Source organism: Panicum virgatum, chromosome 3K (assembly GCF_016808335.1).
Source record: "Panicum virgatum strain AP13 chromosome 3K, P.virgatum_v5, whole genome shotgun sequence".
In the NCBI taxonomy this organism is placed as follows: Eukaryota; Viridiplantae; Streptophyta; class Magnoliopsida; order Poales; family Poaceae; genus Panicum; species Panicum virgatum.
Window position 1 is genome coordinate 13,335,207 of NC_053138.1, and position 134,766 is coordinate 13,469,972.

Below are 134,766 nucleotides of genomic sequence, written 5' to 3' on the forward strand. Positions count from 1 at the left end.
GTGCACGCCTCCTCCGCCTCCGCCTCCGCTGCCGCCGCCCTCATCGCCTCGAAGGGTCGGGTCTCGCTAATTTACGGTTGACCGTAGGGAGCGGCTCCCTACGGTCGATCTCCCGACCGTATTTTTTTTCTATTTTTAGTAAATTTTTTGTCGTTTTTCGATTTTGGAAAAAAATTTATAAGAGAAATTTTGGAGAGAGAAATTTTTTTGACGAAAAAATTTGGAGACCAAAAAAAAATTCAAACAAAAAAAAGGAGAGCAGAAAAAAATTTCAAGAAAAAAAATAGGAGAGCAGAAAAAAAAATCAAGAATTTTTTTTGTATCATTAAAAAAATATTTCATCCGAAAAAATCAAAAGGAATTCAAAAAAAAATTGTTGAATTTTTTTGCAAAAAAAAAAAATGGATCTGCGCGGCGGCGGGCGGCGGCGCCTCGTCCCCAACCCGCCGCCTCCCCTCCACGCCGCTGGCCCGGCGCCGCGCCTCCTGTCCCTGCCGCCACCACGCCACCCCTCCCCTCCTTGCCGCCGGACCGCCGCGCCTCCCCTCCCCGCCGCCGGCCATGGAGCAGAGAGAGGCCTGCTATGCCTCCACCTCCCCGCCGCCGGCCATGGAGCAGAGGGGCCCCGCCGCGCCTCCCCTCCCCCGCCACCGGCCATGGAACAGAGAGAGGCCCGCCGCGCCTCCCCTCCCCCGCCGCCGGCCACGGAGCAGAGGGGCCCCGCCCGCTTCTCCTCCCCCGCCGCCGGCCATGGAGCAGAGAAAAAGGGGAGGGGGAGGAGGACGGCAGGGAGGAGTAGCGTGGGGTGCTGCGATGTGGAGAGGAGAGAGGGAGGCCGCCGGCGGCCGGGCTGCTCCGCCGAGCTGATGACCCCGAGGTCGGAGAGAGAGGAGGGGAATATGGTGGAGAGCGAGAGAGACGGAGACCTCGAGACGGGAAATATCTAGGAGGCGCCGGTGGGTAAAAAAAAGCAAGGGGAGTGAAGGGGCGCGGACGGACCCGGAGTGACCGTAAAGTTTGGAAACTTACGGTCACCCGTAGATTCATCATCGCGCGTCGGGTCCCAGCGGCCGCGCCGCCAAATAACAGCGCGCCCTGCACACCTGCCGCGTTGCTGTGCTCCGATTCGTGCCAGACACATCCTACCAGGGCTTTGTTTTCGGGGATTTTCTCTGTCACATAAAGGAATTTTATTATTTTAGAATATTAAATAAATTTATTTATAAATTTTTTTGGCAGCTGAGTGCTAATTCGCGAGACAATTTAATGAGCCTAATTAATTCATAATTTGCTACAGCGATGATACAGTAACCATCCGCTAATCATGAATTTATATACCTCATTAAATTCATTCGCAGTCTAGTCTCATAATTCTGCAGTTAGTTTTATAATTACTCCCTCCATTCAATTTTGATAGCTATATTTCACCTTGACACAATGACCAAGGAAAATAACCTTACTTATCATATAATAAATGCAACACGGATTTTTTTGTTGGTCCTCCAATGCTTTAACTGGAAACTCCTCGTTACTAATGCTACTTATTGCCACATCCCATGCCAATAGCAAATATAGCTATCATTTATGAACATTTGAGTTTTTGAAATATAGCTATCAAAAGTGAATGGAGGGAGTAACTTTTATTTAATATTTCTAAATATTAATTTTTTTATTTGACATGGACAAGTTTAGCCTTAAAAAACCCGTAGCCTCCCGCTGGCTAGTTCCGCATCCGCGCCCGCCACCGGCCCGGTCGCTGCCTGCCCAGCCCGCGGGCGCAGACGGCAACGCGACGGATCCCCTTCTCATTCCGGACTGGTTGGATCCAGGCATCCAGCGAATGGAGCGCCGGCACACGTCCCCGGCACGCGCGTACGGACGCCTATATAGACAGCTGCAACAGTTCCTCGACAGCAACGCTCACCCATTCTCCTGCGGATCGATCCTGTGCCTGCCTAGCGTGCCTAGATTTGCATGAGGTTGACACGACACGACTCCCCCCTCCCTATCAAGAATTCAAGATTCAACACGAAAGATGGATGGCGAATTCGCCTGCTTGATTGCTTTACCCTCAAGTTGCTGAGCCAATGGGACGGGCATGGCATCCATGCTGACCGATGGACAAGAGCTATGATGGGTACCGATATTTGAAAATGCGTTATATATTGACCTTTTAGAAATAGTTTTGTACTCTATTGTGGCACGACAGCAGGCGCAGCCGCGGGCGCCGGCGGACGGCGGCCGCAGGGGCGGGCGTGGCCGCAGGCGGCGGCGAACGCGGCAGCACGGTGGCTCTGAGCCCCGGAGAAGCTGGCTCACGTCGGGGAGGTCGGACCACGGCGGAGGATGAGGAGCACACCAGATGGGCTCCTGATGAGCTCGGCGGGCTCGTGATGGCTTCTATCTTTTTTAAAAAATTTTATTTGATTAACCGATGTGGGCAGCAAAACCATTTCGGAAAATAGATTATTTACTGTGATCTTTCATTTGAGGCGGTTGCAAAAAAACATACCTCGGTTAATAATTTTTGTCTGCCTCGGTTAATAGTTATTGTAGTAGTGTGGGCAACGGAAATAGTTTTTAGGATGAATATATATACAACAATAACACCGACCTTTTAAAATGTAGCAAACATATACTTTTACAAAAATACATTTCGACACAAATTGGAGTTTGGGTTAAGCATTGGAATATATGTCATGAATAACTCGAAAAAAAGTTATTTTGGACAAAGTTTGGGTTAAACAATAGAATATAAATCATGAATCACTTAGAGTGGTTGAATTAAGACACCCTGTAAACGTCTCGCTGTCACCAGTTGCCGTGACTCATGTGACGGCGACAAAAAATAATGGCCGGCCGGCACCATTTGTTAATGCAACGAAAAGTTAAGTTTTGGAGGCATTTGATGGATATATGGTTACGGTAGACAACAATTTGGCCACTTGTGACATGTGCATGAGGCAGACGGCCGGATTTGTTGAAATGCATACATCTTGTGGTCAGCCGTTAGCTTGCTAGTCTAGTTTTTGTGGCTCTCCTTCGCATCAACCTTGTTGTTTCAGCCTAGCTACGTTGTGCTAATGACTGAGCTTTCACGCTCTGCTTGCTTATCTTCTTATCCATTGGTGTTCGTTTTTCTTCTTGTTTTTTTTTTGGAGAAAACAAGATTCCTACCTCTGATGTTTTCCTTTTTAATTTCTAAACGCAAAAAAAAAACACTCTTATATGGATACAGGAATAACAAATAGATGGCAGCAGCCATGGAACTCTGATGTGCCTGTTTCTCTGCGAAACAGCCAGATAGATATTCAGATTAGGCAAATTAAGCATTCAGTCAAGATGCCGTCAGAAGTTGCTGATAACTACTACAAATAAACCATGAGCCAGCCAGCGGTTGGGCAATTTGTTTCTTGATGCAGAAAACAAAAGCAAATTCATAATAATCCGGTGATAGACGATATATGATGGGCCACTAGCTAGCTAGTCTTCTTCCTGAGATTTTGTCTGACTTGGCACCTACCGGCTACCAGTGCTTGGCAGTTGCGCCGCGATGCTACGCGACAATGCAGCACTTTCTGGGGACTGTGGCGGAATCTCTCGGCAGCGCCCACAGCCGTTTGGATGGATGCTTCCTTTCCTTTTTCCTGCTCCAACTTGAGAGCGACGGGCAGCCATTAGTTACCAGGGCCGAGTAAACAAGCAGGGGCAGCAAGCTTTGCTTATTAACCGGTGCCTGCCGCCCGCTCCGGCCGGTTTCACACGCTGACACGCCGGGCGGCTGCCTCCGGCCCTCCGCCGCTATAAATACACCGCGGCTAGCTAGCGGGCACAGAGACCGGGAGACTTGCTCTTGGCTGCAGCGAGCCCAAACCAAACAAAGCAGCAAGCAGTAGCTGCGGCTAGCAATAATGCGGTGGTACGCCAACGTGCGGGAGGTCGGCGGCGGCGACGCCACGGTGGTGCTCGCCCACGGCTACGGGTCCAACCAGGCGCTCTGGGACAAGCTCGTTCCCGCGCTCTCCCAGAGCAACAGGGTCATCTTCTTCGACTGGGACTTCACCGGCGGCGAGCATCAGGAGGCGGCGGAGGAGGGGCGGTACACGTTCAGCAGGTTCGCCGACGACCTGATCGCGCTCCTGGACGACAAGGGGGTGCGAGGCGCCGTGCTGGTGGGCCACTCCATGTCCGCCATGGCCGCCTGCATCGCGTCCGTCCGGAGGCCCGACCTGGTCACCCGCCTCGTCCTCCTCTGCGCGTCCCCCAGGTCAGCTAAACTAGCCACCACATACCACGCCGTGTGCCGTGTGCGTATGCGTGTGCATGCATCGTGTGCGTGCGCAAGGCGGCGGACCGGTGGTGGTGTTCGCGCCACAGCGAGCTCCATCCACCTCAATACCTCATCACCCCCTCACGCGCCAGCTCTTGTTGCTGCACAAGTTTTTTTTACCCAAGAAGATTTTTTATTTTTTATTTTAAAAAAGTCCTGGCCCAGTTTGTTAGTTAAGGGACACGGTTCCAACTCAACTAGGCGTATAGCCCGCGTATTTGTGCGGCTAGTATTAAAAATTCAAAAATTTGCATGTCGTTGTATCCTTACTTTAAAAATTATACTATTTTTTTTGTCATACATCATCCTATTCATTATCGTAAATTATGTCTTAATTGTTGATTAAAACAATTCAACTATGATCTACCTATAATAACAATTTGATTTGTTGAGCTTTAATAATATTATGCAGATAATTATTCTTATTTTTATTTTATTTTGATTTATTGTTGTTAGCTTTAGTTTTTATTAATAGTATATATTTGTAACTGATACATAGCTAAATGGTATTTTATATTTAATTTTTCATAATGGCATTGGTGGGTGATTTTTAGTTAGACATAGAGGTATTTTAGGCTAATTTTTATCGTAATGACAGTGGTGGGTAATTTTTATTTTTTTTATTTTTCTCCGATTAGCGTGGGAATTTTTAGGGGTTGAGAGCGAATGTGGAGGCTTCGTTTGCTGGCCAAATAATAAGATAATAGATTCTTGGGTGCTTGCAATCAAAGCATGCATGGACACGAACGTTTTATTAGACAGGAGGATGCATAACTTCCGGCCTCCAGCTGCCACTAACCAAGGAAGCATACAGTTTAGCATCTAATAAATAGACGAATAATAACGATGATTTGAACCCTGCTGTTAGATGATGGATTCACCCGCCACGCAAATGGAGAAGATAGCTAAATTTCTGATATATATACGAAAGTAAACTTGTCAAAATAAAAGCACGCAGTTCCTTTCTTCTGAGATATAGAAGTAAATATGAAATTTCGGTTCTTCTTCATCGTCCTACCTTTTGGTCTTAATTGCAACGTATGGCCTGTCGACGTCTCTCCACCTCATCAGCATATAGCAGTCTGCCCATGCATAGGGTTGCACAGACCCATCGGGTTTTGCTAGCCCAAACCCGTGCCCGTGAAGACAGAACGAAACCCGCTAAAAAAACCCATGCCCGTCATGGGTTCATTTTTAAGCCCAGACCCATGCCCGTTCGGGTCTCGGGTCGTCCACGGGTCGCTCGTACCCGTCAACAAGCGGTGGTGCCAACGGCAGAACCGAGAGGGAGACGGGGAGAGGACAGTGGAATTTGGGAACGGGACTGGGAGGGCCTAAGGCTGCTGTGCGGCCATGCGCCTGCGGGGAACCGCGAGTCCTGGACGGCAGCCGGGGTAGATGCGAGCTGCGGGCATCAAGGAGGGAGGCAAGCACGCGCAACTGCCCGCGTGAGCAAGCACGCTGGCCGCTAGGCAAGGGCTCGTGGCCGGAGGGGCGAAGTGCGCGGCCGGAGGGGCGAAGTGCGCGGCCCTCCGGCCGAGCAAGCGCGCGGGGCGCTGCGCGACGCGGTCGGGCGGACGGAGCGAGCGAGTGCGGCCGGAGGGCTGGGGACTAGGGGCACGCGCAGGTCGAGCGCGCCGCCGCGCGAGAGATGGCCCTGCGCCCCTGCGTGGGTTTGTGGAAGGATTAGATTAGGGTTTGTGGATGGTTCTCGTATTATATAGTTGAGTTTTTGTTCCAATTTAGTTGGGCCGAGGAATGGAGCTACGGGCTTGTCTGCTTCATGGACCGGGTTTAAGAAACCTATGAGTTTGCGGATTCGGGTTCTACTATTCCAGACCCATGCCCACAAACCCGATGGGTCTGATATCAAACCCATTAACAGACCCATAGGTACAAAATCTAACCCAGACTCGTGCCCTAATGGAATAAAAATCCATCGGATTTCGGGTTTCGGGTACCCGTCCCCATCCCTACCCATGCACCCGTCCCGGTCTCTGCAGCGACTGGGAAGCCTCTAGAAATTAAGCAGCAGCCACCGACGCAAACGATACATACATTTTCTTTCCTATGGCCACTTGTATAACAGTACTCTCCTGTCTCCATGTGAAGCCTACATATAGGTGTGTTTAGTTGGTGAAAAAATTGAATTTTGGTACTGTAGCTCATTTCGTTGTTATTTGATAAATAATATCCAATCATAAACTAATTAGGCTTAAAAGGTTCATCTCGTGGTAATCAGTTAGACTGTGTAATTAGTTATTTTTTAACTGCGTTTAATGCTCCATACTTGTGTCAAAAAATTTGATGTGATGGGTAGTGTAGAAAATTTTTTGGGAACTAAACGGGGCATTAAAGTTTCGCCTAGTTTGAAGAAAGGGCAGACTTGCTGATTTTCACAAGAATTAAGCGGATTATATGCGTGTTGTTGAGTGGGCACAAGTTATATCAAGGGAAAAGTCCGGTTTACACTCTTCAATTATCGCAAAAGTCTGATTTTCAACCTTTAACTATGAAACCGGATAACATAGGCCATCCAACTGTCAAAACCGGGCAAATTTGGCCCCTGGGGTGGTTTCGAAGGTGGTTTTCCATTTTGTGAGAATTAAAAATATTCAATTTTACACTAAAAAAATTATAAGTAATTCATTTTAAGTCAAAAAAATATGAAGTGGGTATCAAAAGTTTTCTAAAAATGTAACCTATCTATTGTCACATGACTTGTAAGCTATTCAGATCTATTTTTTTATGTTCATAATTTTTATGTCTATTATTTTTAATAACTAAGATTCAAATGGAGCAATAATAGATAGATTGCATTTTTAGAAAAATTTTGGTACTGGTTTATATTTTTCTAATTCAAAGTGAATTAGTTTTGATTTTTTAGATCAAATTAGGTTTATTTAATTTTTTTTAGAAAATACAAAACCACCCTAAGGTCCAAATTTGCCCGGTTTTGACAGTTGGATGACCTATATTGTCCGGTTTTATAGTTGAGGGTTGAAAATCATACTTTTGTGATAGTTCGAGGGTGAAAATTGGATTTTTCCCTTATATCAATAGATGTTAATACTGAATTGCTTTTAAAACTTGGAACAACACCTGATTTGTTAGCTAAAACAAACTTGGATATGTATAATCTGAGCCGCAAATGCTGAAGTTGATGTTTGAAAAATCGAACCCTCCATAAACCTTAGTTAGATACAAAAAAGGAGGACTATATAGGGGGAAAAAGGAACAAAAAGAAACGAATATCCTGGAAAATGTTGCAGACAATACCGTGACATGACCCACCCACCTAATGGTCAATGGATTGGGATGAAGATTTCAGTTCAGTGATAAGCATCACCCACGCACATACATACTATTGATGCTCTTGATGTCTTGTTCGCCGCAGTGTTATGCCTGTGGTAGTATAAGGCCCCGGCTTTCACATCGTTGTGTCTGCTGTAAAGCAACATTTATTCCAAGTGGATGCGCTGCCATCCGTCTCTTCCATCGTTAGGTTACTAGATACACGCAGCTTCAGATCATTCTTCGCAAAATTTATTTGCCCCCTGACACGTACACGGTACACGTGTGGTCTATCCTCCACTGCTCAGGTACATCAACTCGCCGGAGGAAGGCTACGTGGGCGGCTTCGAGAGGGCGGGCATCGACGGCATGCTGGACGCCATGTCATCGGACTTCGGCGCCTGGGTGAAGGGCTTCGTCCCCAACGCCGTGGGCGACCCGGCCTCGGTCCCGCCCGTGGAGGCGAGCTTCCTGGCAATGCACCCGGGCGTGGCGCTGGAGGTCCAGGATGATCTTCCTCGGCGACCAGCGGGGGGGGGGGGGGGGGGGGGTGCCTCGACGCCGTGACCGCGCCGTGCACGCTCGTCCAGGTGGCGGGGGACTTCGCCGCGCCGCCGAGCGTGGCCGAGTACATGAGGCGCCGGATGACGGCCGCCGCGGCGGCGGACGTGGTGGCCATCGACTCGGTGGGCCACTTCCCGCAGCTCGTCGCGCCCCAGCAGGTGCTCGACGTACTCGAGGGCGTGATGCTGCGCCATGGCGGCGGCGGCGGCGAGGGTGGTGAGCGCGGTGCCGCGGGGGAGCAGGTGGCGGCCGAAGCCGCGGAGGCCGACGGTGGCATCGATATCACGGCCTAGCAGGTGGAAGGCGATCGGCGACGGCGCGACGCGCACAGTATTTGTCCGCCGCCGCGGACTTGCTCGCTTTGATATGACGCTTTTCCTGAATTGAATGAACGCACGATCTTTGTATTTCGATTCTCCAAAATTTCTAAGCACCATAAAATTTCTCCAAAATAAATATGAAAAAACTGCACTCACCAGCAGTACCAAAGTTTGCTAGATTTGCTTACTGAATCAGATGCGCTGATAAACGAAATACTATATGGGCTCAAACCGAGAGTCCAAACAGTAACGTTACGGACGTACGGTAGAACTTTCGGTCCGAAACAGAAATATTAGCAGGGAACTGATGATGACAATCCGAGACAATTATCACATGTTCGTCACAACCGTCGTCCAACAGTGAACGATAACCACGCCAAATATTAACCATGTACGGCCAATGATTATCGACTGCCCTGGGCAGAGATGTGCATGGCGAGAAGAGAAGAAGCCGTCCGTGGTCGTGCTGACCTGCCGGGTCAACGCTAGACTTACAGATCGAGCAGAATCTCTAAACAATAGTCAAATTGATTGAGGAGAAAAGAGACATGTTCGGCTGGCCCAATGAACAGTGCTTGGCTGGCTTATTACGGCTTATTTTCTCTCACAAAATACTATTCATTCTACCAGCCGAACAGACCCATGGAAGCAGGTACCAATAAGAGCTAGCCTGGCTAGTAAACTTGCTATTGCTATCCAAATAAAGGGTTGACGTGGAGCGCCGAGCTGATGACAGGCGGGGCATCTGGACTCCACCGCCGCCACCTACACCGCCTGCATACACCACCAGAATGATGAGAGGAAACATCAGACATATATAGCGACTGAGCCACGAGTTGTATCCTCGCAATGCGTGAATAAATTTGCTCTTGTTGGTGATCATTTTAGCTAAGTTTATACGATCAGTTCGGACAGAATGGATTGGTAACTTGCTGGCTAGCGTCGGAAGCCGCACTTCTATTGCTGGGATCAAGAGACCTGCGCTCCTTGTTAGCTGCCACGCAGAAGAAGACGTAGTAGACACACCATTCGAGCAGTGCGCCACCGGCTAGAGCGCCAAGGACGATAGCGACGATGGCCCTGCGCCTAGCCTGATTGCTGCTTCCGCTTCGAGAAGGAGAACAATCTGGGGGTGGCGGGAGGCTCGTTGAGCGTGAATGGATCTGCACGGAAGAAGCATATATATCATCATGTATTAGATCAATCTAGACTAGGACACGTATGATCAACCGAATCAGAGACAGACGAACGAAGGACCTAATGACTTTTTCTTCAAATTTAAGTATTTCTAGGGTCTTTCATGTAAGAAGTTTATCCTGGACGATGTGGTTTCAGGTGTGCATTATAATTTCTTTGTTCTACAGGGTGCTCTGTGTAAGAGACAGGGTGAATGAAATATCAGGTCTTTCAGCCCTTCCGCAAAAAAAAAACAACGACCTCAGGGGAGAAGCATGAGCATGAAGGATTACTATATATTATTATTGCATTCGAGTGCGGCAAGAGCAGTAGCCCGCCATGCCTAGATGGCGACCCTAACCGCCGCGTCAGCAAGATCGAAGGCGCGTCTCCTGGCCATGACGTACACACACAGGCAGCAGACGCACTTTGCCGAGGCCTTCCGGCTACATGTCAATCGTGTACAACAGGGCGTCGTAGCAGGGTCGAGTGGGTAACTACAGTGGGGTCTCCTGGCAGGATAGCCTCGCCAGACTCGTGTAGTCGAGCTTGCACTGTGGCAAGAAGGACGGTAACGATGAGCCTGGCATCGTCGGACCCAAGGCCACGAGCAGCAACAAGAGAAACTCTTTGTGATTCCAGATGATAGAGTCAATCTTCGATGGATCACAATTTATATACTAAGTAGTTATAAATTATATGACTTAACCGAGAGACCAACATTTACAAGAATAAAACTTTATTACAACACATAAATACTATAGAAGAGTATACAATGCTATCTTGTTTAGTGGCTAGCCTAACAATTACTGTCCTCTCTTGCTCTCTCTTACATATCACTACGACCTCTCATCTACCATGCTCATGGTTGGGTGCCATAGCAAGGGAGGGTTCTCTATTTATAGGCCGCTGGAGGGTATGGTATGGACACAAGTGTCCTCTTTCTAGAAAATTCCTAGATATTCTAATATTTTTTAATTTTATTTATTACTAAATCTAGAGGACCACATGGGAAATATCTTCTTCTTACATAGTGGAGAATACTCTATAAAATTACCTTGCAGTCTTTTTAACAAGTAGTAAGTTTGTAGTCCACAATGTTAGTAGTAGCACCACTAAACAAACCAATGGTTGGTTAGAGACGAAATGAGGGCTTGGCCAAAATGTTGGGCGAAGTTAGATCTTAGATTCCTTTGGTTATATCTCTGGCAAATGGGTCCCATATTTAAACAACATTTTGATCACCAAAACAAATACCTAATTCAAAATCATATATCTTGTTACAAACAAAAAAAACATTTAAAAGTTGGCGAGCTGCTTGCCAACATTTAACTGCATGCCAAGAAGGCACGAACCGGCCAAAATCAAAGCCAAGACTTGGCACCAAAAAACTAGTCAAAGCTGGCAAGCCGAAGCAAACTAATTGTTGGACCTTGTTAAGTAGCAAATGCCTTGATGAGAAGTGTGAGTTATCAAATCAAGCACAGACAACAATAGTTGACGTGATCGAAGATAGTAGTACTAACATCTTCTTATCTCTGATGCACATCAAGCTTGGCATGCCACCAGTTATGAATATTGTGGCAATCGATACGGGATCCACCCTTTCTTGAGTACAATGGCGGCCACGCGAGCTGCCTTGCCATGATCAAGCAACAGAGGCCGGACATATCTTTGACCCCACCAAATCCATGACGGTCCGGCATACGCGCTACATATCAAGTGAATGCTTTTCAAATTGCATGATCTTCGGCTCGAGTTTGCAAATTGTATGGAGAAGGAGGATACTTGCCTTTAGAGATGTTCTTTGAAAACGTGTGAGCATAGACAGCTGGCAAAGGGGTATGAGATAACCTTAACATCGGAAATGAGTAGGATATTAGCTTTGGTTTCCTCTTCGGGTGTAATAAGGAAGCAAGAGTTATTGGCTTTGGCGGCAACAGTTTCTCCTTCTTCAAGCAAATCACAAAGCTGATCAGCTATAAGTCCTCTTCTTTCTCCTCATGGGGGCTTGTGCCCCCCTATCCCGACCCTAGATTTGCCTACTGACTACAACACATCCACCTACTGTTTGCCTAGTGAGGAATCATTTGACATTCCAAGTCTTGGGCAATTGGGTGACATCGATCGTCCAAGATGATCTTCGAGATCCAGGGCAAGAGATTTGACTTCCGATATGGAGCCTACTGAATGCTGATTATGTTCTCCTTTGGTTTCATGTGAGTAATCAACGTTGATCCATGTGTTGGTTCATTGCCTTTAATTATTTCTTCGTGACCAAGAAATTATAAACGACAGTTTGCATCGATGTTAAGCTAGTATATACTCCCTTCGTTCAAAATCATTTGTCATTTTGACTTTTCTCCATACATAAATTTTGATATACACCTAGATATAACATATATCTAAATGCATAATAAAAATTATACACCTAAAATTTCAAAACGGATAATTATTTAGGATTAGAAGGGAGTACATAGTAGTTTCTGTTCGTGCAATGGCCTACTGGCCTTGTAGGTGCTGTTGGGGGCTGTTGGCTTGTGGAGCTTAGTCTCAGCTAGGAACCAAGTTGGGGAGGCTGTCTGCCTGTCCCGTCATGTTTTCCAATTGTCTTGCATTGCATGCTGATACAGTACGTATGCAGGTGCACATGACATGTGGAGGTGTATGGGATCCGGGGCCGTGTGAAGTTCGGCACCAGTCAGATGAGCTGCTAAGTGCTACCATTGCTAGTATTCCATCTGTGTCTGTCTTGGTTTTCATGTGTCGAACTCCTGCATGTTATGTGTACCCTGTGAACTTGGTCCTTTGTGGTGTTTACATACCATTTTTGGTGGTCCTTTGTGGTGTTTACGTACCATCTTCGGTGATCTGTTACATGACGATATGGAAAGCTTTCCGTGGTTCTACCACTTCCATTGATGGGGCCATTAGTTGTTGCTATCCCAGTGAATTTCCAGGCGGGCTGCTTGAACCCAATCTTGTAGGAGATGCCCCAACAAGCCTAGCTGACGTGTAGCGAAAGCAGACAAAAGGAAGCACATTTATAGGGAACCAGCGGCGGATAGGGGGTCTCAAGCCCCCTACCGGCGCACAAGGGAGCCACCCCTTGAAAATTTCTACCATGGATGCATAAAAAAGTAGAGCTTGAGCCAGGTATAAAGGTTGAAGAAGATGATTTCACAGTTTCGGGCCCGCAAATATGACTAGGCCCAATATGAAGTAGCAAAGCCATGGCTATATCCTGGTGCTGATGGTTATGGCTGGGCAATCGGGTAACCCGAAAAATTCGGGTCGGATAATTCGGGTTCTTCAAATTTCGAGTTTCAAAATTTAGAACCCGAAAATTACCTAAGAAAATGGAAACCCGACAATTCGGTACCCGACATTTCGGATTCGGGTTCGGGTATGCCCGAAATACCAGAAAATCTCATCAACAACACGGATCTGCTCATGGCGCAGGAGCTCGGATGCGGAGAAGTCGTCCGTCGCCGAAGCCCCACCTGCCGCCGCCGCCAGTGGGACTGTGGGAGCGAGAGCGGAAGCTGGGGGCGTGGAAATCTGGAGGAGACGGATCCGGCGGGTGCGGGGCACGAGGCAAGCCGAGGTGCGCACGGCGGCACTGGTGCAGGCGGCGGTCACCGCTCAGGAACGTGAGCGCAGTTCGCGCGACGGCCGGGCGGCGCAGGCAGCTAGGTTCGGGGCGGCGGCCAGCAGCAGCTAGCGCACGCGAGCGCTCGGGCCTCTTGTTGCCTGGAAGTAGCTGGGCGGCACTAGAGATGCGGGAGGATTGGAGGAAAGAGAGATTGAGCGAGAAGGTCAAAACGATGGTTTTTTTCGCCTTTTGACGAGAGGTGACGGAAGGGGATCAGAATGGCTGGAGATAAGAGTCTTCAGCTTGATGGGCTGCGCAAGGCAAGGCAGTAGTGGGCTGGACTGTAATTGCAAGAACTTATTGTAGGCCTTCCACAATTTCAGGTTTTCGTGTAATTCGGGTACCCGATATTAAAATCCGAATTACTCGTAATAATTTCGGGTACCGTGGGTTGAAACCCGAATTAGCGTTCAAGTTTTTCGGACTCGGATTTTTCGGGTTCAGACTCGGGTTTTTCGGGTTCGGGTAATTTGCCCACCCATACTGATGGTGAGAAAAAAACTTCTCCCTCCACGGCCAGTAGCATTTCAGCTTTTCATCCGGACGCGTGAACTGAATTTGTGCCAAAACTGTTTGAGATCACCGAAGGGCCAAAATGGCAAAAGGTGAATACGCTGCTGAATGCTGTATACCAACAGAACATCATTATATTAACCAATCATTGATCACTTTGCATAGTAATGGACTAGTAACAGGTAAAAGGTCCATTGGCTTGTTGGTGATCTAGTTTCTGCACAGGTGCACAATAAGCCACGAGATTCCAATTCACTATAAAGCAACTAAGCAAGCACGATAAACAAACATACATAACCTCTCTCCTCCATCCATACACAGATATGATCAGGAGCTACTGCTACTGCTGCCATTAGTCCATTACCAATCCAGAGCTCATGCTCCGACTACCATTTCCGGCCACTATAGTACTATACACAACTTAGTAGCAAAAAGGTCAAAGAAAAAGCAAGAGAGAATGCAGAGACCACTACACAAAAAAGGACTAGATATAATACAGATATGAATGCTAGTATCTGTGAGACAAGTTGTGCCCATCTTGACCCCAGGGACTTCTAGCGGTCTCGTTAGCACGCTGGGAATCATGTTGAGCCGGGCTCCTCTGCTCATGGTAACGCTGGTGCTCGTTTGGCAGCCGCCAGCTCCTGCTCCCAGCATCGCTGCTTGAATCCACCATCATGTCACCACCCTCCAGTATGCGGAGAACCTTCAGGCCATGTCAAAGAAAAAGTATAAGCACATAGAATGCTAGTATCAAGATTTCGTACTTGGCGATAATGGAGACGAAAGAAACAACACTGTTGATATTGAGAATGACTAACATGGGACATGCGCGGCCTCAAATGAGGGTCACGCCTTATGCAAACGTTTGCTGCATGCAACATGCAGTAGACCTCATTTTCGCAGAAGCGGCCTCCTAGGCGTGGGTCAATCAGCTCATCGATTGCATAGTCTTCCAACAAAGGTCGAGCCTGTTACAAGCAAATCAAACATGGTCAGGGTAAAGAGATGACAACACCCACGAATCCGGAAACAAAAGTTGATTTACTCCCAGTTTGAATTTATGACTGGTGAACAAGTAGAAATATAGAGTTAGCTGGTTCCATGCCAGTTAGTTGCTTAACAAAAATTATTAAGTCATAAGACAAGATTCAAACACTCCAGCAAATATTGAGGAGGTTCAACACAGGAAAGGAAGAAACTATCACCACCGACTGACTCGTACCATACATGGTTATACTTATACAACTACAGTAGGATCTTATATTAGCCAGACGTATAAAAATCCAGCATTAACAGACAGGAAACAGTCACAGTAGATGAACTGGTGATCTCACCCATTCTGTTAAGAACTGCTGGCCCTTCGGTCTGTTAATATCCACAGCCTTCCGTCCGGTGACGAGTTCCACAAGTACAACTCCAAATGAGTAGACATCAGCCTTCTCTGTTATTTGCCCACTCTGAGCATATTCAGGCGCCAGATAACTACAAATAGTCAAAAAGAGGATCAGATTTGCGGAATTTCATCTAGTCATACCTGACCATGGATGGCAAAGCGTATATGAGACATCTGAGCACTTACCCAAATGTACCAATGACTCTTGTTTCCACTCCCATGTCTCCATCAGGTTGCCATCTAGCCAGACCAAAATCTCCAACCTGTCACAAAGGTAAAATGACAATTCAACCTCATCATGCAATGACAGTTCAAACTTTTGGTGATGCCAATGAGAATGAAATATTTGGTACAACTTAATGGCTCGCAGAATGTATGCATATTTATAGTGCAGCTTATGTAGAAGTTTTATTTTGCATGATAATAAAAATAATTTTCAGTGTGTTAAAGGAAATGACTCCTTTCGTATATTGTAATAGAGAGCTGATGATGATCATACCAGAGGTTCAAAATCATGTGTAACAAGGATGTTGTTTGGTCTCATATCACGATGGATTATGCAACCAACTCTGCATTCTTCATGGAGATATCTCAGTCCTCTGGCAGCTCCTGCTGCAATCTTTTGTCTGGCAGACCATTCCAGAGTTTCTTCATTACGGCCTAACACAATGCGACAAATGGCTTAGAGAGGTTGAACTCAAAGAAATATTGCACCCTTTTGGCCAAGTATGGAAATCAAGGGAAGAGTATCGTAGCACATCAATAAATGCTTTATTAAGGTACTTGTAAGTTGCTTTCCCCCCTTTTCAAGCTTGTTATTTCGATCCCTTGATGTATTAACTACTGACAATGAAAATGGGCTTACCATAAAGATGTGAATCCAGTGATCCATTGCAGATGTACTCATAAACTAGCAAACGCCTCTTATCTTCAACACAAAAGCCAATCAGCATTACAACATTCCGGTGCTGTGCACAACTCAGAACCTCCACCTCTGAGCAAAACTCGACATCACCTTGGGAGCTAGCAAGTTTGTGCTGCTTGACAGCAATTGCTTGGCCATCAGGGAGGACACCTCTGTGAACAGACCCAAACCCACCTTCAGCCAAGAAATTTGCTTGGGAGAAGCCACCAGTTGCAAGCTCCAGTTCCGCATAGCTGAACCACCGCGGTGGTTTCCCAAATACAGGTGTCTTATGTTGACATATAGAACACAAAGGCGGTGGTCCAGGAGGTACCCTCCTGGACAATGAGACGGCATCTCTCACATTCCCTCTGAAGTTTAAGTCAGACCTGCTTCTGATTGCATTGATTTCAGTCAAGAGATCCAGTTTGGCAATCTTCTCGAGCAAAGAATCTGCTGTAGGTGTCCTTCTAGGGCGATTTCCTAGCAGTCTGGTGGGTGCAGGCTCCTGTAAAATGTCAACCATCCATGGCTTAAGTGATGAGGCTGCTGGAGGGGTCGAAACTTCACTCTCAGAGTCAGATATATTAACATCTGAATGCTGGATATTATCCTTGGTTGCCTCTTTCGTCAAAGAGCTATTTGTATCTGAAGCACAAAATGGAGAAGTGGCAGGGTCAGAGCTTGAGACAGAGGAAGTTCCAGCATCAGTAGTGTCAAATGGAGCTTCTGACTCTGGGCTGCTACTTGGTGTCACGGATGGTCCTTGAATCGAACTCCGCTGCTCATTAATATTACTTGCAGTATTACAGTCTGATGTACTCGGCTCAGGTGGTAACTGTGGAGTTGAATTTGACTCCTTTTCAGGCGATCCCACCAGGTTCAACCGAAGAACTTTGGGCCGAGAACGCTTCATGACTACAATATTGCACTGCAGTTCTTCCAGGCAACGCTTCTCCTCATGCTTCAGCTCCCTGAGCAAGATGGCAAGACAAACTTCAGTTAAGGAATGAGCTATGCAAGAGAAGGGTTACAACGACAGGATGGCGTCAGCACTGAAGAAAGGTAATGTGTGACATTACTTGTCTAGCACAACCCAGCTCGCTTGTGCTCGCTTTGATTCAGTGGCTACGGTACCAGAAGGCAATCCAGATAGAATCCTGACCTTCACATTTATCTACACAACAAGTGACATAAGTAAAAAAAACGAAATGAAATCTTGCTGGCTGAAGATGGTAGAGCCAGGAAATGAAAGGGTGATATGGTGCTACCAAACCTTGTTCGGATCATAGACTTCGTGAAGTTTTAGCATCATCTGGGAGCACAACTCAGAGACGTCTGACTTCTGATTCAATACAGCCTTGTGGCCACTTGCGCAATCCCCCGCAAAGAACGGAAAGCCCCAGAACTTCCTACCTTAAAAGGAGAAGAAAAGAGCACGTATTCAACAAGGACAGAAAATTTGGAAGTTTAGGTATGCAAACATGATTAGTTGGACACCCAAATCGTACTGACATATATAGCTTAATGATACAGTAGTACATTTCAAAGCGTTGTTTTGTACTGCAGTGTTTGAAAGGCAGGCTTGGTAGTACAGAAGAATTGTTGCGGTAGGAAAGCTGAAGAAGGGGTCATATGCATATACCTGAGCTCGGCGGCGGGATGACGACGAGCAGCAGGATGCTGTCGCCGTGCTGGACGACATGCGTGAGCGCCCACACGACGGCCGTCTTGGAGATCTCCCTCGCGGCGGCGCGCACGGCCACCACCACCACGGCACCCGCTCCCGGCCCCTTCTCCGCGGCCCTCTCCGGCTGCAGGCCGGAGGCCGCCGCCGCCGCCTTGTTCCTCATCTCGGAGCGGCAAGGAACTCCTGCCAGCCGGTTCAAATCATCTCCCAGTGAGGAAACGAGAAACAAAACAAAGCACGCCGGACGCCGAAGCGGAGACAGAGAGAGGCAATGGCGCCGCACAGCCGCGCACCCACCGCTCTTCCCTGGCGACTTTTAATGCCCAGGGAAGGAGACGAAGCGAGGGTACTACACAACAGCCACCACTTGGCGCCGCTCGTGTCCGAGGCGAGAAAAAGAACAAGCAGGAAGCAATCAATCGAGGTGAAAAAGGAGGCGAGCCGGGGGGGGGGGGGGGGGGCGGCCCGACGGATGGGGATGCAGCCGGAGGCAAGCAGCGCAGGGTAGGAGGAGGACGCCGAGGCGAGGCCGGCGCTGTAGCCGAGCGACAGCGACGCGGGTGGGCGGCCACACCCCGGACCTGTCAGATCCCACAGTTGTGCGTTGTGCCCCCACCGGACCCGTCTCGCGTCCTCTCCTCCCCCAGCGAATCGAGCGGAGAGCAGTTGGATTGCTCCGAGCGGCTCCGAAATCCGCGGATTGTGCTGCGATTCCGCGGAGAGATTGGTTCGGCCAACGGACAGCGGTAGCGCTGCTTTGCTTGCATCCAGGAGGAACCCAACGGCCTCCCCGGAGCAGAGCAACGAACTGGAACCACGAGACGCGCATTTTCCTCCTCCCGGAGAAACCGAAAGCTTTGTTGTTTGCTTGGTCGTCGAGTCGAGATACACGGAGCAGAGAGACCCACCTCGTCACCTCGCAGAGCGGACGACCGCCGGCAGCCGCCTTGGCAATGGCGCCGCGACGAGCTCGATCGCCTCCACCCGCCGCGCGTTGACCGGCTAGCGCCTCACCGGCGCGAGAAAGAATCTGGCCGTAAACTAGAATTGCCAGCTGGGGAGTGGAGTGGAGACGGCGAGAGAGAGATCAGGAGAGAGAAGAAAAACTCCATGGTCGCGGCCGGTGCGGGGGCGGCCTCCGAGCTCAGCCTGCTATTACTACGGATCACCGTCGAACGGCCAGCTTGCTGCTCGTGGGGCGTGCCCGAACCCCTGCCCCTCGCCGTCCCGGCTATTCACGGCTCTGCCACCGCTGCAGTGACCCTGTGCCAGTGTGCCGCGGTGTCGCGAGAGCACTTGCCACTTTGCCAGGGACGACGTCTGGGACGGCCCCGCGGCCGTCCTTGGTGGACCGGGGGAGCTGCTGACGTGTCGTGACCCTGCGAGAGCGTGAGCTGGCACCCTGCAATGCATGCGGTTGCGGCCAGGGTTTACCTTTTCGTTTTTTTTCCGAATCCCGCCGTTTGCCGGAAACGAAATTTCGGCCGAAATTTCGCCGAATTTCGCTAATTCCGAACGGAAAGAGAATTCAAATTCAAAAAACGAAATTTCGGTGAATTCCGACCGAAATTTCGGTGATTTCGACCGAAATTTCGGTGATTTCGACCGGAAAATGATGTCCGTTGTGATTTTCGTACTGTTCCCGAGGTCAAATGAAAAACTTTTGAATACCAACTTTGTTCAGTTTTTCGAGATCTACAACTTTTGTTTCAGGAACTTTTTCATTTGAGCAATGGTTTGAAAGTTATTTAATTATTTCAAAAACTACCAATTAAAAGTCTTGTCATTTCATGTGACAACTTTCATTTTCTCTCTTAGGCCTCAACTGGACTTTTATTATTCTTATTATGGCGGATATTTCTATAAATTTTTAGGGACATTAGTTGATCCAATTGAAAGTTGTTTTAAATCCAAGACAAACATGATTTGAATTGGTTATCAATTCATGTGACAGTGTTTGAATTTTTTGTTTGATTCAATTTGTATAGAGAATTCCTAAAATGTAGTTTGTATAGAGCGAGGAGGGGTCTGGAGAAATGCCAAGCTGCATCGGATACTAAAAAACTATAAATTCTACCTCATTAGACTACAAATAACCTTGTTTTTCAACTAAAATATAATTTTAGCCTAGCAAATGATTTTAGATTTGAGTGTGTTCTAGTCCTATTTGCTCAGAAGAACACCTAGTTTTTTATCATATTTTTTTCGAATTTTTTATAAATATTTTTGAATTTTTAAATTTGAAAACAAAAAATGGTGAAAAATACCGAAATTTCTCTTCCCGGTAACTAGCGAAAACGAAAAAAAACACCGAATTTCGGCGAAATTCGACCGAAAAATTTAACCCTGGTTGCGGCAGCGGCAGCTCAGCTGCTCAGGGTTGATCTTGGCCATGTTCCTAGCACAATTTGTGTTAGAAAACTTTGACGATTAATTATTAGTATTAAATAAATGCAGTTTGTAAAATTAACTCCATAACTCTTGCGTTAGAAATCATGAAGAATCTAATGAGGTCTTTGACCGCGTGTTTAGAAAATGGTTATTGTAGCATTACTGTAGCAATTATCAATTAATTAATATCATTAGATTCGTCGCGAAAAGTTACACTCTTTTCTAAAAAAAATTTATTTAGTACTTCATACGTGTAAGATTTTTTTCCGAAAAACGGCGTGCTAGAAAGTAGGATGATCCAAACAAGGCCCTTGTAGGTTTCACGGAAGTGGCACGAGAGGAGGGTGTGGTGAGGCCGCGGCCAACGTGCCAGCGAGGCCCTCCTTTGTAATGTTTACCTGTACTTGCAATAGTAACATGAGAGACCACGGCTCCATCTCAAAGCATGATGATGATTGATCGAAAAAACAGCTGAAGTTGAAGCTACTAACTATTGGTATTGGTATTACTTTTTTTTACCGTATTTGTAATACTGGTCCGTAGCCAGTATAGGTTTCACAAAGTTATCGTTACGGTGTTAGATTACCGAAGAGGTGAGCTACACATTGTCCCATGAGATTGATCCGTTTCTGACTGGAAAACACTCGGTGACTACACAATCTCTCCCTCTCGCTCTCGGAAGTGAAAAGGGACTTCTCGACAACGAATTGTTAAAAGGAGAGTTGATGCCTAGAACGACTGAAGAAATGACCGGAACGTTGAAGTTTTGAAGTAGGCTCCTACAAAGGTAACAGCACAGCGTGGAGCGACATGTCAATATCTCGATGAGGTGACGACATACCAGGGAAGGGGGTGAGGGGAAAAAGGTCGTAAATGCCAAGCACAAGATGCTGGACGGTGGACTGTTTAACTGTAGGCGCTAGCCTGATGCCCGGCCTAATGGAAAGGAGACACGCAGCGCCTGACGCTGACTCGCTGTGACTGTGACCATGAGCATGCTATTGCCGGCCACGGGCAGCTGGAACTTGACACACAGACACACACTGTGGTAGTCAGGGGATCCCAATCAAATCAAATCCACTTTTACCTTTTTTTCTTTACACACGTTTCCCGCGCAGGCCGGGGCCTGGGGGGGGGAGCTTGGAGTCATGGAGCAGCATGGCCAGTGGCACTGCAGCGTAAGACTGTACATAGCGAGAAGAGCAAATGAAGGAGTAAATGTACTGTTTGGCACTGTAGATGTACTGTTTGGCACTGTAGACAGAGGGGGCGTGGAAATCGAGGAGGAGATGCTCCTGAGTTTGCTCGGCCCGTTGTGGACGGCCTAAATAACCCCCAACCCAGGTGGGCCTTCTCTTCTTCTTCGCGGCGCCCGCCCCCGACAGGGGCGCTTCAACTGCAAGAGCAAATTTGCTCTTGCCTCGTTTCCCACGCCCTCTCTGTCTACAGTGCCAAACAGTGCATCTACAGTGTCAAACAGTAGATTTACTCCTCCATTTACTCCTATCGCTGTGGACGGTCTTACTAACCTGACGGCTGACTCCCAGAAAAGAAAAGGAAAGGCGTCTGAATTCGATGCGTTTCGATGGGGGGGGGGGGGGGGGCGGGCGGGCAGCTTTGAATTCAACTGCTCGTCCTCCAACTCCAAATTAAAGGCCCCTTGCGTTCAATCATGGCGCTTTGCGGGCTCGCCTCGGCGACCGCGTCCCGGGGGTGTTTGAAAAGAAATAGGGAAGAAATATTTGCCTTCCCCGCCGCCCGTCCCGGTTCCAATTTTTATTTTCTGGCGCAAAATCAACTCACTACTAGCAGCATGCAAAAAGGCCGTGACGGCAAGCATGCAGCGACAGCAGCTGCTGCTTTGCCTTTGCTATTCAAATTAAAGATGGAGTACTTTTTTAAGATTAAATTAAAGATGCACTTCTACTCCGATCCACTCTTGTAGTACCGTTACTAGGTTCTTTGATTTGGTCATTGTGATTGGTAGGCTGCCCTAAGAGCAGGTATTATAAGAGACTACAAGTCGGTTGGGATCCGACGTGGGGAGGAGGGAGAGCACGAGCGGGCGGCTGCTGAATCGCCCGGCGAAGAGGCTCGCGCTCTCACTGCAACGCATTAAACGCGAGCTCTGCGATTGGCTGAGCTCGGGCTCCCAGCCCGTAGCGGGCTGGGACCATAAAACTTGCTCTAAGACTAGCCAGGCTTCCATACTGCATACCCTTTTGTTTGGTAGATTGGTTAGAGTAAGTATTATAAGGGGCTGAGAGCTGACTGGATCCTGCGTGGAAGCAGGAGAGAGAAGGGAGCCGACGTCTGGCAAAATGCCTACTTAAGCGGGCGGAGAGACTGCGCGGCTCCTATCATTGGTGGTTGCTGCCTACGACGCATTGAATGGCAACAGGGGCCACCACTATCAGCCGGCAGTAAGCGAATACTATTGCCCTTGCTCTTAGAGTCTCTTAGATTAGGTATTATAGAAGGCTGAGAGCTTACGTGGAGGAGAGATAAAACAGGAGAGAGAAGGTGGTGGGCGGTTGCTGAAGCGCCGGCTGAGGCGGGCTGAGAGGCCAAAATGCTGCTGCCATTGGCTGAAAAATACTGCTGCGCATTAATTTCCAATGGGGCCCGCCACCATGGAGCCTTCTCCCAGCCCGCTGCCGGCGTTTCTTATAAAACTTGCTCTTAGCCAGCATCCGGGTATGCAATTGGACTTGTACTATCTGCATAATCGAAAACGCAACTAAGCTGCATCTCCAGCAATACAAGCTGCATTGCGCTAGCACTGGTCAAGCTGCACACCGTGTTCAGATCCACGATGAAGTCCATCTAGCGATACAGCCAACCAAATACACTTTATGCTGGCCGGATAGACTTATACAGTCAACCAAACAAGACCATACAACACTACCTTAACCTGGTTTCGGCTGGCCATGCATAACTGTAACCTAGGCTAAGAGTAAGCTAGGTAACAATCACACCCTAAGTATAGTGTACGCTTTAGTTGGGAGAGAGGTATGCCATTGCCAATATGAGCAGGCTACCATGCAACCGAGCTGTGTGTGTGCCCCAACCAAGTCCGTTAGATCCAGGGCACGAGCCTTCATTTACGGGGATCGTATCTACTTCGTCTTCTCAGTCGAGCCCCCAGCTCAGCGCAGCCTTGGACGATGGCCTCATCTCATCCCGTCCCGTGGGGCCTGGCCTTCATCTGATTGCATGGCGTTCCCGTGCATGTGAATGAAAGTGTAGCAGAACAGCAGAAGCTGCTACGGCTCACTCCACAAGTCCACGTGTACAGGAGAGCTATCCTATTCAGGACCATCGACGGAAAGGTACCGAGAGTACTAGTGTGTCAGTATGTGTCAGCTAATCAGCGTTACCTGTTACATCAGGCATCAGCTGCTACCAGCAGCTTGTACGAAATGCATGGACGCTTTGCTTGGATGAGGCAATAGCGTCACCCAACGCTCTCGGGATCGAGAGGCCTCTCCGGCTCTCCCCTTCAGCCCAGACCCTGCCACCCGATCCAGCCCCGACCCCGCCCCGCCTGCCGCACCCCTCGCCGGCGATCGCCGCCCTCGAGGCCTCGACGCCGGCGAGCGCTCCCCTCCTCCCGCCCCCTTTCTCTTCAAGCAACACCAACACCCCTTCCCGGACCAGGTCATGCAGCTACCAGGCCGATTCATAGATGGGATGGGCCAAATAACACCAACAGAAGGTCCGAGTAGATTCCGGGCCCAACCAGGTTTTCAGCCTTACGCAGCTATTTATTCGTTTTCCCTCTCTGCCTCCAGGTGACATCACAATCACAGCACGACCATGGCCGCTCGCCATCGTTCGCAATCACGAAAGCAAAATTCTTCTAACTCGCCGGCCGGAGTCAACTTGTTACCGTTTCATAGGTTTATCCTATTAACAATATGTAGAGGGGGGAGGGGACAGAAAGCACTAGCAAACTGAATTGATCCGACATGATGCCTCTAGTCACGTCGAGTGGAAAAACGACGGTGAGCAATGAAAATGCCAGTGCCCTGGACCGATAGCAATAGCATATGCTTATCCACGATGGATTTCACAAAATCGAACAAAAATATGTGCTTTCTGAATACATGCAAGACTTGTTTTACTTGTTCATCAATCCAAAGAGATATAAATATTAAATAAGCCTCAGCCATATAGTTATATTCTGAATTAGCACGTGATCTCCCACCAATCCAAAGAGATATAATATATCGATGCAGAGAATGATTTTTTTTTGGGTAGGCATCAGGTCTCAGGTAGTGCATTAACACACACTAGAGTATTTGACCCCCAAAAATACAACTAAATACAAGTATGTCATGAATGTGAAGTCAAATTGCACATATTTTGAGTATGTCATGCCCTTTTTACAAAGTAGAGGTCAGGACTCAGGACCCAGGAGCAGGTTTGGCTTGGACACCGGCAACGGCAAGGGGCGGCGGCTGCCACGGCCAGGGCTGCGGGCTGCGGCTCTCTGCCCGCAGGGCGGATACTTCATGGCGCCGGCCTAGGTTACGAACGGTGAAGAGAGGGACGATCGGGAGAAGACAGAAGGATCCGGAGACGATTCGGACGTGCTGGTGTGGTGCCAAAAAAGAAAACAAGAATCACTTATTTGGAGTCCGCAATGCTGAATCTGCGGGTGACCGTAACATACCCCCTCCAGCGGTCGATTTTTTTCCATCCACGTGCCTTATCCTCCGCGCTCCTCCTCTCCTTTTCCACTGCACACGGTCTTCCCCCTCCCTCCCATCTGGATCTCGAGCCATGACGCCCCCTTCCCCCTTTCCTTCTGCTCCATGCGGCCTGAGAGGGGGCCCGGCGGGCTGGCGGCGGGAGGCCGCACGGCGGGACTGGCGAGTCGGCGGCGGGGCCGGGGCGGGAGGCGCGGCGGACCTGCGGGGCCGGCGGCGCGAGCCGGTCTGGCGGCGGGGCGCACCACCAGCGCCGCCCCCTGCCCAGATCCAGTTTTTTTTCTTTTTTTTTGTTCTTTGCATACAAATTTTTTTAAAAAAAATAATAGCCGAGTTTTTTTTATTTGGATGTACATTTTTTGTTTTTCTTCCATTTGATAAATTTCTCTCTGTCAAAATTTTTCTCGTAAATTTTTTTCATCTCACCAATTTGTTTCTCGAAATTTTTTCTACCCACCAAATTTTCACTTAAAAAATTATTTGACTCATAAAAAATGTTTGAATTTATTTTTCTCAGAAAACGACAATTTTTTTTCTAAAAACAGGAAAATTTACTGTCGAAAAATCAACCGTAGGAGAGCCTCCCGTACGGTTGCAATCCCCTTTGGAGTCACATGGCCGCCCGCTCGCCCCTTCCCCTCTCTTCCGGCCCGAGGTCTTCTTCGACCCAACCAGCAGGCCCTGGACCCAACCAAACCCAAATCACCACGAACACGAACACGAACACGAACACGGAGACGGAGGGAGCAACGATCGTCGCCGGCAACCGGGAGGGATGAATTCTCAGTCTTCCCCCGTGGTTCTGCTTCACCTCCGCCGGTTGGATCGCTTCTTCAAGCGCCAGGGCCTCCACAGCATCGCCCATACGTACGACCGCCTGCCCGCCCGTCCCCTCCCCTCCCTCCTGCTTTGATTTCTTCCGTCGAGTTTCTTTTTGTCAGCTCGCTGCGATTATTGCGTCAACATTGCCGTCGCGGCGCGCCGATCCGTAGATTCGAACCGGGGAGTTGATTTCTAAATGTTTCTAGATGGACTTTTTCAGGCTCGAGAAGGAGTCCATGGTGTACTTCGACACCGCGCATCTGCAGAAGCTGGTGAAGGATGGGCGGTGGGAAGCCGCCGGAACTTACCTGAAAGGATTCTCGCCTCTCTGGGAGGGGAAGGGCGCAACCCAGCACTACACCTCCTTCTTGCACAACATGCAGCACCACGCTATGCTTGCTTTCCTCGCCTGCCGCGGTGAGGAAGGTGGCCGCGGCGCCAGCTCGCTTTTCTGCTCCAGTGATGATGCCTTCCGCAAAAAGTTCCCCGAGATTGCCGAGCGCAACGACCTGTATCGCTCCATGGCCTCGGCACAAGCCAGGTACCTACTACCTAGGCTACCTGATCAACCAAGCACTAGCTCGAATGCAGACGATTTTCCAGGTTGAGTTCTTATGAATTGTAATGGCTCTGATTTGTGCCTGTGCAGGGCATCCGTGAACTGGGAGGACATAAAGCTCAGAACCTTGGAGGAACTGCAGGAGTTGCTTCATCTTCATCCTACCGTCAAATGCAGCTTACGAATGCGAAAGCTGCAATGCACACCCACGGCATCAGAAATAACCCCCCTTGGGTACCTCTCTCAGTCTCCTTTCAACTTCTTCGCCCTTGCCCTGCTCAGCAAGAGGCTTCTCTCTTAGCCCTGTCCAGTCATGCCTTACACGAATGTCTTCCACATTGCCAGTTTGCGGGGGTCTTGGAGGCATCGAAGGAAGAGAGTGGAGCGCAAACCAGCATATGAACTAGCACGTTCCCTTCTACAGAAGAAGAAGAGGTAGCACATACAAATAGATTAGCCAACATATTATCAGAATTTTAAATAGTTGCATTTTTTTCGCCATCAGTATGCCTCTGTGTAAATGTACCTTTCCGTCATATGCAGGCTTCCCTCCAGTCGGCAGACAGATCAGCCCGGTGACTCAGGTCAGCATTCAGTCCCTTCATATGCTTTTAGTAGATACTTGTGTGGTATATTGGGTACCTTTTTAAAAAAGGGAGACACTGGGTACCATACTAGATGTTTTCTTTCCGAATCTTCCACAGTTTTCTTCTCCATGAAAGCTTTAGTTTAGACTCTCATGATCAATTATAGCATTGTTTACTCAATTTTCACGGCTATTATGTGGTGTAATTTTTGTTTGAATCTTGTTGCCAACATTTAAATTGGAACCTTTTAGGACCATACGTCATCTCCTTGTGCTTTTTTTTTGTTTTATCTCGTTATTCATGGATTCTTGATTTCAATGCATATAATCTGAGCCCCTGCTATCCTTGTCTTGTCATATGCGTACACAATATTTCTTCTACTTTAGAAGTATCATCTTTGGTTTGTAACTGTAACACTATGCTCTACAGGTGTTCCAAGTGCTCCAATTTTGGAAGCTATGCTGCCTACATCAGAAAGACCAACTAAAATTATTTCGACAACTCCAAATATTAACACAGGTAAAATATTTGAATATTCATTGTTCTGCAACAATGAGAATTCATGTGCTCTGTTTTTTTGCACCTGAAAATGAGATAGCTCAAATGTCTGAAATAAGTTACCATAAAGGACACGCTTGTGCCTATGCTGAACCAGTGATCATGAACCTTACCCATTGCATGTAATTTATGCGGTTGTCTTTGTCAGGTATGAAGCATTCAAGACCTTATGGTGCTCATTTTCCATAAAATTTGGAGCAAGTTTTTGATTCACAAAAGGGTGCAAAGAGGCTACAGACAACTGGAGAGTTTGCTGAAGTAAGCCGTATCTGATAGCTGCATGTGTAATTTTGAAAACCTCGAATGGATAGGGATACAAGATGCATTCATCTTCTATCTGTAGTTCTATGGTTTCCACACTTAATATTTTTACTGGTCGGAAACCTGCTTTTTTTTCTTAATCAATTAGTGTGTTCATCGTAGAATTATACAAGAGTTCTAATTTGGACTTGCCAGCAGGCACCATCATCTGTAATTGAAACTTTCGATAATAGTAGGAATATAGGATACTGATATATGATTTCTGGTCTTGTACAGGAAGCAAAGTTGGATGTTTTGGTCCTCTGTTCACTCGAAATGAGAAAGCCCTTTTTGTTACCATCAAAGATACTATATATGGACTTTCTAGAATACACTCCTATTCTCTTTGGCTTCCATAAATCACAGAAGAAGCTGTCCCATTAAAACTAATCCTTTCTCAGCAACCTAACAGGGGTATTAAGTGGTATTCTACCTTGAATACCCTGTTTCTTCTATACATCAGAGAAAAAGTAGAAGAAACAGGGTATTCTAGGTAGAATATGTGGGTCGACTAGTAGCTAAAACCGGGCCTGCTTGCTTTTTTCTTGTCTACACTCATATGATCTTGTTGAATTGTAAGTTTGTAACAGAAATACAATTCGTTTAGTGTTTGAATTGAAAGTTAATTCTCAGTAGTATGAACCACGTGCATTAATAGTGATACTCACGGAAATGCGCAACCATAAGCTGCACTAGATTGCCTTCCAGAGGTGGATGATTTGGTGTCTGATTCAATTCTTATTATCCACTCATCTCTATTTAGGATTACTTGACAATACTTGTGTCTTTTGGGGGCAGCTATGCAGTGAAAAGTAACTTTTATGTTTTCCTGATTGGGGCAACCCCTAATCAAAGCTCTTATTTCCCAAATTTACTTCCATAAGCGATTTGCAAGAGTTTATTTAAGGTACGTGTATCTATCATGGCAAAGAAGCCCTTGTCATCTGCAAGTTGGGACTTTTTGTCTGATCCTTACCAGCTGCTATGTTGTCAACATGTGCATTTAGGTCTAACTCAGGAATTAGAGACAACGTTTACGTCTTCCTGTCATTGTTTTGGTGTTGAGTATGATGTTACAGAAAGATCCAGTTGCTGATACTTGTAGAGGGCTGTGTTTTGTTGATTTATCCTTTTTTTTATTTTGGTGATTGCAAGTACTTTGTTGAGTTGACGTCATTTTCAAACTAAAGAGATGTAGGGACTTATGCCAGCGTAAGTGACTCACAGCCTTCAATCTTCTGTTCCCTTTTCAGCCCAGAGATGCATCAGCATGAGCTGTTGCATTGGAGTATTGGGCTGATTGAAAAGCAAGGAGGGTGGCTGTGTCAGCTGTGGTGCAGAGCTATATGCGCGGCAATGGCCGGAGACTCCAAAGCTCCAAAAGCAGGGTTAAGGCTTAAGGGTTTCATGGCATGGTAGACCTGGATCTCCCCCCGCGCCCGCGTCGATGTATTAACCGTTGGCCCATAAACCAAATGGCCCAAGGCCGGCATCCTCCTTGCCCCCCTAGTGTCAGTGCTGAATCTTGTAAGACAAAGGTTTTAACCGATGAATAGCGGGCCCGTAAAAATAAGCGCGTGAATTATATCATGAGAAAATAATCGACGACACCGTGTGACGTGAATCGAAGGGAGAGCATAAAGCAACGGAGACGAGAAGCATATCATGCAAAGGAGGAGGCAACCCAGTTGTCAATAGATAAGTCGAAGTCTGAGAAGACTCTCCCCAAACAGTATCATATACTGTATTACCCGTAGGCTGGGTGGGTCTATCCTGCATTGAGCCTAATAGGCCCACAGCTATCCAAGCAACCAAAGAGTTCTGGCGATTTTTTTATTTTTACATTTTTCAATTTCGTTTTTTACAAAAATATATTTTCGTTTTCGAAATTTACATGTATATACCCCGGCTTCCCTGCTGCCAGGCGGCCGGCACCTGATCGCCCGGCTGCAGGGCGGGTTTTCTACAATTTTCAACGATGAAAATTTACGCGCCGGCCCCTGGAGGACCGGTCGCCCGGTAGCGGGGCGGGCGGCCCCAGGGCGGCCGGCTCCCCCTCCCCTATTTGGCGACATTTTCTTCACCGGTAATGACAACCACGTAGTGTTGTGTGGTTCTTAGTTCCAAGGCAGCTTTTCGACAAAATAATAAATCAACCGCAATCAACGCTGCTCTTTTCCTTTTTCAGGATGCACCCAAAACAACCGTTGACAAACTCAAAATTGCACGGGAATGGCTAGACGAACATCCACTTGTTGGCCGTGAGTTGGATTTATTACTCTATTTTCGTTTGAACGTGGCCCGTTGTCATGGGGTGTTGTCCATGTGGGGGATATCTGGTGTTGGCAAATCATTTCTTGTCAAGCACTTATAACATGGTGACTGCACTCGGGACACCAGATTGGATCAAGTACGGTTGGGTGAATGTATCCCGTCCATTCAATTTAATGGACCTCTCATGGAGCTTCTTTTGGGTGGTTCTCTCCAAGACGGCATGTCAGTGATGCAAGACCCGATTCAGGGGTGCCCATGAATATCTACTTAATCATCGATGCATAGTTGTTATCGACGGTACGGTCTGCGGTCTACAGAAGAATGGGACTTGATAAAAGCTGTCTTGGAACTAGGAACCACACAACACTGTGTGGTTGTCATTACCGGTGAAGAAAGTGTCGCCAAATAGGGGAGGGGAGCCGGCCGTCCCGCTGCCGGGCGACTGGTCCTCCAGGAGCCGGCGCGCAAATTTTCACCGTTGAAAATTATAGAAAACCCCCTGCCGCCCTACAGCCGGGCGACCAGGTGCCGGCCGCCCGGCAGCGGGGAGGTCGGGGTATATACATGTAAATTTCGAAAACGAAAATATATTTTTGTAAAAAACGAAATTGAAAAATGTAAAAATAAAAAAGCGCAAGAGTTCTGGCCCTACTAGGCCTTGGCCCAATCCCAATCCAATGGTTGATTGTGAGTAGCCAGGCCCGCAACTCCACCGAATCGCAACCCACCCGACGGCTCTCTCTCTCTTTTCTTCCCTTCCTTCCCTCCCGCCGGACCCCGCGCCTCCCCTGATTTCGACTTCACACACTACGACACCTTCCTCCGCCGTCACCGACGCGACGATGATGTTGACGGGGTGCTTCCGCGGCGATCGTCCCGCCCTCACGGGCCTCCGCCTCCGCCGCATCGTCTCCTTCCTCCGCCGTCACCGCCTCTACAACACCGCCCACGCGTACGCTCTCTGTCTCGAACCTCATTGCTTCGTTTCTGATGGATGACGCATCCAACCGATTCTGCAGGCTGGAGAGGCAGACGGGCGCCTTCTTCGACGCCACGCACTTCCGCCGCCTCCTGCGCGACCTCCGCTGGGCCGACGCATCCTCATACGTGATCGGCTTCATCGACGTCCGCGACTGCAGCCGCGAGGCCGACATGCTCGTCGTCCGCATCCTCATCCTGCGCGTCATGGCCGACCTCGCCGCCGGCCGGACCCACGACATCGACGCCCTCTTCCAGCGCCTCTACGCCTCCCTCCAATCCCACCCCGACGGCCACCACCTCCGCAGGACCCTACTCTCCATGCGCTCCGACCAAGCCAGGTGCACGGACCATCTCCCTCTTTCTTATAGCTAATTATACTATTCTCCACCTAGCTACGTATAGTAACTAGTAGTCATACTACAAAATTACTGTAGTTTTCCCCCTATTTTTTTATGTGGGGGCTAGCTGCCCTCGTCAATTTGCTACTACTAGTTACCTTCTTGAGCGACGCAATGTGTAATTGCATATCAAATTATTGATTGATTGCGCGATCTCCGTACTTGCAGGGCATCCAGGCTCTATCATCGCGTCAAGCCCATGGTAGTAGAGTTCATTTTGAACATGGCTGCCAAGTGCCCTGAGCTCAAAGCCAAGGCACAGTTACCGCGCTGCACTTATAATCCTGCCTACATCTTATCACTTGGTCCTAGGTATACATCTTCATTTTCATACATGATGCAGCTTCAGAGTCACTATTTTAATTCCCATGTGATGCTCTCCTTCCATCAATCTCAGTTTCCTTTCTGATATCACTTCAAGTGCCAACTGTGTATTTGTTACAGGCTGCGCGGATGCAATGGTTCTCGAAACAATAAAGCTAGACGTCTCCCAGCACATGTCCTTGCCCGTTCCTTCATGCAGAAGAGGTATTTAGTCCACACGGGGATTCTTCTCTGATGTATCATGCATATGTATTGAACTTAATGGATCATGTACTGGCAATGAAATCAGTGATTGTAATTAGCTGTGTCCCCAAGTGTTCAGTGAACAAACGTTCCAACTAATTGTGAAGATGAACATATCCAGGCCATAGCCACAAGTCCAGGTTCCATAAATTAATACTGGAATACAATCCTATGTGAGCCAGAAATATGCCACTCACATTATCTATTGAGTAGAGATATCCAAGGTGATACTTGTTTCAAACGAAATCCAATCCTTCAGTGAGACTTGTTTCAGTTTCAGAACGAAAGCCAATCCATGGTGAAACTTATTTCAGTACAAAAGCCAATAATCCAAGGTTATGAGAATAAATAAAATCCTGGAAAAACAAACCCTAACTAGAAATTGATCGTTCCATATAATCCTGCACATGTTTCCAAACTAGCAAATGTTTCCCACATAAACAATAATATTGATACAGAGAAGGATTGCAACTGCATCAAGACCCGACAATCCTGCACAGATACAAGTGCTAGGAGCTAAGGACCTTAAGCATATGCTAAGTCTATCTATTTAAGGATGACACGATACTAACACATATACTTTATATTGCTTATTATGAATTGAAACCATGGCTATCAGCATATATTCATATAGGATAGCAGCAATCCTGACAAGAAGACTTCAATCCTTAAAATGCGGATGGCCATCCATCTTCACCAATAATCTCCACAAGAGCACTTTCCATCCTTGAAATGGTGGAACCTCTTATTGTCCCTAACAATAAGCTCTCTCCCAACAATCCTTGACATGATTTTGATGGCATTGTGGCAGTCCCCGCAGATCCTTAGGTTCTTAATGATGCGAAGCGGAGTCCTTGCTGGGGTGCTAATCAGACCATAAGCAATCGCCAGCCTCTCACTATGGTACAGCAATGCCTGCTCCTTGGCCTCCTGATCAATGTCATGGAGCACATACCTTGTATCAGGGACATATCTCTGCTCATTGACCACCTTCTTTTCAATCTTGGGTGGCAGCCGGTACTCTGCCAGCTTGTTCCTCCCATCAAGCATATTAATCCCCAGACGCCTCTTCGGAGGTGGGGTTGGTAGCTTCTTAGGATTTTCCTTGGTTGGATCAAGCGACACCAACAACTCCTCTGCTCTGTCCTCAAGATCAATGTCTCCATTCATACGTGCCAGGTTCAAGACTGACTCCCACACCATAGCGTTGGGCTCAAACGGCAGCTTCTCGATGTACTCCATAGCCTCGTTGAGATGCCCTGACTTCCCCAGGACCTCAATGATCCCAACATAGTGTTCCACACCAGGCTCAATGCCATGGTCCCTGGACATGGCATCAAAGTAAAGGAATGCCTCCTCGATGGCCTCCGAGTTGGCACAAGCATTGAGCACAAGCACGTAGGTGTGGCTGGTCGGTGCCATGCATTCCTTCATCAGCTCGAACAGCCGCAGCGCCTCATCCCCAAGCCCGTTCACTGAGTAGCCATCAATCATGATGTGCCACGAGTCCATGTCGCGGTCAGGCATATTGTCGAATGTCCTGCGGGCATGAGGCATCGCTGCGCACTTGGCGTACATCTCAAGCAGCTTGTTGTTGACAAAGAGGTCGCCGCGGAAGGGCGAGCGGAGGAAGAAGTCGTGCACCTTCCTGAGCTCCTCGAGCAGCTTGGGGTTGGAGCAGGCGGCTGCGAGCTCGAAGAAGGCGGGCGGGTCGGCGCGCGCCCCCTTGGCGAGAAGCTCGACGGCATCCTTCACCCGTCCCTCCCGGCACAGTCCCATCAGCTCCCCCGGCCCCGCCACAGGTTCAGGAGGAGGAGGCGGCGGAGTAGAGTGTTGCTGCGGGGGAGGAGAGCCGTAGCCGTGGGGCGGGGGCGGGGGCGGCGCCTGATCCTGCGGTGGTGGAGGCCCGTAGTCGCGTGACGGCGGAGGCGGCGCCTGCTTCTGCGGTGGTGGAGGTCCGTATCCGCGGGGTGGCGGAGGCGGAGGAGGCCCCTGATGGTGTGGTGGTGGAGGCCCGTAGCCGCGTGGTGGCGGAGGCGGCACATGCTGGTGAGGGGGTGGAGGCCCGTAGCCGCGGGGCGGCGGAGGCCCGTGGCCACCGGGCGGTGGCGGCGGCACATGCTGCTGCGGCGGTGGAGGCCCGTAGCCGCGGGGCGGCGGAGGCCCGTGGATTCCGGGCGGTGGAGGCGGCACATGCTGCTGCGGCGGTGGAGGCCCGTAACCGCGGGGCGGCGGAGGCGGTGGCGGAGCTTGCTGCTGGTAGTTCCCCGGACGGGGCGGAGAGGGATGTCCCTGCGGGGTCCACTGTGGAGGGGGTCCGGGGGGAGGGGGGTTCCGCGTCGGGGCCCACTGCTGCTGCTGGGGCTGGTGGACATGGTTGGGAGCGGCGGCGGCGGCGGCGGGGGAAGGGTGGTAGGCGTAGGATGCCTGGGAAGAGGACAGTGGGCGGGCGAGGAGGTGGAGGAGGGAGCGGGACCTGGCGGAGGAGAGGGCTAAGGAGCGGAGCGGGCGCAGGTGGATGGCGGCGGTGGCGGCCATGGCGATTGGCGAGAGGCGAGGGCTCCTCTTCTCTCTTTTTCCGGGAGATGGAAGATGTGGGATGTTTCCGGGCTCGGCTAATGGCGAAATGGTGCTTGGGACATCGATAGTTCAAGGCTTCAAGCGACTCATCTTATCAGCGACGAGACGATCATCTTCTGCTCCCCGTCCAACTCCCCCCAAACATACTATTTACTATATTTTATTATCTCCCTCCAAAAGATTCCTCCCTCTATAACTCCTTCTCTCCAACCATTTCCCCCATATCTATTCCCTCTATATACTATCACTCATTAACTAACTATTTATTTATCGTTTTTGAATTTAAAAAAATCATATAGTATTTGTACTGTCATAATACGCATTATCATTATGTTACGGGACTCAAACGAGATTAATATCATGAAGAAATGATGTGATTAAAGTATAGGGGGAGATGTGAACTCCCTCCATACATGGGGGGAGATTCATCTCTCCCCTTACGTAAGGGGAGCTGTGGGGGGAGCCGTTGGAGCGCTCGCTCCCCCCAAAGCCCCCCCTACGTAGGGTGGGGGGCGGTTTACCGTGCCCCCTTGGAGCAAGCCTAAGGCTTTCTCCAACCATTCCCCCATCCAACTCCCCCCAAACGTACTATTTACTATATTTTACTACCTCCCTCCAAAAGATTTCTCCCCTCATAACTCTTTATCTCCAACCATTCCCCCCATATCTATTCCCCCCATATACTATCACTCATTAACTAACTATTTATTTAATGTTTTTGAATTTAAAAAAATCATACAGTATTTATACTGTCATAATACACATTATCATCATGTTACGGGGCTCATACGGGATTAATATCGTGAAAAAACGGTGTGATTAGAGATATAGGGGGAGTTGGAACTCACCCTATATGTGGGGGGAGTTTCAACTCCCCCCGTATATAGGGGGAGCTATAGGGGGAACCGTTGGATCGGATTCCCCCCTATAGCTCCCCGAATATGGGGTGGGGGAGGAATGGGGGGCACCGTTGGAGCTAGCCTAAGACTCTAAGGCTTTCTCCAACCATTCCCCCCATCCAACTCCCCCCAAACGTACTATTTACTATATTTTACTACCTCCCTCCAAAAGATTCCTCCCCTCATAACTCCTTATCTCCAACCATTCCCTCCATATCTATTCCCCCTATATACTATCACTCATTAACTAACTATTTATTTAACGTTTTTGAATTTTAAAAAAATCATACAATATTTATACTGTCATAATACACATTATCATCATGTTACCGGGCTCAAACGGGATTAATATCGTGAAGAAACGGTGTGATTAGAGATATGAAGGGAGTTGGAACTCACCCTATATGTGGGGGGAGTTTCAACTCCCCCCGTATATAGGGGGAGCTATAGGGGGAACCGTTGGATCGGATTTCCCCCTATAGCTCCCCGGATATGGGGTGGGGGGAGGGATGGGGGGCACCGTTGGAGCTGGCCTAATGCCCGAAAAGTCCTAACCAGAAAAATAAATTTCTGTACAATCTGCTGGACAGACAGAATAGGAATAGGATTCACAGTAGTTTCAATCTTTCAGCCCTCAGGTCAGGGAATCGATCCGATTCTGCTCTCTAAACTAGGAAAGGATAATTCATATTGTACAGTACAAAATGCAATGTCCTCCAGAAATGAAAACCGAGGATCCTGTACAAAGCTCCCATGATGATATTTTTTTTTATTCTGATGACGACATATTCGGCTTCAAGCATCCCGACAACTTGACCCATAATAGATTTTTTTTTCTCAGCATCTGGGTCGACACATCGCATCGCAGTGCCACTAGAAGAGCACGCTTCAGAGCACAAGCGGCAGGTTTCAACTTCAAATCAGGATCCATCACCTCCTCGTCTGTTTCTCGTGCCGGCCATGCCGTCAATTTCAATTCACAGCACACATATCAACTGCTACGAACGAGTAATCAAGACTGACAAGAGAGGATATCGTGCTCTGGGGAACATGGAACGAGTATTTATCAACAAGTGAGGCATACATTGATGTAGTAGTACAATCCTAACTGTGCAAAGGCAGTCTTTCGATATTAGACGGCAGCATTTGTATTCTGAGCAGAACAGGATAGTATAGTATTACAGAGCAAATAACAGTATTGCACAAATAGGTTCCAAAAAAAAAACTTATCAACTATATGCTACAGCATATCATGGTATGGATTATTTCTGAAAAGCTTTTGGTGGTTTCCAGTGCAATCCTCAGCAGGATGTTGTCAGCACCCAGCAGAATTTTTCGCAAGATGACTTTCTACAGACCTCTCATGCACTCATGGTATTCATTGGAGGAATCTAAACTACATCTCTACTTTACAACATGGCCAAATGAACCAAGAGTAACCAAAAGCCTATATTTCTGCTTTACAATACAAAAATGATGCGACTGGCTAGATCAAAGTGAATATATATTTTCCTTTCCAAACACTAACCTATGTTAAACCTTAGAAAATTGGCCAGCCCTACACTATGAGATTGAATGCTCTTCTTTAATTGGCCAGTGGTACTCTTCCATGTTTTCCAACAAAGACCATATGATCCCGAAGCTGAACTCAGCAAAATCATCAGCTATCTTTCATCCTCCCACCCTGGAATGTTTGCAGTGGCCTCGTTGACCATCTTCACAAGGGTGACCTGGAAAAGGAAATTCAGATCAACATACGGATATAGGGTGGCATGTTGGGGAACCCTACAACAACAACAACAACAACATAGCCTTTTTTCCCAAGCAAGTTGGGGTAGGCTAGAGATGAAACCTGAAAGAAATAAGTTCAAGGTTCAGGCACATTGATAGCTAGTCTCCAAGCGCTCCTATCCAAAGCTATCTCTTTAGAGATATTCCAATCCTTAAGGTCTCTCTTAACCGACTCATCCCACGTCAGTTTAGGTCTACCTCTACCCCTCTTTACATTATCGACCCGCTCAAGAACCCCATTACGCACCAGCGCCTCAGGAGGCCTTCGTTGGACATGTCCAAACCATCTCAGCCGATGCTAGGTAAGTTTCTCCTCAATTGGTGCCACTCCGACCCTATCCCGAATAACTTCGTTCCGGACTCTATCCCTCCTTGTGTGCCCGCAAAACCACCGCAACATCCGCATATCTGCTACACTCAGTTGCTGGACATGTCGCCTTTTTGTAGGCCAACATTCAGCACCATATAACATCGCCGGACGAATTGCTGTCCTATAGAATTTGCCTTTTAGCTTTTGTGGCACCCTCTTGTCACAAAGGATGCCAGAAGCTTGCCGCCATTTCAACCAGCCAGCTGAAATTCTATGCCTAACATCTTCATTAATGTCGCCATCCTTTTGTAGCACCGATCCTAAATACCGAAAAGTATCCTTCTGGACCACCACTTGTCCATCTAGACTAACGTCTCCCCCCTCATGCCTAGTCGCGCTGAAATCGCACATCATGTACTCGGTCTTGGTCCTACTAAGTCTGAACCCTTTCGACTCTAACGTGCGTCTCCACAGCTCTAACTTCCTATTAACCCCTGCCCTACTCTCGTCAACTAGCACCACATCATCAGCAAAGAGCATACACCAAGGGATCTCACCTTGTATATCCCTTGTGACCTCATCCATCACTAAAGCAAATAAATAAGGGCTCAATGCTGACCCCTGGTGTAGGCCTATGTTAATAGAAAAGTCAGTGGTGTTGCCATCACATGTCCGGACAAACATCGTCGCATCCTTGTACATATCCTTAATGAGGGTAATGTACTTAGTTGGGACTTTGTGCTTCTCCAAGGCCCACCACACGACATTTCTCGGTACTTTGTCATATGCTTTCTCAAGGTCAATGAAGACCATGTGCAAGTCCTTCTTCTGTTCCCTACATGTCTCCATCAATTGTCGTATTAAGAAAATCGCCTCCATGGTTGACCTTCCAGGCATGAACCCAAATTGGTTTTGGGTCACACTTGTCACTCTTCTTAGGCGATGCTCGATAACCCTCTCCCAAAGCTTCATCGTATGGCTCATCAGCTTAATCCCACGATAGTTAGTACAACTTTGAACATCACCCTTGTTTTTGAAGATAGGTACTAATATACTTCTCCTCCATTCTTCCGGCATCTTGTTTGACCGAAAAATGAGATTAAAAAGCTTAGTTAACCATACTATTGCTCTATCTCCTAGGCATCTCCACACCTCAATGGGGATACCATCAGGGCCCATCGATTTACCTCCCTTCATCCTCTTCAAAGCCTCCCCGATCTCTACCTCCTGAATTCTCCTCACAAAACGTATGTTGGTATCGTCAAAAGAGTCATCTAACTCAAGAGTAGGGCCCTCACTCTCCCCATTAAACAACTTGTCGAAGTACTCTCTCCATCTATCCATGATCTCCTCATCCTTCACTAGCAGTCGATCTGTCCCATCCTTAATGCATTTGATTTGGTTGATGTCCCTTGTCTTCCGCTCGCGGATCCTAGCCATCCTATAAATGTCCTTCTCCCCTTCTTTCGTGCCTAGCCGCTGATACAGGTCATCATACGCCTTACCCTTTGCTACATTCACAGCTCGCTTTGCAACCCTCTTCGCTAATTTATAGCCCTCGATGTTGGCTGCACTCTTGTCAAGGTGGAGGCGCTTGAAACACTCCTCCTTAATAGCCCTTTGCACCTCGTCATTCCACCACCAGGTGTCTTTCCCCTCTTGTTTGCCTCCCCTACTCACGCCAAACACCTCTGAGGCCACCTTCCGAACACATGTTGCCATCTTTAGCCACATGTCATCTGTCTTCTCCTTCTTCCCAAGGCCCCTCACCTAGCATCCTTTCCTTAAACACTTGTGCCGCTTCCCCTCTAAGCTTCCACCACTTTGTTCTCGCAATCTTGGCACGTTTGTCCCGGTGGACACGTACCCGAAGACGAAAGTCCGCCACCACAAGCTTGTGTTGAGGGACAACACACTCCCCAGGTATCACCTTACAATCTAAGCAATCACGTCTATCATCCCTCCTAGCAATGATAAAGTCGATCTGGCTCGAGTGTTGTCCACTACGAAATGTCACAAGATGGGATTCCCTCTTCTTAAAATGTTGGGGAACCCTAATTTCAAACATATTGATAAAAAGATACAAAAGACTATACAGCATGAAGGAGAAATAAGTATAAAGGAACCATGCTGTTCAACATAAATGCTGACAGTTCACCCAAGAATTTGCATTGAACTTGCAATGCCATTTGAGCTTCCTCAAGTGTCCATTGCTGCGTGGATTGCCAGTAGAAATGGCACAGCTCTGGACAACCAACAGCAATGTATAACACTGATTAATGCTTTTGGTGTTGAACTCATATAACAATAGCACAAATGTATAATACTGATTGAACACACATATCATTGAGGAATCAATCAGTTGATTATCTTCCATTTCTAGTATTTCCTGTTATCCTCAACATCTAGACGTGTATTTTTGGGGGCCTAGGGGCTGTATAGTTTAGTAATTCTAAACTTGCTAGGTATCATGTTCCAGAGTTAGATGATAAAAGCAGTTAATAATGTTGGTACCAATATGATCACAAAGCTTAAGCTAACAAACCATGGTTTTCTAGAAATAAATTGTTTGGTTCACTCAAATTCTAGAAACCAATATTCCAACGTCTTCCTAACCATTAGTAGAAAAGAATAACTCAAACAAGTGTGCAAAAGATAGGAGGCAACATAAATCTCATGAGGATAGATCGCCTAGCCTAATTTGATGAATAGCTTACAACAAACTCCAACAATGTATACAATAAGCTACTTGCAGGATTAAGAGTTAAGATCACATAGGACAAATAACAATATTCAAGTTATCTCAATAAGATTGTACCCAGTCATTTATTTCCAACATGATTCAATGGAGCACACTCTAACCTAAACTTGAGGGTGCAAGAATAGAAAAATTAATATGAACTAGAACAACACTAGAGATAAATTTATATGCATTCGACAAGTAGTTCAAGAATTTCACAAACATGAAAGGCCAACCATCTGCAGAAGTAAATGGGCAATATGCATACTCAACGATACAAAATATTAGGCACATACCACACTTTCAGGAACTCCTGGAGGGGGTAGTGAAAGATTTCTTGGTGGTGGTGATTGAAGGTAAGATCTTTTGTCAAAACGCCACTCACCAATTTTCCCATAAGTTAGCTCACCCTGAGTTTGAAAAAAAAACATAAACATATAATCTTACTCTGATGCAGATCAGCATATTTCACAGAACAATATTCAGAAGCAGAATGTTGAATATTCAATAGATGGTTAGGTTGAAGTATAGTCACCTTCATCGAATAATCGCATCCATACGTGTAATGGATGATGAATGTGTTGTCTGATTTCAGGTCCCAAGGAGGCTGCAATCATCACCAAGCACATCTTAAATGATATAAACTGCCATCACTCAACTAAGAGATGATCTATCTACTATCTAGTGACAAGACTTCTCAGCAGTCAACACCTGAATCATAAAATCTTTACGGAGACTATGGTGCACACCGTGCAGTGCACTAGCAACAGCGTATGCATACCTACAAATATAAGAAAAAAATTAATAGGAACCATACATGTTAAAGAGAATAAATAAAAGCAGAGAATAGTTTTATACTGACATTTCCAAGACCCATCCGAATGCTTTGTCTGTCTCCTGGTCCTCTTTCATTTTTAGTGAAACATTCATCCAGGTTGTTGCAATCTTCTCGAGTTGAGCCTAAAAATGTTATGTAAATGCATCCATAATAGGTTAATCAAGATTGACATGACAGGCCACCAGATTGGATGTCACTAACACAAAATCAGTATTTTCTTTTCGAAAACTATAAAAACTAAAAAGAACAATGCATGGCCCATATGCTATATTGCCAACCATCATATCCAAATCCAAGGTTCTATTAATCATGATATACCTTCTTGATTATAACTGGAGAGTTGCCAATAGGATCGATTTTTGAGACAGGTCCTTTTTCTTCTGGAAAGAACTTCCTCAATATCTTCTCGTTCTCAGTTGGTTTGATGTAGAAAAATGGAAAAGCCGCTGGTTCATCACCATGGGCTAAGTTTGGCAAAGGCTTCACAAAGACATGATCTGGCTCCGCCATTAGTATATAGCTGCAAATGAATCATTATGAGAACATAGACAAATTCTTCGACCATGAGCAAATAAAGGAAATATACTTACTCTTCGTCGATCTTTGCCTTCTGCAGCCACTGGACAAACGCCCAAGGCCTATTTAAGACAATGTATCCCTGAGCAAATCATTGTATCAGCAAAAGCACAAAAATGTGGTATGTAGCAAAACAAACATCGCAAAAGGAGCAACCGAGGCCTCACCTTATCCTTGCCTTCAGGAAGCGGGTCAACCACCATGGTGGGTATCTCATCCATCAATCCATCAGGCTTCCCCGAGTGAAGGATCCTTGTGAAGCCGCCCACGTCGGACCCAGGCCGGCCCCTCATCTCCTTGTACCAATAGTGCATTATACGGGACTGCCACTGGCTGTAAAGCGCGTCCGTCGCCGTCAGCGCGACGTGGAACCGCTTCGTGGGGTCCGCCGCCGAACCAGAGCCCAACCTGTACGAGACGGCCGAGCCCCGATCCCCGCCGCCGCCGAGGAACTTGCGCGGCACGTCCCAACCCCGGCTGGGCATCGTCAGGAAGTTGTAGGTCGCGAAGAAGCATACTAGGGAGATGAGGAGGAGCATCCAGGGAGAGGTCCTTCCGGCATTCTTCCTCCCGCTCATCCTTCACGCCCCAACCCGCAATCTGGGAGTCACTGCGAAGCCTGCAGGGTGATGGCGGATCTGAGACTGGGATCGCCCTCGGCGGATGAAACTGAGGGATCGGATGAAGAAGATGGCGGGAAGGGAAGGGGAGGGCGAGGCGTGGGGTACTCACCACGACGAGGCAGGCGGTGGCCGGCCGGAGAGGGCGGAGCGGTCAGCGGCTGTCGCCTCCGCCGCGGTGATGGCGTGGGAAGGCGAGGAGAACTCGTCGCAGAGGAAGAGCGAGAGAACTGAGAAGGGCTGAATTTCTTCCTTTTTTACAAGTAGGCTCGGACCCACCACTCCATCATCAGATGGCCAGCAGGCCAGCAGCAGGGGTTCGGTGGGTTTACCGGCGAGCGAGGAAATGCAATTGCCTGGCCGCGCCTTGCGCGTGCTCGCCGCCGCCGTGTCCTATGCGCCGCTTAGGGCGCGTTTGGTTACCTGCTTCTGCGCGTGCAAGCATCCGCAGATGCAACCTCTTGCTGTTTGGTTGCTGTGAACCAGGCTCTGTGTGTACAATGCTGGTGTTTGGTTGCCTGCACCGAGGCTAGGAGCAAGGCTCACGCGATGTTTAAAGCACCCTCAGCCAGGCTTCGCAGATACGAGCAAATTGGGTCGCATCTCGGGAGCCAGGCTCCGCCGGTGCTGGCTCACGCAGCCTGGCTCGCGGGAGAAGTGAACCAATCGCGTCCTTAAAGTCGCCGGCAAGCCGCTGCGTGGCTTGCTCCTTGCTTCGCCTCGAGCGCACAGCCGACAACCCCAGCTATCCGCCGATGCGGCGATGCTAGGGCGGTAGGGCCTAGATTGAGGGACAGAGATCTGTGGCAGTGGGCTAGGCCGCCGGACAGACAAAGGGTCTGTTTCTTGTAGTGCTGTGTTTAGTGCTGTGTTTAGATCCGTAAAATGGTGGTAAAAAATCACATCGGACACTGTAGTACACTGTAATACTTTTCATTTATTTGTGGTAATTGTTGTCCTACCATAATCTAACTAGGCTCAACAGATTCGTCTTGTCGTGTACATCAAAACTATGCAATTAGTTTTTTTTATTTACCTACATTTAATGTTTCATGCATGAGGTAAAAGATTTGATGTGATAGGTGAATAGTGAAGTTTGGAGAGCGAAATTTTGAAACTAAACACAGCCTAGCACACACAAGCTGAAAAAGGAATCTTGCATGCATAAAGTGTTAAACGAAGTCTATTAATAAAAAAATTTTAGAGATGAATATAACTTTTCGCGACGAATCTAATGACGGTAATTAATCGATTATTGGCTACAGTGATGCTACAGTAACCATTCTCTAGCCACGTGGTCCACGGCGTCATTAAATTCTTCAGGGTTACTAGCGCAGGGTTCTAAAGTTGATTTTATAAACTGACTTTATTTAACACCGTAATTAGCGGTTAAAGTTTCCTAGCACTCTCTGGCTGTGTTCACTTCCCTCCCATTTCTCCAAATTTTCCAAATTTTCCATCACATCGAAATCACATCGAAACATTAAATATAGCAAATGACCCATGCATGGAGTATTAAATGTAGGTAAATAAAAAAACTAATTGCATAGTTTTGATGTACGTTGCGAGACGAATCTTTTAAGCCTAGTTAGCATATAATAGGATAATATTTACCACAAACAAACAAAAAGTGCTACAATATACTACAGTGTCCGATGTAATTTTTTTACCGGCTTTTCGCGGATCTAAACACAGCCTCTAGCGCAGAGAACCAAGGCCATTGGGCCGTGGCCGTATTTGCATGGGGGGCAGTATCCAATCTGGCCCTGCCGCCGGAAAGGCAGGCGGCGGCGCCGGGCACGGACAGAGTCCTGCGCCGCCGGACGCCGTCGGCTACCGTCCACGGCCGGATAGGAGTTTCGGTGACATTCAGAAATTCCAAACCTGCCCTCATTTCTCTTCGTAGCAGCCAGCGATACTGCTCGTGTTTCCGTAACAGCCTTACAGATGATGGCCCTACTTTCAAATTTCACAGAAATCTCAAGAGAACATTGAGGGTTCAAGACACTCATCACATATCAGCAAAGAGACGATCATCTTTGCTACTGGTTGGAAAGAAAGTCCTAACTAAAAACCAGAAGAAAAAAAATTCTGTACAAGCTGCTGGACAAACGGAATAGGAGGAATAGGAATCACAGCAAGTCTCAATCTCTCAGGAAATAGATCCGACTCTTCTCTCTAATCTGGCTACCACCAAGGATAATACCTACAGTACAAAATGCAACGTCCTCCAGAAATACAATGACCTTCTGTCTCTACCAACCATCCACACCTTCCAATGCTGGCCATCGCCGGTCTGAAATGGAGTTCTTGGATGATCTGCTGTGCTCTCATCAGGAGTTAGGACTGAAACCTCGCGGACGGTCCTGACTCTCTTCGATCACTGCTTATCTCAAACTCGCTTGAGCTTGCCTTGGACTCGTCGTCTGCATTGCTGCTGTGGCCCCTCCGGCTCCGGCGGTCCTTCAGAGGATCGAGCAGAACTTTAGACTTATTTCACAATAATTGAAGTGTGATTGTATCAACCAAATAAAGGTGATGTACAAACCTCCCGTGACGGGATATCTTCCGCCTCAAGCATCCGAACAGCCTGACCCATAGTGGGTCTTTTCTCAGCATCTGGGTCGACACATCGCAGTGCCACTAGAAGAGCACGCTTCAGAGCACGAGCAGCTGGTTTTAACTCCATATCAGGATCCACTACCTCCTCAGCTCTTCTTGAGCCGACCATCATTTTCAGCCACTCCACCAAATGCACCTGCACAGAAGCCACGTAGCACCAGATCAACATTCAAAGCTGACAACGCATTGCAGCGTACAAAACTAAAAAAATACATTTGCCACAAGGGCCACTAGAAATAAATGCAAGATAACCATACACCTGAAATATATTGTCTCCCTTAGTAGATGCTGTTTTGCTGCTAAACAAATGGCTACTGGTGTTGACGGCTTGCTTCAGCGTGCATTTGACAATAGTAGATGCTCACCTCATTAGCCGGCCGACCATAGTCAACTGGATCCCTCCCAGTCACTGCTTCCAATAATAGCACCCCAAAACTGTAAACATCACTCTTCTCGTTTAGCAGACCAGTGTTGGCATATTCAGGGGCCACATACCTGAAACAGTAGAAAAATAGCGTACGAATGGTTGTTTCATGTGAAGTTGCACAAAGCTAATTGTTCTTATCATGAAAAACAAATCTGCCAACTTGTAAATGTCCTAACCTAAGTGAATGCCACACATTCCCGTTAGTGAAGCAAAGCACTGAAAAATGAAAGAGCAAGCAAAGAACATACCCGAAAGTTCCCATAACTCGAGTTGCGATATGGCTCTTCCCTGCGCCCAAGAGCTTAGCCAATCCAAAATCAGAAAGCTTGCCATTGAAATCTTCATCAATTAAGATATTGCTCGATTTGATATCGCGGTGCACAACTTTTGGTTCTATGGCTTCATGTAAATAAGCAAGCCTGCACATTGTTCAGTTATAAAATTATTTTACACAACAAACCATATGCATAAAAAGAGAGACAAAATGGTGAATGGTTCGTTTCTTACGCTTTAGCAATTCCAAGAATAACTTTCATCCGGGCTTCCCAAGTAAGAACACCATGTTGTCGCATGGCACCATGAAGCCACTGTTCTAAGTTTCCATTATTCACATATTCATACACAAGTATCCTGGAATGACAAGATAAATCATGAGAAGATTACAAACCAGATAGGTTTCATGGTGCATCCAAAACAGATTATCAGGGCTGAATCTAGATGGATAAAGCAAAAGTGAACATTAACAGAGTCAAGTTTTTTATTCAATCGAAAATCAAGTGTTCTCATAAAGATGTTTAACTGCCTAGTTTCACCAAACCTTAAGGCAAGTAGTGAGATCGAAAGCTAAAACTGAGGAGCGTGTCTTGGATACCTTCAAGTCACCTGAATTTGAACGATACACACCGCTATTAATTACCGCGATAACTCTCAGATCACTACTGTGAATATATTTTCTTTTGTAGAAGGTGCGGCAACTTTATGCATTTATTTAGTCTCATCTGAAGCTGAAATTAAAAAAGTGAAAATGTATATCCAAAATGCTAATTGAGACTTTGCTCTAAAAAACTACAACACCTTTAGTTGAAACAATCAATATAACATGTGGTAGCAGGAGCACAGTTGAACTTCTAGAAGATCAAGATGAAATAGGCAGTAAGGCACACATCTTAAAGTAGATACAATTTGTCTTTAAGAAAACTATTTATGTTGTTAATCAGGTAAATATGAGATTCTAGACACTTTAGATCTCAGAATATTTCCAGCGCAATCTACCCACCATGGATATTTCGTCACCATTGGCCTATTCTAAGGCTTATCATCACATTACACAATTACACTTCACCATATAAAGACAGCAATACTGCAAGAATTTAGTGGATGATTGTTTCTTGAGCTATATATGGTGATGCTAACAGCTTGGTGATTGGTAGCTGCTTGATTTCTGATCAAGGATTGCTTGATTGGCTATTATACTTTGTGGTAGGACATAGTCCATGGTCCACTAGACTTACAATACTTCTGAATACCACACATTTGGAACCCCTTTGTATTCATGCAGAAGCAGTGCAGGCAATGATATATCCAACGGATTCCAGGCCAAAAGAATATCGTTTAATACCATGATGTCTAAAATCATAACAGGTATCATACAAGTTTGCACCATACATGCATCAAGAGATACGTAAAGAAACGGCATCCATAAATTGGTGAATAATAGAATGTCAGCAAGCAGCTCACTAAGGCAGAGTGATGGACCAATGAACATGTACACTTCTACTGTTTCCTAACAAGGTTTTGTCATAACCTATTCAATGTGGTATCAAACAAATAAAAAGTGAAACAAAATGAGAGAAATCTAGATTGAGGACTTGGCAAAGAAAAAGAGTATTTCTTTCCATAATAATGATTATGATCTAATGGATAAAAGTTTCAAGAGCTGAATGGATATACTAACATGCTTTGGCGGCGCGTGCATTCTCAAAGTTTAATCAAGTGCTAATTTTTTAAGAGTTTAGCTTCAGGATTTTATCAGCCAAGAAAGCAATTAGATATGAATCAGTAGTCATCCTATGAAAGACATATATATGAAAGCAGAGAACCGTAGCATCAGTCAATGCATTTGATTGGGAAATAGCTTCACCTATGGATTCCCTCAACACAATATCCTAGAAGGCGGACTAGATTCTTATGCCTCACATGTCCAATTGCCTCAACTTCAACCCTGAATTCCTTCTCTGCCTGGCCCCTGCAGTGACATATAAAAACAATATCAATATGATGAGACATGAAACCATCAAAGAGGGCTGAATAATATTTCAAGTTCTATATGGAATGAAATTTGTCCTATAAAGTAAAAATAAATTTCAGAACTTCTTACATGTTATTGAGAAGCTTTTTTATTGCAACATCAGTCCCATTTATAAGTCGACCGTGGAAAACTATTCCATATCCACCTTCTCCGATGACATTCTCCTTAGAAAACCGATTTGTTGCATGCTCCAAATCTCTCAAGGTAAACCAATGACCCCAGCCCAGATGTGAAAACTCTGGGAGACCAACCAATGGTGATGCAGAGACAGTGGCATATTGAGAATACTGCCTCCTAGCATTGCCTGAGCTGCCTTCGTCGCCAGAATATGAACTGCCAGCCCTTTCACATTGGTATGCCGAGCTGCATTGGCTCAAATTATCAGCATCACTCGATTTGCTCCTAACCAAGTGCGCCAATATTTTCCCAGAATCCTTTTCACAATGTTTCTCCTGCACTGCCAGTACATGGCTTTCTGGCACATGAAAGTTTTGAACAATAGCATGCTCACGCACTTCATCTACTGCAATCTCCTTGGAGACATCCGGAATTTGAGACACCGGGATGTTATCAAAAGACTTCTTCAGCTTCCTCCGATATATGGACCAGAAGCACATGAAGCCTAGGATAAAGAAGATTACCACCCAAATACAGATGCCAATCACAATCCATAGCCTCAGGCCAAACGGTGGCGTCCTGGAAGATAACTCTGCCCTCAGGATTTCGCCTGTCGTCATCTTTATTCCTCAGCAACCTACACACCAGCATCAGCAACGTGATGTTAGCTTGCACTTCACTAAAGAAGGCCAAGAAGACAGACTCAACGTAAGATAAGAGCATTGTACATTTATACTGGCAATGGGGAAAAAAAACTCTTAAGACAACCTCGACCATGGATCGAAAAAACCTCCGGACCCTGACTTTTGCCGGCGAGTTGATTTTTTTTCTTAACACCAGCTGGTCCAGCCTCGTAAAGCCTGCTGATGCTACTCGGGTGTGCACTAACCGCTAGGCTAGAGGCCCTTTCGCTGGCAACGGAAAGAGGGCTGCATTCAAACTAAACCGTAGAATTTTTATCAGCATAGCATCAAGCTGGTCCATAGCACGAAAAAATCAGTCATCATTGATCATAAATGCTAATAAGGAGGGAATGGGAAGAATATGCAGTGCATGGTTCTTGTGACGCAGGTTAAATGGGCCAAACAAACAGAACGTTAATGACAAATTGTTTTTTCGGCCACTTGCCCCTTCCCAGTGAGCAGCAGATGAAGAACACCTTAGAGGTGAGGAAAAGAACGAAAAGAGGGGGGAAATCGCGCAGTGCGGGAGAAGTAGCTAATCCTATCAAATGGGCGGAAACGAACATCGAATAATACAAACTTTGCACTCTAGCCTTTCTCTAGAAAAGATTCGATCTAATTTCAAGCCGCTCTCACCACAACCCAAGAAAGGAATCCAATCCGACCAGTCTTGAAAGAACAGCCGAACAGCAACAGCACTGGATCGGTAAAAAGAACCAATCATCACCGAGGCACTGACCCAGAGTAGCTTCCGAGCAGAGGCGGCACCAAAGAAGGCACTGGTCCAATCCAATGCCAACCAAACAAAGAAATGCGCAAAAGAAATGAAAAGAATTTGGGGGAAAGAAAAGAGATATCACTGTCATTGCAACCTTTTGACATCCCCTGGTTGGTGAGAAAACCTCCGTGGAGACGTGAGTTGTACTTGTGGTACTACCCCGCTCGACGCTTCCTCCAGTTCCAGCTCTTGGTTCCTCGGCTCAGCCCCTCTGCTGCGTCAGTCTGGTCGGTGAGCAGATGGCCATGTGAGGCCGTCGACCGGCTCCGGGGAGGGGGACGCAATGCTGGGGATTTTTGGGGGGAGGGGAGAGGGGGGCAACAGTACAAGGGAAGCAAGCATTAAAGTTTAGGTTACAACACTGAGTAGAGAGAGAAGATGGTGTGAGAAAATGGAAGCAAACAGCTGTAAGAGAAGAAATGGGGATGGCCGCCATATTTTTGCTAGGGACACCGTGCACGGGTGACTTTTGTAGAAAATCAGCTTTTATGAGTGAGCGCTAGTAACTGTACGTGGTACTCTCAATCTTTCTTTCTTAGATGATGTATAGTGTATTTAAGTGCAAATGATTATCACTTTATTCAGCTGGCTGTGACTGGTGGCTGGTGCTGATTTATTGTGAGAGAAAAGTACTGCTGGTTGGTGGCTGATGGTTGGTGCTGATTTGGTGTGTGAGAAAAATATTATTGGCTAGTTGTAGCGAACAGAGTGTATATATATCCGTGAAATCAACTAAGTCAACGGATCATGTCGATTCCAAATCAAACTATCTAATAATCAAATGAGTAAAAAAATATTCAATACATGAACTCCATAATATGCAATTTCATAAGAAACATGCTACATTGTTTAGTGCTATACGTACATCTACAATGTATGGATGCAGCATCAGACTGTTAATCGTGTGGGTAAGCATATTAGGATAGAGGTGCTACATGTTCAAATGCTATAGATCAGCACAAGTTGTCCACGGGTGAAGCTATTTTCTTTTGTTAGAGGAATTTAATGCCTAAAGTCTTAATGGAATGGATTTGTAGCAGGTAATGCATCTGCGTAAATGGTGCATTTTTTATGAAAAGCTAAATGGTTCAAATTAATATTGAGGTGTGTTGCATATCCTCTGAAGATGCATTTGGATAGATTCGAGAAATACCAAAGTTACTTCGCACATCTATTTGCTCTCCCATTTTCATACAACAAGTTCTGCAAAACTTACATGTATAGACTATTGAAAACATTGCGTGAAAATAAATAATTATACAGATTTCATTATGTTGGACGATATGGCTTGAACTGTTTTTTACAATTACAAATTTACAGTATCACTGTGTGTCCACCAAGTACTCAAGGGAGGCTAAAGACCCACCCACGAGAAGAAAACAAGCATCGAATTACTGTACTGCAGTGTGTAGATACTCTAAAGTTTACGGGGCATCACTTGTGGAGCCTATCAAATAAACAAAAAAATATTAAAAAATGGTAAAGAATGAAGATGAGTACATGCAAGAAAGAAGCATGATTTTTTTTTCATTTCTTTACTTCATGGGCATCGATGCCTGTACATGCACCGCTCTCATCTTTTTTAGTACCGGCGTCACTCAAGTGATGCTTGGATCTTTTCTCTCTATTTGAAGCATGCTCACACTGCGGAAGGCCTAAGGTTGGAAGGTCTGGGTGCGCGGAGCTAAAGCTCCTTTTTGCCGGAACAATGAGGCTGTCCGCAACGGTCACGGTAAAAGGGCCGGTAAACAATATACCGCGTGGGAATACATATTTTTCTGCTTCAGCGGCAACTCCAAATGCCGCGCTATTTTTGCGCACGGAGCGGAGGCACTCCAAATGCAGCGCGGTAGCGAGCGTGCGGTACGCGGCGACGTGGCGTGAGGCCTGCGCGCCATCCCAACGACCCGCGCGGGCCTCGCAGCCTCTGCTCCGCCGCGAGGGAGGGACAGGAGGGAGGGATAGTAGGAAGGAGACTGAGTCCACCACCGGCTAGCGGAGGGAGGAGGAGGGTGGATGCGCCCGCCGCCGAGGAGTTAGAGCAGGCGGGCGGAGAGGGGCTGGCGGAGCTTGAGCCACCACCCCGCCGAGCCGCCGCGGCACCTCCACGCTCCCGCCGTGGCCGCAGCTCGCGTGCGCCGGGCCGCTCCGTTCCGCCCGCCGGCCACCTCCGCCCCAGCGTGGGCCTTCGCGTGGGGGAGCAGGGCCTTCGCGTGGGGGAGCTCGATCCCGCGCGAAGGAGGTGGCCGGGGGAGGAGGGGCGCGGTGGCGGAGGGAGGGAGAGAGAGGCCGCAGGGGGAGATAGAGAGAGTGGGGAGGGAGGGCGGGGGTAAGAAAAATAATTATGACACGTGCGTCCTGGTAGTTGGTATAGAGTAGAAATATAGAGAATGAATGAGTGCGGAGAAACTGGATGTAGAGTAGAGAATCTCGATGAACAGGATGGAATATTCTATTTAGAGAGCGAATTTAGGGCCTGATTGGTTCCCTACAAATGCATATGAGGGAACCAGGCTCCCGGGATGCAGAGTTCCTATGTTTGGATATCTGGTTAAGAGGTTGAGCCTGGCCCCAGAGATGCAGCGGAGGCCTCCCAGCCAGGCTCGCGAGAGAAGCTCAAATCAAGCATTTCTCGGGAGCGTGGCTGGGCGCATGCGAGTTGTGCGCGCGCAGGAGCTACGAGCAGAGAGCACTGATGCAAGGCCAACTCATGCACCCAGGCAACCAATCACCTTCTCTTATTTGTCTGGATGTGTGGAAACGTGAACCAAACAAAGGCACTGTGCAGCTCACGAGTCTGGCCAGCGGCCCGCATGGCTGGCGTGAGCCCGGCTGCCAGAAGTAACAAACCAATCAGTCCTTTGAGTACGACGAATGCGGATAGCTGAGAGCTTGAGAAAGCATGGGACACGCGAGGGAAAGGCTTGGGCACCCCAGCTCATGCACACAGCTTCTAACACAGGCCACGAGGACTGGCGGAGGGGGCATATAGCTTGGGAGTTGGGACAGCAACCGTGGCCCCACAGGCCATCGAGGCGCTGAGGGCCTCGTGTTGTTCCGCAGTGTGCGCGCAGCAGAAGAGGGAGCCGACCCGACCCGACCTGACCTGGACCCATACCCTGGACGTGAGCATGAGGTCAAACCAAACGGACACACAGTCCAAATCTAGGCTCGCTTGCTCTCTCGCAGATTGCAGTGCGGCTCACGCGCGCCAGCACTTTTCTTTTTTTACCATTTCACCCCCGCGCGCGGGGGGCCGCCCGCGAGCGGCGAGCTGCTACTCTGTCTAGGTAGGCGGGCCCATGGGCAGATAAATGACAGAAAGGCCCATGCGGCACAACGGTTAGCTGCTTCCTCCCGGGCTGAAGACCTGAAGTGGGTCAGGCACTCGGGCTACCGGTCGTAGTCAGACGCTGACCGGCGCGGCCCATCATCCATCACGCTGCTTCCGGAATTCCGGATCAGCGCCGGCCTTGCGCCCGTTTGGTTGCGGTCGCCGAGCAACAGAGGAGGATGACACACGGGACCCACCGCCCAGCTGAAGAAACTCGCCCATGGCTATGCTTTTTGTTAAGGATGGATTCGGATGTTTATTCGAATGTCAGATTTTTTGTCATTTTTCTTCGATTATGGACAAATAAGATATAGAATTTACTATGTAAATTCATAGCCTTATATTTAACATTGATCTTGTAAAGATTCATAAAAACTAAACCTCAAATTTATCATATATATTCTCAAATAATAGATATAAAAATTCGAATATGGATCGGATACGGATTCGAATCTTTTTTCACCTTTTTAATTGTAGGGAGCAAATAATACATAAAAAAATCTATACAAAATTTTATTCTTATGTGTAATAATATGCTTGATAATATAAAAAAAATTAGCATAAAATTTTAAGCATATCTATTTTAAAATATTAAATTTGTTCTAAGAATTCGGATGTCTAGATCCATCCTTACTTTTTGTGACGGTCCACAGGTGTCCTCTCTGCCAACACGTGATTAAGAAGGCTACGTGACATGATGACATTTTACCAACAACGCGGTGCTCAGGTATTACCGCACTGCTTAGGCCATGTTTGGTTTTCATAAGTCACTTGACTTGTAAGTCAGCTGATTTAAACCTAGTGACTTATAAGTCCAGGCTGTTTGGTTATAAGGACTTATATTCCCTCTCCCCCGGATCCCCTCCCTCCACCAGCCCCATCCGCTCGCCCCCTCCCCTTCTCTCCCTCCCCACTGGCGGAGCCCTCATGGCGCGCCGCAACCAGATCTGGGGCGAGCAAGGCGGAGGCCCGCACCGCGTGCCGCGGCCAGATCTGGGGCTAGCAGGGCGGAGGGCCGCACGGCGGCGCGATCCGGGCGCCCAGGCGGAGGCCCGCACGGCCGGCGCTCTCCCGCATGGCCTCCTCGAGCTCCACTCGCCCACATGGCCGGCCTCCTCGCCGCGCCCCCTCGCCGGCGTCGCCTCTCTCCTCCGCGCGGGCCTGGCGGCGGTGGCCATGGCGCGCGGGCCCTGCTCCCTCCCTTGGTGGCCATGGCGGCGCCCGGGCCGAGGAGTGGTCGCGGCGGCCGGAGGCGCGCGCCGCACCGGTGGCCGTGCGAGCGTAGGAGGCATGTAGCGTGGGCGGAGCGAACGGGCAGGTGTGGGCGGCGCGCGGCACCCCGAGCAGGGGTGGCGGAGGCCCGCACCCCCACCAGTTCGTGGTCGTGAAGGACGGGGTTGCGATGGCGGCGGCTGCGCACGACATGGGCGTCGCGTTCCCGCACCCGCATTGGTGAGACCGAACGCCGCCGCGCCGGTGGCCACGCGGCTCCTCGCCCTCGGCGCTCCCCGGCGCCGTCGTGCCCCGCCTCCCTCCCTCAACCTCGACCTCTTCCTCCCTCGGCACTCCACCTCGACCTCCTCCCTCCCTCCGCCGCCTTCGACCCCCTTCCTCCGCGCGGCGAGGTGCGGGTGCCAGGCGGTGGCGGCGGCCGGAGCTGCTGTGGGTGCGGCGGCGGCGGCGGGGGATTCGGCACGGAGACAGGGCGCGGGGTGTGGGGGTGGGGGCGATAGGGTTAGGAGTGGGCCCCACGCGGAAAAGGTGTGGGCCCCAAAAAAAATGGGGACTTATAAGTTTTAAGTTGGGGTGGAACTGCTTAAAATTTATAAGTTGTGTGCCTTATAAGTTAGAGTTGTTTAACAAAATAAGTCACTTTTTGTATTTTTGACTTATAAGTGAGTGACTTATTTGAAACCAAAGAGCGCTTAATTATTTGGATGATGACTGCTCACATGCACGGTTGTCAGCTGGCGAAATGATGGGTGTCTGATGCAGTGATGCCTGCATTAGTACAGTGCACGATCGCTTGTCGCCTGGTTTTTCGTCGTGTCTAACGGCATGATTGCTTTGTTTCCCGACTCCTAGTGAGAAAAAATAGAGAGAGAGAGATGTGGCTACATGAAAGAATATACTCCTATCGTCTAACGCATGATTGCTTGGGCCTAGAAGTAATTACTTGCTTAATTGACATGTGTCAAGCTCACGTGATGTGGTTTCTACCTAGGTTTTCCGCCACCAACTTTTTGGCTAGACGATTTTAGTTTTTAGTTGTGCTGTCGAAATTTTGGCAGTAATTCAGGGTGGCGTTCATGCAATTTGACGAGCAAGCCAATGTCTGTGCTGCCAGACTCCGTGGCAATAATTTTTCTTTGAGTGGAATAGTAATAGTAATTCCATTAACTTAAACGCGTGACAATAATTGATGTTGTTTAGCTGACAAAATGATGATCTCTCTTCTTTCATGTAGCCATATCTCTTTAGTTTGACACTTGACAGATGATTTTGTGGTCTCTTCATCGATGTCGTCCTCTCTTTGCCTGTGCTTTCCCGGCCGTGGCATACCAGAACGGTTTGCCGTACAAGCACAATCTCGAATTTATCTACACGTATGTGTCGTGAGAAAGAGGCGATCCAAGGCGTGCAGACAACATGCACGGGAGCACAGAATAATGCAACAAAAGGGATTGATTGCTTTTGGACCCTACGATGATCCAAGAAAACGGAAAGATGTGAGGCCGAATGATTCGGGACCGGCCGGGTCAATTAGGCCATGTTTAGTTCCCAACCCTTAAACTCCATAAAAACAAAAAAAACCGTCACATCGAATGTTTCGACACATGCATGGAGTACTAAATGAAGTCTATTTACAATTTTTTTTACATAGATGGGCTGTAAATCGCGAGACGAATCTAATGAGCCTACTTAATCCATGATTTGCAACAGTGATGCTACAGTACCATCTGCTAATTATTGATTAATCATGGATTAATTAGCATCATTAGATTCGCCTCGCGATTTACAACCCATCTGTGCAAAAAAATTTATAAATAGACTTCATTTAGTACTTCAAATTAGTAAGATTCCAACAAAAAAATTTTTGCGCGGGAACTAAACATGGCCTTAACTTCTGAGTAGTAGAGAGGAGAAGATGTACTGTACAGTACGTCTCCCAATGTGCAGCACCATCTAGCTAGCGGATACAGTACAGCCCACAGGCCACAGCAAATGAGAAATTGTAATGCTTAAACTGGTAAACATAAAAAAAATGTCACATTGGGACACATGTATAGAGTACTATATGAAGTCTATTTACAAAAAATTTTGCATGGATGAGCTGTAAATCGCGAGACGAATCTAATGAGTCTACTTAATCTATGATTCGCAACAGTGATGCTACAGTAACCATCTGCTAATTATAGATTAATCATAGATTAATTATTATCATTAGATTCGTCTCGCGATTTACAACCCATCTATACAAAAAGTTTTGTAAATAGACTTCATTTATTACTTCAAATTAGCAAGATTCTAATGTAAAAATTTTACATGTAAAGAACTAACCCCTTGTTTAGATGCACTCAAAATTCCAAAACTTTACAAGATTCTCCATCACATCGAATCTTTGAAGGCATGCATGAAATATTAAATGTAGATAAACAAAATAACTAATTAAACAGTTTGTCTATAATTTGCGAGACGAATCTTTTGAGCCTAATTAATTTATAATAGAATAATAATTATCAAATACAAACGAAAGTGTTACAATACTTTACATCTAAAATTTTATGCATCTAAACCAGGCTTAAGAAGAGGTACGGTAAGGCAATGCTATAGCCGCAGGTGCCGTGTTTTGTATCGTGGGCACACGTGACGCGATCATGATCAGCAGTGTAGTACTTGTACTAGTACTCTGCCGCCATGCCGTCCGACAGCGGCTGCGTAGTCGTATGTTGGTTGTTGGGGCCGTGCGCCTGTCTTCTTCTTGGTTTTGCTTGCTCGGACGGTCTGTCTACATGGGCCGAATGTTCGCCTTGATTCGTTCAGTAACCGGAGCGGTCCGGCTTCTCTGAGTTCTTCGGAGTCAGAGGACAACTAATCAACTATACTCATGATTTTGCATGATTGTTGACCGTTCGTTTTGGATGAACGGATCAGAGAAGCCGGACCTGAATCCACGGCGGCACGAGGAAGGCGCCGGCTCGTGGACCAGCAAGCGGCAGTCAGGCATCGAGACCGGACGGCGGACACATGCACCGACGTCGCCATGTGAGTACTCCTAGTCCTATGTGATGTGACATGGCCCATGTCCATCGTATAATCCCAGCACATTGGCCCGCGCGGAGTCGAGCGCTGGAGCTGCGGGAATGCTACACGTTGGCCGCGCCGGCACGTTGCATTTATGCACATGAGATGCAGGGAAGGCGCCTCCGATGGTGGATCCAGTCGTCGTGCCTGGCTGGCCGTTGCATCCGTCGCATGGGCGTCCGCGTCGTTCGCTCGCGCCTGCATGTGGGCGAGGGGGGCCAGCAATGAAAGCTACTCCGGCGACTCGTCCAGCACCAGCAGGCGACGTGTCCGCGCCCAGGCCGGAACGGAACGGAGCCGCTGCACGAGACTCGTCGATCATGGTCGCGTTTTCCAGGCACGAAATCCCTGCACTACTAATCTTTCAACAACAAAAAAAAAAATCCCTGCACTACTGCTGCTATGAGGGTGCAGCGCTGCATGCAATTCTTTTTTTTTTTGATAAAAGCGCTGCATGCAATTCTGCAAGGGGCCAAAGGATAAACGTATAGATGTCCATCCGGGCCCGATGCCTTAGTGGGCCGTGCCGGGTCAGCCCACGGCCTGCGCCGCCGGCCCAGGCACGGGCCCACGGGCCGAATTTGTGCCGTGCTGGCCCGAGAAGCACAGGAGCTTTCTCGTGCCCGTGTCGCCGCCCGCCCGCTGGCCGCCGCCCCTCGGCCGCACGCTGCCCGCCGCTAGCGTTAGCCGCCGCAGCGCCCACGGCCGCCGCCGTCTTGGATCTAGAAGCCCCGTGCCGCCCTGGCCGTCCTGGATCTAGGAGCGGCGGCTTGCTCGTCACGGGGAGCCGCACCGCCGATGGAGGTCGGAGAGGAGGGGAGCGCCGGCTGCCGGAGGTCGGAGAGGAAGGGCGACGCCGCCGCACCGGAGAAGGAGGCGCGCGTTGGCCAGAGAGGGGGGTGGCGCAGGGAGAGAGGCGCGCGTTGACCGAGTGTGAGCCAGAGCCCAGTGCGGAGGCCGGCGGGGGCGGCGTCGAGCCGTCCACGACGGGGCGAGGGAGCGCAGGCCGAAGGGGGAGGCCTCGACGGCGCGGCGAGGGAGCGGAGCTGCAGTGCGGAGGCGGGCAGGCGGCGAAGGTGGGAAGGCAGCGATCGAGTGGGAAAATGGGAGCTAGGGTTCGAGAGCGGGGGTCGGGGAGGGATTGGGGGTGGGGGACTGGGCCACTGGGGGCGCGCGGGCTGGCTGTGGGCTGGCCGGCTGGGCTCTATTGTTGGAGTTAGCAGGCCGCTACCGGGCCGGCCCGCTAACTCCGTGCCGGGCCGTGCCAGCCCACAGACTGGGGTGACAGTCCAAGCCCGGGCATGGATTGGACCGGGCCGGGCTGTGCTTAGGCCGGGCCAAATTGGCCGTGCTTCAAACGGGCTAACGGGCTGCGGGCTGTATGGACGTCGTGCTTGTGCCGGGCCAAATTGGCCGTGTTTCGGACAGGCTAACGTGCTGCGGGCTGCATGCACATCTGTACATAAACGAGACCGCCCGACACGGTCCGGATCTCTGGCTCTGTCCAAGGAAAGAAAAAGCAAGGAAGCCATGAATTTATTCATGATCGGATCGAGCCGTGAATCGCATGCGGCCAGAGCCAGCCATGTGTCCGCCATGATGATGGCGACTCGAGCACTCCATCAGGACCAGGGGGACCCTGGCCAACACGCCGCAGTAATCTCAAGTATCCATCCATCTGCAACGGCAGGGAAGGGCAAATGTGAAAAATGAAAACTGTCATCCCAGGGCCCACGCTCCCAGCGTTCATTTCCACCAGACCAGACGAACAACATGGACCGTTGGTAGTACTAGTAATGTCGAGGAGTGGAGTGGTTTGCAAGTGAAGCTATCGACGTGGCGTTCATGCAGAGACGCCGCAGCATGCAATGCAAAACAGCATGCACACGGTTGCACAACAACGTGATCGAGCACCTCACACGATTGGGTTGGCCGTTGGCTTGGGAAAAATATCGCAGATAACTCATATTAGAATTTTTTTTAAGATTAACTCATATTGGAACTAGAACAACACAGACAGAAGATGCTTTCGTTTGGCCACTCTTTTTTGCGCGGCCAGCCGCGCTATCTCGGCACTCTTTTATAGTCCTTGACTTGATGAAAAAAAACGGAAACGCTTATACTAGCAGTTTAAAGAAACTGGCTTAGCAGCTCCTGGGCACCAGGCCGACGCGCTGCTTGTCGCCGTCGAACACCACGCGGAACCCCTGCTGCTGTATGTTGCCGACGATGGACACCCCGCCGTCCGTGCCGGCCAGCGCGAGGCAGAACGTGCCCCGGGTGTCCACGGGGATCAGGTAGTTCTCCGGCGGCAGCGCCACCTCCGCGCCGCCCGCCAGGTGCAGCGACAGCGTCGGTACCTTCACCACCCGCCGCCCGCGCAGGTCGAAGCACGTGTCGAACAGCGAGAACCCGCCGGGGCTCGGCCGGAGCCCGCCCGCCGCGGCCCGGAACGCCCCGCGCACCGCCGCGTACACGGGCCGGGCGAGCCGGGTCACCGACGTGCCCGAGTCCAGGATCACGCCGCCGCGGCCCGAGGCCGGGTCCAGCCAGAGGTCCCGCTCCGACACGCCGCGGACGCGCGCGCCGCCGACGCTGAACCCGACCACGCGCACGTAGTAGAAGGTCGGCATCCTGGGGTTCCTCACCATCGGGGTGAAGGCCGCGCGGGCGGCGCCGGCCAGGGCGGCGGGCCCGAAGGTCAAGGTGGAGGAGCGGGTGGACGACGGCTTCACCGACGAGGTGCGGTCCACGAGGCAGTAGGAGAAGATGCGGCCGTAGCGGCGGGCGACCTGGGTGGGCAGCGACAGCCTGCCGCGCCCGAGGCCCAGGAGCCCCGCCGCGGCGACGAAGAGGCCCTCGTTGTCGTGCCCGCACCCGACGGCCACGCGCGGCACCCGAGGGCCGAGGGCGAAGGAGAGCGTCTCGGTGGCCAGGTCCCCCGTGGTGATTGACCCGTCGCCGTAGGCGACCTGGTAGAGGCACGACCCGCGGCGCTTGTCGCAGCCGCCGGTGTCGAGGCGGCGGCAGAGCGGCGTGGCGCAGGGGACGGCGGCATAGGAGCGGGAGCGCCGCGGGTCGAAGACCCTGCCCGACTGCGCGTAGCAGTGGCGGCAGGGCGCGCACTGCAGCCAGACGACGTCGCTGCCGGTGTCGAGCACCAGGAGCGCCGGCGCGGGCGGCGTGCCCACGCCGACCTGCGCGAAGTACTCGCCGCTGCCCTGCGACAGGCCGGACACCACGGGCGCCGCGAAGCCGCCGCCGCCTCGACGCTGCGGCGCGCGCGTCCCGTTCGCCGCGGCCCCGGCCGCCGCGGCGGAAATCGCCTCGGCACGCGCGGCGTCGCGCGCCAGGCGGTGCGCGAGCAGCTGGGGCGCGGTGGCGTCGGGCGCCGCGAACGCCTCGCGGTGGGCGAGCAGCAATCGCACGGTAGAGGCGTTGCCGGTGTCGTCGAAGAAAGCGGCCAAGTTGGCGCCGAAGATGGATCCGGCGTCGACCCCAGCGCCGGCGGCGGGCTTGGCGGAGAGCGGGGTAGCGTGAAGCGTGTGGTACTGGTACCGCGCGGGCGGCTTCGAGAGAGCGGCGGTACAAGGAGGCAGTAGCAGGACGAGGACGAAGAGGAGAGAGCAGATTGGGCTGGAAGCGGATGCCATGGCGCTTCTCAGCATCGCGCCGGGGGGTGGAACAGAGCAGAGAAGAAGAGCAGCAGCAGAAGAGGAGGAAGCGAAAATGGAGACTAGTGAGGTGGCATGGCAGACGGGCGCGGCGCGCCGCGGCGGACAGGCGGGCTGGGTGGTGGCGGGGGGGGGGGGGGGGGGGGGGGGGGGGGGGGCGTGCCCGTACGCGTACGTGGAGACCGGAGAGGTCTCCCGGGAATAATAAATGCAGTTTAGCCACAGACTGTGGCCCACAGCCCAGAGGAGCTAGCCCTTCCCAACGGCTGGCCGCGGCCGGCAGCCCGGCGCGGAGGAGCAAACGCTAGCCATCGGCGCGGCTTTGGTCACGCTCAGGCCAGCGGGCTTGGCCAGGCAACCACCCTTTCCTCAACGTCTGCGTAAAAAGTGCACGCTCAGGCGGCTCAGATCAAGATGGCTGAGCTTTTAGGTCGCATCCAGTCCAATCCATGCTTTGCCTGGTGTTGGACGGTGCCTCGACTGATCACGGTGCAGCAAATCTTCTTATCGAAGCCTAGTTAATATAGCTTTGGCTTCCTCATCACAAAAACTTTAGTTTGAAATGAAAAGAATTGTAATACTCCCATTCGAATCTTTTGTGCAGATTTTTTTATTTTATTTTGTTTTTTGAAAGAATATTGTACTCTGTTTGTATTCAACTGAATCTGGAAATTCTGTGAAAAAGGGCCCTTGTGCAGCCGATGACCGCTGGGCTAGATTGCAGACCCAATCAGTTTGAGCGCATCCGCATATGTGGCCCAAAATCTAAATCTAATCGCCGCAATCTGCATACCAGTTGGTTATGTGGGCTCAAAGCTCCAGAGGCCCGGATGAAACCCCACCTTCATTTTTCAAGATTTGTTTGGTTTATCGGGCAGCCCGTCCGGTCGTTGTCTTCTTCCACCGTTCCACGTCAGCGTGACGCGTCAAGGTCGCGGGGCTGCATGGCGCGCCGTGCGCGGGCGCTGGACGTGTCGGCATGGCCTGAACCCGCGGCGCAGCAGGGGGACGGCGACCGCACATTGGCTGCGTCGCGCACACTGGCTGGGCTGGCCCTGGCCGGCAGTTAAAAAGCCAGCCATGGCCGCGGCGCGGCGAACCCAAACCAGACCAGACCAGAGCCAGGACAGCGAGCCCCGGCGCGCGCTAAATTTAGTCCCCCCCGGCCGTTACAGCGGAGCCGCGCCGCGCCGCCCCGATATAAGCCTCCCCGGCGCCTGCCGCCCCTCCTCGGTTCTTCCCACCTCGCGGTAAGGATCCACCCCGCCTCGCGTGTCCCTTGCGCTCGCCCGCCACGGGCCTAGGGGCACCGGGTGAGGTTGCCGCCATTGCTCGGCTTGCTCCTCCCGCCCGCCCGCCTTGGTCGTCTTCCCTTCCATCCCCGTTGCCTTGTTGATCCGTGCTGTTGATCGAGGAAGGGGAGAAGGAATTGATGAATTGAACGCAGGAGGAGGAAAAAGGCGCAAATCCAAATCTACGCGCGAGCGTCGGCAGGCGTCCGCGCGCTCGATTTCCGACCGAGCGGCATGCGCTCGATTTCCCGCTCGTCACGTGTGGGACCCACTAAATGCTTCTACTTTGCATTTTCTTTGAGCGCGTTTAGTTCCCCGTCCAAAAATTTTTGGATGTCAAATCAGTATTTTGACCGGATGTCGGGAAGATTTTTCGGACACTAATTAAAAAACTAATTTCAGAACTCACTTGGAAACCACGAGACGAATCTTTTGAGGCCTTTGACCGCGTCATTAGCACATGTGGGTTACTGTAGCACTTATGGCTAATCATGTACTAATTAGGCTTAAAAGATTCGTCTCGTCATGTACATCCAAACTGTGTAATTAGTTTTGTTATTTAATTACATTTAGTGCTTCATATATGTATTTAAAGGGGAAGTGAAAATTTTTGGGAACTAAACGCGCCCTTTGTCTGCATGAACCAAACAGAAGCGGCAGCGGCCGGCGCAAGCAGTTCTGCAAGGTCGTGCAGTGAGCCAGTGACCCCGTTAGCCAGAGCTTGGGTTCCGGTTCCGGTGGATTCGGAAGCAACTCCTCTGCAGTACTGCCCCCTCAGAGACGTGTGGGGCCGAGCCCACGCGTCAGTGACTCAACTGCAGAGGGCAGTACTGCAGAGGATCCTCCCGGGTGATTCTTAGCAGGCTGTTGGCATGTTTCTTTTTTCTTTTTTCGTTTAACTTTTTATGCTACAACATTTCTACTTCGTACTTTTTTAAAACAACTTATGAACTACATTTTATGCACATTTTGTTAATTTTTTTGCATAACCTATGAACAAAAATATAAACACATAATTTCTGTAGTACAATTTATGCACATAACTTTTGTGTCAACCATTTGATGCAAGTTTTTTTTTGCTTTCATGGATAACTTATGAACAGAACTTTTATACATAATTTTTTGTTTTACATTCTTATAAAAATAATGTATATAAGTTTCTATGTATATAACTTTTTTGTGATATAGTTTTTTTGAATGATTTATCTTTACAGATATTTTGTATATATTTTCTGTTTACATAGTCTGAGTTCTACATTTTTGTTCATATAGTTTTTTAAATGATAAAAAGAATGGGAATCACGGTGTCCAGGAGGGTGGGTAGTAATTCGGAGTGGGGATCGGGTGGCAGTGGCACTGAAGTGCAGTGGTGTGTTGCGAAGAGGATCCAGAAACGGAAAACGATAAAGGACACTATAAAAGGAAAGACAACGGACTTGTTTGATCGATCGCTGGGACCTATCCTGGCGCGCGCTCGTGAATTAGAATGTCCGGGAAAAAGGGCAGGAAAAAAAGGACATGGAAACTGTAGATTCGAGGTAGTTTTATTGGTCCGCCATTTCTTTCCGACACGTCAAAGGTCGTGTTTTCAGTGGGGGCAGGCGCCTGTTGGGCTCCGACCGATCCATCCCGGATCCACGCGATCTCATCCCGCCATCGTTACAAGAGACGACGGAGGGACCGGCGGAGGCCACAATAATGTCGTCGGCCGGGGCCGCCACCGCCGCCCGCGCGGCGAGGGACGAGCTCGGCCTCCTCCCGCTCCGCCCCGCCCCGGACGGCTCCATCACAATCTACCTCACCGCGCCGGGCCTCGCCGTGATGCCCATGCGGGTCATGGCCACCGACTCCATCGCCTCGGTCAAGCTCCGCGTCCAGACGTCCCGGGGCGTCGTCGTCCGCAAGCAGAAGCTCGTCTTCCGCGGCCGCGAGCTCGCCCGCAACGACAGCCCCGTCCGGGACTACGGCGTCGCCGACGGCAACGTGCTCCACCTCGTCATCCGCGTCCCCGACCTCCGCCACATCACCGTCGAGACCCTCCATGGCAGCAAGTTCAGGTTCCGCGTCGAGCCCGGCCGCACCGTCGGCTACGTCAAGCAGCAGATCGCCAAGGACAGCCGCCTCGACCCGGCCGCGCACCCCGACGAGCAGATGCTCGTCCTCGAGGGCGAGGAGCTCGACGACCGCCACCTCATCCACGACGTCTGCAGGGTCGACGGCGCGGTCATCCACCTGCTGGTGCAGCGCTCGGCGGCCAAGGCCAGCAGGGACTTCGAGGTCTCCATCGTCGCGCGCGATGCCGCCCAGCACCAGCCGCTGCCACGGGACTTCGGGATCGAGCCCGTCGTCGGCAACCCCAAGGCCCAGTTGCCCTCGGCGCTCCGTGACCTGGTGAGCGCCGTGCGCGCCGGGATGGCGAACGGGAACGCGCCGGTCATGTCGTCGGAGGGCACGGGGGGCGCCTACTTCATGCAGGACGCGTCGGGGCACCAGCACGTCGCCGTGTTCAAGCCGGTGGACGAGGAGCCCATGGCCGCCAACAACCCGCGCGGCCTCCCCGTGTCGTCCACCGGCGAAGGGCTCAAGAAAGGGACGCGCGTCGGCGAGTGGGGCCTCAGGGAGGTCGCAGCCTACATCCTCGACCACCCGCCCGGTGGGCGCCGGTCCTTCACCGGCCATGGCGCCGCGGGCTTCGCCGGCGTTCCCCCGACCGCGCTCGTCAGGTGCATGCACAGAGGCTTCAGGCAGCCCGAAGGGAGCGCCCAGCCGCCGGCGTTCAAGTTCGGGTCCATGCAGGCCTTCGTCAAGAACTGCGGGAGCTGCGAGGACATGGGACCCCGCGCCTTCCCTGTTCAGGAGGTCCACAAGATCTGCGTGCTGGACATACGCCTGGCCAATGCGGACCGGCATGCCGGGAACATCCTCGTCTGCAGAGACGACCAAGGGCGCGGCATGTCGCTGGTGCCCATCGACCATGGATACTGTCTCCCCGAGAGCGTGAGCTCTCTCTCTCTCTCTCTCTCTCTCTCTCTCTCTCTCTCGCGAGGAGTGAGTTCCATTTCTTTACTGTTCAATCAAAAAAGTTCCATTTCTTTCTTTCACTTTGACGATCCATATATATAGTATCTTGTATTTGCTCGATGGCCGTTTGGCTCATCGTGTATACTGTATCTCTGTGCAATCTGCAGTTCGAGGACTGCACGTTCGAGTGGCTCTACTGGCCTCAGTCGCGGGAGCCTTTCAGCGGCGAGGCCGTGGAGTACGTGAGGTGCCTGGACGCCGAGGAGGACATCGCCACCCTCCGGTTCCACGGCTGGGAGGTGTCCCGCGAGTGCGCGCGCACCCTGCGCCTCGCCACCATGCTGCTGCTGAAGGACGTCGAGAGAGGGCTCACCGCCTTCGAGATCGGGAGCATCCTGTGCAGGGAGACCCTGACCAGGGAGTCCGTGATCGAGGAGATGGTCCGTGAGGCGCAGGCCCTAGCTAGTCGACGTTGACGATGATGGCGCTCCTCGTGGTGCCGGAGGAGACGAAACTGCTTTCTTGCAGGCAGTTTCGGAAATCATGGACCGCCGTCTCGACGAACTATCATCGGAGCAAAAGTGATTAAAAAGTTCTTGTTGAAATGTTGCTGCTGTCATCATCACCCTTCCCCACGAGTATATACATATAGCGTACATAAATAAATATATATTGCAAATAAATAAGAGAAAGGGGTGAAACTATATAAGGAGCACATGCATATTTTATCTGTAATAGTATATGCTGCGTGTATATATATCAGTATAGCGAGAAGGTGCCGTTGCTGTTTCTTCGTCAGGTGGGGTGTAGGCTTGTGCAAACTGCTGCAAGTGCTGAAGCCGAGGGCAAGTTCTTGGAGATGCCAATCACTGTCATGCTATAAGCCTATAACCGGATATGAATCTGAATATCTGATGACCTTTGCCGTCGAATTGACGGTGTAGTTGTGTCTAGCTGGGTAGGAATATGGAGGGTGCCTAGTACAGTACGTACTGTTAAAAGCTCCATTTCCCTCTCTTATACTGTGTGATCTGCCTAGCCCACGGGGCACTGTGTCCTTGTGCACATTGGAACTTTGAAAGATGTACTTGTTATTCCTAGTTCCTGCGACTTGATTGTTTATTGATCAGCATTAATGCATTATTAGCTTCTTCATCTCCACGCATCATTTGGTTTGTGTGCCTGGAGATGTTTTTGCGGTGATCAAAGAGATGGTACCGCCCAAGCAGGCCTGTGTCGAACCATGATCCAATGATGCGTGTTTGTGGGACGAGATTAGCAGTGTTCCTCCGTTTTATGTAATACAAATTATGTAAAACTCAGCATTCTCCCCCTATTATATGAAAGGAGGGCACGGTCGGCTACATGCTATCATATTGTTTGATAACTCGGCCGTTTTTGTCGAACTATGCAGCTTCCGTTGCTCGTGAGTCGTGACAGAAGCCACAGTAAGTGCTTTTCGATGAGCCAGCATGATTTGCAACTGCTGCCGCTCTTTGTAGCCAACAAGTCACATGAGCGTCGGAGCCACTCGAGCCACTGTCGCTCAAAAGAGCTCTGCCCCTTCGGTGCGTGCGTGCGCGTGAACTCCAAAACTTCCGATTTTGACCAGGCCAATGCAGTGCTCTGCTCCTCATGATCTCATCCTGTGAAGAAGGAATGCAGGATCTCATGCCCACTGTCAGTGAGCAGCCACTCTGTGTTGCTGATGCCTGACGTGGCTCATCCAACATTCGAACACAGTTTTCAGAACTTGATCGCAGGCGTGACCATCTTAATTTGTATTCACTGACAGAAACAAGTTGGTTTGCAAAGGAGACGATAGTGGGATAACAGTTGCTGGCTCGGCCAACAATACACGACGTGATTTAATCAGCAATGCCAATAATAAGACGTCCAACGCTCCGACGATCCATTTTATCGTCACCTCCTTCTAGCACCCGTCCACTACGATACGACTCCTGCTCCCCACTGCTCCTCGACAGCCCCGACAGGCGAGAAAGGTGGCGGCCGCCCCCTCCCACGGTCAGCCTTGCCGCGTCCCCGCGCAGCCCTCTGAGCCTGCCGCCCCTCAACGCGAAAGAAAGACTCAACGACAGGACACAAGCTTAGCGAACCCACGAGCGAACCGAACTGTTAGGCCAGGGCAGGGAACTGAGCCTGGTCTTCGATCGCTGGAGCAGAAGCTGGTCCCCAATAACTACCGTTGTAATCTCCACGGAATCCCCCACGGTCACCACGGCCCCTGCCGCGGCCACGCCCGCGGCCAATGGGGTTGTAGTACCTCTCACCTTCAGCCGGCTTCAAGAATTCATTGATGCTCAGGGACTTCAGGGAGAAGGGAACAAGTAAACCAATTAGGAGATACAACAGCAACTCAGATTATATCAGATCGAAGCAAACAAGGTGAAAATACTGCATACCTTCTTTGCACGCTCATCTCTTTCCACATTTTCTTTCTTTTTCAAGTCCTTGTCAGAGCCCTAGAATCATGTGTAGACGTTAGGTTAAGATAAAAACCTGCTGAGCCAAAGGAAGAGGAAAGAATAGCATATGCAAAACTTACCAGCTTGATAAACACTTCATCAGCATTCTTTTTAACTGACAGTTGTTGCATGGACCGCAGCTCTTTATCAATTTCAACTTTTCTCTCCTCAGCCTTAAGGGCAAGCAGAGCTTTCCGTTTCTCCTCCAGTACTTTCTCATATTCCTCCAGAGTCATCTCCTGCATAATGGTTGGAGCAAATGCTATTTCAGTCCACATTTTGATGATAAATGGCATCCGAACTTAATTCCAGTCAATTTGCAGGCATGAAACAAAAGTATCAGAATGAAGGCAAACATGTACGAGTATCCATACAAAAGCACAGGAACATAGAGAAGCCGAAATAGAAAAAGCCAATGATCCAATAAAAACACTGCAATGGGGGAAAAGGAAACTGAAGGGAGTAATACTACTGCTACCATAACTGAATGTTCATGATTATTTTACAGGAAACATAAATACCCCAAAATGAACCTTAGAAGCAAAAATTGTAAGCGATTGGCATGTAATGGGGTAAAACAAAGAACCATAAAAAATTTCTAAGTGTATCATTCATGTAGCAGAAACTCTGGGCCAAAACAGCACACTCAGTATCAAGCAGCATCACATCTGATGCGTGCAATAATTACATCTAAGTCTCCAAGGGAGTGTTTGGATGCAGGGTTTACTTTAGGAACTTCGGCCCTAAAGAGATCTGAATCTAAATTGCCCATATCTGAACCAGGCCTGGAAGTAGATCCTGCCCCACGAACAATTGGTTTAGGAGTTAGAACCATTTATCAGTTAGATGAAATTAAGAACCGAGATGGGTCAAACTGAATAATAGTAATCCACTTCTTTTGGGTGTTGCTATGCTTATTGGATCAGCTAGATTTGTTAAAAACAGATCAACATTCAGCAAATGAGAGTAATATGTGCATAAATTTGCATTTTACAGTACATGGTGAAAACAGTGGGTCAATGGTTTACTGTAGTCAGTTAGAAGCTGGCACAAGGATTTTACATGATATGAAATGTAGCATTATTGGAAACTACCAAACACACAAATAGTATAGTGAAAGCAAACAATCTGATAGAGATTCACTATATTTGGAAAAATTAATGAAAATCAGGACTCAGGAGCGCCAGGAAAATAAGAAAATAATGTAGTTATGAGAAATAGAATGCCAGTCCCTTGGTACAGTGACAAAACTCAGATTACTCCCACATGCGAGCTTGATGTTAGTGAAACTAAAAGAATCACAAATATTTCCACTGATTTAGGCAAGATTTTGTTCAGAGATATATGCTAAACTTCAAAACAATTTAAAATGCCATAATATCCAAAACCATGAAACGATTGGTGCTGGCATGTTCAGGCCTTCAGGGTGCTACAATAACCCTGCACAGCGTGATCTAGCCATACTACACCCAAACACATTGCAAAGTGTCATGTGGTAAAGGGAGTGGCATAGCACAAACCAAAAAAATATACCTTATCCTCAGGTTCCTTTTCTTCCTCTTCATTCTCCACACCCTCCATGTCTTTCTCAACCTCGGGCTGTGGTGCATCTTCAGGCTTCTTCTCATCCTCAGCTGCAGCAGTAGTCTCCTCAACATTTACAGCTTCCACAGCGTCCCTAATTAGCACACACAGCAAAGGTCAGAACCCAATTATCCTATCAATCTATCATAAGTAAAAGGCAAGTCAATATATACAAAATTACAGACTCAATGAACCATCTTAACTGTGCAAGGCTTTCATCAGTTACAGTTCCCCAATTGCCACGTCCTGCCCCCTCGCGCTTCATCTCATAGCCACGGCCAGTGCCGCTGTGGCGTTCATATGCCTGTCGTGGACGCCCAAACTCATCCCCGGCCTGCCCATCAGCATAGCCACCACGACAGCCGCCTCCACGGTAAGGTTGGCGTGGTCCGCGGCCCCTCTCTGCCTGCCTCCCATCACCGTTTTCACCACGAGCCACTCCCCCATCTCCAAAGCCACCACCATACCCTCCCTCGAAGCCATTGGCATCAGCATCGCCGAAATCTCGCCTTGGGCCAGTCCTGCCACTATGGCCGCCTCTTCCACGTCCTGGACCACCACGTCCAGCTCCATCGCGTGGCGGAGCACCATAGTTCCTGACCTCCCTCACTGTGATCACATAAGGGCGAGAGATATCATTGACGAATAATAAAAATGAGAACAAAAAAGTGAAATTTCACATAATAATCAAAACTCCGAGTTCGAAATGGCAACCGTGGATCTCAAAATCGGATAATTTCACCAAACATCTACAGCAACGTTAAAAGCGTATGCATATCACTATGAACTCACTAGCCTGCGCGGGCGGCGGAGGTTTGGTGGGCAACTTGGCCGGCGCGGGCGCCGGCTTGGGCGCCGCTGCCGCCTTCTTCTCGGCGGCAGCGAGGAGGTGGGCGGGGTCGTCGTTGTCGACATCCCCAAGGAGATCGAATTGGTTCCTCGACGCCATTTCCGCTTGCTCTAATCCCCAAACCGTGATACAACTAGCGGCCCAATCCCCAAACCCCGAAAGAAACCTAGCACGCGGCGACCAGAGACGGAATAGCCATGTATAGGTGCGAGAGCTCTAGGGTTTGGACACTGTGGGAGGCCGCCAAACCCTAGCCGCCAGTGAGCTTCTCCTGGTTTGGCTCTCGTCCGGTACAAGAGGCAGGCGCTGTGCTGTGTGTACGGCCAACTCGTCCGGTTGCCTACCTCTTTCAGACCACGGGCTCACTAATTTATCATTCCCATTTATCATTCCCATTTATCAAATGACAAGAAAGGGTATGAAATCTGGAGATAATTACAGACATATATATAAGAGAAAATTCCTTGGAAGGCCCTGAAACAAATGGAGGTTCCTTCCATGGCCTTGGAAAACTGAAACGCTCTTTTGTGGCCTTCTTTTAATTTTTGTTCCCTTCTATGGCCCTACCGTTGAATCCATTAGCCCAATCTGTTAGGGTTTGAGGTTTGAGATGAGCACCAAAATTGGACTGAACTACCTTGGCCCTTCACCCGACCCCATTCCCCCATCTTCCCCAGGCGGCGGCGCCATCTCCCCCAGGCAGCGACGCGCGAAGGAGGCCCTGCCCCAAGCGGAGGCACGCGGAGGGCGGATGGCGGGGCTGCGGGCGGTGGCGGCGGGCGGGGCCGCGGGCGTTGAGCGAGGCGGCGGGCGGTGCCGCGGACGGTGACGGCGGGTGGTGGCAGGGCGCAAGACGGTGGTGGCGGTGGCGCGCATGGTGGCAGGGGGGCCGCAGACGGCGTTGGGCGAGCGGTGCCGGGGCGGCGAGCGAGGCAATGGGTGGGGCGGTGGGCGGCGAGCGAGGCAGCCGGCGGTGCTAGGCAGGGCTACGGGCGGTGCCACGGACGGCGGCGGTAGGCAGGGCTGCGGGCAGTGGCGGCGCGCATGGCGGCGGGTGGAACCGCGGGCGGGGCCATGGGCGGCGAGCAAGGCAGCCGGCGGTGCCGCGGACGGCGGCGGCAGGCGGGGCTGCGGGCGGTGGCGGCGCGCATGGCGGCGGGTGGAGCCGCGGGCGGCGATTGAGGCGGCCGGCGGCGGCGGGCGGCGTCGCGGGTGGCGAGCGGGGCGCAGCAGCTCACCGGCGACCCTGCCCAGCCCTAGTTCGATCCCCTGCTTGTGCCGTCATGCAGGGAGAATGAAGGAACAAGATGACGAGTGGACCCCACTCGTCAGTGAGAGATAGAGAGGGCTGAGTGGTGTGTAATGTTGGTGCGCCAGAGGTATTTTGGTATTTTCACCGCCACTTAACTGGGAGATAACCGGAGAGATAATGGTAGGGCCATAGAAAGGAACGAAAGTTAAAATAAGGTTACAAAAGGGCGTTTCAGTTTTCTAGGGCCATAGAAGGAACCTCCATTTGTTACAGGGCCTTCTAAGGAATTTTCCCTATATATAACTGTGGGAGCCCAGTATTAGGGGTAATCCTGTCAATTTGAGCCGTTGCCCCAGAAGTGGCGTGGTTGGGCTTTAGATTTGTGGGCTTAGGCTCAAATGTAGAAGTTGTGGGCTTTTGTGCTATGTGTTTTGGGGCTTTGATAGTGTAAACGCGTGGATTTGAACCCAATAAACCTCACCCTGCAAATGGGTTGGAAACCAAATTATACCGACATCATCCCATTCTCATGAGAAAAATTATATGAACCCACTCCATCCCAAACCACCACCACCACACACCAATCCAACCCAAACATTTGAGCTCATAGTATAATAACTATTAGCCAAACTATATTTACAAGCCAATAAGGACCCATTTCTCAAAAAAAAATTATAATATAGATCTTGTCACGCTATTTTGCATAGAGTAGCTGCCAATTATACTGAGTCATCTCAAAAAAATTCGGTCAATTTCGATTAAATTTTATAGTGTGAACGCGAAATTTTAATTCCAGGGTCCGGCTCTTGACATGGGGCCCACGTGTAGGTCTGGCCATACTGCTTTGCACAGAGTAGCTGCCAGTTATACTGAGTCATCTCTAACAAATTTTGGTCAATTTTGATAAAATTTTATAGTGTGAACGCGGGGTTTTAATTCCAGAGTCCGGCTCTTGACATGGGGCCCACGTGTAGGTCTAGCCACATAATAGCTGCCAGTCATACTGAGTCATCTCCAACAAATTTCGGTCAATTTCGATAAAATTTTATGGTATGAACACGATATTTTAATTTTAGGGTCCGGCTCTACACAAAGAATCCATTTTAACCCAACCCAACTCAACCCGCATTTACATAAAACCTGCTCCGCCCCACCTCATTAACTAATATAACCCATTTTAACCCACCCAAATACACTCCACATCAAAACCCAACTCATTAACCCATTTGAACACATACCGTTTGCAGGGTGAAATAAACCAGGACGCGGTTTTTATTTATATTATACAGTACAATGTTGGAATGTCAAAGTTTTTAGCCACAATTTTTTAGCAACAATAAATAGTAAAACTAAGAAATTGCGTAATTTAATATCCTCCCTAAGAAAAATATAAGGAAAACCATGACAGCATGGTTAGTAGAATTTACCAGCAGAAGCTTGTGTGGTGATGATGCCTTTTGGCTGATGATCATTATTGGATTAGACCAAGCTGGGGCTAATGGAGATCCGAAATCTTGAATCTAGCAGGCCTTGTCATGCATGTAACTGTGCTGAAGCTAGAGAGGCCACCAGAGCTAGTGGATCAGAGATCATTAGCACTACTTTTGCTAGTGACCAATTAGGTAACTGTCCGATATCTTCAGGCTCCCTGAAGCAAATTAAAAGCAGATCGATAGCAGGCCAGCAGGGCCCCTGGAACTAAACAAACCACTGGCACAACCATATATACATTTTCACTTTCCTTCGATCATAAATAAATCTGGAACAGTGAATTGGGTCATGAAATTTATATATATTCCTGTCTCCATCATGGACTAACAAGCACTTGTGCTCAAATCTCTTGCTTTACCGGTGGTTCAAAGATCCTTCCAGTGAGAGAAGATCATGCTGCAATTGTGCTGATATTGATTGAATTAGTTAAGCACAAATCAGGAGGTTAGTGCAGTGACAGTGTATGGTCACCAAGAAAGCAAGCAAGAATATATCCAAAACTACTACGTACATGAAAACGACGGCTCCAATTATTGTTATCTCCGCCGGTGTTGGCATTTCATACCGCCGGTGTTCGGCTGGTGTTGTAGCCTCCAGCGTTACAATATTTTTCTCTCACATCGCTCCAGCTCCAGCCTCCAGCCACCAGCCAGGTAACAGTGTTTTTCTCTCAGACCACTGCAGCTCCAGCCTCCAGCTCCAACCTGTCGAACGCAGTAATAATTCTCCTGAGAACTGAGCTAGTGAGGATTGGGATAGCCTTCCTTTTTTATACATGCCAAATGCATACCGTAGCGAGCAGATGCTCCCGCTGTGGCGACGGCTGCGGCCACAGCTCGATGGCTTGCCGCGTCGCCGCCACCGCAGGCCAGAGAAGAGGTGAGGCCGCCACCATGCGCTGCGGCGGAGGCGCCGCCGCTGGGCTGAGGCTCTTCGGGGTGCAGCTCGGTGCCGCGGCAGGTGGCGCCGCTTCGCCGGCGCTGCAGCTGCACAAGAGCTACAGCGTGGACTGCCTGAACCTGCAGGGTTCTGCTCCTGCCTATGCTGCTCGCGTCACGGCTCCTCTGCTTCTGTCGCCGTCGCCGTCGACGGCTTTGCTCCTGTCGATCGACGAGTGCTCGACGGAGAGGGCCACCGACGGCGGCGGCTACCTCTCCGACGACGGCGCTCGCGGCGGCACGGCGTTGCGGGAGAGGAAGAAGGGCGTTCCGTGGAGCGAGGAGGAGCACAGGCTGTTCTTGGAGGGGCTGGAGAAGCTCGGCAGGGGCGACTGGCGAGGCATCTCCCGGGGCTTCGTCACCACGCGGACGCCCACGCAGGTCGCCAGCCACGCGCAGAAGTTCTTCCTCAGGCAGAACAGCGCGGGGAAGAACAGCAACGCAAAGCGCCGGTCCAGCCTCTTCGACCTGGTAATCAAAGCCGCAGGCAGCAGCTGCACAATTCTGAATCTTTCAGTTTACTTTTTGGAAGAACGAAATGATCTTAACCGAACGCGAGCCTAATAATTGTACATGTCGATGACAGGTTCAGAATTGTGAGGGTGGACTCGTCTCCGATCCTTCGGACGGCAAGGCCGCCGCAACCTCGGAATCTCTGTATCCGAAGGCATTGTGCGATGTGTACCGGAAGGAGTCGACGGCCATCCATGCGAGGATGACAAGGCCTTCGTCAGAGAGCGCACCAGTTTCAGAGAAAGTTACAGTGGCGACAGAGCAAGCTCACGGGTACCACTGCTCTCCGTTAAACCTGGAGCTCGGCATGTCCCTGACGACGCCGTCCATCGGAACCTAGCAGTCTCATGAACAAGACAAGTTCAGCGAAAAGCTGAAGCTCGTAGCTGCCCCCCACAGCCATGAAGATGGTTGTAAACGAAGCTTGTAATCCAGCCGCCTTATCCAGATAATTACAGGAATCAGAGTATTGTTTCCCTGAAAACAGCAGCAGTAAACCTGCTACTTTCCCAAGAAAATGATGTTCACTAGAGTACAGCACGTCTGCACTAGCTTATCTGCACTTGGGCTGCTGCAATGAAGCAGAAAACTACTCTTCACCTGAACTTTTTGCTTGTGGCCGGTATGACGAAAGTAGAGTGAACAAATGGCAATTGGCACTTGCATTGATTGGGAAAGCCGAACTGACGTGCTCACCGCATCGACAAAGTGGTTGCAGCGTCAATGGCAACTAGGATGGTTAGTGCGCTAACGCCGCGCCCGTAGGGAAGACATGTAAGGACTATGTTATTATTTAACCTTATTGTTAGTATAGTATAATTAATTAATGGCGTCTTTACGGCTGCAGTACAACAGTACAAACTATAAAGGCGACGAATAATGTTGGCGCATGCAGGGTTGTAGACTTGGGCATGTTTGAATTGTCTAAATTAGGTGCTAAATTTTAAAAATTTTGAATCTTGACTAAAAGTTAGCTCATCCCGTTGGGATTCTTGTTAAGAGGAGCTAGTGCTAAAGTTTAGCATTTTTAGATATTAACCTGGAGCCAAACAACCTCGTATAAATATGATGTAGGTCTGAATAAAGAAAAATATGTGGACTAAGGGTCTATTTGGAGGAGCTAAAATTGAGTGCTAAACTTTAGCACATATTAGCACTCATGCACATACTAAAGTTGAGTGTTGGCTAAAGTTTAGCTCATCCACCACCGTTTGGAAAAGCTAGTGTTAAAGTTTAGCACTTTCACCTATTAGCATTTGGATTCAAATAAAATCTAAGTTGGTACTTGGGAATTATAGTATTTGCGAAGCACGTGCATAGAAAAAAATGTATTTAAGAAATTGAAACAAACAATAGCAGCATACATCTGCCCTCGTTTGTTATTGCATGTCTGCAAAGAGCAGGGGACGGCAAGGGCGATGTTGAGCGACGATAGAGGGAAATTTTAGCGAGGCAAGGACGGCGGCATGAAGCCTCCACGAGTGATGCGCATATGACCGGTTGGGCCCACGAATATCGTGAAGTGAGCGAGCCGAGTAGAAAAAGCCAGGCGCGCGTACGCGTCTGCCACATGAGGCGGAGGTGGTCGCGTCCAGCGGACATGCGGCGCGATAGCACAGGCAAAATAGCTGAGGCTCTCGTTGGCTTCCGTTTGGTTCACCGATATGAATGTACTAGGTAAACCGCGCGCTACGCCGCGCCCAGTTAGAAATATGGAGCAAAAGAAGCAAAAGAGTTGATGAGTTGAAATTTTTCATTGCATAGAATTGTTCAATTGCATAAACTGAAGTTCAGTATTTCAGATCATGGCATACTGAATTTTGAGGAACAAAAGCTCAGAGTTTCAGTTCATGTCACAATCAAATGTTGGATCTGGAGAATCGAAATTACATGAAAGAAGCTTTAGAATAGCACAACAAAATAGACTATTCTCTTTGTTTGGATCGACCACATCAGGTTCTTGGAAAAGGACAGCTGTTGTGTCTCCGTAATCACGTGCTCTTTGTACAGTTGCTGTGATTCCATATTATGGAAAAGAATGACCTTCCTCTAGGCATCAGCAGAGATCTCCAGAGCTTGTACAGGGAGGAAAAATCATTTCATGATAACAACAATCTGACGGTTATGTACCTACAAAACAAACAACACTACTCACTGCAATCTATGAAGCAGGATCTATCCTCCATGCCTCTTATTTATTAAGGGACAAAGGAAATAACAACGTATGGTATGCATCAAAAAGTTCTATGTGCAACTTAGCATGCTGCTGGAGGCTGGACATTCTATCGAACTCGCTACAGGTAGTGGAGGTGTGTTGTTGGACTCTATTTAATGAGAAATTGTACCTTGCAAAGTCCTGAAAGAAATATAGAGGTAATTTAAGCTCACTCGAATATCTACAGTTCTGAAATAGCTGAACTTCAAGCTGACTGCGCAGAGATGATATATATGTTTGAAGTATAGCAAGCATCGATTCATGAATTGGCTTCTCCTGTCACAGAAAGCAAATCATAGCTTAGTCCAACCTACATGATCAATTTTTGGTATAAGCAGCACCAGGTCATTCACTTATATGGCCAGAAGAAAACCTGCCTTTCCAAAACTATTCCATGCTATTTGTAATTTTCAAGCTCAGCGCTCATACCACACTACGAGAAAACACCTTCTGTTGCATAAGTTTACCTGGTGTAGGCATGTGTGGCCATATGATATGTAAGCAAAGCAAAAATTAAACTCGCATCAGTTTCGTAAAGTGCGACATTGAGTTCCTGGAAAATCAAAGTGGGTAAATCATGGAACTATATGCGACCATCTCTCAGTTTCGCGGTGTTAGATTCTATCTCTACACAAGGTCCCTAGCACAGCGCTCTCAGGACCATCTTTCATGAGATCCACAACTTTAAAAATTCATTGACATATTACTCTGCTTTCAAGAAGTCAGTTAATCCCAATCTAAATGTTCATTATACACCAAATTCCTCCTTTTCTTGCCTTTGTAAAAATACTTCAGTAAAAGTCAATGCAAGGTAAAACAAATTGCTTCTAGGAGCACACTATAAATTCTGAATGAACCACTACTCCGATCTCTCTAACTCCAAACTGCTAGACTTGTACACGAATTTAGTCTTCACCTCAATCTGATAAGCACTCAAAGACTCAAAAGTACCTATTGTGTCGATAGCGATAAGCACTTGAAGACTTATACACTTGCGAGTTTGGTATATCGACACTTTAGCACTAACTAACCAAGTGTACATCCTAAACTTGAGTAGTCCTTCTCTCCGGTTTGCTTGCTATCTTAAGGAGTTTAGTTTTATGTCATATAAACAAAAATCAAACAAAACCATTTACATCAAAACTGTACTGTCTGCACTGAACGGAGTATAGCTGGATTCATGTTTACCTACCATTGCAATGCTCTGCCTTCCCAGCATGAATGTTTTAGCAATTAAGAAGGTTAGACTAACTCAGGTAGATATTGGATGTGTAACCACTTGATTAGTATTTCAGATCAAAATAAACTACCAAGTCCAGAAACAGACCTGTGTTGCCATTATATGCCTGTAGTATTTGTCAAGATGTCAACATAAGGTCATATCTGTCGCAATTCCCGTAGAATCATTCGTTACTGACCCTATGCAATACATACCAATGTCTCTCCACAATCTGATTTCAAGTGCATTTTGCATCCAATTTCAATAATATAACTAATCTACTATCAACCATAGAGGAACTATGTGCAAGAACACACACAGAGAGAGAGACCTAGGGTTTGATTCTTACCATTGGGGGGATCTCAAGTGGATCCATCAGAGAACACCGGAATGGAGGAGTCGCAAGAAGGGATGGCACTGGAGCCGAAGAAGCAGGACGCTAGGGGGTGCACCGCTGGCCAGAGCCAGCGCGCCAGCTCTGTAGGGTGTCGGCCCTGCAGATGCGCGCATGGAAGACACCCGCCTTGGGCACCCCCGCGTGCGGTCCGTGGTGGCCCGCATGGATGGCTTCGTCGGTGGGGGGAGGGCCGGCTGTCGCCAGGGGAGAGCCGCGCAGGGCGGCGGCGACCGCCCAAGGGCGGCGTGGTGATGGGGGAGAGGCGTCGCCGGCCGTGAGGCCGTGGGGAGCACGGCGAGATCCGCCAGGGTGGAGGCCCGCGGCCACCGGGATGGAGCGGGGGGTGGGGAGGGCGCGGGTACCTTGACGGACGACGGCTCCAGAGGGCAGAGCCGACCAAATCCGCCACCGGCATGACGCCGGTTGGATCCCCCGCCGGTGCCGGGGTGGACTGGACGGCGGGGGTCGAGGGGTGGGGAACCCGGGAGGGTTCGGCGGCCAAGGGAGGCGACCGGCGGCAGGGGAGGAGGGCGAGGGTGGAGGAGGGCGAGGGGCAGAGGGCTGCGGGGTGGGGGCGGGGGCGGAGGGCTGCGGGGCGGCGGCGGGGAGCGCTAGGGCTAGGGTTAAGGAAGGGACGGAGGAGGTCGGGGGAGGGGGCGTTGGCCGCTGGGGGTGGGAGGCTGTAGCGGCCTAGCGGGGGGTGGCGCGGCGGGTTTTTTTTTGCAAAAATATATGGACGGCGGGTTAGAATAAAAGAACTTGAAGAGTCTATTTGCAAAAAGACCAAAGAACGGCGCAGATCGACCCCCGCGACGGATCGGACGGCTCGCGTCGGGCTACTCTCTCCGGGTGACACGCGTCGCTCTTGGGGAGACGGAGCGCTCCCAGGGTTTCTTCCCACGGCGGATAGGAGTTAGAGTATACATAACATAATTGGCAAGCATTTGGTAGACGAGTATACGATTATTATAATTCTACTATAGTGCGTCAAAACAAAAAAAAAATATCTACTATACTGCGTCAGTGCGCGTCTGCGCACTTGTTAATCGGGCTAGCATTCGGTGCTAGGTTCACTACCGCTGCCCGGATTCAGCCAGCTACTCATGTCAACCAGAGTTTCCTTTTGTCTACTGCATATATGTGGTGCCATCTCCTTTTCAGAGAAGGGACCAAGACCTGCATATATATGCCTTTTTGTCAGTGCAAATTAAATAAAGAAGATGGAAACATGCATGCCTAGGTATGTATGTGGTGTGTTGCAGAGAGCCGGGTGTGCGTTCGCCAATAATGGAGGAGCATGTCATGTAAGTGTATCTGGTGCTTATCCGGGGACGTCGTCTGAAGAAGATTAAGACGTGTCATCCAAATCGAAGACGGCTGCCTCCCTTCGCTTTTGCTGTGGGGATAAGCCGATAGTGCAGGTCTTTGCGGTATTTTACAAAGGCGAACCAACCTATTGCTTTCGTAAAAAGGTCAAGCAGAGTGCTGAAGAAAGATGATAAGATATAACACCAATACTTTATTATATTTTATTTTAAGCAAATATATTGCATATGCTAGTTCTGAAAAGAGGATGGAATATGCCGTGTATACACTTTTTTAAACACAGTACAAACACTCCCATGTATACATGTACGCCAAAGACTGAGTCATTGACAAAGTCAATACAGACGACGCGCTATCAACAACAGGCAAATCGTCTCCCTGCCGAAAGGTAGCGGTGAGCAAAGACATATCGCGTGGTCCTGTTCGTAGGTAAGACAAGACGGCATATGCCACGTCAGCATATATGCGGTCGCGTGGGATGATGACCGGTCACCGACATGTACAGCGGTGCTGCCACAAATGAAATCTTGGCCTTGTTTGGCAGCGCGCTAGGATTCTAACGCTAGAGGAGAATCTCTCCCGCATGAAGGGCTGAATGAAGTCTATTTGCAAATTTTTTTTAGGGATGTGTGTAACTTTTCGCGACGAATCTAATGACAGTAATTAATTGACGATTAGCTACAGTGATGCTACAGTAACCATCCTCTGATCGCGCGGTCAAAGACCTCATTAGATTCTTCAGGGTCACTAATGCGGGGTTCTGAAGTTGGTTTTATAAATTGACTTTGTTTGACACCGTAATTAACGGTCAAAGTTATTACTATTCACTAGCGCTACAAAACCAAACAAGACGCAGACGTTTCCTGGCCATGCAATCTTGGGCTACCCACCCACCCCCGGATCAGGGCGCCTATCATTCATTCGGGTTTCGTCTATTCAGGGCAAAGCGGACGAGGGAGTCTAGTCTGACTCGGGCGTTACACGGGCAGTAGTCCAAGATCTGGCGTTTTTGGACGCACTGGGATTATGCGAAGAGCCCCTTTCGAGCGACGGCGACGCGCGAGCTACCATGTCTCCGGCCTTTCAACTTGTTTTGGTGGAGGCGAGGAGGCCCCACTGCTGACGTGGGTAGGGTATGCCAGCCGGGCGGAGTTGTCAAAGGAGCATGCTCGCTCGAGGCACTTGGCTTTGTTGCTGTTGCTGACTTGTGCAGGCCTTCGTGGATAGCAGCAGGCGCGCGCGTCGGCGGTGGTGTGGTGACACACCGCCACGTCGACCGGTGACTATTATCCTTGGTGCTTGATGCCCGTACGTAGTGTGTGGCGCACGTCGATCGCCGGACGCCGGCGACGGCCGTGCTAAGTGCCGACTTCTTCAAAAAAAGCAACCGCCAACGCCAATAGGCACGACAAAACAATGGGGGATAGAACTTCAGAGAATTCGTGAGTTGAAATAGAAAAAAAACTCATGTGCCCTTGTACCATGTCTGGGCCGAATCTGAACCGTAGCAGATCACCGGGCCCATGGACTTCACATGATGGAAGGGCCGAAGGCCGAAGGCGAGGAAAATAGGCAATAGCAAAACGAAAACATAAACTGGCGTCGCCCGGACTCGAACCGGAGACCTTCAGTGTGTTAGACTGACGTGATAACCAACTACACCACGACACCTGTTGTACAATTTTTCAGATTACATTATTACTTTACATTAAACTGGCATGCACGCACACAAAAGCGGCGGCCGTGGCAGCTGTAGTGCCGATCGACAAACACCGAGTGGCAGTTGGCAACCGGAGCAGCCGAGCAGGGGAGGACCGGAGGAAGAAACTTTGAATGGCACCCGTATGGACATGGACGGGTATACGGTATACCCGAGGCCAGCAGCAAGTAATAATCGTCATGTGTGTGTGTGGGGGGGGGGGGCACGCCATGGGCCAAATCAGCTATATGAGATAGAGAGAGGTGACCGGCAACCGTCGTCGTCTGGAACTCTCTCGTTTCTCTCTCGGCGACTGCAGGGGCGGCGAGAGTTTCTGGTTCTCTCGCCGGCGGATTCGCCGTTCCCCTCCGCCTCCGATGGCCTTGGAGGTGAGGGGAACGTGCGTATTCCTACCCGGCGGTGTAGATTAGGGTTCCTTAGGTTTAGGATTTGGTCTTCCCGTCGTGCTCGTGTGGTGGAGGCGGCGCGGCAACCGTGGAATAAGGTCCTCCGGCCCTCTTTCCACCTCGTCGTCACTCGCTCCGGTGCCGGCGATGGGCTTGTGGGGTTTGTGCTCGTCGGATTTGGAGCTCCAGATCTTGACGAGCCCTGTACAGGAGTCTGCTGCCGTCAGGCTTGGCCGGCGGCGCTACGCGAGGTGACCAGCGGGGAGGCTGTGTGGTTCGCGGATGTCAGGTTTGATGGCCTGGTTCTTCCTTCTCCCGTCCTCTGGCAGGATTGCCAGGTCAAGGCTCAGGTCAGCGCGGGGCGCGTCCCCGGCCGATGGCCTTTCACTGTCTTCTTCCCGTCCATGGCGGGATTCGTCTGCGGCTCTTGTCAAAGCCTCTGTGCGATGGTGCTTTCCTGGGCCTGTGGATGGAGGCTGCTCTTCGTGTTTTCCTCCGGTGCCTGGCTCGGCGGTGGATTTCGGCGATTGACAGCGACTCCGGTTGTAGCAGAGGCTCTTAGGGACCTTATTGTAATATTTTGGTTTGTTTGGGGCCTTTGTGAAGTTTGGCTGGGACAGCTGTCCCCACTGTATCCTTTGCGTATGCCTGTGTCTGTGTACGCATCTCTGTACGTTGTCCTTACATCTTAATACAGATGCGTATTCCTATCAAAAAAAAATCAGCTATATGAGAGGCTACTAGATCATGGGCCGCTGAACTACATCACCTGGAAGGTAATGGAAAATAGCAAAAATAAAAAATATAAATGGCGTTGCCAGAACTCGAACCGGAGACCTTCAGTGTGTTAGACTGACGTGATAACCAACTACACCACGACACCAGTACGTTAAATGTTTCGTGGAAACAGTAAAAATCTCATTCACTCGACACGGTCCTCTTAAGGTCACTCGACATATTCTACTCTAGAACATGGGCCGTGCATGGTATCAAGTGTGATCTTTAGAGAACGCGCAGCGCACGTATTTTATTAAGAGAGAAAGGAAACAAGTAACAACCCACTTACATATACTGCTAAATCCTCGTTACAGAAGAAACTGCAAAGACAATGCCCAGTGTGCAAAGATCAATTACTCATCCCCAATTCTGGCTACCAGACCTTCTCGGTTCCAATCCCTGGAGCTCGGCAAGAATCAGGTTGGCCAGAATCACCGGCCGGACAGGTTTAGCCCTGAAGACCCTCGCATTCCTTTCATTCCACAGCTACCAAACTGTCAAGGCACCAGGGAGTCAGGCATCCTTCTAGCTTCTTTTGCAAAACGCTTCCTGACGGTCAGCTACCAAGTGATCAGGGCAGCGTCTCGGTCTGGCGCCATCCTCTGCCAACCCCAGCGTCGTAGAACCTTAAACCGAACCTCTCTGCTATAAACGCAACCAATAAGCAGATATGGTCCAAATACTCCACCTCTTGCGAACAGAGTGCGCACTTTCCATCGTATTAAGTGTGATGTATCCATAAAGCTGTTTATGCTAGTACAATGAATACTGAGAGTGCGTACGTGCCGCCTCAATCAAAAGAAGAAGAAGAAGAAGAAGTGTGATATATACAGCTTCAATCTGGTAGCGTGAATTGCCTGAAAATTAGACTGTACCATGCTACCGTGCACAGCTAGCATATATATAGCTCACGGAAGCATCTGCTAGAAGATGCAGAAGTCGTCTAGCTCGCTGCGCACGTCCTGGTTCCTGAGCTTGGCCATCGCCGACTTCTCGATCTTCCTGATCCACTCCTTGGACACGCGGTAGATGCGGCCGATCTGCTCCAGCGACATGCACCTGCCGTCCTCCAGCCCGTGCCGCAGCTTCAGCACGCGCCCTTCCCGCGCCGGCAGCCTCTCCAGCACCACCAGCAGCCTCTCCCTCAGCTGCGCCCGGAAGATGGCCTCGTCGGCGGCCTCCAGAGACGGGTCCGGGATCACCTCCTGCGTGCAAAAGATCAGGTGTTGTTCGTCAGAACCAGAATGTCTATATATTCAGAACTGTGTGTGCAATGGATTCATACCGTGAACTTTGCATTCTGACCGATCCCGATCTCGGAGTAGAGCGACAGGACCTTGCGAGAGCACTTGCGCGCCAGCCTGACGTTGGCCACGGACACGCCGACCACGGCGGCGATCTCTGAATCCGACGGGTTCCTCCCTTGGCTGTACCGGATCGCGCGCCGCGCCTCCTTCACCTTGCGGATGATGCACTCCATTCTTGCCTGCACTTCAATTATTGTGATGGATTCACCAGCACACGTTTTTTTTTCTGACAGGAACAAACTGGAAAATTAAACATGTCATCGGCAAATGGTTGCAGAGAGAGGCATACCGGCAGCAGGGTGACTCCTGAATTTTCGGCAAGCAGAGCTAGCATCCCTTTCCTGATCCAGTACTTGACGTATGTGGAGAATTTGCACCCCTTCCGGCTGTCGAACTTCTCGGCGCCATCAAGGACGCCCATCTTCCCAGCCTGCAGCATTGCCATTCCAATAAGCAAGATCAGTCAGTAAAGATGGTTTTGTCAATGCTTATACGGGAGACTATAAAAAAGGGTCACTGAAGATGCAATGTTGCAACCTGAAGTAGATCGTCGAAAGCCGTCCCCATTCCGGTGTATGTTCTTGCAATGTACCGGACGAGCCACTCGGTGGTCACTATCAGCCTCTCTCGGCAGCAGTACCCCGCATGCAGCCTGCTCTTCAGCTCTGCCTCATCAACTCCAGCTGCCTCTGCCCACCTCTGATAGCTCACCTCCTCCCCCTCCTTTACCATATCATCTCTGATCTTCTCAAGGTTCGCACATTCCTGGCCGGGAAACATAGTAAACAGTTCAACCAAGATCTTAAAGAATACAACATTGTCTAATGGCATTCACTAATAAAATCAAGAATTCTGTTGGAGACGACATAGTACCTTGATGGTAACTAACAATGATGATTGTTCACGTACAATGGTCCTTCTCCTGCCCGGATAATTTTTCCACTCGGATATAAACTGACTACTACTAGACTTGCGCGATTTCTTCGATCTTCTTGGATTTATCTTCACAGAGATCTTGGAGGCCTTTTCTGATGCTCTCATTCTTTTCTGTTTCCTCTCTTGACTCTTGCCACTCCGAACGATTACTTCAGCATCTTGCTCCTTCAGAGGAGTCTCTGGGTCAAACCTGATGACTTTGTCAAGCAGAGACAAATCTGGTTCATGTGAGGTCTGTGTTAGGGTGTCTAGGGTGGCCATGGACATAGACGCGTTAAACGATCCCAGAGCTCCAAGCTGTTCAATATGTACAAGGATATCCTTTTCCAGCATTTTCAAGTCTTTGCCGGCCAAACTAGTCTCCAATGCCTGAAGGTTTTTCATTAACAAGCCAAACTGTAGATTGCTATCTGTGTAATTGCTATCCAGCCAGAATAATGTCTCTTCATCCATCCAGTCATACTGTAAATTTCTGTCAAGAGCGTCATCAAGGACCTTCCTTTCTGCCTGCAATTCTTATTGTAAATATTTTTGCGATACCAAGATTGAATAGAGAAAGAAAAGGCCATGTTCATCATAGAGCCATGAGGAAGACCTTGGGTTTCGTCAAACTGCTTGACTTGTTCTCTGTGATCTGAAGCACACTGGATGAAGATGCAAAACCGGTCGCAATGTCCCGGCCATGGTATTTGCGGCGCTTTAGCACGAGATGCAAGGCCAGTGCTGCAAGGGATTCAGAAGAAATGGACCTTCCCCCTACTGTAAACAACACAGAAAGGAGAACAAGCTATTGAGTCAGTCATGACATTCATTCTTGGAAAAAAGAAAAGGTGTAATAATGACATATTTGCATGGCACAAATAGCATTTCAGTCAGGTGATCATATTTATTAGTATCACAAACAGTAGTATCCTCTATTTCAGCGATCAAAAAGAAAGGAACATACTCCACAGAAAATAACAGCAAAGAAAATATACATGTGACTAGTCATCACTCATCAGAAGATTAGCAGTTGAGCACTCACATGGATGGGGAGACTGTTTCGGGGGATGGGCCGCCATCATCCACGAGGAGGAAGACGACGAGGACGATGGACAGCACGAGGCGCCAGGCCTGCCTTGCATCATCTGAAGACCCATACAGACGCAGCTCCTGTCTTGCAGTAATGGCACACGAAGGCCGGATGGGGAGGACGAGGGATAGCAGCAGCGAGGAACAGGGATAGAAGAGAACTGGGGCCGAGCTGCCTGCTACCGGTACTGAGCAGTTGAGCACCCTATCCAGGTCTCGTATTTTGGTTGGCCCTGCTAGGCACAGGAATGGGTCCGTTTCGTTGGTGACCCTGTGGCTGGCCAAGCCAAAATTTGTCCATGGCCTGCACAATTGGCTGTCGTTTGCTTTAGTGCCAAACTTGGGTAGGCCCTGAAAAATCTCGGGCTGAAAGCCTGAAAGCGAGTTGGGATCTTTTCCAGTCAGATATTTATGCTCCTCTTCCGGCACTCAGATTCTTTCCTTCTTTCCCTCCGCTCTCGTGAAGGTGCGGGGGAATCAGGAGCACGTGGAGAGCGTTTCAGCACGTGTGCGCAATTTCGCATGGGAAATGCGTACTCCCTACGGATATTAATAATAATAAATTAAATCCGCCTGTACAGCATCGAGGTTGCTGTGGTGTAGTGGTTATCACGTCAGTCTTACACACTGAAGGTCTCCAGTTCGATCCTGGGCAGTAACAGTTTTTTACCCTGATGTGCTTTTTTTTAATAAAAAAAACCCGGATCCATTGATGATAATACAGGAACATAGTTAATACTTGGGATTTTTTTTTCCCATGATGCGGTCGTCATTCCTTTAAAAAAAATTCAGCGAGGCAGCTTGACATTCAGTATCAGAAATGTAGCAGTAAGTTTTTTTAGGAGAAATGTAGCAGTAAGTTTTTTTAGGAGAAATGTAGCAGTAAGTTGATGTGTTTTTTTAAAAATAAAAATCGAATCCATTGATCCTTGGCGCATAATAATACAAGCACAGTTAATACCTGGGATTTTTTCCCCATAACGCTCCCGTCATTCATTTCAAAAATAAAAAAAATGACGCGCACATGTCTGTCTTGAACCAACGAGGTAGTTCGACATTCAGCATCAGAAATGTAACAGTAAGTTCATTTATCATAAGGAGTATCTAACTTGGTGCAAATATTATCGAGTTGCTGAAAGGCTCTTCTTGATTCTTCATTTGAAATAGACAGACTTAAGATCATACTACAGATGGGCATTTTCCCATTAGAAAATCGGGAGTTTGAAAGATCACCAACAAATCCAAGTAAACATTTTAGTTCCTTCCAATATTTAGTTTTCGAGTAAGATTAGCGTACCAGTGCTGATTAGTTATACAGGCCGTAGGCCAAGCCAAAATCTTGTGCTATGTGTACATAGCCAATATTTAGTATTCGGATATTAGCATTAGTACCACTAGTTAGGGACAAAGTGTGCCACCGTGCCTCCTCCTTAATATTGGGCCGTCCTTGTATGTCTGTAAACCACACATGGTGGTCCCAAAAAAATTCCGAAATGAAAATGACACGACTTGGGTTTGTAACTTAAACACACAGCCAGTGACTACTTCCAAAACGCTGCAAAGCATAGATATTAAGCAAATTCGCGTGCTCTAGATAAACATCGTCAATCCAAATATGAACAGAAACTACCAGTGGATAACGCAAAGCGCAGGACCAAATTAAGTTAGCTTAACCAGGCTGCGATTGTATTCAGCACACATGGTCGTCCAGTCATCCCTGCACCAAGGTACACCGCCTCTCTGAGTTTACAGGCTACAGCACCCTTCTTGCTACGATGAGCACCCTCCATAATTCTGGGATATCAGTCATCCAGCAAGTCCAAACTTGCAAAGGTTACAGTGCGCAGCTGCATTATAGGAAATCAACAACACGCTATGTTTGTTTAACCATCTCAAAAGACCGAAGTGGCTCAATGATTTAGCAGCATATGTAACTTCCCCGCCTCTAAAGAGATAGCTTTGGATAGGAGCGCTTGGAGACTAGCTATTAATGTGCCTGAACCTTGAACTTATTTCTTTCGGGTTTCATCTCTAGCCTACCCCAACTTGCTTGGGAAAAAAGGCTATGTTGTTGTTGTTGTTGTTGTATGTAACTTCCCCGCCTATCTCACTGCCTGAACCACCATCTCTGGATCGCAGAAATGGGTGTCTGGAGGAATGGGCAATAGCGGTGGATGTATGGATTTACAATCCTCCCAATTTTCGCCCAGGCACTCTGGTGATAGCTGGATGTCACTGGAGCATGGTACATCAGCTTCAACACCTGCACAATATACAAACATGTGGAAGACACTGGTAAGTGATGCAATAAAAAACAATGCAGCGGGTGCTGACTGTTGATATAAGTAGCTTAGAAAAGAGCAGCAATGCACCTGAAAGCTGATAGCTACAAATAATAACCTACTTGCTATTGCCAACCAAATGGTAACCAGTTGTTGATGGACAAAAAGCAGGACCGAAGATATATATATTGAATTTCTTGGATTAGAATGATACAGAAAACAATGTAAATCACTACATATGGCCAGAGGTACACAGAGGTTAGGAATTACATGGAGTGAAACAGCACAGGGTGACATCGTACTAATCCCTTAGCTATCCAGTGCATGGAGAGATGAAATGCAAAAAGGGAAGGGTGAATGTTTGGAGGATAACTCACCTGCCAGTACATGATCGTCTGAATTATGCTACGGCGCCACCTGCAACATTAAAAAAAAAGTACAGGTCGAAATCTGCAATTATTCAGACAAAATTAAAATTTCAGAATTATCTGGATAACTGAATAAACGTACGAGAACAATGATATGATCAGGAGAAAGCCCAAGGCGATTTCAGCATTTGAACTAAGGAGACTCAGTGTAGTATTGTTTGTCTCTACCCAAAGACAAGGTTCTTCCAAGTATCTCCTGAAAAAGGAAATCAATACAGCATTGAGAAATGGACACTGGGTACCGGTTGTGACTTATGAGGATACAGAAACAAACTTCACAGATAGTGGAGCATACAGTTACCTGTAGAAAGATGATCGAACGAAATTACGCCTTAGGAATCTGGCTACATGATCAAGTGCCCAGCAGAGCACAGGTAGTGCAGCAACTGTTACAAATATAAAATTATAAGCAGAAGCATAAAGCAGCAAAAAGGAGATATCAGGGTCACGAACTTGCAAGAGAAAAAGTGCATCTTACTCTTTAAGTGCAATTGAGATGTGAAGAGCATAGAAGAGAACATTAAATGGATAAAATCCTTGGTTGCAAGTACAGACTGTAACCAAGCCCGAATTGCTGGCATGTTCCATGCTCTTGGTTTCTTTACACAAAAAGGAACATCTGATCAAAGTCCCTCCCGGTAAAAAAATATTCATTCTTCAGATAGGCAGGCACTTACCCCATAAGTACTGTATAGAGAATATCCTGAGGATAATATTGTTCCCAGTAATGAAAGTTTGCAAGCTCTGTCAGCAAGGTGTTTTGGAAGAATTGGAAGCATTCCCAGACCAGCAACTACAAGTACCTGAAAATAATAATTTGATCACGCCCAAGTATATGGTACGTGGCAAGGTTAATGTCCAAAAAAGAGTAGCAGGACCAAGATACCAAAAATAAATAAAAACGTGACAGGTTGATGGCTCAGAGATTGATGCCATGTCCTTAAGGATTACCGAAATAGGCGAAATTATAGAATCAAACAGAACAATGGAACATCTTCTACGGTTCTACCAGCAGGTCTTTTAGGCATACATAAAGACCCGTTACCAAAAAGAAAAGGTGGCTTATTGCTTACCCAGGCATTGATGGAGAAATGTATAGTCCGTGCATCAAACCGTAAAGGGTTGACAGCACTGTCCGTTTGTGTTGGCGGTGGCCGCGGTGGTGCTGACCTCGAAGTAGACCCTGCACATGAAATGGACTCAGCTAACAGATAGATGTGAATGATGGATCCTATGGTCAGTAAAAAGCTCAAAAAGTACATGCTTTACCTGAGTTACAAGCCCTGAGATTCTCATTGGATGGCGATGATGAAGACCTTACATCTGGCCTGTTCTGTTGAGTGGAACCGGTGAATGACATTGGCTCAACCACCAGATCACGGTCCTATGAAAATAAAAGAAGAAATAAAATGCATGAACCACTGTATTGATTCATTCTTTAGTGTCACACAAGTGGTAATATTAACTAAAATGATAAGCAAACACAATGGCAAGAATATGTTTTCTCATTTTGTTAGCTTTATGTACAAACAAGCTTCTTCTGTGGATCTGCCTGCATGGTTGTATAAGAATATCCTGATTGAACTCATAGATGGCTTGTATATACAGCATAAACAAACAAAGTAAGAATGGACATGTTGCACATCCGTCATCAGGAATAAAAAACTTGAAGGAGATGGAGTTCAAGTTTCAAAATGCTTGCTAGACTGTCTGTAACAGGACGAACAAATTACTGGAAACCTAGTTGTGGCACCAAGTTCATTGCACATCATAGCTTACTATCAAGTGGAAATAACATCCAGGGTTCGAAGCAAGGAATACATCGAAACGAACATGCGGCCTTCAAGGACAGCCTACATTAAGCAATCAGGTGGCAACGGGCATCCCATCTGCAATACTGCCGTCGCCAGTGAAGCAAGCAGCGTGCCGCGGCAGATCCTAGTTCCTAGTACCGAACAAGCTCAATTCAACAAGCTCAAGCAACCCCAGCACATGTACCCAGAACGACCGCGCTTCCGTACGGAAAGCGCGTCAGATCCTACTAGTACCCACTACCCAACGCGGACGGACGGCTCGAGGAACAGCAGCAGCAGGGGAAGGAATTGAGGAATCGAAGCTAGGAGAGGGGAGGCGTGGGCAAGGGCGACGGCAGCAGGCAGCAGCTATCGAGTGGGTCGGTGGGTACTCACGATGTATCGCTGGTAGAACTTGCGCTTGTAGTGGTCGATGACGTCGGGGCGGGAGGCGAGGTTCGGCGGCACGAGGATGTTGGACCAGTAGCCGGACCAGCGCGCGTCGCCCTCGTAGTCGTACGCCGCCGCCGCCGCCCGCTTCTCCGCCTGCTCCGCGTCCGCCCCGGACCCCGCCATCGCCGGGGCTGGAGCGCCTGGGGTTGGGGTTTTTTCGGTTTCGGTCGACGAAGACAAGCAGAGTGGTGACCCGAGTTGGGGAATTTTGGCTGGCGACGCCCAAGGAAACCGATGCGGATGCCCGATGCGTGGCTGACCGAGTGGGTGCCGCCGGTCGGGTGAGGCGGTGAGTGAGACGACTAGACGAGACGAGCAGGCTCGGCTCCTCCGCTGTCTGTCACTGGGTCGGCTTCTCCTTGTTGAGTTGTGGGCCATGTAAATCTGGACCTAGGGCCCAGAACGTTGGGCTTGGGTCCTGGTGGGCCGACTCAAAGGACCCGAATTGTTGGGTAGCACGTTTTGGGGACCTTCGTGAGAATTTTGGGGAGCAAGAATATAAATTTCAGAAAGAAAGTGGCATACAAAAATTCACAGAATCAGTATCCTCTTGGAAACTTCCCTCAATATGATCCTTTTTTTAACGGACCTCAATATGAATTTTTAGCGGACTGTAAAATTGTAAATTACAGAAAAAGACTGGCACCCAGAGGATGAGAGGATCTGCTTCCGCCTTCCGCCTTCCGCCTTCCGCCTTCCGCCTCACAAGCGCGCGCGCAGATGCTACCAGCCACAAGGACGCGTGGAGCCAACCCGCGGCGTATCGCAACGCAACACGTCAGGCAGGCCGCCTTTTGACTCACCCAATTCCTAAACATGGCTTGGCACGGGAGCAGACACGGACAAAAAAATATATGAGGAACAAATGCATCTAATCTGGCCGCTTTCCAGCCTGTACCTCGTCGTAGGCTGCTTCCGATCTGCCCCTCGTCAGATCTGATCCGGTCTGGTCTTGCTAATCGCACGTCGACGAGTCTTCCTCGCCACGGAACAGGATCCAGCACATGCCCTCGCAGGGTGCAAATGGATAATTTCTGGGTGCACCTTCAACTCTCTTTAGTTCAAAATATTATATTAGTTTTTTAAAATAAAATTTATTTTTAAAAAATAATACAAAAATTTGAACTTAAAAAGAATTGGATATGCCTGGCATCCTATTCCCTCATTTCTTGTTTCGGCGACCGCGGCCCGTCCGTGGGTGGAAGTGGGAACAAACAGAGAGCTGGTTTGGAGCGATGCCCTGGGACGGCGTGGCGTTGCCGGCAGAAGCTTCCTTCTTCCACTTCCAGTTGCAGGAGGAAACTTGCAGCGCACAGCACTCTGCAGAAAAAGATTTCCCTTTCAGAAGGAAGCTTGGATGCCAAGGAAATAACTAAAGCAAATGCTCGCACCACTACCTTTATTTTCTATAAACAAGAAATGACTTTATTCGGTTAGTTTTCAAGTATTACAGTGTGTGAACTCTGAATACGAATATGATATTATTGAAAGTGGGTTTCACTATAGGATCAACGCTGGAAGGAATCAACAACAGCCAAAAGGATGAAAGCCTGTTCCAAAAGCTCCATTTGCAATTGGACACAAACCCAGGCTTGTGGTAATGTGATGTCATCTTTTTTCTCTGACGTAAGACCATGCTCGAGTTGTTGGACGAGCACAATAATTTTATTCTTTTTAGACGAAAAGTCATCCATCACTTGGTCACTCCCAACTCGCCTATAAATGGCAGCCCAGCTCCACGGTTCCATTCCCAATTCAACATCAACTCCTCCTTTCCCCTCCTTTCTCAGCAAACCAGCCTCATCCTCTCATACCACTCACAGTTCCACATCAAGAACAAATAAGAAGAGGAAAAGAACTAGAAGAGGGGACCAAGGATCTGATCACCATGGCGTCCTACGACAAGGCCTTCGAGTCCTACAAGAAGGCCCTCACCACCGCAGCGTCCGTCGCGGCATCTCTGATGCTGGTGCGCAGCGTGGTGAACGAGGTGGTGCCGTACGAGGTGCGCGAGATGCTCTTCTCCAGCTTCGGCTACCTGCGCTCGCACATGTCATCGCAGCACACCATCATCGTTGAGAAGAAGAACGATGGATTCACCAACAACCACATCTACAACGCCGTGAGGATGTACCTCGCTACACGCATCAACACCGACCTGCAGCAGCGTCTGCGGGTCAGCAGCATGGACGAAAATGACAAGATGATGATCAGCATGGCGGAGGGAGAGGAGATGCTGGATGTTTATGAAGGAACAGAATTCAAATGGTGCCTCATCTGTCAAGACAACTCAAGTGACTCCAGCAATGGCAATGGCAGTCCAAACGAGGTCTCCTTCGAGGTTAGCTTCCACAAGAATCACAAGGAAAAAGCCCTCAAATCATACTTCCCATTCATTTTGGCCACAGCCAAGGACATTAAAGCTCAGGAGAGAACTCTCAGGATATACATGACTGAATACTCAAGCGAGTGGTCCCCAATTGACCTCCACCACCCATCTACATTTGACACACTTGCCATGGACCAGAAGCTGAAGCAGTCCATCATCGATGACCTTAACAGGTTCATCAAGAGAAAGGATTACTATAAGAAGATCGGCAGGGCATGGAAGCGGGGGTACCTGCTGTATGGTCCACCTGGGACCGGCAAGTCCAGCCTGATTGCAGCCATGGCCAACCATCTCAGGTTTGACATATATGATCTCGAGCTAACTGGGGTCAATTCCAACTCAGACCTTAGAAGGCTTCTTGTTGGCATGAGCAACCGATCCATTCTAGTTGTTGAAGATATTGACTGCACCATCGATCTGAAACAAAGGGAGGAAGGTGAGGGGCATGACAAGTCGAATTCTACAGAAGAAAACAAGGGAGACGACAAGGTCAGTAACTTCGAATTGACGAATTCAGAGCACATCATGTGCATCTCATCTAATTTTGATTCCAACGCTTCCTCACTTGTCCTGATGAGAACCTGGATATTCTGAACAGGTAACGCTGTCTGGCCTGCTCAACTTTGTTGATGGGCTGTGGTCAACAAGCGGGGAAGAAAGGATCATTGTCTTCACAACCAATTACAAGGAGCGGCTCGACCCAGCACTATTGCGGCCTGGAAGGATGGACATGCACATCCACATGGGGTATTGCACCCAAGAGTCTTTCCGAATCCTTGCCAACAACTATCACTCCATCGACTACCATGACACATATCCAGAGATTGAGAAACTGATCAAGGAGGTGACAGTGACACCAGCAGAGGTTGCTGAGGTTCTGATGAGGAATGATGACACTGATTCTGCGCTCCATGATCTTGTCGATTATCTGAAGTCAAAAATGATAGAAACCAATGAGATCAAGACTGAACACAAGGAAGCAAATAAACAACTGAATGAGAAGGAAGACAACAGAGATAGTGACCAAAAATAGAACCCCAGTGCAATTCCCTCCAAAATGTGGAAAAAACTGGAATTCTGGAAATGAAGAGAAAGCATTTTGCCGTCTGTGTGGAAGCTAACAACTATCAAAAGGTGTGAGTATCATATAGCATAGATAGATCCTACAGGAGACCTATTGGGGTTTGCATATTGTAGATCAATCAGGTGCATTGGTACTAGCAGTGTGTCTGCAGAGTTCTGTTAGTACTGCCACAATAGCATGTATATAGAATTACAGATATGCAGAATCCATATGGCTTCTTATATGAAACTACAAACATGGCATTGCCTTGTAAATGCCAATGTTGGAAAGTGAATACCAGTACTATATTGTTATTCAACTACAGTCATTTCCCATGGAGGTCATGCATTTCACACAATTTATCCTTGCGACATCAGAGATTGGGGAGCGGATTAAAGAGGGGACGGTGACATCTGCAGAGGTTGCTGAAGTTCTAGTGAGGAAGATGCAACATGATCTTGTTGGTCTTCAGAAGTCGAAGATGAAACATGCTAATCGAATCAAAACTAGCCACAAGGTTGCAAATAACCAGCTGGATGAGAAGAGAGATGACAGAGACACTGATGAAAATGAAATCCCAAGCAGTTACCCTCAAAATAAAAGGAAAGAAATAAAATACAGGAATTTGAAAGCTGCTAGTAGATTATGTAGAAAGTAACAATAGTTCCATTGACAAATGTTTGATTGTCTGAGATTAGAAACTTGTGCTTTTGGAGTGATTAAGGGCGCTGATACTTTAACATTGTGCATCCAGATAAATTTGTAAGTACTGTATCAACAAAGAGTGTAGGACTCTGCAATATCAATATGGCATTATATTTATGTATAATGTATTTTCCCTAAACATGGCGTCCTCCATTTCGCACTGCATAATGGAAAAATATATAATTCTTATGGAAGCGGAAGCAGATAGAATAGTAACGATTAAGAACAAGAAGACCTGAGCTTAACTACCTGGTTGAGATACCTATAACTGGGTAGAAGGTAATGGAAAATGTGGAGAATTAGCAATGCTACAATTCATCTCAACATAGTCTCTACAGAAACATATATAACAGAAGCAAGCACGTGAAAGGCAATTTTTGAAACAAGCACTGGTGGGCCTAGCGCCATGTACATTCTTGATTTCCCGTATCAGAATGTAAGGAGGAGGGTAGTTTTACCTCCAAATCCTCGCTCAACTCGGAGGGACGAGGACATCGGAGCAGTACTCCGCCTACGGCGCGTCGCTTCGTAGCCGTACGCCGCAGCCGCGCACCCGCTTCTGCTCCGGATCCGGCTCTACCCGCGCCATCCTTCCCCTCGCGGTGGTTGGCCCATCGACGCCGAGGGGGAAGACGTGACCCGCCGGCGGCAAAGCGGCGATGAAGTTGGGGATTTTGACCGGCGACGCCGACGCCGATGCGCTGTGGCTGGGCCGTGGGTCTAGTTGCGGATCCAGGCTTGGCCTGCTAGCAAAGCGGCCCGTCAATGGGCCCAGCTTCGCCAACAGAATAGATCACAATAAAAAAAAACTAACAGCAGTTGGCTTGATTCAAATGATTCTTTTGAAAATAATGTTTCAAATGATTTCATTTATTACATTTTAATAATTGTAAATCTATTTAAAATTAGAAAATTTTAACTTTTAGCAAAACTAAGAGGACGTGTTTAGATAAAAAAAATTACCCTAAAACCCGTCACATCAAATATTTAGACACATGCATGAGGTATTAAATAAAATTTGTTTAAAATTTTTTTCGCACAGACGGATTGTACGTGATTTATAACCATCTGTGCAAAAAAATTTATAAACAAATTTTATTTAGTAATCTGAAATAATAAAATTCTTTTTCAAAATATTTAAACACGGCCACTTGTATTTGCCATTTTCAAGGAACCCAATTCGTCCTCAAGGAAGCGCCATCCAGCACATGCAACTTCAACCAACGCGGAGTACAATCCACCGTCACCTCCACGAAGCTTCGATCCTTGCATAGAACACAGGATGTGGGGCCCTCGCGGCGCGCACTACTCTGGAAAAAAGGGGAAAAGAAAAAAAAACAAAGGGAACTTGAGAGAGCTTGGACAGTTGGACTCCAAGCTAAGGTTATAAAGCGAACACGCAGACACCGTTTATTTCCACTCCCTCCACGCCGCACTTTGGCTTCCGTTGCAAAAAAAATTTTTTAAAGGAATCTTACTAATTCGAAGTACTAAATGAAGTTTATTTATAAAACTTTTTTCACAGATGGGTTGTAAATCGCGAGACGAATCTAATGATGCTAATTAATCCATGATTAATCAATAATTAGCGGATAGTTACTGTAGAATCACTGTTGCAAATCATGGATTAAGAAGGCTCATTAGATTTGTCTTGCGATTTACAGCCCATCCATGTAAAAAGTTTTGTAAATAGACTTCATTTAGTATTCCATGCATGTGTCGAAACATTCGATGTGTCGTTTTTTTTTGCGTTTATGGGGTTTACGAGGTCGGATAAACAGGGCCTTTATTTGGTGGATCAAATACGTTACAGTGTGCTACGTGATGAGGTGAAACACGTGCCCAGACGCGTTCGGGAATCTAAGGCCCTGTTTGGGGGAGCTTGAGCTTCTCCAAAAGCTCTACTTGGAAAAACTCAGGTTGATTCTCTAGGAAGCTGTTTTTCACAAAAGATAACAAGGCTTGTTTGGGGGAAATTGTGGGTGTCGGCCGTCACTGAGGGAGCACGGCGCGAGGGAGGAGCTCCGGCAGACGGCGGCTCGACGCAGATGCCATCCGCCCGCAGTGCTGCCCCCGCGTCGCGTGAGCCCGTCCGCCCCAGCGTGCAGCCCCGCCTCCACCGCCTCGGCACCCGTCGGCCGTGCCGGCCGCCAGCGGATCCCGCGCGCCGCGGCGCCGCCGCGGGCGCCTACAGCCCGCCTCCACCGCCTCGGCTCTCGGCACCCGCCGGCGGATCCCGCGCACCGCCGGCGGGGGGAAAGAGCTATGGTCGGCAGGAGCGCGAGCCGAGGGGAGGGACGGCGGCGGCCAACGCTGAGGGGAGGAACGGCGGCAGCTGCTGCGGAGGGGAGGGGAGGGACGGGAGAGAGAGAGCTCCGGCCGGCGGGAGCGCGAGCCGAGGGGAGGAATGGCGGTGGCCTGCGTCGAGGGGAGGAGCGTCGGCGGCCACTGCGGAGGGGAGGAGGGGCCAGCGGCCAGCGCGAGGATGAGGAGGGGGCGACCGGTTCAAGTGGAAAAGCTCGGGAAGCTCTTCCCAGCGAGCTTGTTCGCTTGTAGTGTAACGGGAGGCTTTTGCAGCTTCTCATCGCTTGAAGAAGCTGGTTCCTTGGCGGAGCTTCTCGCTTTTTCAACTGGTTGGAGTAGCAAAAGCTGTAGGAAGCTAAAACAAACAGGGCCTAAAGAAGAAATAAATCACGGTGTGCGAACTACGATACGGATTCAAAATGTTATTCAAAGTCGTGTTCACTAAAAGATGAATGAGAAGGAACGAATGTTTGTTAAACGGTTCCTTCCACTCACAATTATTCGACGGACGCGGGTCTGCTTTTCCTTGCCACTAATCTAAAGATCACGGTAGTGATGGCGGGAGCTGGAACACCACCCTACTTTGTATTTGTATAATGCTCAGAGCTCTTCCTTTTTTATTATTTATTTATTTTCTCTCGAATACAGAGCTCTCCTGGGTAAATAAATGACTTTGTTTACACCATGAGGCACCGTGGTGAGTGGTGAGTCTGTGACCAACTGGCAACACAAATCAACATATACATATCGGTAAGGTCTATCAACTTGTAAGGTATGTCACTTAGTATCACAGAACAGTCTAAATAATATCAATCAAGTACAATAATTAACACTTAAACTTAATCCAGAATTACTGCACTCAACCAGTACACTCAGACTGCCGACTGCCTGTTGTAACCAAGATCGATTACACAGAAACTCTCGCCAAAAGACGAGCACAGATGATTACCGGCAACAAAAGTGTTCAAATTCCTTTACAACCAGAGGTTATAACAGAAGTACCAAATTAATTTACAAAAAGTGTTTACAAGCCAGGTTTACAATTCAAACTTCGAAGTTCAAACGCAGCGGAAGGTAATTCAGAGTTTAAAACATGATCTCAAAATACAATACGATAACCAACGTCGAAGACAAAGACGAGCTTCACATCTTGCCCACTAATGTGTCCTAGGGCCTGAAGTGTCTCCAATAAGACGACCGGAGAAGACACTCGAATTCAGGCTCAGCTCTAAGGCCAAAAAGGATGTGTCCTAGGGTTTATCTACTAGTAAACAAGTGCAAGCGAAACCATATAGCAACAATGACTAAACTAACCATTTCATGGTTCTATCAGATAGAGCATGAAATTAGGAAGCTAAAGAAATTGGTTTTGCCTTTTTAGGATTTTTCTACGAATTTCTAGGAATTTTGGAAGATTTCAGTCATTTATTCAACAAATAATAAAACACTAAACCCTAAACCGGCTGACAGCTGGGCCCCACTGGTCAGTGAGAGGCCCAGCCCAGCCCTGTTCTCGCGCCCATGGCCGGCGCGCGGCCAGGCATGGCGGCGGCACGGCGTAGGGCGGTGGGGAGGCGGGGCGCTCCCGCGGCCAGGGAGGCTAGGCGGCCCCGAGGCGCGCGGCGGCAGCGCGCAGTCCGCGCAGGGCGGTCGGCGGAGGTAGGGCAGCCATGGCGGCGCGGCTGCGTCCCGGCGAGGGCGGCGGCGGACCGGAAGGGGAAATAGGTCGGGGATGATGAGGAAGGCGTGGGGAAGCTCACCACGCTCTCGATTCGGGCGGAGGTGGACCGGAGGTGGGGGCTCGGCGTGTGAGGGCGGAGCTCCGGCGAAGCTCCAATGGCGACCGGCGGTCGGGAAGCCGATTCGGCCGGGGAGCAGCTCAATCGAGCTCGCGGAGGGGCGGCGTGGGTGCGGGGTGAGGTGGCGGGGGTTGGGACGCGGAGAAGCATAGCGGGGGCGGCGGGTTTGGCCGGAGGGCGCTGGCGGTGAGCTCGGCTCGGGCTCGGGCTCGGCACAAGCTCGAGGATGAAGAGGAAAGGGAGGAGAAACTGGAGACGGCACTGGGACGAGATAAACTCGAGCGGGTGGCGGTCAAGCGACGCGACGGTCGACGCGGGGAGGGACTCGCCGCCGGGCACAGTCGCCGGTATGGGCGGCGCGCGAGCACAGTGGAGCACAGGGGTGAACAGTAACTACGTTTGACGAATTTTGACTCAAATTCGACCGCCCAAAACTCAAATTTCCATATTGGCACTCGAATTTCGGCCAAAATAGAAGTTGTAGAGGACAAGATGATCTACAACTTTGTTTTTGGGCACAACTTGGTTTGAAGCTCGAATCATGGAGAAAACGCGCTCGAACTCGGCTGAAATCAAATTCACTTTGCAACTTGATTAGCGCTAATGACCTTGGTTAACCCTGATTAGTGACTAAACCCATGATTAACACCCAAAAAATAATCCTAGGGTGTTACACTTAGGTCCACGAACTCCGAAAGTTTATACATTTTCAGAGTTCGTGGACCTAAGTGACATCCCCTTACAAATTAATGGACCTCCGGTGCATTTCACTCTATCGGTAATTTCCCGGTGTGTTGTGTACTTTGTTAAAATTGTCGGGGAAACTAAAACTTCCCTGTGCAAGTGCAACCGTAAAAAAAATAGCACTCTACGCCAAGGGACGTACATACGGTCAGGCCAATTGCGCAAGGAGATCAACATTCAACACCGTAGAGACCACCCAAGTTTGTGGTACAGCACCCAGAAAATCAGCCTCGTGCTTAACCTTCTGAACCATCTACATCGACAACGTTTGGTGTTTGTTCCGACCAAGCCGTGTGCTGACCGTCTGCCATCCGTGTGCCCTTTTTTGACCAAGTCACCAATCACTTACTTGATCACCACTCGACTCCCGCGTATAAATGCCGTGCCACCGTACCCAAGCAAGCTCCACCCACCACCTCCCCTCCGCCTCGTCTTCGCATACCACCAGTCACTAGCAAAGAAAGGAGGAAGTCCCACACACCATGCCATCCCACGAGAAGGCCCTCGCCGCGGCGGCGTCGGCCGCAGCGTCCCTCATGCTGGTGCGCAGCGTGGCGAACGAGCTGCTGCCCGACGAGTTGCTAAATGCGCTGCGCTCCGGCGCCGGCTACCTGCGCTCGCGCGTGTCCTCGCGGCACACCATCACCGTCGAGAGGAAGCTCGACACCTTCACCCACAACCATGTCTATGAAGCCGTCAGGATCTACCTCGCCGGGCACGCCAACATAAGGGCGCAGCAGCACCTGTGCGTCAGCAGCGTGGACGAAGACGAGGAGATGACGGTCGCCCTGGCGGACGGCGAGGAGATGGTCGACGTGTACGACGGCGTCGAGTTCAGGTGGTGCCACATCTACCACAGCGTCCCCACAGGCGACTCTGGCGGCCACGGCGGCAATGGCAAGCAGCTCGAGGCCCACTCCTTCGAGGTGACCTTCCACAAGAAGCACAAGGAGAAAGCCCTCAACGCGTACCTCCCGTTCATCGTGGCCACGGCCAAGGCCCTGATGCAGCAGGAGAGAGCCCTCCAGATACACATGAACGAGGTCTTGGACGTCTGGTCTCCGATGGACCTCCACCACCCATCGACCTTCGACACGCTTGCCATGGACCTCAAGCTGAAGCAGTCCATCGTCGATGACCTCAACAGGTTCGTCAAGAGGAAGGATTACTATAAGAGGATCGGCAAGGCATGGAAGCGGGGTTACCTGCTCTACGGCCCACCTGGGACCGGCAAGTCCAGCCTGATCGCGGCTATGGCCAACCATCTCAGGTTCGACATCTATGATCTCGAGCTGACTGCGGTCGAGAGCAACTCGTACCTCATGAGGCTCCTTGTCGGCATTAGCAGCCGATCAATTCTCGTGGTTGAGGATATCGACTGCACCATCAAACTGCAGCAGCGGGAGGGGGGCGAGGAAGACATCAATTCAGATTCTTCAGACCAAGAAAAAGAAAAGGGACGAGACAGGGTGAGTACTTTGGAGTCAGATCAGCGCATCATGTGTTGATAAGTTAACACCTTTTCTTCTTCGTTCCATAACTTCTTCCTTGGCTATATTCTGATATGCTGACGAGAATCTGAATGTTCCACACAGGTGACACTTTCTGGACTGCTCAACTTTGTTGATGGGCTGTGGTCTGCGGGCGGGGAGGAGAGGATCATCGTGTTCACGACCAATTACAAGGAGCGGCTTGACCCGGCGCTGCTGCGGCCTGGCAGGATGGACATGCACATCTACATGGGCTACTGCACCCCTGAGTCGTTCCGGATCCTTGCCAAAAACTACCACTTGATCGACTACCATGCCATGTATCCGGAGATCGAGAAGCTGATCGATGAGGTGATGGTGACCGCTGCAGAGGTTGCTGAGGTTCTGATGAGGAATGATGACGCTGATGTCGCGCTCCATGATCTTGTTGACGTCCTGAAGTCAAAATCGAATGATGCCAGCAGTGTGATAAATACCGAACACATCAGTGCAAATAACCAGCAGGATGAGGAGCAAGATGACGGAGACGATGACTAAAATAGGAAACCACTAGCCAATTTCTGTAAAAAAACAGAAGACGGGAATTAGAAGTGGGTGTCAACACTAACCATGAACAACGGCAAATATGTTATGTTATTTTTTGAAAGAGAAACAGTGGGAAATATGTGATTGTTCGAGTATTTAAAACATTGTGCTTTCGGAGCGATGAAAGGCACTGGTTCCTAACATTGTACACCTGCAGAATTCTGCAAGTACTTTCTCAGCAGCAGACATTTTGAATACGCAGCAGTGTCAAAACTTTGCTAAGATAATTCAGGGTACTACCCCAACTTGCACGAATATTGAAATTGCGTCTGCTTGTGCCCTCCCTTAGCAGACAAATCAAGCAGTACTGGTGTTGTCACGGAAGTTTGGGCCAGAAACGAACCGCCGTAAGTGATGGGCTTCTAGGATGCATGGCCCATGGGCCTTTCCTGATTCCTCCTCTTACATCTTACTATAGTCTTACCCCATTTGTCTCCGTCCACCACACGACGAGTTCCAATTTTGTTAACCCCTCCCAAAACCCACCCGTGAGGCCGTCTCTTGTCCTTTCTATACTCTTCTCATCTTCTTGCCCCGGAAGAAAAAAGCTATTCTGCTCCAGCACAAACGGGGGCGCCGCGTTTGCAAACCTATCACACCCATCCAACGATGCCCTGCCCTAGATACTCTAGACTAGATAGCTTCACCTCTGTTTCAACCGCGCAGCCGCCTCCCGCCCTCCAAAGCCAAGCGCGCCCCGATGCCACCGTCGCCACCAGCCGCGTAACCAACAGCGAGATCACCCGACGACGACCGCCCTGGGACACAGGAGCATCGGCGCAGCAGCCAGCCGCCGCTCCACGGCTACATACCACGACGCGCGATGTCGTCCTCGAGCGGGAGTTACGAGAAGTACATCACCGCGGCGGCGTCCGTGGCGGCGACGGCCATGGTGGTGCGCAGCGTCGTGAGCGAGCTGGTCCCCTACGAGGTCCGCGACCTGCTGTACGCCGCCGGGCGCTACCTCCGGTCCCGCGTCTCCTCGCGCCACACGGTGGTGATCGACGAGGCCGAGGGCCTCTCCGCCAACCAGATCTACGACGCCGCGCGCACCTACCTCGCCGCCCGGATCAGCACCGACATGCCGCGCCTCCGCGTCAGCCGCGTCGACGAGGCGCAGGGGATCATGGTCGGCATGGAGCAAGGCGAGGAGATGGTCGACGTCCATGACGGCGTCGAGTACACCTGGAACCTCGTCTCCCGGGACAACACCCCCAGCGCCACCGCCGCCTCCAGGGCCGCGGGCACCGCTGGCACCGGCGCCAAAACCAGGGGCCGTCTCGAGATCAAGTCGTTCGAGGTCAGCTTCCACAAGAAGCACAAGGACAAGGCACTCAAATCGTACCTCCCGCACATCGTCGCCACGGCCAAGGCCATGAAGGACCAGCACCGGAGCCTCAAGATGCACATGATCGAGTACGACGCCTGGACAGCCGTCGACCTCCGCCACCCGTCTACCTTCGACACGCTCGCCATGGACAAGAAGCTGAAACGGTCTGTCATGGATGACCTTGAGAGGTTCGTCAAGAGGAAAGACTACTACAGGAGGATCGGCAGGGCATGGAAGCGAGGTTACCTGCTCTACGGGCCACCTGGGACCGGCAAGTCAAGCCTGATCGCCGCAATGGCGAATTACCTCAAGTTTGACATATATGATCTTGAGCTGACCGAGGTCAAATGCAACTCGGACCTCCGGAGGCTTCTTGTCGGGATGAGCAACCGATCCATCCTTGTGGTTGAAGACATTGACTGTAGCATTGAGCTGCAGCAGCGGGAAGACGGTGAGAAGCGTGCCAGGTCCAGTTCTGCAGGAGAAGAAAACGATGACAAGGTCAGATGTTACTCCATCAGTTAGAATTGTAGCCAAGTACTATGTGATAAGCACCCTGCATTTGTTGACTGGACAGCTTTCTTACCATTACCAATGCTGCTGGTAATTTTGTCGAACAGGTGACGCTATCTGGGCTGCTCAACTTCGTTGACGGTCTCTGGTCGACAAGCGGGGAGGAGAGGATCATCGTTTTCACCACTAATTACAGGGAGCGGCTTGACCCAGCATTACTGCGGCCTGGCAGGATGGACATGCACATCCACATGGGGTACTGCACTGCAGAGTCGTTCCGGATTCTGGCAAGGAACTACCACTCGGTTGAAAATCATGCCATGTACCCAGAAATTGAACAGCTGATAGAGGAGGTAATGGTCTCACCTGCAGAGGTTGCTGAGCTTCTAATGAGGAACGAGAACAGTGATGTTGTGCTCCAGGATCTCCTTGAGTTCCTCAAAGCAAAGAGGAAAGAAATTAGTGAGAGCAAGGCTGCAAATGAGAATGGAAATGAATAGATGAAGAAATGTGGCAGAGAGACCAATGTCTCACGAAATACAGAGCAAAAGAGGGATTAAAGAAAGTCAGAAACCGCACAGTGATGGTTTGAAATTTTGTGTGCAATGTAAATGAGGTAGTATTAGCCAAGAGTATTATTGTTGACTACTGAAAGTTATGGAGTGCCTTTTTTGTAGTAATACGGTGCAACTGTACCACCATTCTTAACAGTTAATTTATGATTCTTGACATTGTAATGGAAATTTATCTCAGTTCAGAGAAGAGAAAAATAAATAACAGAGTCTGCAATGTTATTTTACGATTTCTTGACATTGTTTCTTGTTATTCAAGCATGTGTATCAACTCTAATATACTGTTCCCAATGGGATTGTTAAGCTAAGATTTGGAAGGATATTTTCCATACCTTCAAGGGCATGTCAAACACATCAGCCTCCAGCTGTATTTTCACCTTACTTCTTTCTTGTAGTCCTACCTCCTACTCAAAAAGTAGACAAAACATGTTTATGTAGCGAGCTTGTGATACACTTGTAAACATTCATTGCAGGTTACAGCATATAGGAGCATCAAGTAAAATGGTATATTGATTTAAGTCGTCTGAACTTCTGTGGTAATTTGAGTCCTGTGGAAAATATTTCTGGTAGATAGTACTGCAGGGCCATGCGCCCATTCTAATCTACCTGGCTAATCCAGACTTTGGCCCTCCCCAATTGTATTTGTATTTTCGCGAAAGCAACACAGCATTATGCATAAATAACAGAAGCTTTGAATTGCACCTAGTGTCCTATAAAGTGGACTGCATTGGAAACTGCAAACATAGAGTGTGCAGAAACAAATATTTCAACATGTACCAGGAGCAGGAACCATCATCTTACTGTATCAACCTTTGTCAGAAGTCAGAACCGATTCAAATGACATACAGATTTACCATCTACCAGGAGCAGGAATCGCCATCTTACTGTATCTTAAGCTGCACGGTCCAACCAGAAAACATCACACAGCAGGAAAGAGGCCAAATAGAATCAACAGCAATTTATTGGTAACGGCATAAACTGGTGAACTCTAAACATAAAACAGCCAGAAATTACAAGGACTAATGATAAGAAAATGAAGCTGTTACTAGGAATTTACATTTTATCTAAGCACGCGCAACAACTCTAATATACCCTTTCCAATGGGACTGTTAAAGATTCGAGAGGGTATTATCTGTACCCATCAACGGCGTGTCAAATACATCAGTCCCCAGCATGTAGCTTCACCTTCCTTCTTTCTTGTGGTCCTTCCTCCTGCTCATAAATTAGACAAAAAATGTTCAGGCAACAAACTTGTGATACACTTGTATCCATGCAAAATTTGCATGTTACAACAATTTTTTTGTTTGAAAATCCATGTTACAACAAATAGGACCATAAAGTGAAATGGCACACTGATTTAAGTTATCTGAACTTCTGTGATAATTTGAATCAGTTGAAAATGTTTCTTCCACATAGTATTACTTGAAATCAGCATGTGACACACAACCTACAAGGCAATGCAAGTATGCAACAGGTGTAACTGGGTACAGAATCTCTAACCAAAATCTTCACATAGCCACTACTTTCATTTATATGTTTATGGCATTTTTTAAAATTCCAGTCTTCAAGGTATATCTCTGACTAACAGTTTTAAATATCATAATGTATTGCATCAAAAAAGATATCATATGTAAGCAGAACTTTTAAAACTGTAATATTTTGGTAGCATTTATTTATAAAAAAACTAATCCTACCTTTTCCATATGACCAATCGACATGGTATCATACATACCAGTGTCAAAGTTAGAGAATACTGACAGCGTATCCCGCTTTGACAAGATATTTACAATATAGGAAAGTACTTATGCATATAGAAAACAAATTTCATCCAAGCAATGTACTTGACAGAAAACAGTTTTGCTTTCACAAGCTTTATAGTATCATTGTATGCTACCATAAAACAAAAGCGGTAAACACTTTTACTGTGAAACAAGAAGGTATTTCCTGTGAAACATATCAAAATGCAGAATACAGCAAAAGGGAGTGTTGTGTTTAGGCTTAAGCTGTGTATAATTTAGCCTCATTTAGTGATATGCATAAGCAAAGAACACCAGGATCTTCTTTTTTTTTCTCGAATTAATTGCTGGTTGCAGGTTTTGTCAGGAATTCATGATGTATTGCCATTATGTGTGACCATGACACAAATTGTAGGGGCCAACAAATTATTTTCCGAATAACTAACAGATTTAAGAGACATGAAAGAATGTGAAATTTGAAAACATTGCTGATGTGTTATTGGTACGAACAATTTGAAAATGGATATGAATAAATGCAATCTACAGAAGCAGAGAAGCACAATCTCATCAGCTTACCGTCTGCACATGAACAACATTTGCGCCAATGTTGTTTATGAAGCTAGCTATTACACAAAACCGCTATCCTACTTTCTCAGTGTCCAAACAACAATCTGAAAAAGGGGAAGGGGAGAAATGTTCTCATCTTGTGACTGAACAGTTCATCAGGGCCTCAATTGACAAGGTAAGTAGTAGGATCCCATAGTCTTACCGCAGTTATCTGATCCTTGGCAGCAGTTGAGCTAGTCAAGACAGGCATACTTCATCACCCTGCAGGCGCAACTTTAATCCCCAAATCACTCATCACCAGCGTCGAAGCTCTGCAACTGACACAGTAGCGGAAGTCAACCGAAATCACTTGGGGTTGGGGGAGGGGGGGTGGGGGGGAGGGAATTCCGGGGGGAGCGGTGGTCTGATCCCAACCTCCAAACCCGGAATCAGATGCGACGCCTGAGATACCTTCCCACCGGTGACATTGCGGCGAGGGGAGGAGAATGGAGATACGCTGACACGATAACTCAGACCAACGTGGATAGCGGGGGTGCCGGCGCCGCCGGGCCGGGAGCGTTCTTCGCCGGCGAAGAGCCGGACGCCGTCGACAGGCCCAGTGGTACACTGGGAGGTGGGAGCTGGCGGGCTGCGTTCCATTAAACTGGGCTTTTTGCGGGCCTGACAGCGCGAAGCGAGTTCGATTCGGCCTCCTCTGTTTATCTTATTTTGCATGAACATACTATTTTATAAGCTGGTATAAAAATAAACTAGAAGTTAGATAAAGTCAACTTTTTCGTTTTAACGGCTTCAAGTGAAACCATTTTGAAACAACCCTCCCAAACGCCATTCACTCTTTTGAACTCCTCCACGGCAATACACATTACTAAGAACAAAATCATGAAGCAGTATAGAAATATTCTCGGTGAAAATTATACCCATCTCCCATGTGATTTAGGATCTGTTTGTTTGTGATGCAGTTTATGAAGTTTTTTTAAAAAAAAAATTACTGTTGGTTTTTTTTTGAAATGCCAATAATAACTTTTATAAAATTGAGCTTTTCAGCATTGTATATAAACTCGGCTTTTTTGAGCTTTTGACTTTTCAGAAGCTGCGTGATAAGTTAGTTGTTTGCTTGAGTTTCTGACTTTTCGCAATAAAAAATTATCTAAAAGCTCAAATAAACAGGACTCTTCACTTCCACAATTCAGTAAGCGATCTATTTTGCTCTCCTTTTTTTTCTTCGAGTGCCTTCCAACAGCATTGTTAGGGTGCGTTTGGCAGAGCTTCCAGAGCTGATTCTCTGTTGTATCCAGTAGGAGCTCCACCAAACAAATTTTGAGACAGAAGTGATTCTCTACTGATTATGTAGAGTGATTCTATGAAATGAACTAGAGGTTGGGAGCAGAAAAAAGTAGCTTCTCGTGATTGTGTGAAGTGAATCCCCATCCTAATTTTAAAAGTTTATGCTAAAGAATAAAAAAGAATTAGTTTTAGCCACACAATTACTTCTCTTAGAGAATTAGCTCCTATAAAAAATCAGAATTAGATGGAGCTCTACCAAACAAGTTCTTAGAGTTTGGGGGGAATCACGGTAGGTGAAAAATCAACGGTTGGATGGATATCATGTGAGATGAATGGATGGTTGAGATAAGTCATGTGGACGCATATACACGTGGAGATGCTTTTCCCAGAGTTCGGGGTTAGAACAAAGGTGAGGGGTTTGCTTTGTGACACTAGTGACGGATTTGGCAAATCATAAAACATTGAAGTTTCTATAATTCGGTCACTTATTCCGATCACTCTCACACGAACTCGTTCTTGCTATCCACTTCCTTCAGCTTCCTCCTCTGCTCTGATTAGCATCCCCACCGTTCCCCGATGTCCACCTTCCACCATTATGATTATAGCTTGGTTTTCTTGATCAAAATTTTTCTCGCAAGCTTTCCATTTCGCTATCGATCCGAATTCAAGATCCCACTTCTTTAGACTAAAATCTTAATCTTATTCACCATCAAAATCACCATAGAGGTGAATGTGTGCTCGAATATTTGAATATATATGTCATGACTCTAGATCCGCGGTCTTGCGTGGATTGATGATGGATGCTGCGCGTGAGAGCAGATTTAATGATAGGCGGTAAGCAGACGGTGTTCAACGTGGAGCATAGAGAAACGAGAAGAGAGAACCATGCGGGCGTCTCATGACGCGTCCGCTCAATGCCGGCGCGGACGTTCTCGCGTGACTGGTATTGGCCGAATGAGTTGCAGTGTATTAATTTTCTGTAGGGCCCACCAAAAAATGTGCCACTTCATGGCGGGTTGCAGCCGGCTGCTGAGGAAATAAGTAAACTTGCTCTGAGACATGGTAAAAAAACAAAAGACTCCTGAAGTTCTACCGATGCGTGTGGGGCCCAGCCCATCAATAGGTAAGCTAGTCGGTCTCCATCAATCGGACCCGCACCCAAAGCCAACTTGTGCGTGCGCTTAAATACGCACTTCCCTCGCGTCCGCCTCTGCACCTTCCCTCCCCTCCCCTCGCGCCATCGCCGGTGCCGCACCCCGGTGGTTTGGGTTCCTGCCCTAGAGAGCTGAGCTAGGGCGCCGCCGGTAGCCCTCGTCTTCTTCGCCTGCCCCAAGCCTCGCCGCGGCAACCTGGTGCTCCGGCCGGTACGTTCGCCTTCAACAATTCTCCGATGTCTCTTATCTGGCGCGTTTAATTCCTCCCCGCGCGCGCTAAGGCAGTGCGATTTCGCGCGGGGGGCAACTCGTGGCAACTTCACGAGTGAATCTCGGGTTTACCGTATAAGTGGTGGACTCGTTCCTGCCTCGAGGGCTCGAATTCGCGCGGAATTGCCAAGAGACAGATAGGGGAATAAGCTGCTGGGTTTAGTATGTATACGCGCTCCTAGATCATACCACCAATCGAGATATTTGTGCAGCGCAGATGTTTGTGTGTTTGCTGCCCTGGTAGACCCTTTTGTGCGTCTGAAGTGCCTGCGGATGGTCCAGGGAATGGCGCCTTCCGGCGAGCCCGGTGGTGAAGATCTGCACAAAAGGGCACTTGAGAACCACCGTAAGGAGACTGTGGGGTTCCTCATCCTTGCTAAGTCCATACTCAGCGACAATGCATACAAGGATCTCATCAAGACATCACAGGAGATCGTTAAACGAAGGTATGCATCTTGCACCAAGTCCTATTTTATCTTTTTTTTTAAAAAAAAATTGTGGTTATGTTCTAACACTGTCCTCTTCTGTTGCAGTTCATGTACTGAAGATGGAACAACGGCCAAAAAATGCGAAGAAATTCTGTTGGAAGTGTTTGCTGGCCAAACTCACGTCCTAAAGGGCTTCCATCACTTTCTGGCTGGGCGTGATCCCTTCCACGACCAGGACAGCCAGCAGAGCTTAGAGCATGCACTCTCTTTCCTTGCGAAAGTGAAGGTGATATACACAGTTGCTCCTTTTTTAGGTTCTTGCTTGGTGTTGTTATTTAGCTTGATGCTTCCTTTCTGTCTGCAGGAGTCCCCTTGTATATCCGATGAAGATTACAACGATTTAATAGCCACCCTGACTCAGTTTATTGTCACAAAGATCGTGGGAGTTGAAGACGTTTACAGAAAGGCGCTGCTTGTTTTTCAGTGGTTTCTTCCTAATAACGATTTGGAAGGACAACTCATTTCACAATCATTTGTGTTTGTAGGTAACGAGAGCCATGCATCAGTGCCCAGAATTCATACAAATCTTTGAAAATTTTCTGTCTGATAGCCCAAGGGTGACTCTACCAAATGAGCAATCTCACCGAAGTTCAAAGACTACTACTGACAAGGCAATGCATTGCATTTCTCATTATTTTCTATATGGTCCAGACCACATGTGGCTCATATTCTAAAGCCCTAGGGCTCATAATTTTATTTTTATATGTCTTGCATGTTGTTCCCTTTTCCATTATGATCCGGGATGCTATCATCAATTCCTAAATTTCCACGTGCAGGCAGTTTTATGCTTTACTCCAGAAGTCCAGATGCAAATCATAGCTTGGATGGTAACCGAACAAAAACAACTTATATGAAATGTAATGTACCTCAAGTGGGGCATCCCCACAATCAAGACCATGAAGAAACAGAGTACAATTTCAGGCAGAGACATACTCAAAGGATCCTTGATTGCTTTGAAACACATACCAAAGGTGTCAGTTTTCTTGTTGTTTATGCTCTGTAGAAAAGCAGTCACTTTGAATGTTCCAATTTCTATCGGTATCCCCTATTTCCGAAACAATATAAAGGGGGGTACACCCCATTTGATACATAATCCTTATCTGAGCACAATCAATATTGGTTTCTGAAAAGTTGGTGATATTTCTGTTATACATATACAATATATGTTCTAATGTGTTGATAGAAGCACAGCTCATGCTGGATACTCAATCCTGAGTGTAGTTTTCACTTGTTAACCTATTGGGCTGAAATTCTGTTTGTGTATTTCTGATAGGTAATGGAGAATCACTTTATGCACAAGAGTACGAGGGAGACAAGACTGATCCCTTACCAGAATGGAGTTCCTCAAGAGAAAATGAATTACCCCCAAAAGTGAACCTTGATATGTACACACCTTGCACTACTAGCTATTACCTACTACCAAAGAATGTAAATTCCTATAAATTCATGCTATTCCCATTTCAACTTATGACAAAATTCTTACTTGGTCATTCTCAATCTCAGTGTTTAACTCTAAAATCAGGTTACCGGACCGAGCTGGGGCAGTCTACACTGAACAACACATTGGTTTCTGCTACCTCTGGGAGGGAGGATTGCTTTAAATTCAGAACTAAAAATCATTATGAAGAAAATATTTTCAAATGCGAAGATGACATGTAAGTAATCAATTGTTAATTTGGTTCAGTTTGTCTTTCACCAGCTATCTACGACATTTTGCTTGCTCATGGGATAGTGAATGATCAATGGTCTTATAGTGCCTCTTTGAATAATGATGTATTTTTTTATTAGGTTTGAGAGTGACATGCTATTGCAGCGCTACAAAGCAACCGCCGACTTTCTTGGAAATCTGCAAGACAATGTTGACAGCACTGTGAAAATTCAAGAGCATCTAACTCGTAAGGAATGCTTTATCATGCAGAAAATCTGGAGTAATTTTTTTTCTTCGAATTGACTAATGATTGTTTCTTTCCTTTCGTTTTGGACCTGTGCAAAGCATTACATAGGAGGTGCATTGAACAATTATATGATGAACATGGCCTTGACATGCTTGATGCACTGTGGGAGAAAACTGATACCAGTACAGCTCTTGTCATTCTACGTTCTCGTTTAAATCAGAAGATAGACGATTTGTCAGAGGCACGGTTATCTTTGAATAAAATGTGCTTCAGTATTATTGCCAATAATTACCACAGATCGCTTGACCATAGAAGCTCCTCCTTCAAACAATTGGATAAGAGAAGGATGAGCCCAAAAGGTAGCATTATTATGTCCAGCAAATCCATGTGATTAGTATTAAGTTCTGCTAAAGCTGAGTTGCCCCAACTCATCAGAGTTTTACATTTCTCTTAACATGCAATGTTCTAATCCATGCCTCACTTGCAGCTTTGCTTGCTGAAGCCAGAGAAATTAATATGGCAAGGTTGAACAATGGGGATAAACATCTTTCGTCTGCTTGCAACAATCAATCAAGTTTGATTTCGGAAAATGTACCTAAAGATATTGAGCTTCACATCCACAATGACATAGACAAGATGGTTCGTTGTGCCACCAAAAGCTGTCCTGAACAAAAGCTAATGATGATTTGGAAAAAATTAGTTCAACCATTTGTTTCTGTTAATTGTCAGTTACCAGAATTGAATGGCACTGTAGGCCCCAATCAAGCTTGTGAACACTGTGGTCTTGGCAAAATTTTTCTCAAGAGCATCCCTGAGTCTTCATGTGCTAATAATATTCCTTTATCTTCGATGGTATATACATGTCTATATAATGTTCTTCAAATTTTTTGAGTTTTCATCTTGCAGAAAGTTTTTTTCCTCATTAACACTTTGTGCTTGTGGATTAAAATATAACCTGCTTTCTGGTACTTTTCATTTCAGAGAGGTGGATATCCTGTAAATACAGCCAATAGGTCTGTTTCTATACACGACGCTTGTCAGACAGAGATCGAGGAGGGTGAATTCATACCTGATGTCGGAAACATCGAGTTAGGGTCCATGCTTGAACCTGGGAATGGAGCAGCAAGTTATAGCGTTCCTGATCCCAGTGAAGCTGGGTTGAGTTTTCAGTGCCCAGGCAGTAGTATTTATGATCAGGGTAATAAATCTGGAGTGCATCATGAATCAAGAGAAGGCTGCAATGTTGAAATGGGAAGTTTAGCATGTTCCAAGAGACCAGCCGAACCGCTTGATGTGAACGGCAGTATACCTTGCTGTTCTCTGGTTGTGCTCTTAAGGCTTCACCAGGTATTTCAACATTTTATCATGTTACATGGACCATGCTTTTATTTTTGCTAGCAGATTAAATTAAACACCTGGTATTGAAGACTCTGCAGTTAAATGCCAATACTAGTGTTTATTTCATGAAGGAACTAGGCTTGCAAGCAATCTGCAGCACCATATTTTGTTTTGTGTTGGACAAAACTGTCCAGCCTTTATAATTTGATGCTACAATTTATTTATTTATTTATTTATCCTTGTATAACAGATTTTGTGTGAGAGACTACTAGTAGCAAAGGTTCTTTCGGCAAAAGTGAGGGATAAATCTTCTCGAGGTTCAGGCACTTGTGATGTATATGCAGGGTAAATGTAGTTCTAACTTCATTTTTTCCTTTCTATTGATTCCTGCAGGTTTAAGGAGGAACTCTTTAACCTACTAACAGGCTCTACTAACAGTTCGAGCTTTGAGAAGTACTGCCTGGCTTTCCTTGGGCCGAAATCATATGTACTCTTTACTCTAAACGAGGTGATGGGCCGAGTTATCAAGCAGGTAATCTGAATTAGGGTGTGATGAACATTAGCTATGCTGTCTGCCTCGCTTAGGGGTGTTTAGATGTTTGTTAATTTGTTGGGTTGACGTGCCTTTAAACCATTAGAACTTCTGCTTGCCTGATCCAGTTAGTTTGTCCTCCAGCTCTGCAAAATTTGTCCAGGTGCTGAAGACAGCTCGCTTCTTCAGCCCCGTGAGGGAATGAAAGGACTAGACCCATCCAAATATATATCCCGCCATCAACATGCAAGAAGCGTAAGTCTCAGAGTCCTTTCTGATGTCTTGTCCAACCCTCATTTTCGACCCAGTTCATCAGGACATAATTAGCTGAAGATCTTTGTTTTTTCTTTTGAAAGAGAACATAATTTGCGGTACATGATTGCGCTCGAGATATCCAACTTACTAATTGCTATATGTATCTGTCCTCACCCCTGTTCAGTCTCCGACTCGTCCAACAAATGGATCACTGGAGCAAGATCATCATGAGGAGGGAGAGAAAGGTAGCAAGCCTCTCGACGACACTGTGAAGCCGATGCAAAACCATTTTCAGAGAAGGTAGGGGTATCGACCAGTGACTATCCTTGCTGCGCCCAGATAGCAAGGTGCCTATTTCTCTGTTGTAACATGCAATGCATACGTATCTGCCTCGCAGGAAAAAGCGGAAGCTGGAGGCGGGTATAGCGAGCATATCTCAGCCTGGCGCAGATGATTTAATCTCGTAGCTCCCGGATGGAACTCGTAGTAGAATAGCTGTTGTACACAAGTTTTTGTACCAAACCCATCATGTAAATATATGCTTGGGTGTAGTGTGTTAAAGCCCATATAGCGCCCATAAGGCCATAAGGTCTTCTACTTATTGTCTCCTCTAATGGGAAGATTATCTTATCAATCCTCCAAGGTTAGTAACGTAGTGTAGCAAAGCAAATTTGTTGGCTGCAATAGGCATGCACGAGCTGGTAGAAGTCGTAGTCGTATCCCACAGAGATATATGAGTGAGCAGAACACCGGAATGGCCGAATCCCATTCCTCGCGCGCCATGCATCATGTCGGAGGAGGAGAGCACCAGCGGTGTCGGAAGACGAGAAGAAAGAAGAAGGGCCGCTACTGTTTATCTTCCTCGTAGAGAGATTGAATGCGCTAAGCAGGGAAGCTGAGGCCAATCGGCCAGCCAATTTTCCGAACCGGGATCACCCCATTTTCCATTGCATAACGGAAGCAACATTGAACTAGGTCCGGAAATAGAGCTTGGGAGGAGGGAGAGCATCATCTTATATACTTTGCGAGAGCTTCACCGGGCATATACGATTTTTGGACACTTGCTTTATGCCTTTTCTTGTCGTCTTTTGATGGTTTTTCCGCTTACCACATACCGAAACAGGGAGGGAAGAGAAGGTCATTCGTTTTTTTTTTTGTTTCTGACAGATCCTTGTACTTGTGTTCGTACAATTTTTCTTTTGAACAATAAAGAATAATTTTCGAACAATTATTCATACAGTTTTGATACGGTTGAAGAGAAGGATTGGATGGAGGAGGTGTGTAACATCATGGCTGCTTAAAAAGAATCGGCGTTAGTAGCTTAAGAGCGCGAGGGGTAAATTAGGCAAATTTGAAACTTTAACTTATAGCTTCGACTAATTTGCACAAAACATAAACTAGATCATGCTATCTAGATATACATCTATGGGGGTGGTAATGGGCCATAGCCCTAGTGGTCTCTTCACAGCCCAACAAGACCCTTAAATTATTTAGTTCAAAATTGTATAAGATTAGAGCCCGGCTCTTTTGGGGTCTGGCCCTTAGATTTTCTAGTTCAAAATCTTGGGCCATTTACTACCCTATGGTTCAATTAGTGTGAAATCATTATCCCAAAATAAATTTTGCAACATATAGTCAATCCTAGCAAGATACTACACTAAGAATGTAAAGATACACAAGTTGCAAGTAAGAGTTGCGAAAAGAGATGAGAGAAATCAAACTCTTGACGTGAGGATTTATCCCGTGGTATGGGTAGGCATTAAGCCACCCCCAGTCCACGATGTTGAATCACTCACTAAGTGTATTGCTTCCCGGCCACCAAGTTTCTTCCAGGACAACCTTAACCTGCCACAAAGTTTCTCGATCACTTTGATCTCGCTTTTCCACTAAGGTGCTTCTCCACGAAGGATGGAGATCTCCACGTTCCTCGCACAAAGCATTGAACACTGCTCCACACCAAGCTAGAGGGTCGAAGACTTTCCGGCGAGTCTCCATGACTCCAAGGGGCCGGCACACCGAGAATACAAGTGTGATCCACTCTAGAACCAACCCACAAGGCACCAACATCTTGCTCTCTCACTCTCTTAAGAGCTAACCTAGCATTAGCACTTACAAAGCTTGTGCTAAAACCTATAGATGTGATTACAAGCTCAATGTGGCTTGGAAATATTTTCTGGTGTGTATGTAACTTCTTTGAACTCCAGCAACCTCAAATGGGCGCGCGCGAGAGAGAAGGAGGTTTATATATTCCAACAACTCCATAGAGCCATTGCTCCGGCGGTTAGTAAAGGTGCAGTAGGGTCAGTTGAACCGCGCTCTGCCTGGTGGGTGTTGATTTAACCAGTCACCCTGTTCAGCCACGTATGGCTGTTGGTCCCCGTTCTGACACACCAGCTTCTACTTGCATCATTGCACCGATACTCCATCCGACCATTGTTGGTTCAACCGGTGCTTAAGGGTTTTTCCCGAACTCTTCTGCTACTTGACATGCTCTCTGGACAATGCTACTATCATTGCATCGATGTCTTCTGTTTACATCGTAGGTTTAACCAGTCCTATCGGGTTTTCTTAGCTTCAATTGCCTTATCTTCTTTCAATGCACCGACCCGTTGCTTTTCTATATAGTCGGTTTAATCAGTCGCCTGATTTCTGGTAATACTTGTCCAACTCATCTCGGCTCTCTGTTTTTTCACGATTTGGACACCTTGACAGCGAATTGAACATCTTGGCTATGGTTTGGCCTACATCAGTGGGGCCTTGAAATCCTACAAATATGAGCTCACAAGCATTGTTAGTCCCATTGATTATGTTGTCACACAATCACCAAACTCACAAACTATGGCCTAATAGGGCCATATTCCCTGCACTTCTTTAGGGTGTGTTTGTTCTTGCTCCTAGAGCTGATTCTCCACTGAATCCAGCAAGAGCTCTACCTAAATCGGCTCTAGGAGCTCTACCAAATAATTTTTTCAGAAAGAAGTTGTTCTCTAATGATTCTGTGAAATGAACTAAGAGGTTGGGAGCTGAAAAAAGTAGCTTATAATTCTATGAAGTGATTCCTGATCCTAATTTTAATTAAAAGTATATACTAGATAATCAAAGAGAATTATTTTCAGCTACAGAATCACTTCTCTCAAAAAATCAACACCCATAGAATCAAAATTAGATGAACCTTGTCGTGGTGTGGCAAACCACAGCCGGGTGGCGGAATGCACCCGCCTAAGCCCAGAGGGTGAGTACTCGGGGGTTAGTTAGGACTAGTTCGATCTCGCTCAGGAACATGATGAACACAGCGGGTTAGAGTGGTTCGGGCCGCCAGAGCGTAATACCCTACGTCCACTGTGTGTTGTATTGCTTGAGTCTGGAAGAGCTTGGAGCTGAGTCCAGCGTGCGTCTGTGTGTGCCCGAGAGAGCCTGTCCTGTGTAGCGAGCACCTTCCTTTTATATCTCAAGGGAGGCGCGTACATGGCCGTTGGGTCACCGACAGATGGCCCCCAAACGATGTAGTATAAGATAACGTACTGTCCATACATTATGGCGTTGCAGGTCAAGGAGATCTCATCCCCGGATTTCCCTGGTTTGTCCGTGGGAATCTTCCGACCGGCGTGCTTTGCCCTGTCTTGTCGAAACGGCGCCAGGGTGTAGCGTGCGGCGTTGCCTGCAGCGTAGCTGAACGGCCGTGTAGCTTGCGGCGTAGGCGGCATGATGGAAAAGTGACGTGTCGTCGTATCCATTTAATGCGGCAGATGGCTCTGCGCGGATGCGGCGCAGGCGGCTGCACTGTGTACCTTGGTAATACACGGTCTACAGTGAGACCTGGAAAGGGCTGCACCGCGTGCCGCGGCGGCAGAGCACACCTCAACCACCCGCATTGAATGCGGTGGGTGGGCGAGTCTTCCAACGGAAGACTCGCGCCCGCGGGACACGTGGCGGTTCCGGACCCCCCTCCGGCGGTATGTTGGTTCTACGTGCGCGGGGAGGTCCCGGACCCCTATGGGGGGTCCGAGCCCTCAGTTGTTGGCTCGGAGCTTCCCCTCTACAGGGACTCGTGGCGTCACCGGACCCCTCCCAGAGTGGGGAGCGGGTCCGGGGCTATTGGCCTGGTGAAGAAAGAGCCTGACCTGTGGGGCCCGGCTGCTCCGCCCCTTATGACGTAGCTACGGATGGCTACGCGAGTCCTGCCTTACTGCAGTAAGAGTGGGTATCCCTGCTACAGGGTACTGACAGTGGCCCCCGGGCCCACCTCGGGGGAGGAGACGAACCCGCAGGTGGGGCCACTACTGCGATTTGGCTCTGTATAACTTGGAGCCTCTTACTGCAGGAGTCTTGCCCGGCTTTGACCAACTATCGGGTTTTCCTCTGCCTCATCACATCGTAACGGCTTACTGACTAGTGGCCCCCACTCACAGTGGTTCACCTAGTCACGCGTGCGACGCTCGGTATTGTTGCGGCCGGAGTAAATGGGATATTTACCACCGGCGCAGTTCCCGAAAAGCTTGGTCATGCCAGCGCTTGATGCGCGCACGTCAGCTCAGCTTCCGCCTCGCTTCGCACGCGGGTGACGGTTCATATCCCGCCTTTTCACACCTTTGTTGTTACCCGCCCTCCCTGACAGGCGGGCCTGGGCCCCCTTGTCACGGACTGGGCGATTAACACCAGGCGTGAGCGTCGCTTGGGTTCCAGCGATGGTTCCAGGGCGCGCCGGTTGGGTCAGGCTTCATAAAGGGACGAACCGCATATCATGGTTACTTTCCCGCATTCGCCTTCTTCCTTCCAACCTTTGCGCCCCTTTGCCTTCGAGCCTCCTCACACCTTGCTTCCCTGCGTAGATTGCTCCCCGCCTCCGTAGCAAAATGGCATCCCTTGGTCGTCCCCGCCGGTTCCAGACTGAGAAGGAGCTGAACACAGTGCGCCGCCTGCTTGGGTGGAGTGCACAGGAGACTGCTTGGAGGATTCGAGTAGGCTCGTTTCCCCTCGGCAACCTGTGACATCCCAGAGTTTAAGATGCTAAGCAAGAAATATTAAATATGATTTCATGCTTAATAAACAAGAAAAACTCAAATTATGTATTTCTTTTGGAAAATAATATATGTGTATGTATGAATATGCATGTGTATGTATGTGTATTTATGTGTATATGAAATTTTGCACATAAAATGACAGGTCAAATGAATCATATAATTCGAGGTTTTAAAAACTCTTTCAAATTTTAAACAAATATGCTTTGAAAATAATTTCTAAAATATAACTCAAACGAATTTTTGCCCAAAACCAAAGTTATTGGTTTTCAAAAGACGAACAACTTTTGTGTTTAAAGTTTTTCAAGATGCCACACAAAAATGGGAGAAAAATTTGAATTTCAAAGCGTATAGAACCTTTTCAAATGCGCTCAAGTTTTAAATTTTATCTTTCAAACGAAGCTTCAAATGAACTTTTGCCTAAAACGAAAGTTGTAGATCTCGAAATTTTGAACAACTTTGGTATTCAAGAGTTTTTCATTTGAGGTCAAGAAAATGGATAAAAATTTAGTTTACAAAATGAAGTTTTGGAACTTCGAATTAATTACGATATTGCCATCAACTCCATCTCCTTTCTCTGTTCCCCGCCGTGACGGCGTTCGCCGTCTCGCCGGCAGCCACGCGCTGCGCCGTCGCCGCGCCACGGCCAGGTTCACCTCGTGCGCCCCCGGTTCCTCCCGTAGCTTCTCGGCTTCGCCAAGCGTCGCCGTTCCCGTGCGCGCACGCCGAGGATTGCCGTCGAGGCGCCATGACGACGACGTACCGTGCCGGCCGACTGGGCCTCGCCCCTTCTCGCGTCCTTGACCGCCTAGACCATTCCCGCGAGCTCTGAGCCGTCCTCACCCTTCTCTCCTTCCTTCCTGAGCACGAGCGCCGAGCTCTGTTGCCCCTGTTGCCCGGGAACGGCCGCCGCCGCCACCATGGCCGCCGCCCCTCCTAGGCCGCCGCGGAGCCCCCTACTCCACCCTTCCTCACGCCCAAACGACCCCGTAGCTAGCTTCCTTGGCCTCCACCGGTGCTCCCCGACCCGCTTGCCACCGTCCAGAGCCACCGCACCACCGCCGCCGTCGCCTACCGCCGCCGCCGTAGCCCCTGCTCCGCGGGGAACCCCCAAGCCGGCCTCCCCAACCCCGTCCAAGACCTTCTACAGGTCCCTCTCGACGTCCTCTTGCTCCTCCCCCTGCTCCCCCTCGCCACCGGCGACCGCAGGCACCGGATTGCGTCGCCCGCCGCCTCCTCTGTTTCCCAAACCGGCCAGGGACCCGAGTTGAAAAGAAAATAGAAGTCCAGGGGCCTCTACGCAAAAAGTTCTTTCTTTTCTCTTTTCTTTCCAAACAGCAAACTTTGAAAATGCCTAGAAATTCGTAGAAAAATTAGAAAAATGCAAATCCAAATGTTCTGGAATCCTTGCAGCAAGATCTACAATTTTCATTACATGCACATGTTTATTTTGTGTTTATATTTTAATCTAGGAAAAAGATTAGATTACCTAGGCTATAATTATTCTAGGAGTTATACTTAGAATCTATAGGTGATTTTTTGGTTGGTAGCTAATCAATGCCATGATTAGTGTTGTGTAAAATTTTGAGCACCAGTTAACATATATAACTAGATGAAACCCTAGTCTTGGCTAGATCTAGTAGAATAATATATTCTTTTATGTCTGGATGTTATGATTTAGATATATGTATGAAACTTTTTCTGTGTATTTCCAATACTAAATAAACACCACTGTCCAAATTTCATTAATTATAGATTTGAGTAGCTATTTCTTTGATTAAATCCTTGTTTAGTAGACTTTAATTATGATAAATAGTTTGTGCTGATGATAAATCATGAAATTTTACTGAGTGATCTTTTTGAATAGTTTATCTTGTACATAAAGTTTGAGCCCCAGTTCATGACTAGAACAGGAGATAAAAATGAATCTTGTTAATCTGATGTCTGTTTTGTTTGTTTTCTCAGAATTAATTCTGTGTAGATAAAATCTTGAAAAATTCACAGTATCTAATTCATACCTGTGTAAGCCTACTGTTAAATTTGAGATTCTGTTTTGCTCTGGTTTAATCTGTATAATTCAATCTTTTTCTAGGTGTTGTCTGAATGAATGAATTGTTTTGAATAAATGGCTACATGTTTTGGCATGAAATTTACAGGATAGCTTACTCTGTTCATATTCTGTTTATTGTAATTTTTTTTCTAAATTTATTACTGTTTGTTCTCTGAGTTGTTAATTTATTAACAAACCATGATTTACTTGCTTTCGGAAACAACTACCATTTGTTTATGAAGTTAGTAAGCTTCTTTTGTGCCGTTGATCATGATGCCTTGCGTAGTTAGAAATGTTAGATTCTACTCTATAAACGGTTGCCCAATAAAACAGAGAGTATGATGCTGCACCACTTAACCTGAGTTGTTGGATTACAACTCTATAATGTCTTAATCTTAACTTGTTATCATCATCCACTCATGCATGTGCATTTCATATAGACACGACTACTCTCGCCGACGGTACGTATGAGCTGGTGCCTGAAGCGGAAGAAGGTCCCGGAGAAGCTCAAGTGAACTTCGCCGACGCCGTTGAGAATCCGATCCCGACTCCAGCAGCCTCTAACTAACACTGACCTAGTGTTATTCTCAGGCAAGCCCCGGAGCATGTCCCATCTTTTTTTTTAAATTTATGCAACTTATTACTGTTTCTATCTACTTGCGCATTTAAGTTTACAGGAGTTGCTTGGAACCGTAGCTGCATGATCCTAGGTACATATGCTTGAACACTAGTATGTGTAGTTCGCTAGTTGGCTAGGCTAATGGTTCAGTAGAAGTCGAGTGATTTCCCGTCACTCGCGAGAACTATAGTAGTTGAATGTCTACTACATACTGCAACTATAAGGCTCACGGGCGGGGTTATGGTACTTGTGATGCCCCGTCTGTTTAGTGAAAATGGTTAAGGCCGCAGTGTGTGGTAGTGGTGGTTAAGCTTTTGAACGTACTAACCACATGCCGAGAAATATGGTAATCGGTAAGTTTAAGTACCTGATTGGCCCGGCAAGTGGACTTTACCCTCACCTTCTTTGAACGTCGTTTCTCATGCGCGCACATGCGGGTGCAGAGTCGTCGTACTCTGTAGTCGAGGACGGTGACCCTGATCCACAACCCGGAAAGAAAGGGGAAAAGTCGTGTGGGTGACTTGGTTCCCATACGTGTGTGTTAGGTCTGCCTGGCCAGGTTAACAAATTCGATTCGAATCGTCCGCTTCTCACGGTTTGGGACTGCTTAACCCTTCTGCTACATAGAGTAAGAAGTGAAAGATGATGATGATGATGAATATGGTTGGTTGGATGATAAAAGATAATTGTTTTTCACCATGTATGATATTGGATAGATGCTCACCTAGAATGGTTAATTGAACTAGAATTTGGAATCTAAAACCTGAAATTAAGGATCTACTCTTTACTGCTTTTCGGCAAAACAAACCCCTCAAGCCAAAAGTCTTGCATGTCTAGATAAAGGGTTAAGTATACCCTTAGTCGGGTAAGCCTTGCTGAGTATTAGTATACTCAGCCTTGCTTGTGGCTTTGTTTTTCAGGTGGTACATCTGAGGATGTGGATGACGTTATGTATGGGCTTCATCATGACGTCTGGTTTCGACGCTAGACTATCGTTCGTTTTTCGTCAAACTTGAACTCTGTTGTACTTTTATAAATTCAAACTTGGTTTGTAATATTAATTTAGTTTCATACTTTGTGCTGTAAAATTTGTGGAATGTTACATTCTCTGGACTGCTTTGTCGATCCTGTTCAAGTGGTTTAATCGGGATTTTACCCGACAGCACTGCCGGATTACTCCGTTTTAAGTGCGTGTTAACCCTGATTGTCGTTTTGATGATGGTTAGCGCACTTAAGCCGGATTAATTTAGGCGAGACTGCCACACAACCTGCGCGCCGGGGAGTTTGTGATGTTCATCTCGCACATCTCCACTGGCTTGGGGCTGCTGATCTCCTCATTCTTTTCTGCTGCTGCTGGAAGATTTCGGCCTCCAGCTTCAACACCTCACACCGCACTCCATCCTCCTGACGGCCATCTTCGTGCACCTGTGCGAGATGTTCATGGGGGTGCGGCCCTGCGTCATCTTCTTCTGCCATTTCTTCGTCCTGGTTAAGTCCGGGAAGGGCAAAGACGAAGTGGGGGCGTACTACTTCCAGTCGAGAAGCGACCTGCGGACGCCGTACATCCCCGGACTCGTTAGCGAAAAGTGGGAGGAGTGGCGCCGGGAGTGGGTGATCGCCACCACCAAAGCCAACAAGCGCCTGGCCATGCCGACCGGGGGGCTCGCCTCCGATCGGGGGCCCCGCCTCCGATCGGGGGCCCCGCCTCCGACCGTCTGTCCTGGAGGGCCAAGCCGTCCCTGCCGCCGGATTTCGGCTCCGTGCTGAGCAAGATCCGGTCGCTGGCGGAGAGCGGCCTCACCTCGCTGCATGTGCTCGGGGACTTCTTGAAGCGCCGGATCTTGAAAACAGCGGCCGCGCCCTGCTTGGAGCTTCACCGGCCTCAACGACTGCAGCAGGACCCACCGCAGAGAGGGGAGCGACCTGACCCAGGAAGCCCTGGAGGTCCTGGTGCGGTCGGTGACGGGGGAAATCTTCATCCCGGAGCACCTGATCCTCCCTCAAGGTGTCGTCCCCCTCTGCGAGGACTCACGCCTGAGGACCGCGGTGCTGGCCACCCTGCCGACCCTCGACGACGGTGGGCTGGCAGCGCTCCAGACTGGAGATGATCCGGACCGTGGGCTCCGGATCCCTGGTGCGTCCGGGGAACAAGCCGTGCCGAGCACCGCGGGGTCCGGCCCCACTGCCAAGGGCAAGCAAGCCGTGGCCGGTAGCGCCACCACGAGCGGTCCCAACTAGGCCCGGAGCAGCTCCGGCGCGTCGTCGGGAGAAGCTGGCCGGCGCAGGTTGCACCGGGGCGACGGGACCCCAGTCACGGAGTCCGCCGCGAAGCGTCAGACGACCACTGAGGACGCGGGTCAGGGTAGCTCCCGGGCCCCCGGCCCTTGCGGGACCTCCGGGGTGGCCGCGTCGCCACCACCACCGTCGAGAGATGACTCCCCCCGGCGGCAACAGCAGCAGCGGCAGCCACGGGAGCAGCAGCAGCAACAACAGCAGGAGCAGCCTCGGGTTGCACCTCCGTCGCCGCCATGGGAGCAGCAGCAGCAGCAGAAGAAATCGTCGAGCCTCTGTGGACGCTAGAGACCCGGCGCTTTAGGGTTAGTGTTATTCTGTTCAATCCCTTTATTCTCGGTGCTCCGCTTTTTGCTGAAAGCTTCTTCTCTTTGTTTGCCAGGACTTCTCGCCCAAGCAGTTCTTCCACCGCTGCTGGCAAGTTAGCGGGGGTCCAGGTGACAGGGGCCTCGGTGGCGACGGCGGGTGCAGGGAGCCCGGGTGCAACGGTTTCCGCTAACCCGGTGGCGCCCAACACGGCGGCGGCGGGTGCGCCAGCAGCAAGCGCTGCAACGCCCGACACAACGGCGGGAGCTTCGATGGGTGCGGGGAGCCCGGGTGCAGCGGCTTCCGCCAACCTGGTGGCGCCCAACACGACGGCGGCGGGTGCGCCAACGTCAGGCGCTGCTACGCCCGACGCAGCGGCGGCGGATGCGCCAGTGCCAGGCGCAGCCACACCCGACGTGGTGGCGGCGGATGCGCCAGTGCCAGGCACAGCCACACCAGACGCGGTGGCCCCCGAGGCCTTGGCTACGGCGACTGTCGTGCCGTCACTGGACTTGGCTTCGGCGAGCGCAGCGGCGACGGGCGCGGCAACGGCGAGCACATCGGCAGCAGGTGCAGCAATAGTGAGCTCCTTGGCTCCTGAGGTCCCGACGCCTGTACCGGATGTCCCCTCCCCCACAGCTCACCCTGCGGAAGAGGAAGAGCTAGAGGAGGCCTGCGGCATGCGGCCCCTACAGGGTCCCCCGGAGGAGGAAGGGGCTCCCCCCAGGTGCTGGTCCGGATCCGGCAGTCGATAGAGGAGGCGACCTCTACCTCCGAGGCGGCCTTCCGGCGGGAGTGGGCTGCTCTAGAGAGCGAGCACCAGCGCCTCGGCGACTGGCACACCCGCCTGGAGGCACGCACGAAGGCCGAAGCCTCCCATGCTGCGGATGCTCGGTCCAAGCTCAAGGCCGACCAAGAGGCCTACCGAGCCAATCTTCGAAAGGTGTTCGACCGGGAGGTTGCGGTAGCAAGCCGGGAAAAGGCCCTGGCACTACGGGAGGAGGCTTTTGGCAAGGAGGTAACCAGCCTCGCGGTTCAGTGGTCCGAACTTGAGACTCGCCTCGCAGCCCAGCGGTCGGAGCTTGAGACCCGCTGCCAGGGTCTCGAGATCCGCAAGTAGGAGCTCGACAAGCTCTCCGGATCCCTGCACCAATGGCGCCAGGAGCTGCAGGAGGCTGCCAGCAAGCAGACTGCTGCCGAGATGGAGCTTGACATTGTACTTTTGTTTTGTTTTTTGTGTTATGTAACAAAACATTGTACTTTTTGAATCTTAATAGAAGAAAATTTCAACTTAGCTGTTTGTCAATTGTTCTGGTTTGCGGTACGCAGCACCGCAGCGCCCTGGCCCCCTGGCAGATAGGTTCAGTTGTTTGGACCTATCCGCCATCCGAGCCGAAGAAGACACTCCGGACCCCGTATGAGGTTGAGCAAGCGTCCTTGGGCATAGGTGTAGCATAGATTGCAAGTCGAACGAGCGTCTTATTCCCTGTGTAGCGGAAAGAACTACAGAGAGGAGAATCAAACTCGCTTATATGGTAGTAATGATACTGCAACTTAGCTGCTTGACACATGCAGAATCGATCCGTGATGTCTGGCTCAAAGCGAATGCTCCGGGCCCCCTGGGAGACAGGCTCAGTTGTTTTGAGTCTGTCTACCACCGAGACTGGACCTCGATCTGCATGAAACCTTTAAAGTGGATGCCGGGACCCCCTGGTAGGTAGGCTCAATGGTTTGAGGCTATATACCACCAGTGAAGGCTTAACCTGCATACCACTCAAAGTCACAGCTTAGTAGCAGGCCCGCGGGACTTATTATGGACCGGCCCCCAAGCTAGTATGAGGTCCGGGACTCCGGATGTGCAGGTCCAGTCAGTTCAATGCTTGTCACAGAGTGGTGGAGTGTGTAGGCTTAGGGTGCAGAACCAGACTAAGACGCTACACAGGGCTCCGGACCACTCCAGGAAACAATCACGACTTTACCGGACCTGGCTCCGTCGTTCCAGACCCCTCTTAGCAGTGGGTGAGGTCATTCTGTCATACTCGATCCTTGAGATAAGGAGCTGGACCTGCCGTGTAGGACTTAGGAAGCCAACCCTTGAGCTAGAACGAGGTCCGGGCCCCTAATTACCCAGCTCCGAGTACTAGAGCACTCGTTACAGGGTGGTGGGGTGTGTAGGCTTTGGGTACGGAACTGGCTAAGAGGCTACACAGGACTCCGAACCACCCCAGGAAACAAGCACCCCCTCTCCAAAGCAGGTCTCTAGGGGTCCGGACCCCTCTCCTAGCAGCAAGGGGGTCCGGACCTGTACGGCAGTTCAGCAACTCAATACAGATATTAGCTGTAGCGACCAGAGTGAACAGCCACAGGCGCTCCTCCATTAACCCCCAAGTCACCTTCCATCACCTCTTCCAATGTCTGCCGCGACCCACACGCAGCACGGAGATAGTTCAGGGACAAGGGACACAACCGATCAGAATCAAAATGTGAAATAAAATTTTGACACAAAGACAGAACCGGGGCAAATCTTTCCTTCTCAACTTGATATACATGTCTTGCGCGATGGATGCCAGAGGCCGGGTTTACGAGGGCGGACCTCTACCGCTCTGGGCCGCGCGTTAATGCTAGCCGACGGTGCGATGGATGCCAGAGGCCGGGTTTACGAGGGCGGACCCCAACCGCTCTGGCCGCACGTTAATTCTATCTTATTACAAAGGAAAAATTCATTTCCCTACTCTGCCTAAGTGTAAAATTTACACAGATGCTCTATGTTCCATGGGTTGGGCATCAGCACTTCATCTTCTGTGGAAAGGCGAACGCATCCGGGCTGGCATACTTCTGTAACCTTGAAGGGCCCCTCCCAGCTAGGGGAGAGTTTGTGGAGCCCTGCTCGGTTCAGGATCCGCCTCAGGACGAGGTCGCCAGCCCGGAGCTCCCTACTGTGCATGAACCGTTGATGATAGCGCCTGAGCGCCTGGTTGTAGCGTGTATTTCGGATTGCTGCTCGCCACCTTCGTTCGTCGACGAAGTCCACATCGTCACGCCGCAGTTGTTCCTGCATGGACTCGTCAAAAGCCTGGACCCGTGGTGAGACCAGGTGAATTTCTGGGGGAAGGCATGCTCCAGCCCCGTAGACCAGGAAGAATGGAGTCTCCCCAGTGGCTCGGCTGGGTGTGGTCCGGTTGCCCCATAGTACGCACGGAAGCTCGTAAACCCATTTGGCACCATGCTTCTTCAAGCAGTTGTAGGTGCGGGTCTTGAGTCCCCTGAGGATCTCTATGTTCGCTCTCTCAACCTGTCCATTGCTGCGGGGATGGGCCACGGACGCAAAGCATAGCTGGATGCCGATGTCCTCGCAGTACTCTTGGAAGAGTCTGCTTTTGAATTGGGTCCCGTTTTCCGCGATGATGCGGTTTGGGACACCAAATCTGCACACAATGGACTTGAGGAATGCGACTGCTGATTTCTTAGTTTTATTCACCACAGGGGTAACCTCCGGCCACTTTGTGAACATGTCGATGACGACGTAGAGGAACCGATACCCGCCGACGTCCCGAGGGAACGGCCCCAGGATATCCACTCCCCATACGGCGAATGGCCATGAGGACGGGATCATTTGCAGAGCTTGAGCCGGTGTGTGTATTCGCTTTGCATGGAACTGGCATGCTTTGCAGGACTTTACCAGCTCAGCCGCATCCTGGAGTGCTGTCGGCCAGTAGAAGCCATGCTGAAAGGTCTTACCAACAAGTGTGCGAGATGAGGAATGACTTCCACACTCGCCTCCATGGATCTCCGCGAGCAACTCGCGGCCCTCTCCCTAGGAAATGCACCGCATGAGGATACCATTGGTGCCACGACGATAGAGATCTCCTTCTACCACCGCGTAGCGTTTAGCCAATCGTACTATGCGCTCAGCGGACACATCGTCATCAGGGAGGATGTTGTCTTTCAGGTAGCCCAGGATCTCGGAGATCCATGCATCGGGACTTCCCTGAGCAGGTGGGAGTGGATCTATGTGGTCTCCAGGATCCTCGACAGAGCTCACAACCCAGGGCAGGCACCACAGGTGGAATGCCGCCGGGACCGCTAGCTTCGAGGTGCTAGCTTGATCCCCTTCACCCAGTTCGGCAGGCTGGGCGGTAGGTCTCAGCAACCGTCTTTCGAAGACGCCCTCGGGCACGAATGCCCAAGTAGATGCTCTCGTGGAGAGATCATCTGCTGCCGAGTTGAGTTCGCGGGGGACATGTTGCAGTTCCAAGGCGTCGAAGTCCTTCTCGAACTTCCTCACGTGGATGAGGTATGCAGCGAGCTGGGGATTGTTGCAGCTGCAATCCCCTCAGACCTGCTTGATGATTAGCTGAGAGTTCCCCTTCACCAGAAACTACCGGACCCCTAGAGACAGGGCTTGTGTCAGGCCAAAGATCAGAGCTTCGTCTGCCTCCAGCGGTTCTGGGTTCCCACTAGAACGAGGCTCCTCCGGACCCCCTTGTCCGGGGTCCGAACCTTCAGGCAGAGGTGAGGCTGACGGGCCCCCGTGTGCAGGGTCCAGCTCACCTTCCTTGGCCGGGGAGACCCTGGTGTCCCCCCTAGCGAGCTTGCTCCGTCCTCTCGGCGACCAGCACCATGCTGACTGCCTCTGCAGATGCAGCAAGATACAAAAACAGCGTCTCACCTGGCTCTGGAGCCACCAATACTGGCAGTGAGGTGAGATGCTGCTTCAGTTCTTGGAAGGCTTGTTCAGCCTCTTCAGTCCAAGAGAATGGACCGGACCTCCTCAATAGCTTGAAGAAGGAGAGGGCCCTCTTAGTCAGCCTCGATATGAAGCGGCTAAGAGCGGCGAGAGATCCAGTAAGCTTCTGGACGTCTTTGAAGCGGCCAGGAGGCCTCATCGCCTCGATCGCCTTGATCTTGGCTGGGTTTGCCTCGATGCCCCGATGTGAGACCAGGAAACCCAGCAGCTTCCCTGCCGAGACGCCGAAGATGCACTTCTCGGGATTCAGCTTCGTGCGCGTGGTGCGCAGTCGGTCGAAGATGAGGGACAGGTCTTCAACTAATGTTGACCCTACCTTAGTCTTGACCACAATGTCATCAACATACACCTCAACAATATCTCTAATTAGATTACAGAAGGTTTTGTTCATAGCTCGTACAAACGTGGGTAAGGCATTCCTCAGACCATATGGCATGACAATATAGCAATAGAGCCCATCCACTGTTACAAAAGCAGTATGCTTCCTATCCTCTCTAGACATTTGAATATGGTGAAAACCAGAGTATGCATCTAGGAAAGACAAAAGGTCGCACCCGGAGGTGGAGTCCACGACCTGATCGATACGTGGAAGAGGATAGGGGTCTCTAGGACATGCCTTGTTGAGGCTGGTGTAGTCGATGCACATCCGAAGCTTCCCGTTGGCCTTTGGGACGACTACCGGGTTGGCCAACCACTCGGGGTGGTGGACCTCCTCGATGAAGCCAGCGTGTAATAGCATTGCGGACTTCTTCACGGATGAAGTTCTGCCGCTCCATGGACTGCTTCCGAGGCTTCTGGCGCACCGGCGTGGCGTCGGGGTAGATCCTCAGATGGTGCTCGATCAGTTCCCTGGGGATCCCGGGCATCTGTGACGGTTCCCAGGCGAACACGTCGACATTTGCTCGGAGGAAAGTGATGAGCGCGTCTTCCTATTTCTCCTCCAAATTTCCCGCGATGCAGGTGGTCTTGGAGGAGTCCGCTTCGATCTGCACCGTCTTCACGAGAACATCGTCCGGAGCAGACGGCTGAACCTTAGGTGCCTTTGTAGGCGCCCTGGGTTGTGAGGTGGATGGGTCCTCCTCGGAACGTGCAGCCTCTGCCGCCAGAGCATGCAGTCTCTCAACTGCAGTGACGGCAGCGGTGCGGTCACCCCGCACGGTGAGGACACCAATAGAGGAAGGCATCTTCAGGACCAAATACCCGTAATGGGCAATGGCCATGAAGCGGTAGAGAGCCGGCCGGCCAATGATGGCATTGAACGGGAGTTTCACCTCCGCAACATCGAACTGGACGCTCTCTGTGCGGAAGTTCTCCTCGGTCTCGAACGTGACTGGCAAGGTGATACTCCCCAGAGGGAACACCGGATGTGGGCCCACTCCAAGAGGGAGTCAGCTTGGACTCCGGGATCTGCAGCTGCTTAAACGCTGCATAGCCGATGACGTTGAGGCCAGCCCCACCGTCTATCAGCACGTGATAGAGCCTAACGTTGGATATGACAGGGGCGGTGACTAAAGGTAGTACACCAGCCCCAGCCATATTCTCCGGGCAGTCGGATGGCCCGAAAGAGATGGTGGTGTTCATCCACCTGTGGTGTGGCGCCGCTTTCGGGACCCCCGGCTTCACCGAAAGGACTTCTCGGCGAAGGGTCTTCACGTCCCGTCGGGATACAAGCTCCCAGCTTCCGCCGTACATTACGTACAGCTTCTTGCGGCGGTCGTCGTTGTCAGAGTCGGAGTTGTCGTCGTGGTACACGCCCTTCAGCTCCCGAGCGGGGGATTGGTACCCCAGCTCCTTCTCCCCGACAGTGGTCCCGCTGTCGGAGGCCTTCTCCTTGCCAGGCCGCTGGCGAGGAGGGGGTGAGCCGTCCTTAGAGGACTGCTCACGCCGCCCACTGACCCGCTTCACAAGCTTCTGGATCTCGCGGCAGTCAGCGGCGCTGTGGCGAGCGGTGGGATGCACTGGGCATGAACCCCCGCCGCCACCTTGCGGGCGAGGGCGTTTGCCATGCGCATTCTGGCCCCCAGTCGCTGCCGCGGCAGCTGGTGCCGCTGCTGCAACGGCTGGACCGCCGGGTTGCGGCTCCCCGCGACTCCGGCTCTGGTTCTTCTTCTTCTTGCCACCGCCCTGGGCGGTAGCACCGGAGCCACCAGCTTTGGCGTCTCCGTCTTGGGGGGCTGAGTGCCATGCACGGCCCTCAGCTGCCCTGGCACATTTGTCTGCCAGGGAGAAAAGCGTGGTAACGCTTTCCATCTTGTGCGTCGCCAGCTTCTCGAGCATCTTCTCATCACGTACACCCTGACAGAAAGCGGTGATAATAGATGCGTCAGTGATTCGATGAATGGTACCCTGTACCTTGGTGAAGCGCGAGATGAATGCCCGGAGCGTCTCTCCAGGCTTCTGCCTCACGGCGTGGAGGTGAGCCTCCACACCATGCTGCTGGTATGCACTGGCGAAGTTCGCTGTGAACCTCGCACAGAGCTCCTCCCAGGACTGAATCGTCCCTGGAGTGAGGTTCATGAGCCAAGTTCGGGCTGGCCCAGACAAGGCTACATGAAAGTAGCTCGCCATGACGGCGTCGTTACCACCAGCTGCTGTGATGGCGGTAACGTACACCTGCAGGAATTCTGACGGGTTAGTGATACCGTCGTACTTCTCCGGCAGGTGCGGGCGGAACTTGGATGGCCATGCCACCGCACGAAGGTGCTCCGCCAGCGCAGCGCAGCCCACCCCAGCCACCGGGGTGCCCGCCTGAATCCGGGCGTTCACCGGAGGCTTGGGTGCTGCCACGTCCAAGTCGGCATTGAGGTTGCAGCCTTCAATGTTGAGGCGGCGCTCTCGTGCCCTCTCCACGGAGATGCGGGCGTCCTCACCCGCGCGCCTACGGTTGAACTCCGCCTGCAGGTCTTCTGTTCGTGCACCCCTCACTGTGGGGGAGCGCACGGATGCCGACGCACTGCCCTAGCGCTGGTGGTAGGGTACCACCGCATTGCCAGGCGGAGGTCGTTGCCCAGTCCTTGCTGAACTGGGGGAGGCCTGAGCCAGATGGAGGAGACGGTCTACGTCATCCCGCCACTGCCTCAGGGCGTCTGGCGAGGCTGCTGCAATCGGAGGGTTGCGAAGCAACTCCCTAACCGCTGCCAGCGCTCCGCCGCTCGCAGCCTGTGAGGGGGCCCTTGATGGGCGCCCTGACTCTTGCAGACGCGTAGCGCGCGCCACCGCCGACGGTGGCTGCTCCACTGGCATGGTTGCCCCTGGAGCAGGAACGCGAGATGCGTGTGGCGTGGAGGACGCCACACCCTCCGTCATCTCCACGTCGTCCACCCGAACCATGGAGACGAGCAAGAGATGCACTGCGACCAGCTAAGAGCCCCTACCTGGCGCGCCAAATGTCGTGGTGTGGCAAACCACAGCCGGGTGGTGAAATGCACCTGCCTAAGCCCAAAGGGTGAGTACTCGGGGATTAGTTAGGACTAGTTCGATCTCGCTCAGGAACACGATGAACACAGCGGGTTAGAGTGGTTCGGGCCGCCGGAGCGTAATACCCTACGTCCACTGTGTGTTGTATTGTTTGAGTCTGGAAGAGCTTGGAGCTGAGTCTAGTGTGCGTCTGTGTGTGCCCGAGAGAGCTTGTCCTGTGCAGCGAGCGCCTCCCTTTTATATCTCAAGGTAGGCGCGTACATGGCCGTTGGGTCCCCGACAGATGGGCCCCAAACGATGTAGTATAAGATAACGTACTGTCCATACATTATGGCATTGCAGGTCAAGAAGATCTCATCCTTGGTTTGTCCGTGGGAATCTTCCGATCGGCGTGCTTTGCCCTGTCTTGTCGAAACGGCGCCAGGGTGTAGCGTGCGGCGTTACCTGCAGCGTAGCTGAACGGCCGTGTAGCTTGCGGCGTAGGCGGCATGATGGAAAAGTGACGTGCCGTTGTATCCATTTAATGCGGCAGATGGCTCTGCGCGGATGCGGCGCAGTCGGCTGCACTGTGTACCTCGGTAATACGCAGTCTACAGTGAGACCTGGCAAGGGCTGCCCCGCGTGCCGTGGCGGCAGAGCTCGCCTGAACCACCTGCATTGAATGCGATGGGTGGGCGAGTCTTCCAGCGGAAGACTCGCTCCCTCGCCCGCGCCTGCGGGACACGTGGCGGTTCCGGACCCCCCTCTGGCGGTATGTTGGTTCTACGTGCGCGGGAGGTCCGGCGGGCGCGGGGAGGTCCCGGACCCCTATGGGGGGTCCGAGCCCTCAGTTGTTGGCTCGGAGCTTCCCCTCCTCATGGACTCGTGGCGTCACCGGACCCCTCCCAGAGTGGGGAGCGGGTCCGGGGCCGTTGGTCTGGTGAGGAAAGAGCCTGGCCTGTGGGGCCCGGCTACTCCACCCCTTATGGCGTAGCTACGAATGGCTACGCGAGTCCTGCCTTGCTGCAGTAAGAGTGTGTATCCCTGCTACAGAATACCGACAAACCTCTACCAAACAGACTCTTAGTTTGCAAATCACTTCAGCTATGCGTGTTAAGGACTCCCGCTCACACGCATTCTTACCTCATCATAATGAAATATGCGCTCCAACAATTTTTTGAAAAAAAAAACCTCGTGCTGTATAGTGCATATGATGGAAAGGATGCAATGCTCCAATCTTTAGGTCAGAGCAGCACACTGAAGCTAAGCTTGCGTACAAAAAGCTAAGCTCAGACTATGGCTTGTTCTCTGCCTAAAGGAATGTGAAATGATTAGCAGATGACAGTCAAATTAATATTACTACGGCTTTGATAGCAGATGATCACTACAAAAAATCTGTTGATCCATGACGATTAAATTTCATCACAGATCACTGAAAAATCGTCATAAAACAATATCTATGACGATCTCAAATAACGTCATGTATTGAGCGTCATAGATCACACCTCGTGACGTTTCTTAAATTTTCGTCATAGATTGCTTGATCCATGACGTTTTAAAACCGTCATGAAATATCCCCGGGCCCCCGAAGCCCAACCCAAGCCCGTTTTCTATGACGAAAATTAACGTCACGAACAGTATAATTTTCGTCACAGATTCATTTACCATGTCATTTAATGATGACATGAAGGATGACGTGGATGTTGACTTGACGGTGACGTGGATAGCAATGATGACATGCCTGCTGACATGGCAATGATGTGGAAAGTGACGTGGCAATCGCACGTGACGTGGCAAGTGACATCAACAGCACAGCCCACAAGTGGATGGGCCCAATTCAGAGTAGGCCACAAAATTAGACCTGATTTTCAACCCTTTTATTAGAATAGTCATTACAACCCAGAATACATACCAAAATTGTAAGACCATTTCCCACAGCATCAAATCAAATACAATATCTCGTATTTACATTGAGAAGCACCTCAAAATTTACATGCTGTGGTAAATCATTTGCTAAAGCATTGACTGTACAGCAGGTTCAATTAAACAAAATAGATATGCAGTAAAAACAATACTAAATATTGACATTTGGCTGTGCGGATCAGGCCGAGGAATGGCATCACCTCCATTAGCCATGTAGATGTTGTCAACAAGCAGGTCATCATGATCTAAAATAAATGACAGCGAGTAAGTGTGCATTCATCGAAAAATCAAAACAAACAGAATGATAGTAAGAAACATGTACACAGGTGTATATGGAACAAGTGTAGAATCAGGAAACCAATTTGATGAAGCAATGTGTAGCAATTAACTGGTTGTGACCTATGATTAAAACATGTGAATACTAGCTCTGAATTTACATGTAAATTAACTTAAACTAGCACAAATGAATGCCAAAACGATGGGTTCCAAAGGCACCGCAAATTATCAAGTTCTTAGAATATTTACTAGCTCAGTATATCTGTACATTGGGTACTTCTGAAACAAACTCTCTCATTACTTCCATATAGTATATTTGCTAGTAAGTACCTCTTGATTTTCCCTTACGCTACTAATGGAAAATTAATATGACAAGCAGAATGGGTTCTTTATGGAACCTCCTTGGTGAGACACATAATCATGGCTACGTACCATCTACTAGTAAGTTGGCCCGTGCTAACGCTACGGGTAAAAAAAAACAACACATGTAATATTTACCTCCACATGAAAAACAATTTGAAAGTATCTATACTTCACTAGGATGAGGACCATTTCAACAACCTAAAGAAAATCACCTGACCAGGTAGAGCTGGAAAATTGGTGCGTTGAATCTTACCTTGCCAGTGCAAGCTTCCTCTCCTCTTCAGATGTAAGCTCTTTACATGTCTGTCTAGTGCAAGCTTCCTCTCCTCTTCAACAACAGAGAAACAACCAATATTAGCAGTTGCAGGCTTGCAACACACAAAAACACTATACTCTATGGACAAGTGCGCTAGCGAAGTTTCTTCAGAAA

General features: G+C 49.1%; 16 protein-coding genes, 2 long non-coding RNA genes, 2 other non-coding genes and 1 pseudogene across 46 annotated transcripts in view; 10 read left to right on the forward strand and 11 right to left on the reverse strand.

The window, feature by feature from the left end:
* Positions 1–3,763: 3,763 nt before the first annotated feature.
* On the forward strand, positions 3,764–8,611 carry LOC120700463 (annotated as a pseudogene).
* A 5,414-nt stretch (positions 8,612–14,025) lies between these two features.
* LOC120700464 (inactive protein kinase SELMODRAFT_444075-like) lies at positions 14,026–18,978 on the reverse strand. Of its 2 annotated transcripts, XM_039984717.1 has the most exons (10): positions 18,751–18,978; positions 17,798–18,025; positions 17,429–17,568; positions 17,235–17,329; positions 16,114–17,126; positions 15,748–15,908; positions 15,435–15,511; positions 15,190–15,337; positions 14,674–14,823; positions 14,026–14,558 (listed from the first exon to the last, which is right to left on the reverse strand). In XM_039984717.1, the coding sequence occupies exons 2-10, from the start codon at positions 18,003–18,005 to the stop codon at positions 14,361–14,363; spliced, it is 2,190 nt and encodes a 729-aa protein (XP_039840651.1). In that variant the 5' UTR covers positions 18,006–18,025; positions 18,751–18,978; the 3' UTR covers positions 14,026–14,360. The 2 variants fall into 2 exon arrangements, with proteins under 2 accessions (XP_039840651.1, XP_039840652.1); XM_039984718.1 differs by lacking the exon at positions 18,751–18,978 and having other exon boundaries at positions 17,798–18,136.
* A 6,611-nt stretch (positions 18,979–25,589) lies between these two features.
* Positions 25,590–28,412, forward strand: LOC120700469. 2 transcript variants are annotated; one of them, XR_005685899.1, is made up of 8 exons: positions 25,590–25,815; positions 25,991–26,311; positions 26,420–26,563; positions 26,675–26,764; positions 26,873–26,913; positions 27,346–27,435; positions 27,623–27,732; positions 28,012–28,412. XR_005685899.1 is itself a non-coding variant. In XM_039984728.1 (7 exons), exons 1-7 carry the CDS (start codon positions 25,724–25,726, stop codon positions 27,661–27,663), a joined length of 819 nt encoding a protein of 272 aa, XP_039840662.1. In that variant the 5' UTR covers positions 25,590–25,723; the 3' UTR covers positions 27,664–28,412. The 2 variants fall into 2 exon arrangements, 1 of the variants encoding a protein (XP_039840662.1); XM_039984728.1 differs by having other exon boundaries at positions 27,623–28,412.
* Positions 28,413–30,846: 2,434 nt separating this feature from the next.
* On the forward strand, positions 30,847–32,121 carry LOC120700470. Its single transcript, XM_039984729.1, has 4 exons — positions 30,847–31,000; positions 31,068–31,367; positions 31,596–31,739; positions 31,872–32,121. Exons 1-4 carry the CDS (start codon positions 30,891–30,893, stop codon positions 31,984–31,986), a joined length of 669 nt encoding a protein of 222 aa, XP_039840663.1. The 5' UTR covers positions 30,847–30,890; the 3' UTR covers positions 31,987–32,121.
* A 222-nt stretch (positions 32,122–32,343) lies between these two features.
* On the reverse strand, positions 32,344–34,644 carry LOC120700466 (pentatricopeptide repeat-containing protein At2g15690, mitochondrial-like). Its single transcript, XM_039984719.1, has one exon. The coding sequence runs from the start codon at positions 34,530–34,532 to the stop codon at positions 32,688–32,690; it is 1,845 nt and encodes a 614-aa protein (XP_039840653.1). The 5' UTR covers positions 34,533–34,644; the 3' UTR covers positions 32,344–32,687.
* A 1,891-nt stretch (positions 34,645–36,535) lies between these two features.
* Positions 36,536–42,742, reverse strand: LOC120700468 (hydroxyproline O-arabinosyltransferase PLENTY-like). Its single transcript, XM_039984727.1, has 9 exons — positions 42,461–42,742; positions 41,896–42,347; positions 41,743–41,810; positions 41,471–41,672; positions 41,177–41,274; positions 41,026–41,095; positions 40,850–40,921; positions 40,611–40,724; positions 36,536–37,203 (listed from the first exon to the last, which is right to left on the reverse strand). The coding sequence occupies exons 2-9, from the start codon at positions 42,304–42,306 to the stop codon at positions 37,138–37,140; spliced, it is 1,101 nt and encodes a 366-aa protein (XP_039840661.1). The 5' UTR covers positions 42,307–42,347; positions 42,461–42,742; the 3' UTR covers positions 36,536–37,137.
* Positions 42,743–44,296: 1,554 nt separating this feature from the next.
* Positions 44,297–49,673, reverse strand: LOC120700467 (probable receptor-like protein kinase At2g42960). Of its 6 annotated transcripts, none has more exons than XM_039984725.1 (9): positions 49,378–49,653; positions 48,591–48,733; positions 47,775–48,459; positions 47,538–47,642; positions 45,905–46,027; positions 45,646–45,816; positions 45,336–45,465; positions 44,897–45,106; positions 44,297–44,811 (listed from the first exon to the last, which is right to left on the reverse strand). In XM_039984725.1, the coding sequence occupies exons 3-9, from the start codon at positions 48,440–48,442 to the stop codon at positions 44,689–44,691; spliced, it is 1,530 nt and encodes a 509-aa protein (XP_039840659.1). In that variant the 5' UTR covers positions 48,443–48,459; positions 48,591–48,733; positions 49,378–49,653; the 3' UTR covers positions 44,297–44,688. The 6 variants fall into 6 exon arrangements, with proteins under 6 accessions (XP_039840659.1, XP_039840655.1, XP_039840656.1 ...); XM_039984721.1 differs by having other exon boundaries at positions 48,591–48,762; XM_039984722.1 differs by having other exon boundaries at positions 48,551–48,762.
* Positions 49,674–58,862: 9,189 nt separating this feature from the next.
* On the reverse strand, positions 58,863–60,717 carry LOC120700471 (aspartyl protease family protein 2-like). The gene has a single exon (XM_039984730.1). It carries the CDS (start codon positions 60,588–60,590, stop codon positions 59,067–59,069), a length of 1,524 nt encoding a protein of 507 aa, XP_039840664.1. The 5' UTR covers positions 60,591–60,717; the 3' UTR covers positions 58,863–59,066.
* A 2,958-nt stretch (positions 60,718–63,675) lies between these two features.
* Positions 63,676–65,477, forward strand: LOC120700472 (phosphatidylinositol 4-kinase gamma 4-like). Its single transcript, XM_039984731.1, has 2 exons — positions 63,676–64,885; positions 65,077–65,477. The coding sequence occupies exons 1-2, from the start codon at positions 63,710–63,712 to the stop codon at positions 65,383–65,385; spliced, it is 1,485 nt and encodes a 494-aa protein (XP_039840665.1). The 5' UTR covers positions 63,676–63,709; the 3' UTR covers positions 65,386–65,477.
* A 1,175-nt stretch (positions 65,478–66,652) lies between these two features.
* On the reverse strand, positions 66,653–70,188 carry LOC120700474 (RGG repeats nuclear RNA binding protein A-like). Its single transcript, XM_039984732.1, has 6 exons — positions 69,772–70,188; positions 69,183–69,588; positions 68,929–69,073; positions 67,476–67,634; positions 67,333–67,392; positions 66,653–67,237 (listed from the first exon to the last, which is right to left on the reverse strand). Exons 1-6 carry the CDS (start codon positions 69,926–69,928, stop codon positions 67,046–67,048), a joined length of 1,119 nt encoding a protein of 372 aa, XP_039840666.1. The 5' UTR covers positions 69,929–70,188; the 3' UTR covers positions 66,653–67,045.
* A 2,961-nt stretch (positions 70,189–73,149) lies between these two features.
* On the forward strand, positions 73,150–74,628 carry LOC120700475 (transcription factor MYBS2-like). Its single transcript, XM_039984733.1, has 2 exons — positions 73,150–73,981; positions 74,097–74,628. Exons 1-2 carry the CDS (start codon positions 73,355–73,357, stop codon positions 74,361–74,363), a joined length of 894 nt encoding a protein of 297 aa, XP_039840667.1. The 5' UTR covers positions 73,150–73,354; the 3' UTR covers positions 74,364–74,628.
* Positions 74,629–80,777: 6,149 nt separating this feature from the next.
* On the reverse strand, positions 80,778–80,851 carry TRNAV-AAC. Its single transcript has one exon. It is a non-coding gene; the product is annotated as a tRNA-Val (tRNA).
* A 1,903-nt stretch (positions 80,852–82,754) lies between these two features.
* Positions 82,755–85,643, reverse strand: LOC120700476 (RNA polymerase sigma factor sigC-like). Its single transcript, XM_039984734.1, has 7 exons — positions 85,331–85,643; positions 84,902–85,065; positions 84,244–84,813; positions 83,908–84,135; positions 83,660–83,800; positions 83,349–83,549; positions 82,755–83,268 (listed from the first exon to the last, which is right to left on the reverse strand). Exons 1-7 carry the CDS (start codon positions 85,443–85,445, stop codon positions 82,987–82,989), a joined length of 1,701 nt encoding a protein of 566 aa, XP_039840668.1. The 5' UTR covers positions 85,446–85,643; the 3' UTR covers positions 82,755–82,986.
* Positions 85,644–85,965: 322 nt separating this feature from the next.
* TRNAV-UAC lies at positions 85,966–86,038 on the forward strand. The gene has a single exon. It is a non-coding gene; the product is annotated as a tRNA-Val (tRNA).
* A 998-nt stretch (positions 86,039–87,036) lies between these two features.
* LOC120700478 lies at positions 87,037–90,603 on the reverse strand. Of its 2 annotated transcripts, XM_039984737.1 has the most exons (10): positions 90,277–90,603; positions 89,357–89,471; positions 89,161–89,270; positions 88,765–88,890; positions 88,566–88,686; positions 88,389–88,473; positions 88,170–88,283; positions 88,037–88,076; positions 87,480–87,640; positions 87,037–87,320 (listed from the first exon to the last, which is right to left on the reverse strand). In XM_039984737.1, the coding sequence occupies exons 1-9, from the start codon at positions 90,454–90,456 to the stop codon at positions 87,485–87,487; spliced, it is 1,047 nt and encodes a 348-aa protein (XP_039840671.1). In that variant the 5' UTR covers positions 90,457–90,603; the 3' UTR covers positions 87,037–87,320; positions 87,480–87,484. The 2 variants fall into 2 exon arrangements, with proteins under 2 accessions (XP_039840671.1, XP_039840672.1); XM_039984738.1 differs by lacking the exon at positions 87,037–87,320 and having other exon boundaries at positions 87,494–87,642; positions 88,067–88,076; positions 90,277–90,599.
* Positions 90,604–92,064: 1,461 nt separating this feature from the next.
* Positions 92,065–94,607, forward strand: LOC120700477 (AAA-ATPase At3g50940-like). Its single transcript, XM_039984736.1, has 2 exons — positions 92,065–93,211; positions 93,321–94,607. The coding sequence occupies exons 1-2, from the start codon at positions 92,222–92,224 to the stop codon at positions 93,753–93,755; spliced, it is 1,425 nt and encodes a 474-aa protein (XP_039840670.1). The 5' UTR covers positions 92,065–92,221; the 3' UTR covers positions 93,756–94,607.
* Positions 94,608–99,759: 5,152 nt separating this feature from the next.
* On the forward strand, positions 99,760–101,509 carry LOC120700479 (AAA-ATPase At3g50940-like). The gene is made up of 2 exons (XM_039984739.1): positions 99,760–100,806; positions 100,933–101,509. The coding sequence occupies exons 1-2, from the start codon at positions 99,820–99,822 to the stop codon at positions 101,362–101,364; spliced, it is 1,419 nt and encodes a 472-aa protein (XP_039840673.1). The 5' UTR covers positions 99,760–99,819; the 3' UTR covers positions 101,365–101,509.
* Positions 100,307–106,789, reverse strand: LOC120700482. 16 transcript variants are annotated; one of them, XR_005685901.1, is made up of 13 exons: positions 106,545–106,788; positions 106,333–106,447; positions 106,140–106,234; positions 104,966–105,039; positions 104,629–104,723; positions 104,160–104,231; positions 103,622–103,683; positions 103,329–103,539; positions 102,989–103,217; positions 102,758–102,908; positions 100,815–101,387; positions 100,543–100,728; positions 100,307–100,452 (listed from the first exon to the last, which is right to left on the reverse strand). It is a non-coding gene; the product is annotated as an uncharacterized LOC120700482 (long non-coding RNA). The 16 variants fall into 16 exon arrangements; XR_005685914.1 differs by lacking the exon at positions 100,307–100,452 and having other exon boundaries at positions 100,588–100,728; positions 103,329–103,550; positions 103,622–103,692; positions 106,545–106,789; XR_005685916.1 differs by lacking the exon at positions 100,307–100,452 and having other exon boundaries at positions 100,588–100,728; positions 106,333–106,441; positions 106,581–106,788.
* Positions 101,691–104,151, forward strand: LOC120700481 (AAA-ATPase At3g50940-like). Its single transcript, XM_039984740.1, has 2 exons — positions 101,691–103,243; positions 103,363–104,151. The coding sequence occupies exons 1-2, from the start codon at positions 102,236–102,238 to the stop codon at positions 103,753–103,755; spliced, it is 1,401 nt and encodes a 466-aa protein (XP_039840674.1). The 5' UTR covers positions 101,691–102,235; the 3' UTR covers positions 103,756–104,151.
* A 1,827-nt stretch (positions 106,790–108,616) lies between the features above and the next one.
* Positions 108,617–114,016, forward strand: LOC120700484 (paired amphipathic helix protein Sin3-like 4). 3 transcript variants are annotated; one of them, XM_039984742.1, is made up of 16 exons: positions 108,617–108,778; positions 109,051–109,284; positions 109,372–109,552; positions 109,631–109,937; positions 110,103–110,297; positions 110,600–110,754; positions 110,830–110,981; positions 111,115–111,221; positions 111,320–111,580; positions 111,709–112,073; positions 112,203–112,568; positions 112,810–112,904; positions 112,953–113,091; positions 113,236–113,346; positions 113,531–113,646; positions 113,744–114,016. In XM_039984742.1, exons 5-16 carry the CDS (start codon positions 110,111–110,113, stop codon positions 113,811–113,813), a joined length of 2,124 nt encoding a protein of 707 aa, XP_039840676.1. In that variant the 5' UTR covers positions 108,617–108,778; positions 109,051–109,284; positions 109,372–109,552; positions 109,631–109,937; positions 110,103–110,110; the 3' UTR covers positions 113,814–114,016. The 3 variants fall into 3 exon arrangements, with proteins under 3 accessions (XP_039840676.1, XP_039840675.1, XP_039840677.1); XM_039984741.1 differs by having other exon boundaries at positions 109,056–109,284; XM_039984743.1 differs by having other exon boundaries at positions 109,121–109,284.
* A 19,603-nt stretch (positions 114,017–133,619) lies between these two features.
* LOC120700485 overlaps positions 133,620–134,766 on the reverse strand; it is a 2,331-nt gene continuing 1,184 nt past the window's right edge. For both annotated transcript variants that reach the window (XR_005685920.1, XR_005685919.1), the window contains 2 exons: positions 134,590–134,766; positions 133,620–133,942 (listed from right to left, as the gene is read on the reverse strand). The exon at positions 134,590–134,766 is cut by the window's right edge. This is a non-coding gene — a long non-coding RNA (uncharacterized LOC120700485). The remainder of the gene's footprint in view (positions 133,943–134,589) is intronic.

Coding starts and splice junctions, on each gene's coding strand:
- LOC120700477 (XM_039984736.1), top strand. CDS start 92,222: ATGGCGTCCTACGACAAGGCCTTCGAGTCCTACAAGAAGGCCCTCACC. Junction 93,212..93,320: donor AAAACAAGGGAGACGACAAG/GTCAGTAACTTC, acceptor TATTCTGAACAG/GTAACGCTGTCTGGCCTGCT.
- LOC120700472 (XM_039984731.1), top strand. CDS start 63,710: ATGCCCATGCGGGTCATGGCCACCGACTCCATCGCCTCGGTCAAGCTC. Junction 64,886..65,076: donor GATACTGTCTCCCCGAGAGC/GTGAGCTCTCTC, acceptor TGCAATCTGCAG/TTCGAGGACTGCACGTTCGA.
- LOC120700467 (XM_039984720.1), bottom strand. CDS start 48,442: ATGACGACAGGCGAAATCCTGAGGGCAGAGTTATCTTCCAGGACGCCA. Junction 45,817..45,904: donor ATTCTTGGAATTGCTAAAGC/GTAAGAAACGAA, acceptor AACAATGTGCAG/GCTTGCTTATTTACATGAAG. Junction 45,107..45,335: donor ATGGTCGGCCGGCTAATGAG/GTGAGCATCTAC, acceptor GCTTCTGTGCAG/GTGCATTTGGTGGAGTGGCT.
- LOC120700476 (XM_039984734.1), bottom strand. CDS start 85,445: ATGGGTCTTCAGATGATGCAAGGCAGGCCTGGCGCCTCGTGCTGTCCA. Junction 85,066..85,330: donor GAAACAGTCTCCCCATCCAT/GTGAGTGCTCAA, acceptor TGTTGTTTACAG/TAGGGGGAAGGTCCATTTCT. Junction 83,550..83,659: donor CAGGAGTCACCCTGCTGCCG/GTATGCCTCTCT, acceptor ATTGAAGTGCAG/GCAAGAATGGAGTGCATCAT.
- LOC120700464 (XM_039984717.1), bottom strand. CDS start 18,005: ATGAGGAACAAGGCGGCGGCGGCGGCCTCCGGCCTGCAGCCGGAGAGG. Junction 17,127..17,234: donor AGCTGGGTTGTGCTAGACAA/GTAATGTCACAC, acceptor CATCTTGCTCAG/GGAGCTGAAGCATGAGGAGA. Junction 15,909..16,113: donor ACTGGATTCACATCTTTATG/GTAAGCCCATTT, acceptor GCATTGTGTTAG/GCCGTAATGAAGAAACTCTG.
- LOC120700484 (XM_039984742.1), top strand. CDS start 110,111: ATGCTTTACTCCAGAAGTCCAGATGCAAATCATAGCTTGGATGGTAAC. Junction 111,581..111,708: donor GAGAAGGATGAGCCCAAAAG/GTAGCATTATTA, acceptor CCTCACTTGCAG/CTTTGCTTGCTGAAGCCAGA. Junction 113,092..113,235: donor TGGGCCGAGTTATCAAGCAG/GTAATCTGAATT, acceptor TTTGTCCTCCAG/CTCTGCAAAATTTGTCCAGG.
- LOC120700481 (XM_039984740.1), top strand. CDS start 102,236: ATGTCGTCCTCGAGCGGGAGTTACGAGAAGTACATCACCGCGGCGGCG. Junction 103,244..103,362: donor GAGAAGAAAACGATGACAAG/GTCAGATGTTAC, acceptor TTTGTCGAACAG/GTGACGCTATCTGGGCTGCT.
- LOC120700479 (XM_039984739.1), top strand. CDS start 99,820: ATGCCATCCCACGAGAAGGCCCTCGCCGCGGCGGCGTCGGCCGCAGCG. Junction 100,807..100,932: donor AAGAAAAGGGACGAGACAGG/GTGAGTACTTTG, acceptor TGTTCCACACAG/GTGACACTTTCTGGACTGCT.
- LOC120700478 (XM_039984737.1), bottom strand. CDS start 90,456: ATGGCGGGGTCCGGGGCGGACGCGGAGCAGGCGGAGAAGCGGGCGGCG. Junction 89,472..90,276: donor AGTTCTACCAGCGATACATC/GTGAGTACCCAC, acceptor TTATTTTCATAG/GACCGTGATCTGGTGGTTGA. Junction 88,474..88,565: donor ATCTCAATTGCACTTAAAGA/GTAAGATGCACT, acceptor TATTTGTAACAG/TTGCTGCACTACCTGTGCTC.
- LOC120700468 (XM_039984727.1), bottom strand. CDS start 42,306: ATGAGCGGGAGGAAGAATGCCGGAAGGACCTCTCCCTGGATGCTCCTC. Junction 41,096..41,176: donor TTCGGATGGGTCTTGGAAAT/GTCAGTATAAAA, acceptor TTATATTTGTAG/GTATGCATACGCTGTTGCTA. Junction 40,725..40,849: donor GATGCGATTATTCGATGAAG/GTGACTATACTT, acceptor TTTCAAACTCAG/GGTGAGCTAACTTATGGGAA.
- LOC120700466 (XM_039984719.1), bottom strand. CDS start 34,532: ATGGCCGCCACCGCCGCCATCCACCTGCGCCCGCTCCGCTCCTTAGCC.
- LOC120700475 (XM_039984733.1), top strand. CDS start 73,355: ATGCATACCGTAGCGAGCAGATGCTCCCGCTGTGGCGACGGCTGCGGC. Junction 73,982..74,096: donor GGTCCAGCCTCTTCGACCTG/GTAATCAAAGCC, acceptor TGTCGATGACAG/GTTCAGAATTGTGAGGGTGG.
- LOC120700469 (XM_039984728.1), top strand. CDS start 25,724: ATGAATTCTCAGTCTTCCCCCGTGGTTCTGCTTCACCTCCGCCGGTTG. Junction 26,312..26,419: donor ATGGCCTCGGCACAAGCCAG/GTACCTACTACC, acceptor GTGCCTGTGCAG/GGCATCCGTGAACTGGGAGG. Junction 26,564..26,674: donor TCAGAAATAACCCCCCTTGG/GTACCTCTCTCA, acceptor CCACATTGCCAG/TTTGCGGGGGTCTTGGAGGC.
- LOC120700474 (XM_039984732.1), bottom strand. CDS start 69,928: ATGGCGTCGAGGAACCAATTCGATCTCCTTGGGGATGTCGACAACGAC. Junction 69,074..69,182: donor ACTGATGAAAGCCTTGCACA/GTTAAGATGGTT, acceptor TGTGCTAATTAG/GGACGCTGTGGAAGCTGTAA. Junction 67,393..67,475: donor ATGAAGTGTTTATCAAGCTG/GTAAGTTTTGCA, acceptor ACATGATTCTAG/GGCTCTGACAAGGACTTGAA.
- LOC120700471 (XM_039984730.1), bottom strand. CDS start 60,590: ATGCTGAGAAGCGCCATGGCATCCGCTTCCAGCCCAATCTGCTCTCTC.
- LOC120700470 (XM_039984729.1), top strand. CDS start 30,891: ATGATGTTGACGGGGTGCTTCCGCGGCGATCGTCCCGCCCTCACGGGC. Junction 31,001..31,067: donor CTCTACAACACCGCCCACGC/GTACGCTCTCTG, acceptor CCGATTCTGCAG/GCTGGAGAGGCAGACGGGCG. Junction 31,740..31,871: donor ATCTTATCACTTGGTCCTAG/GTATACATCTTC, acceptor TATTTGTTACAG/GCTGCGCGGATGCAATGGTT.